This window comes from Carassius gibelio, chromosome A18 (genome assembly GCF_023724105.1).
Source record: "Carassius gibelio isolate Cgi1373 ecotype wild population from Czech Republic chromosome A18, carGib1.2-hapl.c, whole genome shotgun sequence".
NCBI classification, from domain to species: domain Eukaryota; kingdom Metazoa; phylum Chordata; class Actinopteri; order Cypriniformes; family Cyprinidae; genus Carassius; species Carassius gibelio.
Window position 1 is genome coordinate 15,810,315 of NC_068388.1, and position 144,179 is coordinate 15,954,493.

At 39.9% G+C, this 144,179-nt stretch overlaps 3 protein-coding genes across 3 annotated transcripts; all 3 read right to left on the reverse strand.

Moving 5' to 3' along the window:
* Positions 1–15,880: 15,880 nt before the first annotated feature.
* Positions 15,881–19,246, reverse strand: LOC127934663 (extracellular calcium-sensing receptor-like). Its single transcript, XM_052532187.1, has 6 exons — positions 19,026–19,246; positions 18,561–18,852; positions 17,598–18,416; positions 17,235–17,462; positions 16,953–17,076; positions 15,881–16,881 (listed from the first exon to the last, which is right to left on the reverse strand). The coding sequence occupies exons 1-6, from the start codon at positions 19,244–19,246 to the stop codon at positions 15,968–15,970; spliced, it is 2,598 nt and encodes an 865-aa protein (XP_052388147.1). The 3' UTR covers positions 15,881–15,967.
* Positions 19,247–24,074: 4,828 nt separating this feature from the next.
* Positions 24,075–82,325, reverse strand: LOC127934662 (extracellular calcium-sensing receptor-like). Its single transcript, XM_052532186.1, has 9 exons — positions 81,544–82,325; positions 81,130–81,351; positions 80,594–80,717; positions 27,094–27,259; positions 26,671–26,962; positions 25,704–26,522; positions 25,392–25,568; positions 25,060–25,183; positions 24,075–24,988 (listed from the first exon to the last, which is right to left on the reverse strand). Exons 1-9 carry the CDS (start codon positions 82,222–82,224, stop codon positions 24,075–24,077), a joined length of 3,519 nt encoding a protein of 1,172 aa, XP_052388146.1. The 5' UTR covers positions 82,225–82,325.
* Positions 82,326–126,321: 43,996 nt separating this feature from the next.
* On the reverse strand, positions 126,322–130,734 carry LOC127933923 (extracellular calcium-sensing receptor-like). The gene is made up of 6 exons (XM_052531059.1): positions 130,508–130,734; positions 130,037–130,331; positions 129,084–129,869; positions 128,693–128,914; positions 128,496–128,619; positions 126,322–127,235 (listed from the first exon to the last, which is right to left on the reverse strand). Exons 1-6 carry the CDS (start codon positions 130,732–130,734, stop codon positions 126,322–126,324), a joined length of 2,568 nt encoding a protein of 855 aa, XP_052387019.1.
* Between the last annotated feature and the right edge of the window lie 13,445 nt (positions 130,735–144,179).

Consider the following 144,179-nt stretch of genomic DNA (forward strand, 5'->3'; position numbering starts at 1 on the left):
GCGAAGTGACATTCCAACCATTTGCATATGACCGCCTCCAGCACAAGACAACTACGCTCATTTCGGATCGTTGTCGCGCCGCGCGCCTCACAAGTGTTCAGTCGATGGACAGCGAGTGGGTCTGTGTATAGGAAATTTACAATGCCACGCAGATGTGCTGTGGACAAACAACATCTTTGAATACGCTGCCGAAAGATCCTGACGTCACGGAAAAATGGATGCAGTTTATTTTTTGCGGACGTCCCAGTCACGGCAGTGCTAATTTAAGTGTTTGTTCTATACATTTTAACGATGACCCAAGTTTCGTAGCAAAGGTATTATTTATTTAATCCTAACCTGTGTCATCATAATTATATTTATAAGAAGCTTAAAAGCTTTATTGCCTAAAATGAAGTATTTATAGTCCATATTTTTATGATACTGCAATTACAGTTGATAGAATAAAACTTTATACATTGTATTTTCTAACGTTATAGAAACACAAACAGATCAGTTCTCACCTATTTATGTAGAATTGTCATTTAAGGGTATTTACAATATCACTTGTAATCATTGGCTAATATAAACACATTTGTATAAGAGAATCTTGAAAATATGTCGCCTTTCTAGTAGGCCTACATGTAATAGAAGATTAAAAATGTTGCCTTATCAATGCTGCATCTTCAAATATGGCCTGTGCATGCATTTTTGTCCGCGGTACACCCTATCATTTAATTGAAATTAGGTAAATTATGTTGAACTGTTAGCATATTAAGCTATAGAATAATTCTGCAACAATAATCTGTTTTCAAGTGTCTCGGGTTACAATTTTTTTATTAATTCAAAATAGTTTCACTTTCCATGTGGACACGGGCTGATCCAGTCTTCGTTGTTGTGGTGATGGTTCATTTTCCTCTGATTCCTCATCTAATTCCGGTTCAAACATAAGTTTTTATCATTGCAAGAGCCATCGCTTCGAATGCATCACTCGCTACTAAACAGTTCCCTTTCGTAGGTCACTTCGATGCTGCGGTGACGTCACCACGTATGGGAACACCTTCGGTGTGACGAATGTCTGAAGCCCTATACCATCCCGCCAATCCTATTGGCCAAATGGCGCATGGCACCACCCTACGCATGCGCACGCATGATATACCTGGGTGCCGCGCGCCATTTCGCTCAGATTTCATTCCTTCAGGAATAGTGAATCATCTGTGCCCTATCATCTCGCGTTCTCCAGCGATCTCTTCGAGCAGTGTTAACTCCTCTTCGCGGACGCGATGAGTTTTCGTAAATGCAAGGAGCCATGTACCAGGTACATCACGGCGGGTGACACTCATGACAGGTGCGTAGTGTGTCATGGTTTGCAGCACGCACAGGCGGCGCTTAGCGGCCTTTCTTCCTGTCCCCATTGTGAGGGCCTGCGGCTTAGAGTACTGCGCTCTAGGGTGGAAGTATTCTCCGATGTCGCCCTCGAGTCTAACCCCCGTCATGTCACATCTGCGACTGCCGAGGCACCGCACGAGGCGAGGGCCTGGGGTGACACGTGCGACATGGATTTCGTGGACAGCGCAGCGCTGGAATATTCTCCACATCGCTCGCTCTCCCCTACCCTGCTGCAGAATAAAGGTTATACTGAGCCTGTCGTCTTCTCTAATGAGGATTTACACCCCACACCGGAGGCATGCGCCGCCATCTCCTTCGGTTGTGGACGCTATGATGATGACGTTTTATCCACCGTGGCCTCGGGGTCTGAGGACTTCGCGACCGACACTAGCCCTCTCCCTCCTAGCGGACAGGAGAGGCGTGTTTCCCCCTCCTACAGTGAGCTGTTGGACGTGGTTTCTCGTGCGGTGGGTAAATTGGGGCTAGACTGGGAGGTTGACAAGGCCTAGGCCCAACCCTCTTCTAAGCTGGACGACCGTTTTTTAACTAGTCGGACACCTACACAGCCCCGGAGTCCTTTACGTTTTTTCCCGGACCTCCACCAGGAGGTTTCGAGGTCCTGGAAACAGCCGTTTTCAGCACGGATTACTAATGCTGCGGCCGCGGATTTCGCCACCGTTTCTGATATGGCGAACCATGGCTACACAATAATGCCCCCGGTGGAAGAGACTCTCGCCGAACACCTTGCGCCTAATTCGGCTGCGGCATGGAAGTCTCGCCCCCTTCTTCCTTATTTCCTGGTGGGTAAATCCTACATGGCTGCTGGTCAAGCGGCTGCTTCACTCCACTCTATGGCGGTCCTTCAGGCCTACCAAGCGGAGCTATTGAAGGAACTTGACGAAGGTGAGGGCATCACACCGGAGGCAGTAAAAGAACTGCGTAGAGCAACGGATTTGGCGCTACGTGCTACCAAACATACCACTCGTGCAGTGGGCCGTTCTATGGCCGGTTTGATTTCGGTTGAGCGCCACCTCTGGCTTAATCTCACCGATATCAAGGAAAAGGACAAATCTTTCCTCATGGATGCCCCTGTCTCCAGGGATGGTTTGTTCGGTGAGGCTGTCACGTCGGTAGTGGAAAAGTTCAGGGCAGCGAAACAGCAATCAGCCGCTTTCCGCCAGCTGATTCCCCGCAGACCCAGGGAGGTTGAACGCCGGCAAGTGCCCGCGCGTTCTCGCTCAACCTCCTCTCACCGCCAGCAACTCTGCGCAATCCTGCTTTCGGAATTCGAGGGGCGACTCAGGGATCCTACACAAACGGCCCGTTTATGACGGCTCGCGCAGCCACCGCTTTTTCGCTAACATCAGAGCCCGATGTTCAATCTGTTGGCCTAATTCCTGCCGTGGACACGTTTCAGGATTATACTCAACGGGACGCAACGACTCTTATGCATACGCTTCCCCTGTGCACGAACACCACAGGTTTTTCATGCCCGGACGTTTTAGTGCATATGACAGTGTTGCAGGAAGCGGAAGTTTTGAGACCGGTAGTATTGTTTCGGGCCGCGTGGGAACGCTTGCCCGACATTTCTCAATGGGTGTTACGCACAATTTGTCACGGATACACCATTCAGTTTCGAAAAGGCCCGCCTCCTTTCCGCGGAATTCTTTCCACGACGGTGAAGTCTACTGAAATGGCGGTGCTGCGACAGGAAATGTCAACTCTGCTGAGCAAAGGGGCTATAGAAGAAGTACACCCCTCTCAGATGGAGGCAGGTTTTTACAGCCGTTATTTTGTGGTACCGAAAAAAGACGGCGGATTACGGCCCATTCTGGATTTACGCCGTCTGAATCTTGCACTCAGGCCGAGCAAATTCAAGATGTTGACGGTAAAGTCTATTCTGTCTCAGATCCGACCAAACGATTGGTTTATTACGATCGATCTGAAGGATGCGTATTTCCATATTCAGATCGTCAAGAAACACAGGAAGTTCCTCAGATTCGCTTTAGAGGGCAAAGCGTATCAGTACCGCGTTCTTCCCTTTGGCTTGGCTTTAGCGCCCCGTACTTTCTCCAAATGCATGGACGCAGCTCTGGCCCCGTTGCGGCTCCAGGGTGTTCGTGTTTTGAATTATTTGGACGATTGGCTGGTGCTAGCGCAATCGCAGATTCAGGCACACTCTCACCGGGATCTTGTGCTGAATCATTTAAACAGCCTGGGCTTACGCACAAATTTCCAGAGAAGTGTTTTAATCCCCTCTCAACGGATAACCTTTCTGGGAATAGATTTGGATTCTCGCGCGATGACAGCGAAGCTTTCTCTCCCGTGCGCTCATTCGATTGCGTCATGCGTGCGGCACTTCAAAGCGGGTCGCACGGTGAAAGTGAGATTGTGCCTGCGGCTCTTAGGTCTAATGGCAGCAGCATCCCCCGTGATTCGTCTGGGATTGCTTCACATGCGCCCCTTTCAGTGGTGGACGAAAAGGCGGAATATTTCACCCCGTTGTCTTCCGCATCGTACGATTTCGGTGACACGGCGGTGTGTGATGTCGCTAAAACTATGGATGTCGACCGAATTTCTCCTGACAGGAGTTCGGCTGGGAATTTATGCTTTCTGAGAGACTGTCATGACGGACGCGTCTTTGACCGGTTGGGGAGCTGTTTGTCAAGGGCGCCCAGCCCACGGAGTGTGGACAGCGACTCAGCGCAGCTGGCACATAAACAGACTGGAATTACTGGCAGTTTTTCTGGCTCTCCAGTATTTCGCGGATCTGCTGATCGGCCGTCATGTGCTGCTCAGATCAGACAACACAGCGGTTGTGTCATACCTGAACCATCAAGGAGGATTACACTCTCGCCCCCTGTGCAGGCTGGCGAGGCATGTTCTTCTTTGGTCTCAGGACAAATTTCTGTCGATCCGGGCCGTTCATGTCCCCGGACGATTGAATTTCTGAGCGGACTTGCTATCCAGACAGGCTCTGGAACAGGGAGAATGGAGATTGCACCCCCAGACGGTGAATCTTTTATGGCGAATATTCGGCAAAGCGAAAGTGGATTTATTCACGTCGAACATGACTACGCATTGCCCGCTATGGTTCTCCCTATGCCCCCCATCGCCCCTGGGCGTGGATGCATTAGCTCACAGCTCACTAACCCCTTTCGCTTTCAGCAAGTGGTCCTGGAAGCTTTTTCCCCTGCTGAGGCTGGGTCAGGAGATCTAAGTCTTTGCCCTGTGAGAGCTTTAAAGACTTATGTGCATCGTACAGCCCCATGGCGTGAATCTGACCAGCTGTTTGTCTGTTTTGGACATAAAAGTAAGGGCCATGCGGTTACAAAACAGCGCATGTCCCATTGGCTGGTGGAGGCAATTTCTTTAGCCTATGAGGCGCGCGGACTCACTTCACCCTTAGGAGTTAAAGCTCATTCCACTCGAGCTGTGGCTTCTTCTCAAGCTTTTCTCAGTGGATCTTCTATGGATGATATCTGTGCTGCGGCAGGATGGTCCTCACCGAGCACTTTTATCAAGTCCTACAGTCTAGATGTGAGGATGGCTCCTGGCTCCCGGGTTCTCTCCGCTTGAGCAGATGCTTCCTCGGATCCCAGCTATCAGGTACGTCAGGCGTTTTGGTATAGCGTTCCCATACATGGGGACGTCACCGCAGCATCGAAGTGACCTATGAAAGGGAACATCTCGGTTACGTATGTAACCATGGTTCCCTGAATAGGGAACGAGATGCTGCGGTCCTGGCCGTGCCGTACCTTGATAGTGTTCTTCATCTTCAGTCATGAAATCTGAGCGAAATGGCACGCGGCACCCAGGTATATCATGCGTGCGCATGCGTAGGGTGGTGCCATGCGCCATTTGGCCAATAGGATTGGCGGGATGGTATAGGGCTTCAGACATTCGTCACACCGAAGGTGTTCCCATACGTGGTGACGTCACCGCAGCATCTCGTTCCCTATTCAGGGAACCATGGTTACATATGTAACCGATATGTTACGCTCATTCCGCAAATGTTCCGTCAAATGTCGTTAGCCAATCATAACAGTGGGCGTTAACACTGAACTCTTAAAGGGGAAACAACCCAAAACAGACTGTTTGAATCAAAGGATGAGAAACAGGGTGGGAAAATGTCATAATTCACTACATTTTAAAAGTTTTTTTTTTTTTTTTTTTAACTATAGTAATACTATAATTGCACCTAAGGGACCATAATAATAAAATAAAAAAAAACCCATGTCATGACCCCTTTAATATAATAGCATATTTGAAATGTTTGGTGAGATAAGATGTGCACGATAACATTATTAAGCAAAAATACATATTTTTTCCCCCTTTCTCCAGTACGGAAAGCAGAACCGATCTTTCATAATTTAGCCCCGGGGCCAGTTTAATACCGGGTTTCGGTACACATCCCTACTTATACCTGACTTATATTTTTTCCTCTCACAAACTCTGATTTATTTTTTAGCGTGTTTAAAAAGAAATAAAAAAAAAAAAAACATGCAGCAAACAGAGACTAGGTGATCCGTTAACTATAGATGACTTATATATTTTTTCCTCAGACAAACTTAAAGTGACGAAAGGGACATGAAATTCAGCCAAGTATGGTGACCCATACTCAGAACTTGTGCTCTGCATTTAACCCATCCGAAGTTCACACACACACAGAGCAGTGAACACACACACACACTGTGAGCACACACCCGGAGCAGTGGGCAGCCATTTATGCTGCGGCGCCCGGGGAGCAGTTTGGGGGTTCTAAGGCGTGGTATTGTAGGTGGAGAGAGAACTGTATATGTACTCCCCCCACCCACAATTCCTGCCGGCCCGGGACTCGAACTCACAACCTTTCGATTAGGAGACCGACTCTCTAACCATTAGGCCACGACTTCCATGTTTAAAACTTAAAAAAATAAAGAAGACATGCAGCAAATGAAAATAGGCGATTAATCCGTTAAAATTTTATACTTCAGAACAGAGCCTGGGCTATCCAGGTTTTTTTTTTTTTTTCATTGCATCTGAAAATAACTTGATCAGCCTCCCGCAATGCTCAGCTGTGGATTATTTAAAAATCTTTGATATAAAGGTTGCTGTCCCATTTTATACAGGAATTGTTCATTTAAAAAAATTTAATTATATTGTTAGTTCTAATTATATTATTAACACAAGTTCATGTAGACTATTTAACATGCCCTGTGACATTTTATCCTTTTTTACTTATCCTTGAGAATTTAAAGTTAGTTTAATAGTATTTAAATTAAAGTTTAAAAATAGGTTTTAACTGTTAAATACCAACAACCATACTCCATGTGAATAAATAAAATGCATACTTTTCAGAACATTTCATTATTCTCTCTCTATCTCTCTATTTAACAGCATTAGCTCAATGAAATACGTCTTCCATCAGGTAGAATAAATGTTTTCCTGCTTGCAAAATGTTGGTCTCATGATCAATAAGTTGTATTCACCTCAATCTGATTTAGTAAAGTCAAACTGCAGACAGTGAAGCTGCATCACTGAGCGTGAGTCCCACGTGCTGTGAGGCTGGAACAGAGGATTCCGCTTGGTCTTAAAGCCTTCCTAAACACAAATAACAATGATTTTCATAAAATAATTATTAATTATTAATTGATGATTTGTTATTATCATTATGGTCTTGTGAAAATATATATATACGGATAAACAGCTAAATGTTTTCATTTCGTTTTCATTTCGGTTCATTCTTTGGTTTAAAAAAAAATCTTCAGGTTCCATATGCTTGGCTTGGCCATGAGGTAAACTCAGTTTAACTGACTGAAAGTCTAAATTGCACATATAACATTAGTTTATACAGTAAAGCAGATGTCTTTTATGGCTATAAACATCGTTAAATACATATTAAATAACTTATGTTTGAGACAGACTTTCACTCGTTTTCATCTGAAGATTTCTGGCACTGGTGTCTTCCGGTTTTCAAGTTGACGTGTGTGCTCTCCTTCACGTCCACGTTCCCAGCCCAGCGCCGCTGGGTTATAACTCAAAACAATTTTCAACCCAAAATTGGGTTAAAACAACCCAAAGTCCTACGCAGCGGTCTCAACCCAGCATTTGGGTTGACAAAACAACCCAGCATTTTTAGCGTGCAGTTTTATTGAGAATTTGGCTGCATTAAAATGCAGTATGTGAGCACAGGGAGGCAATGCAACCCACAAATTACTTAATTTGTTAAAAATCAAAATTATGTCATTAATAACTCACCCTCATGTTGTTCCAAACCAGTGAGACCTCTGTTTATCTTCGGAGCAAAGTTTAAGATATTTTAGATTTAGTCCGAGAGCTCTTAGTCCCTCCATTGAAACTGTGTGTACGGTCTACTGTCCATGTCCAGAAAGGTAAGAAAAACATCATCAAAGTAGTCCATGTGATATCAGAGGGTCAATTAGAATTTTTTGAAGCATCGAAATAAATTTTGGTCCAAAAATAGCAAAAACTATGATTTTATTCATCATTGTCTTCTCTTCCGTGTCTGTTGTGAGAGAGTTCAAAACAAAGCAGCTTGTGATATCCGGTTCGCGAACGAATCATTCGATGTAACCGGATCTTTTTGAACCAGTTCACCAAATCGAACTGAATTGTTTTAAATGGTTTGCTCCTCCAATACGCATTAATCCACAAATGACTTAAGCTGATAACTTTTTTAATGTGACTTACACTCCCTCTGAGTTCAAACAAACGAATATCACAGAGTAATTCATTTACTCAAAGAGTACACTGACTGAACTGCTGTGAAAAGAGAACCTGCTGTGAAAAGAGAACTGAAGAGGAACACAAAGCCGAGCCAAATAATGAACAAAAGACTGACTTGTTCTCGAGTTTTTGGGTGAACTATCCTTTTAAAAGTACATGTGTGAATGGTTGTTAGCACTAACAGTTATTAAACTAGCAGCTAGGTGGAGCGCAGCTTACCTTTGTCCGGATTACTTTATCCCCACTGTTTGCCACCTTTATGATCTGCAGCTCCTGAACCCATCCATTTGTGAACTGCACATGAGACTCCAATGACTTGTAGCTTCGGAACTGTTCTGAAGTGTAGGCGCTCACAAAACAAACAAGGTAGCCGAAGATATCTGTAATGTAAAAGTGCGGCAGCAAGTCATCGTCGGTGCTCCACTCTTTGCTGGTAATTTCATATGGATTCAAACCGTTAATTGTGCCGATTTGTGCGTAATCTGCTTTTTCTCATTCGACTTGCTGTATGTTTACATTCGCGAGGCCATCAACATGACCGCCATGTCCCAGAATGCAACACAGCACCCAAGCCCTATAGTGATGTCATGCGCTGTCAAGTAGGACAGTAAGTGTAAGTGTTTGTGACATAAAATAATCACATAAAGTGATTATAAACACTGTTTGAGTGAACGTAAATGACAGCCGCTCATCAGCCTATTATGAAAACAGATGGCTGCGCGCATTTCATTCATAATTGACATTATTCTGCTTATTTGCCCCATAAACATTTGTTGGTGTACTTCTGTGACAAGTGGAGTGTCCTTGGCACGAAATAAGCACATCATGCAAATGCAGAACTGTTTGAGTGAACGTAAATGACATCCTCGCTGCCTATGATGAAAACAAAGACGGCTGCTTGCAATTCATTCATAAATTCAGTCCTCGAAGATCACCGGTGACTAGCCTTGTCTCTGGAAAGTCCATGGTACTTAGTTCACACTCTGGAAGGTCATCAGTGACTAGCCCTGACTTTGGAGGGTTCACGGGAACCTGACTCGACTCTGGAGAGTTCACGGGAACCTGACTCGTCTCTGGAGAGTTCACGGGAACTTGACTCGACTCTGGAGAGTTCACGGGAACCTGACTCGACTTTGGAGAGTTCACGGGAACCTGACTCGACCCTGGCTCGACTGCCTCGGTCACCGCATTGGGAATGGCCTGGTCACCACCTCGGCCTCTGGAACAGCAGCGGGGACCGCCTCGGCCTCCGGGTCAGCAGCGGGCACCGCCCTCGGCCTCCGGAACAGCAGCGGGCACCGCCTCGGCCTCCGGATCAGCAGCGGGCACCTCCTCGGGAACGGCCTCAGGCACCGCCTTGGCCTCCGGAACAGCATTGGGCACCGCCTCGGCCTGCGGAACAGCATCGAGCACCTCCTCGGGAACAGCCTCGGCCTCTGGAACAGCATCGAGCACCGCCTCGGCCTCCGGAACAGCATCGGGCACCGCCACAATCTCCGGAACAGCATCGGGCACCGCCTCGACCTCTGGAACAGCATCGGGCACCGCCTCGGTCTCCGGAACAGCATCGAGCACCACCTCGGCCTCCGGAACAGCATCGAGCACCACCTCGGCCTCGAGAACAGCATCGGGAACGGCCTCGGGCACCACCTCGGCCTCGGGAACGTCCTCCTGGACGGCAGCGGCCCGCTCCGGAATGTTCTCCGGTCCTTGAGGAACAGTAGACGCCTGTCTCTTCCTCCTCCGCCCTCTATGATGGAGAGTCGGTGGCACCTTGACTGGCGACTCAGGCGTTGAGTCGGCCATCTTGTGCTGTGGTGCTGGCTGGCGGCCATCTTGTGCTGTGGCTCTAAGCTGGCGACCATCTTGTGCTATGGCGCTAGGCTGGCGGCCATCTTGGGTTGTGGCGCTAGGCTGGCGGCCATCTTGTACTGTGGCGCTAGGCTGGTGGCCATTTTGGGCTGTGGCGCTAGGCTGGCGGCCATCATGTACTGTGGCGCTGGGTTAGCGGCCATCTTGTGCTGTGGCGTTGGGCTGGCGGCCATCTTGTGCTGTGGCGCTGAGCTGGCGGCCATCTTGTGCTGTGGCGCTGGGCTGGGGCCCATCTTGTGCTGTGGGGCTGGGCTGGCGGCCATGTTGTGCTGTGGTGCCGATCTCCTGGAGCCAACAATTGTCTATGGTGGAGTACGCCCACAATACCTTACCAGTACCAGCTACGGGCCTATCTCCCTCATTTTGAGTGTAGTGTAGGTTACTAGCCATCTATTTTTCCCAGTATGGAATCCAAAGTTGCGGTCCCCTCCGTTCACGCCTTCGTCCAGAGGTGTCACCGCACTTGGACCAGATCATTAGCCCGGTGACAGTCCGCATTAAACTCCCTCCTGCGTACAGGAGAATTCATCCCGCCTTTCACGTATCCAAAATAAAGCCCGTATTTCATTCTCCCATTAATCCGCCTACCCCGGTTCCTCCCCCGCAGCGACTCATAGATGGGGAGACCGCCTATTTGGTCAATCGCATTCTGGACTCTAGACGAAAGGGACGCGGTTTTCAGTACTTGGTGGACTGGGAGGGTTACGGTCCGGAGGAGAGAAGTTGGGTACCTGCTAGGGACATCCTGGATCACTCCCTTATCGATGATTACAATTGACAGGTAAGAGATGTTGATTGTTTCATGTGGGTGTTCAGCGGCAGGTGCTACTCATTCCAACTGCCTATTTAACGCCCTGTCTTTCGTCTTTTGTTTGTCAGATCGTTGTTTGAGGTCCTCCGTGTCTGATGTCTGATTTGTGTGTTCCTGCCTTGCTTTGTCTCCTGTTCGGTTTCCTTTGGATCATTACCTTTGCTCACAGATTATCGTCACCTCACTTTGATATACCACCGCTGTCATCTTTACCAGCGCACTCAATTCACCTACTCACCAGTCTGTGCTGCCATCACGGTTCCTGCGTCATTCTCCAACCTTCCATCATCAGATATATTACAATAATCTCTGTTAACTTGCTTTTGCCTCCTGTCCTCCATAATCCAGTGTCACAATCAGACACTAAAATCTCCAAAACCTTAGCTAAAACTGAGAGATTTGAGATAGGTCTATAATTATTTGCTTCACATGGATCCCCATATTTTAGTAATGGTGTGACGTAAGCCTGCTTCCATGAAATAGGCACTGTATCTGTACAAACTGACAGGTTAAGGTATAAGTGACTGATTTCACTATAATTTCTGCTGACTTTAAAAAAAATCAGGATCATGTCTATCTGTCCCAGCTGCCTTCTTGGAATCAATGCTCTGTAAAACATGTAAAATTGCCTCAGGTTACAAATGTAACCATAGTTCCCTGAGTAGGGAACGAGACACTGCATCCTCTAGGGGTCGCTTTGGGGAACACCTCGTTGTGACCCGTGTCTGAAGCATACATTGAAAAAAACACAAACTTGTTGGCCGGCGACAGCCTCTGATGTCACTACCGGCGCGACTATAAATAAAGCACCGGGAGAGCATGTCATACACTTCTTCGTCTGAAGCTTGCGTCCGAAGCATGGCAGGGAGCTAGAGGATGCAGTGTCTCGTTCCCTACTCAGGGAACAATGGTTACATTCGCAACCTGAGACAGTTCCCTTTTGAGGGAACTTCGAACTGCATCTGCAAGGGGTCACTTTGGGGAACAGTATACCCACGCCGCCATGCTGAGGGGAGTGCAGGCCAGAATCATGGCGAGCACTAAGTACCAACTCTACCATTTCCATGGGAGTTGCCCCTGGGACGTTTAGACGGCTGTCTGTGACAGTACCCCTTATGGCCAAAAGGCCTAAACTACATACCCAACTTAATTGTTAGGGCATCTGCCCAGGGTAGAGCTGAAGACTTGGGATCAGGAAAGATTCCTATAAAGGGATATGGCTAAGAACCTAGCATTTCCACCTAGTCTTGCCTGTCACACAGTGGCTACTGCTAGCATACACATAAGCTTGCGGAAAGAGCTGTCGGCAGTTCTCTAGTAGCAACACCCTGTTTAGATAGGTATCCGAAGATACATAGGTGAAGTGGTGCCCAAGATGAACGGGGCTTTTACCAACTCAAGAAAGGGCATGAAGCAACCGCACGAAGCCCTCACCATATAGGATTTTAGAAAGAACGCAGAATACTTGCGTGCGAACTTACAATAGCATTGGTTTTTCAAATACTGTTCTAAGGAGGGGCTCTAGTGGCACTCTGATAGAATAGCTCATAGATGGAATGTTCCATCTCAGAACAGTATGATTGAGAGTCACCAACTCGATCTATGGAAACAATACTGGAGCGCTCTGGGGAAAACACAGAGAACTCAGTCTCATATGAGAGGAGAACTCCGAGCTCAGACCTGGACCTTCGTGGAACGAAGGATCTGAAAGCAACAGAGTGCACCTTTATCTCCCTGAACTTCTCAAATCGCCATCTCAATGGAAATACTGAAAAGTTCAGAAGGCGAAACCTGAGCATCGAGAAGAAAGCCTTTTCTTTCTTCCCGATGTCTGCCAGGTTCATCCAAAGATGTCTCTCCACTGCCACCATGGCTGCCATAGTCCTGCCCATGGCGGAGGCAGCCTGCTTGGTAGCACAGAGAGAGATCCGTGGTGCGGCGCAGCTCGGCTACCTGATCAGAAAAAAGGTCCCTGCCGCTATCCAGGTCTCTTAGCAGATCAGTCTGATATGCTTGAAGCACCAGCATCATGTGTAATAAAGCCACAGCCTGACCTGCTACTGCGTATGCCTTGCCATTTAAGTGAGATGATTTTCTGAAGTGGCTTAGATTGCAAGGAGGGAGATTAAGAGAGGATGTTTCCCCTGCAGAAAGAAAAAATTTCCATAGATAAAAATTATTTATAAATTATTTATAAAAATGTTACCTCTTTCTACAGGGGGCATTCCCTCATAGCCGCTTTCATGCATCACCTCAATGTCGGCATATTACATTAACAGAAAGTGTTAAAGATATAAAATCATCCTCCCGAGGCTCTCTCTCGTCCGCCGCTTTTTTTTTTTATTACAAGCGCGAAAGGAAAAGTCTATTTTTAAACCATACAGACTGATCCACCTGTATTCTCACGAGGTCATTCTCTGTGCCTCAACACGGACAGGTCCTGAACCGCGAGAAGCAGATGGCTGCCTTATTTTCCCCGTTTTTCTTTCAGAAGAGAGACGAATGAGAGCAGAACTTTTTCCATTTAAAAAACGCTCACAATGCACACAGATTGCCTCCTTAAAGACATCACGTGCGTGCTCTTCACCCAAACAAATGACGCAAAGATTGTGTGTGTCATCGGGTGTCAAATAACGCCGACACGGATGCACACATTGTCTAAATGCTTGCTAGTTGTCGCCATGATAAACAGAGAAAGATCGCTCTTACCGGTTCTTACAGATGCACGCTTCAAACAAAACAGTCAGTGAAGACGAAGAAGATGAGTCACGTGCTCTCCCGGTGCTTTATTTATAGTCGCGCCGGTAGTGACGCCGGAGGCTGTCACCGGCCAACAAGTTGGTGTTTTTTCAACGTATGCTTCAGACACAGGTCACGACGAAGTGTTCCCCAAAGCGACCCCTAGAGGACGCAGTTCGAAGTCCCCTCAAAAGGGAACTTTTTATTCCAAGAATGGCACATTAATGTCACAGAAACACACAAATAAAAATAAATCATACAACACGTCAAAATTAAACCTAAAATTCATTATAGTAACATATTGACATTAAATGTCAATATGGGTGTCAAATGCTTTTTTTTCACTTTTATGCTGATGACACAGTTATCTATTGTTCGTCTCCTTCAATTGAACAAGCCTTTGATTTCTTACAGTCTGCGTTTGATGCTGTTCAGTCTCATCTAAATCAGCTGAGACTAGTGTTAAATGCGGACAAATCTAAAGCTATGGTTTTCTCAAACAGAAAACAGCTACCCTCTCAGCTTCCTAAAATAAAAACAGCTGATGGAAAAGAAATCCAAATGGTCTCTTCTTATAAGTATTTAGGCTTTGTTATTGATGAAAATTTGTCCTTTAAACAGCATATTGAGCATCTTGTACGTAAACTGAAGCTAAAGCTCAGTTTTCTTTTCAGAAATAAATCATGTTTCTCTGTTTATACAAGGAAACGTTTGATTTCTGCAACTTTTTTACCTTTATTGGATTACGGAGATCTCCTTTTTATGAATGCATCGGACCATCTTTTAAAAAAGCTGGATACTGTTTATCATTGTGCTTTACGTTTTATGACTGGCTGTGGAAATCGTGTTCACCATTGTACACTGTATGCTGCAGCTGAGTTTCCGTCCCTGTATGTTCGCAGGTGGTCTCATTTGTTGACTTTCTTTTATAAATGTATTCTTGGGCTCCTTCCATCTTACCTCTGCAAATACATGCGAAAAAACCAACAACAGTATGCTCTGCGTTCTCAGAGGAACATACTGATGGTGGTTCCCAGAGTGAGAACAGAGTTGGGTAAGGCAGCATTTCAGTACACTGCCCCCCGTGCATGGAATGAACTGCAAAAGGACCTAAATCTTTCTGAACTTGTGACATTGGGAGAATTTAAATCTATTCTAAAGAAGCGTGAACTCAATGAACTTGGAAAATGTAACTGTTTCTAAACTTGTACACATTGACTAAATATCATTTGTTTTTTTTTTTGATGTCATGTATGTTTTTAAATTGTATGTAAATGCTGTTGTCTTGGCCAGGTCACTCTTGAAAAAGAGATTTTTAATCTCAATGAGTTTTTTATCTGGTTAAATAAAGGTTAAATAAATAAATAAAAAAATGTTATATGGATTAAATGAGAAGAAAGACCATGTTCCCATCACTTATAGGGATACTACACCCCAAAATGAAAAGTTTGTCATTATTCACTTACCCCCATCCCGTTCCTAACCCATAAAAAAATGTGTTTGTCTTCGGAAAACAATTTAAGATATTTTAAGAAATTGTGACTGTCCCACTGACTGCCAAGTAAGTTACACTGTCAAGGTCCAGAATAGTATGAAAAGCATCGTCAGAATAGTCCATCTGCCATCAGTGTTTCAACTGTAATGCTACGAATCGACAAGAATACTTTTGTATGTGATCGACAAGAATACTTTTTGTATGTGAATAAAATGATTCTACATGTATTTATGCTTTGATTTGAAAGAAAACAGCTGATCCTTGTGGCACGGCTGACACAGAAGCATATAGGCAATTTGAGTAATGTCAAGAGACACAGAGGAGACTGTTGACAAAGGAATTGTTGAATAAAGTTTTTATTTTTGTTTTATGCATGTACAAAAAGTAATCTCGTCGCTCTGGGTTTTCTGTTTTAGAATGGGAGGTATGTCCAACCTGGTCAAAAGCAGATTTTCTTAGTTAAACCCATTACTGCTTTGCACTGCGATTACTGCTTTGCACACTCTTGTCATTCTCATGATGTGCTTCAAGAGGTAGTCATCTGAAATGGACTTCCAACAGTCTTGAAGGAGTTCACCGAGAGATGCTTAGCACTTGTTGGCTCTTTTGACTTCTGTCTTTGGTCCAGCTCACTCCTAAACCATCTCAATTGGGTTCAGGTCCGGTGATTGTGCAGGCCAGGTCATCTGGCGCAGCACCCCATCACTCTCCCTCTTGGTCAAATAGCCCTTGATGCCTTCAGTGTGACTCTACAATTTTCATAGTCATGAAAATAAAGAAAACTCTTTGAATGAGTAGGTGTATCCAAACTTTTGGTCTGTACTATATATATATATATATATATATATATATATATATATATATATATATATATATATATATATATATACAGAGTTGAAACCGAAAACAATAAAGCCAAATCAGACTTCACAATTTTACACCACAGTGATGTAAATCTATTTATTTAGTTTGTCTTTACCCATGATGGCTTTTTTAGTGTTTCTCTCTGGATGAACAAGGATAATATAGCACTTTGGGGCAAATATTGCCACCAGTAATCCAAAACTAGAAGCTAGAATGGCAAAAATCTCCACAGCCACTGCATATTTCCCTGGAGAGCTCACATATGCTGGAACAAATGCAATCCACACAGCACAGAAGATCAACATGCTAAATGTGATGAACTTTGCTTCATTAAAATTATCTGGAAGATTTCTCACTAGAAAGGCTAACAGGAAACTTACTGCTGCTAACAGACCAATGTATCCCAGCAGCACAGAAAAACCAGCCACTGAGCCAATAGTACATTCATATACTATTTTAGAGCGGATATACTGGTTGTTTTTATGTGGTGTTGGAGAGGCAGTTGATAACCAGACTGCACATATCACAACCTGAAGTGCTGTTAGGAGCAGAACTGTGCATCTTTGTTGAGCTGATCCAAACCTTTTCATTGCACTTTTGCCCTGTGGTGGAGATGACTTAAACACAGCTATTACCACCATAGTCTTGACCAGAATGCTGGAAATGCACAGGACAAAGCTTATGCCAAACACAGCATGTCTAAACTGACATGTCCACAGCTGTGGTTGGCCAATGAACAGTAGTACACACAGGAAACACATTTTGAGTGAAAACAGCAGCAGGAAACTGAGCTCTGAATTGTTTGCACGTACAATTGGAGTGTTATGGTGATGATAGAAGATGACCATCACAACAGCACAGAAGCAGGTGCCAAGCAGGGAAGCAGTGGTCAGAGAGATGCTCAGAGGATCCTCATAGGACAGAAACTCAACTACTTTAGGGACACACTGATCCTTTTCTGGATTGGACCAGAACTCATCTGGACACACTGTGCACTCAATAGCATCTGTGAGTAGGTGAGAATTTTATATTCATTATATTCTTAAATTCAAATTTCGCCAACAATGATCATCTTACCTGTTTTATTAGAAATATCTCCATCTCCACATGGCATGCAGTCAAAACAGCAGACAGGAAGGCCCTTCCTTGTGGCTTGTCTGGTTCCTGGGGGACAGCTCTCACTGCACACAGATGGTGGGGGCTGAAAGAGACCATCTGTTATTAATCATTTGTCTTGAATCTTTATATAATAACAAGTTTGGTATTTCCATTAATTTATTCTCATTTGTCCTCTCATAGCTTTGATTGAAATTAAGACTTTATATCTGCAAAAAGAATTCCATTAATATGCAATGTTACATTTTTTGGCTCAAAGTTCCAGTAAATTGCATCCTCATCCAGTGTCAACACCATCCCTTTTGTCGAATCTTCATTCACTACACCAACTGCTTGGACCCTTACTGATCCGTCATAACTAGGGTACCAACTCAACACATCATAGATCGCCAAAGCATCTCCATTTTTATCAAATGACACTTGATCCCCAAAGCTTGTGGTGAAGTTCACTTTCTTTAGGTAATGAACCAGCTGTATAGTTTGTAGATGGAACATGTATTACATATTTATCTGAAATTTTAATAATTATACAGCACGTATTTTGCTTTCCACATTAAGGTCTTCTGTATACCTGAAGAGAATCTGCACTATACCTGTGGGTCTTACCTGCCAGGGTTTCAGGTTGATTGCGTCGGCACAGCTATTTCTACTAAATGGTCCTTTCCCCTCTTCACACTGCATCAGGTCATGAAGTGCATGTGCCAGGGCATAAACTGCCTTATAGACATTATAAGCTGCTCTCAACCCAGAAACATCAGTGTATGGTGTGTGTGTTGTGCTCAAATCCTCCTGTCCTGTACAAACCTTTTTAATTTGTTGTTCGTGTATCTTAGTTTCAAAACTGCACACAAACATGTTCTCCCAGAAGATCCTCAACATATTGTTTTTTGGATCATTGTTGGGACGAAGATGTAACAGAAACTCATGAAGTCCCTGTATCTCTCCACGCCTAATGGCGATGCCTAGTGTGCCCCTCAGGAAGGGCAGGAAATGTGGAGTGTGAAATACAGGTGCAGTGGCCCAAGCTTCACTGGCAATCCACTGTATGCCTGTCAAGTTTTGCAGAACCACTGCATCCATTAAAGGCACCACACAGGATAAAGTAGAAAAAACAACCACCACCCTAGCAGTAGAGGTCTGAATAACTCCTAATATACGTTGAATATTTCTGGGGTTATTATCATTGGACAGGATTTCAGAAAAAGCAACACAACCTCCGAACAGCTGCATTTCCTGCTTGAAGGACAAGTAAGCATAGATTCCGTAGTCATCATCACTGTAGAGGAGACCAACCCAGGTCCATCCAAAATGCCTCAAGATCTGAACCATAGCCCGCACCTGGAAGGCATCACTGGGGATTGTTCTGAAGAAAGAGGGGTACTTTGTTTTGTCACTCAAACAGGAGCAGGTGGAGTAGTGACTTATCTAATTAGAAAAAAAGGAGAAGGCATGGAACAGAGTAATGAAGACATTCAGATGCAAAAGAAAGTGTTAGAAAAAATGACTGAAAAAGTGCACAAAAAAAAACCTGCTTATAGAGTATTTTTAATTTTTTTAATCCGGTCTTACTATAGGTACACGGAACAACCCCAGAACACTGGAAATTGCAATGGATGGAGTTGAACTTGGATCCCCCACAATCCCAATGACCGGAGGAGGGCCAGTGCAGTTGAGGTTGGAGAATGACTCCTCTGTCCCACTAGCAAGGGATATGGCAGCCCGGAATGCCATTCCTAGCATCAAACAGTTGTCATAAAGATGGTATCCAAGAGTAATATTAGGCAGCAGGTTTGGATTCTTATTGATCTCATCTATAGCAAAAACCATGGTCTGTGCATGCTGGAAGCTTTCCATATTAAATCTAAGAAAAACAAGATAAAGAGCAATAATAACTAAAAGACAGAAGGCATTATTACATCATGTGAACAAGTTAACAGATTTAAAAATGGCAAGAATCTTTATCATCAATTAAATAAAAAATCTGTCTCTCTATATGTTATTTTGTAGTTATGCTGTTATTCTGGACCCACTTACTTTTCACAGTATGGTGGATCTGGCTCTGTTCTAAAGCTGAGCTCTGGGAACACTGTGAATAAGTGAACGTCAAACAGGCCTCCAAGTATAACATCTCCATCCTGGTACACTCCGTTCAGCCTGAAGCGTCCCTGATGCTGACAAGTATGTGGTCTGAGGATTGAAGCTGCAGAGACATAGTTCAAGGACAGATACAGGCAGATGTTTAGAGCTATCCACATCTCTCTGTTTGTGACCCACTCACCCATTTGCGGACTATTATATGATAAAGGTTGTGGGGGTGTTGCTTTCAAAGAACAGATGGTGCCAAACGGGCAGAGGCGGAAAGTAACACATTACAATTACGTGTGTTACTGTAACTGAGTAGCTTTTTTGAGTACTTCTACTTTTTTTAAAATCTGTAATTTTACTTTTACTTAAGTATATTTTGTCTGAAGTTTTGCACTTTGCTACATTTTAAAACACATTCATTAATGAGTAAAAAACAACAGCAACAAACTGCTCCCTGGATACTACTGCAGTAATTAATTGGCAGGAGAACAAACTGGTGCTAAAATCACAAGAAAGATGCAGACGGACAAGACAGGAATTAGTGGTGCAGACGTAGAGGATTATAATGTAAAAGGAGCTCATTCAAATACTGAGGTGCTAAACCATTCAGGGCTTTATTGTATAATAAGCAATATTTTAAAATCTATACAATGTTTGATATATTTTTGAGATGAAAAAAATGCAGTTTTACAATTGCTAGAAATGTGGCTTTCTAAGGAAAGATTGCGATCAAATAGCACACCTAGGTTCCTAACTCATGACGAAGAATTGACAGAGCAGCCATCAAGTCTTAGACAGTGTTCTAGGTTATTACATGCAGAGTTTGTAGGTCCTATAATTAACCGTCTCTTTCATACTTGCGATAGCTCAGCATTCTCCACCACCATTCATTCCAGGCCATCAGATCGATTGTTAATTAGAATCGAGAGATCTTTGAGATGTGAAAGGATACTTGCTGCCTCAAGGCCCCCCTTTCTTCCTTTGTTTAATAACAGGAGAGTTACATGGCGTTTCGGGAGAGGAGGGATAACTACTTCAGGTGGCATATTATCTGTACAACCCATTTCTGAATCGAGGTAATCATGCAAATTGTCACTCAAAAGTTTGTTTGAAACTTGCTGTTTTGTCGAAGCAGCTTTAGCAGGATTAGCATTGGCTTGATACACGTTCTTCTTTTTCCTCTTTTTTAGATTTTCCCATTTTCAATCATTATAATCTTAATAAAAGCCTTTATGCATCAAAAGAAAGATAAAAAGTTTTTCTTACCCCACTACAATTCAAGTTATTAGTTTGAGCTCTTCAAACCGGGTATAGTCAAAGCGCCATCTTGGCCATCCCCCCTGGAGGAGCGTGTTAGGTTCATGCCTTTGGTCAGACTGACGACATCACAGAAGGACTATCGTTTTAGAGGGGAGGAGCAATCTCAGATTTGTATTAAAGATTATGAAGGCAAACTTTTTTTTTGTGTGGATTGACTTGGATTGACACGGATGAATAGCAAAACAGCAATGTGCGCTAACAAAATAAATAGTCAATTTTGATTTCATGTGTACTTTAATGGCGATGAAAATAACCTCTTTGCCATTAAAGTGAATTTACTGAACCTAATCATAGGAGCTTTATTAAATGCTCATAAAAATAAATAAAATACATGCAATCAGACATACTTATGCCACTTTTCCACCGGAATTACCCGGAACAATTGTACCATTTCCCCAGGAACTACTTTCCCCCCAGACCTGTTGCTTTCTTTGTTTCATCCGCAGTCTAAAGTACCGGGAAGATTAGGGAAATAGTCTGGTGACGTCGGTCTGCGCGCTAGTGATGGGAAGTTCGGATCATTTTACAGACTCTGACTTTTGAGTCTCGTTCAGCAAAATGAACAAATCTTTTTTCAAGTCATTTCGTTAATTTTAGCAAAATGTAATTAAAATATTACGTATTACTTCCCCACCACATCTAGTACTTATGCAAACGTTGATCACACTACAAACAATACAAAACTAAAATGCTATAAGATACAGAAAAGATTAAATCATTCTTTACCTGGGTCGTCTGTGATTAGCTCACCTCACCTCTTGTCTGACAAGTCTTCGGGTTTAAGTCATTCCTTAATCTCGTGACAGACCTATACACTAAACTGAGTGGCAACCTCCTGCGCTCTCGTGAAGCCCATATGGAAGTGACTAAAACTGCAATTCATCGACTGGCCGCTTGAGGCTGGCTGCCAAAGGGAGTCAATCCCATAAACTCCCTGCCCAACTTTACAGCAGAAAAAACATGTTTACAGCCTGGTGCAAAAAAAATATTTTTGTCTATATAGCTATATATGCCCTTCATGACAACTGTGAGAGGGGTGCATTTATTTATAACTCATCTGTTTAAATTACATTAAGCCTTAAAGTTCTGCAGAATTAAATGTGGGCATGGCTTCACCAACCAGCTCCCGCCTTTTTGCCTATTTTTGATTACCCCAGATTGACACGTGGTGACGCACTGCAAAGATGGCGATGGCCCGCTCCGCTCACTTTTGGTTTAAAAAAACTCTCTTCGGAAACCTATGGGTGACGTCACGGACACTACGCCCATGTTTTTTATACAGTCTATACACTAAACCAATGCAGTCTGAGCTGGAAAGAGAATTGATTAGTTCATCTTTCGGGTCTTCGGGTCAAGTTTGACTCATTCCTTAATCACGTGACAGACCCATACGCTATTTCTGACATTTCTGTCACTGTTTTTTTGTTACTGTTTTGTTACTGAGGATCTGTGGTGTGTTAATATTTTATGAATAAATAAAACCCTGTTATAAATAAATAAGTAAATAGTAATTTATAAGAAAATAAACACTAGGCTGAATAATAAAATAATAATCCAAGCTTACAATACAAAGTATTTATAGCCTAGTTCGTTCATCTTTACTCCAATTTTGAGTTTTCTGGTATAATAATTGCTTTTCCTAGGCAAACTTGACATATTGGTCTAATATATGTATAAGATGATTGCTCAAAAAGGACATAATGACATTAATTAAAAGCAAATAACATTTTGAATCCTAAACAAATAACACTACAGTTCTATAGTCTAATCTGAAGGGTGAATTCAAAAGACTAAAACAAACAAACAAATCAAAATGATTTCGCCATCATATGGACAAATTTTAAAGCTAAACCAAATTTGTATTACCACATTCAGTGTTATGGATAAGTACCATCATTAAAGAAATTAAAAGCAACAATTAGAAACCAGAAATGCATCAATAACTGTAAGAGTAAATAATAATTATAATAAAAATATAATAATAATTACTATGCACCCATTTGTAAGGAATGTTGTAAATTAACTAATTACTCTGGCCAATGATGTCACGTCATGGGACAAAAGAAAGAACAACCCGAAGACCCGAAAGATGAACTAATCAATTCTCTTTCCGGCTAAAGACTGCATTGAATGACACAGGTGAACTACTACTAGCAGAACAGAAACCATAGAATATTGCGCATGAACGACTGAACGAATCACCCCCCAAGACTACTCGTTCTTTCCAAGTCACATTAAAGATTCGTTCAAAATGAACTAATCATTCAAGAATGACAAATCTCTACTGCACGCGTTTCTAAATACAAAGTACGCTGATTTTAGACTTGCATCCTCGGTAGTTCAGACTTTGTGCATTCGACTCGGGAGTGTGATGTCCGTGATGACGCAAATCCAGTAATAAGTTCCTGGTTCCTGCGGAGGAAACACATCGAGTACCAGTCCAAAGTCCCTGGTTCCTGGGTAAAGTTCCAGAGGTGGAAATGCGGCTTTAGAAGTTTTTGCATCTTAAATCTGCACATGCATTTTAGCCAAGCGGCAACCTCCCGTTCTCTCTTGTGAAGCCAACAAGGAAGTGACTTAAACTGTAGTTCGTCAACTGGCCGCTAGAGGCTGGCTGCAAAAGGGAATCAGTCCCATAGACTCGCGAGTTAAAATGTGTTTTAAACTTTACAGCAGAAAATAATGTTTACAGCCTGGTGCAAAAAAATTATTTTGGTCTGTATAGCTAATTTTCCCCTTAATGATAACTGTGAGGGGGGTGCATTTTTTAATAACTCATCCGTTTAAATTATATTAAGCCTTAAAATTCTGCATAATATAATGCGTAGCCACTTGAGTGATGGGTGGATTGTCACTGCTGTCACTGCCGTCACGCTCGGTGGGCGAGGCAGCCCCTGCCTCTTTGCCCATTGTCGATTATCCGGGAGTGACGCGAGGTAACATGCTGCCAAGATGGCGACGGCCGGCTTCACCTACTTTTGGCTTCAAAAACGCTCTTGAGAAACATATGGGTGACATCACGGACAATGTTTTTATACAGTCTATGATTTTAGCGTATAACTGAACTGCAGTAATATTATATCTGTACTTCATACTGCAAATGGAGATGCACTTAATTGGACTGCAGTTATTCTGCTGTTGAACTTTAATGAACTGAAGTTATATACTTCATTATACTGCAAATCTACAGTTACTTTATTGTACTTAAGTTAAACTACTGCAGTTTTACTGCAATTGTACTTCAATGTACTGCAGTTATTTTTTGTAACTCTGGAAGCATTTAAAACTGTCCGAGAATGATGCAGAAATCATTACAAGTACCGACCGTGAAAGACCGTTTAGTACTGTATCGCATGTCTCCTTTGAGAAGAGGAAGGGGTAATTGGTTGTTGCTGGTTACTGAATGATGATTAAAATCTTGAGATGACAATCCGTCTTTGTCAGGTGATGTCGTACTTGCGAGAAACAAATTGCATTATGGGTATCGCTACCATTTGAAAGGTTTCAAAGCTGAGGCATTTTGTAGATGAAAAGTAATCATTTTCAACTGTTTAATTTCAGTGATATCTATTGGTTTGTTTCTGTTTCTTTAGTATGATGATTTAACTGGTATTAACTTATAGCAAAAACAATAGAGCCAAATCAGACTTCAACATTTTACACCACAGTGATGTAAATCTATTTATTTAGTGTTTCTCTACCCATGATGGCTTTTTTAGTGTTTCTCTCTGGATGAACAAGGATAATATAGCACTTTGGGGCAAATATTGCCACCAGTAATCCAAAACTAGAAGCTAGAATGGCAAAAATCTCCACAGCCACTGCATATTTCCCTGGAGAGCTCACATATGCTGGAACAAATGCAATCCACACAGCACAGAAGATCAACATGCTAAATGTGATGAACTTTGCTTCATTAAAATTATCTGGAAGATTTCTCACTAAAAAGGCTAAAAGGAAACTTACTGCTGCTAACAGGCCAATGTATCCCAGCAGCATAGAAAAACCAGCAACTGAGCCAATAGTACATTCATATACTATTTTAGAGCGGATATACTGGTTGTTTTTATGTGGTGTTGGAGAGGCAGTTGATAGCCAGACTGCACATATCACCACCTGAAGTGCTGTTAGGAGCAGAACTGTGCATCTTTGTTGAGCTGACCCAAACCATTTCATTGCACTTTTGCCCTCTGGTCGAGATGACTTGAACACAGCTATCACCACCATAGTCTTGACCAGAATGCTGGAAATGCACAGGACAAAGCTTATGCCAAACACAGCATGTCTAAACTGACATGTCCACAGCTGTGGTTGGCCAATGAACAGTAGTACACACAGGAAACACAGTTTGAGTGAAAACAGCAGCAGGAAACTGAGCTCTGAATTGTTTGCACGTACAATTGGAGTGTTATGGTGATGATAGAATATGACTATCACAACAGCACATAAACAGGTTCCAAGCAGGGAAGCAGTGGTCAGAGAGATGCTCAGAGGATCCTCATAGGACAGAAACTCAACTACTTTAGGGACACACTGATCCTTTTCTGGATTGGACCAGAACTCATCTGGACACATTGTGCACTCAATAGCATCTGTGAGTAGGTGAGAATTTTATATTCATTATATTCTTATATTCAAATTTTGCCAACAATAATCATCTCACCTGTTTTATTAGAAATATCTCCATCTCCACATGGCATGCAGTCAAAACAGCAGACAGGAAGGCCCTTCCTTGTGGCTTGTCTGGTTCCTGGGGGACAGCTCTCACTGCACACAGATCGTGGGGGCTGAAAGAGACACCATCTGTTAAGTCATTTGTCTTGAATCTTCATATAATAAAAAGCTTGGTATTTCCATTAATTTATCCTCATTTTTTTTCTCATAGCTTTGATTGAAATTTAGACTTTATATATGCAAAAGAATTCCATTAATATGCAATATTACATTTTTTGGCTCAAAGTTCCAGTAAATTGCATCCTCATCCAGTTTCAGCACCATCCCTTTTGTCGAATCTTCATTCACTACACCAACTGCTTGGACCCTTACTGATCCGTCATAGCAAGGGTGCCAATTCAACACATCATAGATCGCCAAAGCATCTCCATTTTTATCAAATGACACTTGATCCCCAAAGCCTGTGGTGAAGTTCACTTTCTTTAGGTAATGAACCAGCTGTATAGTTTGAAGATGGAACATCAATTACATGTTTATCAAAAATTTTAATTATTATACAGCATATATTTTGCTTTCCACATTCAGGTCTTCTGTATACCTGAAGAGAATCTGCACTATACCTATGGGTCTTACCTGCCAGGGTTTCAGGTTCATTGTGTTGGCACAACTGTTTCCACTAAATGGTCCTTTCCCCTCTTCACACTGCATCAGGTCATGAAGTGCATGTGCCAGGGCATAAACTGCCTTATAGACATTATAAGCTGCTCTCAACCCTGAAGCATCAGTGTATGGTGTGTATGTGGCATTCAAATCCTCCTGTCCTGTACACACATTTTTAATATGTTGTTCATGTATCTCAGTTTCAAAACTGCACACAAACATGTTCTCCCAGAAGATCCTCAACATATTGTTTTTTGGATCATTGCTGGGACGAAGATGTAAAAGAAACTCATGAAGTCCCTGTATCTCCCCACGCCTGATGGCGATGCCTAGTGTACCCCTCAGGAAGGGCAGGAAATGTGGAGTTTGAAATATGGGTGCAGTGGCCCAAGCTTCACTGGCAATCCACTGTCTGCCTGTCAAGTTTTGCAAAACCACTGCATCCATCAAAGGCAGCAGATAGGATAAAGTAGAAAAAACAACCACCACCCTAGCAGTAGAGGTCTGAATAACTCCTAATATACGCTGAATATTTCTGGGGTTGTTATCATTGGACAGGATTTCAGAAAAAGCAACACAACCTCCAAACAGCTGCATTTCCTGCTTGAAGGACAAATAAGCATAGATTCCGTAGTCATCATCACTATAGAGGAGACCAACCCAGGTCCATCCAAAATGCCTCAAGATCTGAACCATAGCCCGAACCTGGAAGGCATCACTGGGGATTGTTCTGAAGAAAGAGGGGTACTTTGTTTTGTCACTCAAACAGGAGCAGGTGGCGTAGTGACTTATCTAATTAGAAAAAAAAGGGAGAATGCATGGAACAGAATAATGGAGACATGCAGATGCAAAATAAATTGTTAGAAAAATACAGTGAAAAAAAAGAGCAAATAAAAAAACTGCATATAGAATATTTATTTATTTTTTCATCCACTCTTACTATAGGTACACGGAACAGCCCCAGAACACTGGAAATTGCAATGGATGGAGTTGAACCTGGATCCCCCACAATTCCAATGACTGGAGGAGGGCCAGTACAGTTGAGGTTGGAGAATGACTCTTCTGTTCCACTAGCAAGGGATATGGCAGCCCGGAATGCCATTCCTAGCATTACACAGTTGTCATAAAGATGATATCCAAGAGTAATATTAGGCAGCAGGTTTGGATTCTTATTGATCTCATCTATAGCAAAAGCCATGGTCTGTGCATGCTGGAAGCTTTCCATATTAAATCTAAGGAAAACAAGATAAAGAGCAATAATAACTAAAAGACAGAATGCATTATTACATAATTTGAACAAGTTAAAAGATCTAAAAATGGCAAGAATCAACATTCTGAAAAAAAAAAAAAAAGACCCACTTACTTTTCACAGTATGGTGGATCTGGCTCTGTTCTAAAGCTGAGCTCTGGGAACACTGTGAATAAGTGAACGTCAAACAGGCCTCCAAGTATAACATCTCCATCCTGGTACACTCCGTTCAGCCTGAAGCGTCCCTGAAGCTGACAAGTATGTGGTCTGAGGATTGAAGCTGCAGAGACATAGTTCAAGGACAGATACAGGCAGATGTTTAGAGCGATCCACATCTCTCTGTTTGTTACTCACCCATTTATGCACTATTTTATGATAAAGGTTGTGGGGGTGTTGCACTCAAAGAAAAGGTGGTGCCAAATGGGGAGAGGTAGAAGGTAACAAATTAAATTTACCTGCGTTACTGTAATTGAGTAGTTTTTTGTGTACTTCTACTTTTTTTTATCTGTAATTTACTCTTTAAGTATATTTTGTTTGAAGTTTAGCACTTTGCTACATTTTAAAACACATTCATTACTAAGTAAAAAAACAAACAACAAAAACAAAGTGTTTCCTCGAAACTACTGCAGTAAATAATGGGAAGGAGAACAAACTGGTGCTAAAATCACAAGAAAGATGCAGACGGACAAGACATTAGTGGTGCAGACCCAGCTGAAAACAAAACCCTGTTGTATTCTGCTGAAATTGAACATGAATGAAACAAAGTGAACCCCTGGCCATATTCATGCTATATTATGCAGTGCCCGCTGTCTAGGGAGACCAAACAACATAAACCCTTTGCAAGCATGTATAGGTAAGGTGTATACTTGCATTGGTGGTTAAAATGAAGCTTTGACAATTTTGCAAAGGTTTTGAGTGTTTTATTTTGTCTGCGATAATATCTGAATAGTTGATTTCAATGATGTATCAGTATACATATATAAAAAAGAGTGCCCTGGGGCCTGTACAATGAAGCAGACATGGGGACTTGTGACTTGGTGACTTGGACTCGAGTCGACTCGAGTCGCTATTTTTAGGACTTGAGACTTGACTCGGACTTGGAAGTTAAAGACTCGGGACTTGACTTGACTTGAGACACGATGACTTGAGTGTTAATCACATCATGTTTTCATTTTGAATATAAAATATATAAATTATTTTTTAAAATAAAGTTGATTACTCAGCTGGAGCGCAGGCTGAGAATAGCGTCGTGACTGGATCAGGACACTATCATCAGTCATGCCCTCTCTACCTTACACACCACGCCCACTTAAATCAGATATCACATCACATCAACATGTCAGCCTGAGACCCAGTGGGCACCTTGATGTCAATTTGACGTCAAATATTAGACAAGATTTGATCAAGATGCTGCAAAACATAATTTCAAAGTCAGATTATACATCAAGTCCTTCCAGTGGTTAATTGGTGAAAATATTAGGTTCATCCCATACTGAAATTGATTATGTAAGTATATGGGCCAACATGTTTGACATTGAGTTGACATCAAATCAACATCGTGTTATAGGCGTTCAGTTGATGTCATATTGACATCACATTGATATCAACCCAGCGGGCAATTGATATCAAATAGACATCAAATTGACATCAAACATAGTCATCAAATAATTTTTTTTTTTCTTCAAAATGCATCCATTCGGCATGTCATATGTTGTTTGATTTTTGCATGACTTGTAACTTCTGGGACTTCTGTGGTTAAAAACATATAAACAACAACAACAAAAAACTATTTATAAAATGTAGGCATAAATTACTGACAATGAAAGAGGTGAATATATTATATTTTACCAAAAATATACTGATTTGCTTAATTACAAATAAAAAAAATGATGCTGTAACCACACATTAAGTAAGTGTTGGTGCAGTGGATAAGACACATGCCTTTGGTGTGAGAGACCCGGGTTCGAATCCACTGTGATACACCAATGTGTCCCTGAACAAGACACTTAACCCCTAGATGCTCCAGAGGCGTGTGACCTCTGACATATATATAGCAATTGTAAGTTGCTTTGGATAAAAGTGTCAGCTAAATGAAATTGTAATACCAAGTGTATACGGTATTACAACTACATGTTCATTTAAGAAAAATTTACAAAATTCTGATATAAACCAGTGGATTTAATAAAACACGTCTTGCATTTAATACTGTTTTGTCATTATTCTTGTGGTCTAGAATAGGACATCAGTGTGTTAAAAATGTTTTTAAAAAATGCAAATCAAATGAATGTCAAAACTTGACGGCAATTTAATGTCAAGTTTTGACATCGATTTGATTTGCATTTTTGACCAGTTCTTTGATGACTATGTTTGACGTCAATTTGATGTCTATTTGACATCAATTGCCCACTGGGGAGGTACCGAGGGTCATCGCTTTTGTCTTCAATAGTTTGCGCCTAAAAACGCGTGGAAAACGCTATTCGCGCCGCTTTCTACTTCTTTCCAAAGCGCTCGGGCAGAAGTGCTCCTGGGGCGTCTGTCGTGGCTAAGCAACCATGACACGCTCTCTCTTTAGATTTGCAGCACTAAAAATCGCTCGCAGTAGCTCTGCTACTAAATTCATTTCAAAATGGCAATCCATATACAGCTATGAACAGCTGTTCCTTCATCTTAGCTGAGCTTTCAACGGTGATACGAGAAAGGATGAAGCTGATTGGTTAGTTATTGTCACATGACCTGCGGAGCGCTTGCGGCATTCTGAAAAGTTTAGATGTTGAGCGCGTTGCTTCCATTATGAGCGCGCATACCGCGCGCCTACATTGGAAATAACGAACTTGCGCGCACAAAAGACGTGATGTGAACGGCCCCCAATGATCCGTTAGCAGGCCGTCAAAAAAACGCATTCCAGGGGCGGCGCTAGGGTTGGGCTAAGGGGGCATAAGCCCCGAATATTTTGTTACCTTGTCTTTCTCGTAGAGCAAAACAGTTAATCAGAAAAACAAATGTAGCTGCCGCGATTACCCAATCATGACAAGTGCATATTATATATATATATATATATATATATATATATATATATATATATACATATATATATATATATATATATATATATATATATATATATATATATATATATATATATATACATACATATATATACATATATATATACATATACATATATATATACATACATATATATACATACATATATATATACATATACATATATATATATACATATATATACATATATATACATATATATACATATATATATATATATACATATATATACATATATATATATATATATATATATATATATATATATATATATATATATATACATACATATATATACATACATATATATATACATACATATATATACATACATATATATACACACATATATATACATATATATACACATATATATATATATATATATATATACAGTACAGAATATAAATATGACGTATTTTCAGTTGTTTCATACTTTTTTGTTATGTACAGTACAGACCAAAAGTTTGGACACACCTTCTCATTCAAAGAGTTTTCTTTATTTTCATGACTATTGACTATTGTAGAGTCACACTGAAGGCATCCACAGTCACCGGACCTGAACCCAATCAAGATGGTTTAGGGGTGAGCTGGACCGCAGACAGAAGGCAAAAAGGCCAACAAGTGCTACGCATCTCTCGGGGAACTCCTTCAAGACTGTTGAAGACCATTTCAGGTGACTACCTCTTGAAGCTCATCAAGAGAATGCCAAGAGTGTGCAAAGCAGTAATCAAAGCAAAAGGAGGCTACTTTGAAGAACCAAGAATATTACATATTTTCGGTTGTTTCACACTTTTTTGTTATGTATATAATTCCATATATAATTCCACATGTGTTAATTCATAGTTTTGATGCCTTCAGTGTGAATCTACAATTTTCATAGTCATGAAAATAAAGAAAACTCTTTGAATGAGAAGGTGTGTCCAAACTTTTGGTCTGTACTGTACATAACAAAAAAGTATGAAACAACTGAAAATACGTCATATTTATATTCTATACTCTGAGAGAGAGAGAGAGAGAGAGAGAGAGTGTGTGTGTGTGTGTGTGTGTGAGAGAGAGAGAGAGAGAGAGAGAGAGAGAAAGAGAGAGAGGAGAAATGTAACAAAGTTTAATGTTGTATGTAAACTGTGTTTGAGAGAGAGAGAGAGAGAGAGAGAGAGAGAGAGAGGTGTTCAGAGAGGCGTCTGTTGGATGTTTAGTTTTATGGACTCAATGTTGAAAATGTAAAACATTTCAAACACTGTTGGCAGAAGTGAAAAATAAATAATTTTAGGAAGTTACAATTTTGTTTGATTCCATGATGTATTTTACTGAACATGAGTATTTACAATGCAAATCCAAATTATTTTAATTTACTGACAGTTACTTATATCTTGTCTTTTAACTTTATTAAGATCAGATTCTGCAGGTAAAATAACAATATTAAGGTGACTTGACTTGGACTTGACTTGACATAGCTTGTGACTTGACTTGACTTGACTTGCCCAAGAAAAAAATACTTGGGACATACTTGAGACTTGAAGGTTAAGACTTGAGACTTACTTGAGACTTGCACATGTGTGACTTGGTCCCATCTCTGCAATGAAGCCACTTTACAGTAGCTGGCTAGCCAGGTACGTTTCAGTTTTGTTTTTAACCAATCCTGGGTTTTAGGTACCATGAAAGTTGTTTGGCTTTTAGCAGAATTCATTGCCTTAGTAATTTACGCTCCACAGCTAACCTGCTCTGGGGCAGGTTCTCTTTCTAATATTCGTTCGGTATCTCACTATGGGACCGCCTCAGGCGTGGCCGATCACGGAAGCACCAATATCACCATGTCTGCCAACCATGGCAGACCAATCACTGCAGCAATCAGGGAGTCCTGCTCCCTGTATATAAACCGCAGCTACCTGCCATTTCGTCATTCTCGCATATCTCTTCTCCCTGCAGAACAGGCAAGCAGGGCAAAGTTTGTGAGATACCTCACTTCATGTTATCAGAGAACCGGGGTTACTTTAGTGACCTAACGTTCTCTTTCTAACATTCGTTCGGTATCTCACTAGGGGATATAGACAACTCCCGTATTGCCGATATGCAGACCAATCGCTGCAGCGATCAGGGAGTCCTGCTCCCTGTATATAAACCGCAGCTACCTGCCATTTCGTCATTCTCGTTCTCTTCCCCGTGAAGATTTCGGAAGCTGTCCTCAGCAGACTTGGAGAATTAATGCTAAACAGTTTATGAAGGAGCCGCAAGGTAACATCCCAAACGCAATATATTCTTAACGTTTGTCGAGTGACCTAATACTTAGTGTAAGATAACTAACGCGTCAAGGCGAGTTTTCTACTTTAAGTTTCTCTACTTATTTTTTTCGAGTTTTGGGCGCGCTCACCAAGCACCAAAAAAGTAGGAAAAGATATCTCTGTCACAGCACAGCTCCGTACTAGCTCTCACGTTGTGGTGGGCTTACCGTACGAAGAGAGTGCAGGCTTCATGGCCACTGCAAAAGAGCTGGAGAGCCCCGGAGGACAGGGCCGTCCTCCTCATCTGTGTACGTGCGGAATGTTAATTTCTGCGAAAGATTCACACAGTCTCTGGATCTCCTGCTTGGGTGCTAAACATGCTCAGGCAGCGTTAACCGACCCCAAGGGCTGTCCCCACTGTGCAAAGTTCTCGGTCAAAACCCGAGAGCGAAGGCTTCGCGTTGCAGTAGCTGGGAAGTCGGACCCATGCCTCTCTGCTCAACCCAGAGAGGAACTGATGGATTGTCCACAGGCCTCCAGCTCCTGGGGTGAGATGATGGAGGTGTCACCCGTCCTTCCCCCGCTGTTTGGAGATCCGTTAGCGGGAGAGGAAGATGACGATGACAAAGTTTTGTCGACCATCCTCGAGGACGAGGATGACGATGATGAAGATGCTATTCTTCCCCCGATGCAGTTGTGTCCTCCGAGTGCACAGGATGAGATAAATTTATGATTAATTTAGTTTCTAAATTTAAAGCTTGTAGCTAAAGATCAGACATGTCAGTGACTCGTAATGTGAGCGGGGTGGAGGCCAAGGCAATCATGAATATATGGGTTTTTAATAATTGACTAATAATTAGGGCCGGGACTTTAACGCGTTAATTGAGATTAATTAATTACACAAAAAATAACGCGTTAACTAAGATTAATTAATTACAGAAAAAAATTCCCACATTTTTAATAACTTATTTTTGAACCGCGGAACGTTTCTCACTGGATGAGTTTCGGCGGACCGATTATACTGGAGCCCCAACTAGCGTTCGCATATCACCACAGCAAATCGAGCCTCAAAGTATCACCTCAACGCAAAACATATAGCAGCTAGCGTGGACTTTACACTTTATGTTGAACTATGTATTATTTTGTTGGTGCAACAGTTTATGTTGGAATCTTTATTGTTTTGGCCAAGGTTATTGAGAGTTGGTCTTAGTATGTTATGGCCTCTGAAGCAACAGAGAGATGTTTTCTAATAGTCAGTGTTTCCAATGTTCTGAATGTAATTGACAGTATTGTGTTTTACTTAAAAACATTTTACAGAAGGTTCCAGCACCTATAAGCTTCCTGAATTTCTGAAATGTACTATTTCTAAATTGTTTCTAAATATGCTATTGCTACACTTAATGGCAAAAAATTGCACTGGTCTGCTAGACTTGGTTGAACAAAAATAAACAATATTTTGTTGCTTAAGTTTATGTATTCAGTCATTATTCAATGGTATACTATAAATCCATGTGAAAAAAATTACTTCTCACTGTTCTCAGGTCAAATATTAATATGCGATTAAAATGCGTTTAATTTCGATTAATTAATTACAAAGCCTCTAATTAATTAGCCTAATTTTTTAATCGAGTCCTGGCCCTACTAATAATACATCAAGCTACAAATCACACAGAGTAAATATGCATACGACAATACAGACAGTAAACTTTGTACAAGACATAACGGAATCCAAATAAGGGCGAAAAAGAGAGAGAGAGAGAGAGAGAGAGAGAGAGAGAGAGAAAAAGAGAAAGAGAGAGAGATCACAGAATGAGCTCAGGTATGAAAATCACAGACAGTAAACCATAGCAGCCAACAATTCAGATCATAGACCAACTTTAAAGCAGCATTTAAATCTCCATAGAAAAATGATACTTGCAAAGTGTCCAGTGTGCTGCGGAATCGCGCGGTATTTGAAAGGTTCAACAAACAATGTTCCAGAATTCGTCTTCCTTGTGTTGAGAGGCGAATAGTTGAATAAACTTAGTAAAGGAAAGAAAACAAAACAACGAAAACGAACGCTTCCGGAGGAGCCATGAGACTGGCTCCTCTCAGTCCCTGTGCTGAGGGGGACGGCGATATGAGCGTTGGTCGCAGCCGGTTAGCAGCGTGTAGAAGAGAGAAGAAGAGAGAGGGCGGACCTTGTTCGGTCGGCTCTTATGGATTGGGATGTTTCACGCCTCTGTTCGTGTGAACAACCAATGGACGTCCGCGATCTGAAGCGTGGAAAAGTTCCTTTGTCTCTGTGGAAACACCCACCCTACTAACTTTGGGGCTTATCAGATTTCAGCAGTGATATTCTAGCAAGTTCGTAATTCAAGATTAATAGATTTTACACACATTTTACACAGGGGAATAGTTGGGTCACAACATGACAATTCCAAAAACACCAAACAGTACATATGTAACTGATGAAACACGAAGTTACATTCAAATGCAGAATTACACACATTTAACGTTTGATTAGCACACGATTAAAACTGCAGATTCTCCAATTTATATGGGGAATCTCTAATGCACCAAAAAGCAATACTTGACCACTCGACCAATACTCGACCACATTGAAAAAGTAATAGTTTAGGATAAATTGAGAAAAAAGATGCCAGTGACTGGGCTTCTTTCCTGTCCTGTTGCCCAGTGGGGTCATGAAGTTTTACGACCTGGTCAGGAGCGGGGTTACAGAAACATGAGAACCTTAAAATGAGGAGACACATTTTCCAATTTATAAGCTAGTAAAATTATAACCTTGCATAACAAGGATTAACCATTTTATGCAATACACAAACATTCAAAATGCATATTAATAACATGACGAAGATACAGAACCTTAAGAAAGGTTTGTTTATGTGCGTGTGCTTGGGTGTGGGTGTGTGTGTGTGTGTGGGGGGGGGTGTTCATGTCCCCTTTGAGGCTCGCCCACGTGACTGGAATTTCTTGTAGGTGTAATAACTGTCACTCTAGGCAGGATGTGTTAGAGTCAGGATTCATTAATATGGAACAGATGGCTGAAATACCATTAGCTCATTAGTGTTACATCTGTGCAGGGCAGCGCTCTCTTCAACCGGGGCTTCGTTGCCAGGGAAAACAGAGCGCTTCGCCGCCTTTGTTTTTCAAAATCCTCTGCACTGGCCGTACATGCTTTGAACACGACGTCCCTCCTTAGAGCCTATCAAGTGGAGCTATTAGAGGAGATGGGGCGTCAGCTGGACTCCGGTTCTCCCAACCCAACGCTCTGGGAGGAGATATGCATCATTGCAGATTTAAACCTGCGCACGTCCCGCAGAGCAGTTCAAAGTTGTGGTCGGAGTATGGGCTTAGCGGTTGTGGGAGAGAGATCGCTATGGCTGGGTTTTGTCAGGTCTCTCTGACAAATAAAAAGTGGAGTTTTTGGATGCCCCTATCAATCCGAAAGCCATGTTTGGCTCGACGGTAACAGCTATGCATCAGCAATGTGACCTGCGGAAAAAAGAGGGAGAAGCAATCGAGGTCTGTCTCCCTAGAAAGCCAGCAGCTCGTCCTTATCACCCAAGCCGTCTGAATTTCAGGCCTTCAGGTAGAGGAGGTCATTCAGATTATCAACCTTCCCGTCCTGCTCTGCCACAACAGCCGGGAAGCGTGGGCCATCAGTCAAAGACTGGTTCAAGTTCATCCCTGTGTTTTAACCACAATAGAAAGAGGATACAGACTTCAATTCACTGTAAATCCTCCTGTGTTCAATGGAGTGGTGATTTCACTGGCCCAAGGGGAAGCAGCTCAGGTTTTAGAGGAAGAAAAGGAGTGATAAGAATGATTCCAATGGAGGAAACCAGGTGGGCTTCTACTCCCTTTATTTTGTGATTCCCAAATGAGGGGGAGGTCTCCGTCCCATTTTAGGTTTACGGGTCCTCAACAAACACCTCAGAAAATACAAATTCAAAATGCTTTCGCTCAGAACTTTGTGTCAAATTATTAGTCAAGGGGATTGGTTCACCTCAGTGGACCTCCAGGATGCATATTATCACATAGATATTTTTCCTGCTCACAGGAAATATCTAAGGTTCGCTTATCAGGGAACAGCATACAAGTATTTGAGAATCCCCTTTGGCATGGCTTTAGCACCCAGGGTATTTACCAAATGTGTGGAAGAGACTCTGACACTGTTAAGGAACAGAGGAGTCTGAGTTTCATCATATATGGATGATCTGCTCATTTGCGCACCATCTCCGCATCAAGCAGAGAGTGATACACACACACTAGTGACGCATCTGGAGAGATTAGGTTCCAAGATAAACCAAACGGGAAGTTGTTTAATTCTTTCACAGGAAATAATCTACTTGTGTCTCAGGTTGAATTCAGTGAGGTTTCGAGCGTTCCTATCAGAAGAGCGCATCAAAACATTTCTCAACTGCCTCTCACTCTATCAACGAGAGAGTTTAGTCTCTTTCCGAATGTGTCTTCGACTACTGGGTCTAATGGCCTCAACAGTGTCAGTGGTTCCCCTGGGACTGCTGAGAATGAGGGATTTTCAGAACTGGACAGCGTCACAGGGCATTCGCCCCACAAGCCATCTCAGCCGCAGAGTGCGAGTCTCACCAGAATGCATGAGCGCTCTCTATCATTTGAGAGCCCCGTCTTTTCTCAGGACAGGACGTCCTCTGGGTCCTGTACTATTAAGGAAAGTGGTGACAACAGATGCATCTCTCACGGGCTGGGGGGCAGTGTTCAAGGGCAGAACAGTGAGGGGAGTTTGGTCTTTGGCATTGAAAGAGAATCACATACATTTTCTAGAACTACTTACAGTGTTACTAGCTCTGAGACATTTTGTGCTTTTTCTCAAGAATCATCACGTTGGTCAGGACAGACAATACAACGGTGATAGCCTACATAAACAGACAGGGAGGAGTGCATTCTCACAAGCTCCATTTGTTAGCGAATGACCTATGTGGAGCAGCAGGAACCTCCTGCCATTACGTGCGACGCATGTTCCAGGAATAATGAACAGGGAAGCAGACTTACTGTCCAGAGGGAATCCTCTGTACAGGGAGTGGAGACTCCACCCCCAAGTTATTATTCGGCCAGCCGCCGTAGATCTCTTCGCATGGCGCGAAGACGCACAATGTCCCGTTCTTCTCTCTGGTGGGCAACGATGCACCGTTGGGTGTGGACGCTCTGGCCCACGAGTGGCCAGACGTATTACTTTACACTTTCCCTCCATTGAGCCTGATCGAGCCAACACTACTAAGGGTTCAGGAACAAAAACATGTAATGATTCTGATCACGCCATACTGGCCGGGGAGACTTTGGGTGGCAGAGATTGCGCAACTGCTCTACGACTAGCCATGGCCGTTACCAGCGCACAGGGATCGTGAGAGGCTAAATCTGGATGCAGCTGGGATACCTCCAAAAGTGATTGAGACAATTCAGAATGCGAGGGCTGCCTCAACGTGCTCTTTATATTATCTCAAATGGAAAAAGTAACTTTTAGAACTAACCCTGTGTTTGTACCCAAAGTGTTTGAATCAGTGAACCTGCCAGCTCTTCATCCACCACCCTTTGCATCCCCAGAGGAGGAGACATTGCACACTTTATGTCCTGTTCATACTCTGCATATGTACGTTCAGAGAAAACATACACTTCGTAAGAGCAATCAGCTGTTTGTCTGTGGGCTGATTCTTACAGAGGAAGACCTATCTCCCGTCAACGCCTTTCCCATTGGGTGGTGGAGGCTATCGTATTATGTTACAATAATTCGAATTTGGAGCCCCCAATAGGACTACAAGCAAACTCTACTAGAGGTATGGCTTGTTCCTGGGCTCTGTTTAGAGGCATCTCTATTCAGGATATTTGCGTGGCAGCCAGCTGGTCTTCTCCGCACACATTTGCTCGTTTTTATAGAGTGGATGTGACAGAGCCCTCTCTGGCCAATTCAATTCTAGAAGTGAGTAGTCAGGTTGTAAAATGCAATTTTATTAAAGGGTGAATTCCTCATATTATTGTTTTTTCACCTCCGTCAGGAGCTATGATTCAGATAATTACTCAGCCTTTCTTAGTCTGCTTCGTCAGCATATCGGCAATACCGGAGTTGTCTATATCCCATAGTGAGATACCGAACGAATGTTAGAAAGAGAACGTTAGGTTACTAAAGTAACCCCGGTTCTCTGATAACATGAAGTAAGGTATCTCACAAACTTTGCCCTCCTTGCCTGTTTTGCATGGAGAAGAGATATGCGAGAATGACGAAATGGCAGGTAGCTGCGGTTTATATACAGGGAGCAGGACTCCCTGATCGCTGCAGCGATTGGTCTGCCATGGTTGGCAGACGTGGTGTTATTGGTGCTTCCGCGATTGGTCACGCCTGAGGTGGTCCCATAGTGAGATACCTCACTTCATGTTATCAGAGAACTGGGGTTACGTTAGTAACCTAACATTATGGTCTGGTTTAGATATCCAAAAACCAAAATTTTTAAATCAGCTTCAAGCAAAGTGAGATATTTCTGGCGCAATAAATCCACTCCACCTAATTGCTCATACTCCAAATTAAAGGATGTTTCATAGTAAAAAAAATTTAAAAATCAATTTTGTCTGATACAAATGCCCCAGAGCATGCTTTTAATGTGAAACTAGCCACAGCTAGACAGCATTTCTTATCAGACCTTAAATGGCAAAATTATAGAAAAGGTTATTTTTAGTCAGCTGAACAAATACTTAAACTCAAATGGATACCTGGACAATTTTCAATCTGGTTTCTGACCCCATCACAGCACAGAGACAGCACTCATTAAGATAATAAATGATATTCACTTAAATTCTGACTCTGGCAAAATATCAGTGCTGGTATTGCTAAATCTCATTGCTGCATTTGAAAATGCCGATCATAACATACTACTAGAGAGGCTGAAAAACTGGGTCTGGCTTTCTGGGATGGTACTCAAATGGTTCAGGTCATAGAAGGGAGAGTTAATAGTTAATTAATAGGATGTGCCAGAACTTTCTTCAGTTAAACAAGGAGAAGTTATTGCATTTGGAAACAAAGATAAAGTTTTCAAGGTGAATGCATACCTTGACTCTAGGGGTCACACAACTAAAAATCAAGTCAGGGATCTTGGTGTGATTCTGGAGACAGACCTCAGTTTCAGTAGTCATGTCAAAGCAGTAACTAAATCAGCATACTATAATCTAAAAAACATTTCAATAATTAGATGTTTTGTTTCCAGTCAAGACTTGGAGAAACTTGTTCATGCCTTTATCCCCAGCAGGGTGGACTATTGTGGGCTCCTCACCAGCCTTCCGAAAAAGACAATAAAACAGCTGCCGCTTATCCAGAACGCTGCTGCCAGGATTCTGACTAGAACCAGAAAATCTGAGCATATTACACCAGCCCTAAGGTCTTTACACTGGCTTCCAGTTACAATTAGGATTGATTTTAAAGTAATTTTACTAAATAAATCACTCAATGACGTAGGATCGAAATATATTGCAGACATGTTCACTGAATATAAACATAAAAAGGCACTAAGATCATTAGGATCGAGTCAGTTAGAAATACCAAGGGTTCACACAAAACAAGGGGAATCCGCCTTTAGTTGCTATGCCACCCGCAGCTGGAATCAGCTTCCAGAAGAGATCAGATGTGCTAAAACACTAGTTACATTTAAATCTAGACTCAAAACCCATCTGTTTAGCTTTGCATTTATTGAGCACTGTGGAATGTCCGAACCGATTGCACTGTATGTAAAATAGTGCTGTCAATCGATTTAAAAAAAATAACTAATTAATCGCACAATTTTTTAAAATTAATCGCGATTAATCGCAATTAAAAGACTGAAACTTTTTGGATATGTAAATGTAAAATGTAAATAATTAATGTAAACTCAAGACAAAGAAACCTATTTAAATTCAAAATATGATTGTTTATTGGAATTTTTGTTTAACTTGTAACACAGATTTTCTCATGTAAACAACATACCTGCAATAAACCATCAATATCCTCCAAATTAACTGTTGGCTTGAAAGCCATATTTATTACAGAAATAAAAACACAGGCATGTAAGTACCATTTGAATTTCAAAACAATCAATGCCAATAAAAAACAAAAATGATTTCCATGTTGAATTCTAAGTGGACTGCAAAAAAATTCCAAAGTATAGTCATTGCCAGTGCTTTAAGTGGGCCAGTACGCACCGGTACTCAGTACCGCCACTTCCAAATATAGCTCTTGAGCATACCGCCACCTCTCCGTGTGCCCAGAATGTGCTTGTAGCGTACCGGTACGCTCATTTGGACATCTGTTTTAATAGAGGTTTTAATCTTTTACCTGCACTGCCGATTTTCAGAGCGCCCTTCACAATGCAAGCTTCCTAATTCATCCCACCCAGAGCAGAAACTACATTACCCATTCACCCTTAAGTTACACAAGTGAATAGCGCATGTGTCGCTTTTCCCACTGTTAAGTGTCAACAACTCAACGTGGCCGGAGAAGGTGTGTGAAACTCGTTGTGAGTTATACTAAAGCAAAATCTTGAGTATTTATTGTCTGATAAACATTAAAAACTGTCTGCGGAGGTTGAGTCGTCCTGCAGCCCCCGCTGGCTGTTCATTGGCTGCAGCATCTTTTTTCTAAGTTCTAAAAAAATACCGTAGACGGCAAGGCACAAATTTAGATATTCATTTATCTAATTAATCTATAGCCTATGCACAAAGACAATATGATCTTTTTGTCCCCTTTTTGTTTCAAAGCTTGATGAAGAGAGAGAGGGCAAGTTGCTGCAGCTGCGAGGAGGACAGTGATGCACGCGTACAGGAGTGATTGACAGTTCGCGGCACTGTGTACAAAAAATACTCCGCTACACTATTATTTTGTTATTTTCGTTTAAGCTTATTAACGTTAGCGTTACAGAAAGGTCTGATTTACACACTGTTACAGTCATTGTTTTTTTTTATTTAAACAATGACGTTTGAGTTCATGATTTTAATGTTGCTGTTTCTTGTGGCAGACTAAATGAAGAGTAATGTTTCTTGTGGCAGACTGAAGTGTAAGTTTTATACTGAAACTTTCCTTCTAAAAGTCCTTCCTTGGTCTTATCCATATTTCTTTGCAAGTTGAACACACATAGGCCACAACTGGAAATAAAAAAAACTGCAACCGCGTTAATTGCGTTATTTTTTTTTAACGCGTTAAATATTTCAAATTAATCGAATGCGTTAACGCGCTAACTTTGACAGCACTAATGTAAAATCACTTTCTATTTTTAACTGTTTTAAATTCATTTTAAATAAGTCAATTTTTATACCCTTAATCCATCATACAAGCTAGTTTAATTTAAAAGTAAATATTAAGCTTTTATTTCAAGCTTATTAATATTTTACTCTTTCATACTCGTTTAATCTTGTAAATGTGTTTACATTCTTCATATTGTCCAATCTTTTGGTTAGGGTTATCATGAGAATAGAACCACAGTTGCAAGGCATGTGGCTGTTCATTACTGATGTCCCTCTTTTTAATGTGCATGTGCTCCATTAACTCAGGATCAAGCCTGAGTTGACAGAGAGAAAGTTTATGATCAGCTTCATGGTACCAACAAAGCTGGAGTGGACTGGTTTGGTTTTGTTAACTGAAAACTAATCCTATAACCCCGATTTTGTTCAGACACCATTATGATACAGGCTTCTGGGGTGTATACCAGAAAGCGGGTTTTGTTGGAAACAGAGTTTTTTAACCCCAGAAAAGGGAAACTCAGGTTTTTCAGTTCCAGTAAAAGACAAAACTAAACCTTTCTGTAACTTGACCTAGTAATTTACTGTGAACTTAATGTGGTTGGGGCCTGTACCATGATTGTGGATGAACTGAGTGTTACAGGATTAGTTTTTAGCTGACAAAACTAAACCTATGCAATCAGGCTTAATTGTAACTATGAAGTAGATCATCAACTTTCTCTGTCAACTAGGGCTTTGATCCATAAGCTATGATTACTCCATGGGCATGTGCACATAAAAGAGTGACGTCGACAACGAAAAACCAATTGCGTTCAATATGGAAAGAGTAAGAGCAGTATATTTTTTCACAGAGGAGCAAGAAATAATTATTCAAAAATACAGTATAATATAATATAAACATGTCTTTCAAGCACGCAGTAATACTGTCTCTGCTGCCAAAGCAAGAGATGACTGTTAGAAAAAAGATTGCTGATTGTGTTAATGCACAAGTTAAACAAATACTTTCAATAGGCTATTGATTAAAAATGTGTATGATGTATGCGTGTATGTGTCTCTATGATGGTTACCCTTTACAATAAGGTTGTATTTGTTTAGAGAACTTAATGAATTAACTAACATAAATTAACAATGAACAATAGTTCCTCTTCAGGAACTCGAGCTGCGTCGAATGCTTTGGGGAAATGCCTTTGGCAAGATCAACTCTGAATATTACATGCAATCTGTCCAATGTAAGGGCGTGACATCACGTGCGGGTTGACGTAGTGACCAGGAAGCTATAAAGGCACGTGCCACGCAGTTGACAGGTGTTTTCTCTGGGCCAAGGCTCATTTAAAATGGACTGTGGCAAAGTGAAAAACTGTTCTGTGGTCAGACGAATCAAAATTTGAAATTATTTTTGGAAAACTGGGACACCATGTCATCCGGACTAAAGAGGACAAGGACAACTCAAATTGTTATCAGTGCTCAGTTCAGAAGCCTGCATCTCTGATGGTATAGGGTTGCATGAGTGCATGTGGCATGAGCAGCTTATACATCTGGGAAGGCACCATCAAGGCTGAAAGGTATATCCAAGCTCTAGAACAACATATGCTCCCATCCAGATGTCGTCTCTTTCAGGGAAGAACTTGCATTTTCCAACATGACACTGCCAGAACACATACTGCATCAATAACATCATGGCTGTGTAGAAGTATCCAGGTACTGAAATGGCCAGTCTGCAGTCCAGATCTTTCACCCATAGAAAACATTTGGCACATCATAAAGAGGAAGATGCGACAAAGAAGACCTAAGACAGACTCTTGCCACATGTAGAGTTTATCTATCTCTGTCGCTGATGAGGGATTCACATGTGATAAATGCTAGAAATTAAAAAATAGATGCAATATGGATAAACAAATGATAAAGCTTGGCTTATTGAATTTCAGATCTCTTTCTTCGAAAACATTTTTTGTAAATAATATGATCACTGATCATAATCTAGATGTGTTCTGTTTGTCAGAAACCTGGCTAAAACCTGATGATTACATTAATTTAAATGAGTCCACCCCCCAAGATTACTGTTATAAACATGAGCTGCGTCTAAAAGGCAAAGGGGGAGGTGTTGCTTCAATTTATAACAACGCTTTCAGGATTTCTCAGAGGGCAGACTTCAAGTATAACTCGTTTGAAGTAATGGTGCTTCATATAACATTATCCAGAGAAACAAATGTTAATGATAAATCCCCTGTGATGTTTGTACTGGCTACTGTATACAGGCCACCAGGGCATCATACAGACTTTATTAAAGAGTTTGATGATTTTACATCCAAGTTAGTTCTTGTTGCAGATAAAGTTTTAATAGTTGGTGATTTTAATATCCATGTTGATAATGAAAAAGATGCACTGGGATCAGCATTTATAGACATTCTGCACTCTATTGGGGTTAGACAACACATTTCAGGACCTACTTATTGTTGAAATCATACTCTAGATTTAATACTTGCATATTAAATTGATGTTGATAGTGTTGAAATTATGCAGCCAAGTGATGATATCTCAGATCATTATTTAGTTTTGTGCAAACTTCATATAGCCAAAATTGAAAATTCTACTTCTTGTTACAAGTATGGTAGAACCATCACTTCTACCACAAAAGACTGCTTTGTAAGTTATCTTCCTGATGTATCCAAATTCCTTAGTATATCCAAAACCTCAGAACAACTTGATGTAACAGAAACTATGGACTCTCTCTTTTCTAGCATTTTAAATACAGTTACTCCATTCTGACACCATGGTACAATGAGCATACTCGCACCCTAAAGAGAGCAGCCTGAAAAATGGAGCGCAGCTGAAGGAAAACAAAACTAGAGGTATTTCGTATTGCTTGGTGGGAAAGTAACCTATCCTACAGAAAAGCATTAAAAACTTCTAGATCCGATTACTTCTCTTTTAGAAGAAAACAAACATAACCCCAGGTATTTATTCAATACAGTGGCTAAATTAATGAAAAATAAAGCCTCAACAAGTGTTGACTTTTTCCAACACCACAGCAGTAATGACTTTATGAACTACTTTACTTCTAAAATCAATACTATTAGAGATAAAATTGTAACCATTCAAAAAACCACAACTTGACCCCAAAGAACTAGTTAATTATAGATCTCGAATCTCCCTTTTCTGTCCAAGATACTAGAAAAGGTAGTATTCTAACAACTATATTCCTTCTTAGAAAAAAATGGTATCTGTGAGGATTTCCAGTCAGGATTTAGACCGTATCATAGTACTAAGACTGCTCTCCTTAGAGTTACAAATTACCTGCTCCTATCATCTGATCGTGGTTGTATCTCTCTATTATTATCAGGTGTTCCTGTAGCTCAACTGGTAGAGCGTTGCGTTAGCAAGCAAGCTAGCACAAGGTTGGGGGTTCGATTCCCAAGATACATACTTCCGGTGGCGCAGCTCTGCAGCGACTCGGGCTCATGCTACTGTTTGTTTTAACGTTTTTGTTTGTTTGTTTGTTTGCTTTTAGTATAAAGACTTTGATAAAAAAAGAATAGTATAAAGACTTTGAAGTTTGAGTCTGGACGGTAAAGTTATGGTTAAAGGGCTAAATACGATACAAGGTGTTTGCGACTCATACTAATACTAACGTCGGCTTCGTGACCTGAACAATGGCTTCATGTCTGCTCCTCCTGCTTCTGACTCTGATCATTGGGGAAATGTTTATTTCATGTTACGCATTGGACCCATGCCTACAGCGGCAACAAAATCAAAGACTGGTATATTCCAGGAGTGCATTGTTGTTTCTCAGGTATTATCACTATGCAGCACCAGATCATCTACCAGCAGCTATACGTGCACCAGATACCAGGACCCGGCTGCGGCGTAAGCGAGGGAGATGGGGGGGCGTTCGGGAGCATCTCCGCCGACGAGCCAGCAAACCGCTGCTGCCCTCAATGATCCTGAGCAACGTGAGGTCGTTGGCGCCAAAAAATGGACGAACTCCGTGCTATTACGAAGACCTGCTTTGAATATCGTGAGTCTAATCTTACGGTGTTTACAGAGAGCTGGCTTCATGAGGGAATTCCGGACTCTTTACTTGAACTTGATGGATACATGTTGGTGCACGCAGATCGCTCTATTGAGTCAGGTAAAAAGAGCGGAGGAGGAGTTTGTATGTATATATGTGACAGATGGTGTAAACAATACACAGTAAGAGACAAGGTATGCACCCCTGATATTGAACTGCTATGTGTGTCACTCAGACCTCACTATTTGCAGAGAGAGTTCGGTTGTGTTATCATATGTGCAGTGTACATTCCACCTAGCGGCAACGCAGGTAAAGCTGCCGCGTGCATCGCTGAATGTGCACATGAGCAGCTTCAGCGCTCACCTAGAGCCCCTATTTTCTTTCTGGGTGATTTTAATCATTGCAAGCCAGAAACTGTATTAGCGGGCTTTGAACAATATGTGCGCTGTGACACCAGGAAAACAAAAATCTTGGACAAATGTTATGGCAGTGTCAAAAATGCATATGTAGCCAAGTCAAAGCCCCCTCTATCCAATTCGGACCATAATGTTATACATCTGATTCCTTCTTATAAGTCAGTTTTTAAGACATATAAACCAGAGTATAATATGGTTAAAGGTGCTGTAGGGAACTTTTGTAAAAATATATTTTTTTTACATATTTCTTAAACCTGTCATTATGTCCTGACAGTAGAATATGAGACAGATAATCTGTGAAAAAAATCAAGCTCCTCTGGCTCCTCCCAGTGGTCCTATTGCCATTTGCAGAAAGTCAGCCGCTCCCGGTAAAAAACAACCAATCAGAGCTGCGGTCCGTAACTTTGTTTGTGTTCAAAATGTAGAAAAATGAACATAATAAGCGAGTACACCATGAATCCATTTTCCAAACCGTGTTTTTAGCCTGTCCTGAATCACTAGGGTGCACCTATAATAAGTGTTTATATTCGGACTATTTTAGATTGCTTCGGGGGTACCGCGGCGGAGTAACCCAGTACCTTTGTGATTCTTCATAGACATAAACAGAGAGAAGTAGTTCCGGCTACGATGTTCTTCCGCAAGACGCAAGCAGTTCTGTTTATTAACTGCTAGAGCGTCAAAAGTTCCCTACTGCAGCTTTAATATATGGACAGAAGATTCTCTGGAAACACTTAAGGACTGTTTTTTGTGTACAGATTGGTCCATATTTCATCAATTAGAGCTTGACGAGGCGACTGGCACAATACGTGATTATATTAACTTTTGTGTAGATAATGTTGTAGAAAAAAAGGATGTGGTTGTCTATCCTAACAACAAGCCATATATTACAAAGGACATCAAAAAGTGCATAAATAATAAAAAGCTGGCATTTAGAAACAGGGATAAGGTAGGACTTTTAGTGGCACAGAAAGAGTTAAAATATCATTTGAAAAAAAGCAAAGGAACAGCACACGCAAGACATGGAACACAGTTTTTATACTTCTAACACCAGGAAACTTTGGGATACAATGAAATTGGTTACTAACATGAACCCTGCTAAGAAACATATTACAACCTTAGACAACCTACAAAGAGCAAATGAGCTAAATGAGTTTTATTTGAGATTAGAGCAAATGACTTTGAGCAATGTCATAATATATTACAATCATTGCCTGATACCAAAAATACCCCCTGGGTAGAAGTAGATCCAGGTGATGTGCAGCATCTTTTCAGGTGCTTGCGCACCAACAAAGCTACTGGGTCAGATGGATTACCAGCTTTCTTGTTAAAAAAACTGTGCTGAAGAGCTTGCAATGGCATGGTTTCCCTTATTCCAGCGACCTCTTGATACCCCTACTGTGCCAGCTCTGTGGAAAAAGTAATATATAACACCAATTCCAAAAAAACCTGGTGCGTCGTCAAATAATGACCTTCGTCCAGTGGCTTTGACTTCTAATGTCGGGAAGTGTTTTGAGAAATTGGTAATCTCACTACTGGAAAAAGAAGTAGAGCCACTATTAGACACCTGTCAGTTTGCCTATAGGCAGAATAGAAGTACTGAGGATGCTGCTCTTAACATTGTTAATCTTGTCTCTAAGCATCTTGAGAACACTAAAGCCTATGCTCGTATTTTATTTGTGGATTTTAGTTCAGCATTTAATACAGTGCAGACACATCTGCTTTTAGAGAAGCTGTATGGCATGGGTGTCAGTACTTATTTAATTAAATGGTTTTATTCTTTTGTAAGTAACAGAACGTACTCGGTTACTAACGTAACCTCGGTTCCCTGAAATACGGGAACGAGTACTGCGTCGATATGGGAAAAACCCCTTTTTTCTCCTGAACTGAAGCCTTATTCAATCACGCAGTGAAACTGCACAGCCATTGGATCGTGCAGTGTTATTAAAACAAACCAATGGCTTGGCAGCGGTGCTGCACGAACCTATGGCAGCGAAGCCCGCCAAAGCCCGCCGAAATGGGCGGGGAATCTGGCTATATATTGGCCGCTTCGCCACAGGAATTCAGGTTACTTCGACTGAAGCGACGACTGAGTTGTGCAGCCTTTTTAGCATGGCAAGGAACGCAGTACTCGTTCCCATATTTCAGGGAACCGAGGTTACGTTAGTAACCGAGTACGTTCCCTTTCAATACTTCACTCGTACTGCGTCGAAGACGCATATGGGAACCCAGTTCAATCACGCCATGCTAAGAAGGGAGGACAACCAACGCAATCACACTTGATTTGTTAAACCAAGATATGACAATAGCAACTAGGGGCAGAATAAGCTCAATGAGGTTAGGTCTGGCCTAGCCTGATCATCCCGTGTTCGTATCGCTTCAGTACCCAAGGGACCGAGTGCATACGAGTAGAGTTTGAGCCTTGGGCAAGAATATCCAAGAGCATGCAAATGAGGAACAAGAAGGTGACCTTCACACAGAAAGTACCCTAGCATGAAGCGCCGGGACGTCTAGATTGTAAAATCTAGCAAATGTGGACGGCGAGCTCCAGCCAGCCGCCTCACAAATTTCTGCGATAGTCACACCACTAGACCATGCCCAAGACGAAGACACTGCTCTCTTCGAATGGGCTCTTACTCCAATTGGGCTTTGCAGGCCCAGAGAAGAGTAGGCTAGCTGGATTGCATCAACAATCCACCTTGAAAGTCTTTGCTTAGAGACCGGTAACCCTCTGGTGCCGTTTCCAAAGCATATGAAGAGCTGTTCTGATCGTCTTATTGGCGCAGAACGCTCTATATAGACTTTTAGAGCCCTCACTGGGCAAAGTAGATTCAGCCCTGGATCCTCCTCTGTGTTTTGTAACGCAGAGAGGGTGACCACTTGTGCTCTAAAAAAAAATGACAGTATCACTGATACGTCACAAGAGGTCGGGTTTTCACCATGGTCTGAGCACCATGTGGAGAACACAGACCATTTGGAGGCATAGAGGCGTCGTGTAGACGGAGCTCTAGCCTGTGAAATTGTTTCTAGCACAATTTCACCGTCGAGCGACCAAAGGTGCAGAGACCACTTCTCTGGGTGTGGATGCCAAATCGTCCCGTCCGCCTGAGAAAGGAGGTCCCGTCTCAGGGGAACGGGCCATGGGGCTGCAGTCAGCATCTGCGACAGGTCGGCTAACCAGTGCTGATTTTCCCAGAATGGAGCTACAAGCATCTCTGGTCCCTGACCCGCCTGATTACTTGGGGAATCAGAGGAACCGGAGGAAAAGCACAAAGAAGACGGTTGGGCCAGCCCTGGGACAACGCGTCCTCGATCTTGGAAAAATATATTGGGCAGTGAGAGTTGTCTTTTGAGTCAAAGAGGTCTATTTCCGCTCTGCCAAAGACCTCCCATATCTTCTGAACCATCTGCTGGTGGAGTCTTTTTGCTTTATATACAAATGACTGCAGGAGCACATATACTAATAATTATATAATGAAATATGCTGATGATACTGTCATTTTAAGTCTCTTACAAAAAGGCATGGACCTGTTAGCTTACCACAGTGAAATATATAATTTTACTCAGTGGTGTGACAAGAACTGTCTTGTGTTAAATGTAAATAAGACACAAGAAATGGTCCTTGACCCAAGAAGTGTATCTGAACATAAGCCTGTGATTATTAAAGACACAGATATACAACAAGTGACATCTTACAGATACCTGGGGTTTTATATGGACAATGTTCTTTGTTGGAAAACACACATTGACAGTCTGTGCACACAACTACAACAGAGGATTTATTTTTTAAGAAGGCTGAGACTGTATGGGGTGGGTAGCAATATCTTGCATATTTTTTACCAGGCCACGCTTGAAAGTCTTATTCGCTACGGAATTACAGTCTGGTTCGGAAACCTGTCTGTTCAACTGAAAAACAAATTGGCTCATATCCACAAAACAGCTATGAGAATTATAGGAATAAAACAATATGAGCCTATACAGACTCTATATAAACAAGCAACAATGAGAAGAGCAATAAGTGTCAGTACTGACGCCAAACATCCTCTTTTTAGCAAATACCAGGCACTGCCATCAGGAAAGAGACTAAGAATGCCAATGTGTAAAACTAAAAGACTGAAGCTTTCATTTGTTCCTGCCTCGATAAAAATGCTGAATTCCACCAAAAATAATGCTCATTTAACATATTAGAACCTTATACATTGTATTTTATTCTGTTTTTATTGTTTTTATTATTGTCTGTTCAGAGAACAACACTGTAGCACTTTGCCCAAGACAAATTTCCCTTCGGGGACAAATAAAGTTTATCCTTTATCCTTATCCTTATCCTTCCCCAGGAACACATGATAGGTAAAAATTGATAGCCTGAATGCACTGTAAGTCGCTTTGGATAAAAGCGTCTGCTAAATGCATAAATGTAATGTAAATGTATTCGTTCTATTGGATCTTAGTGATGGGTAAGACACAATTTACCACAACATTCTTTTGCATAGACTTGAACACTTTGTTGGCATTAATGGAATTGTATTAGAATGGTTAAAATCTTACTTATATGACCGCCATCAATTCATAGCAGTGAATGAAGAGGTATCATATCGATCACAGGTGCAGTATGGAGTACCTCAAGGCTCAGTACTAGGGCCACTACTCTTCACGCTTTACATGTTACCCTTGGGAGATATCATCAGGAAACATGGTGTTAGCTTTCATGCTAACTGTTATGCTGATGATACTCAGCTCTATATTTCTTTGCGGCCCGGCGAAATACACCAATAAAAAAAACTAATGGAATGCATAGTCGATATAAAAAACTGGATGACGAGTAATTTCTTACTGCTAAATTCTGAAAAAAAAACAGAGGTGTTAATTTTAGGTCCTAAAAACTCTGCATGTAATAACCAAGAGCACTGTCTAAGACTTGATGGCTGCTCTGTCAATTCTTCGTCATCAGTTAGGAACCTAAGTGTGCTATTTGATAGCAATCTTTCCTTAGAAAGTCACGTTTCTAGCATTTGTAAAACTGCATTTTTCCATCTCAAAAATATATATAAATTACAGCCTATGCTCTCAGTGTCAGATGCAGACATTTTAATCCATGCATTTATGACCTTAAGGTTAGATTTTTGTAATGCTTTATTGGGTGGTTATTCTGCATGCTTAGTAGACAAACTACAGTTAGTCCAAAATGCAGCAGCAAGAGTTCTTAATAGAACCAGGAAGCAGGGAGGTCGTTAGGCCTATTTTGGGGGTGGGGGCTGAAGCCACCCCAAAATGTTCCTAAGTCCCCTAAAGGATAATACAAACAACAGTCAATAATATTAGATTTATCAATAACCGTATACGAACAATAGGCAAAAAGTGGGAAGTTGGACAGTAGTACAAAGAGTAGTTGTGCTATCAAGATGATGTCTCGTTGTATTGGTTTGAACTGGCAGTTTTTTTTTTTTTTTTTTTTTTTTGGAGCGTTGCAGTCCGGAGCACTGCAAGTAACTGGAGGATTCATCTCGTCGTTACTCTAGTTTGGTCTGAACTCGCCATACACTAGTGGTGCGCGGGTCGTCTCATAACCCGCGGACTCTGGGTTGGGGCGGGGAGGGTAAAGAAATTGTCACTTTATTTGCGGGGTGGGTCATTTAAAAAAAAAAAAAATCCATATATGTTGTAGTGTTGGGCGATATTGTTTTGTGGATTTTTCAAATCAAATCAGATCGACGATACACAATATTATCATGGAGCAAGAGAGAGACTCTTTGTCCTTGTCATAGCATAACTATTTGGTGTTATGCTATGACAGGTTCCAGAGAGAGAACCTATGGAATCACCAATAAAAATACTTTCAAACATAATGATAAACTAACGTTAAATATAAACATACTGTATTTAAAACAGCTAGTTCATATATAGTCAGACGCACTGTCGTATCAGGTGTCCTGTGACATATTTGCCGCATCTGCGCACGGAAATTTTCAGTCTAAATGTCCTGAAAAATCAGTCAATGGTGAAAATCAATAGTAGATTTCATTTAAAGTCCAACAGTTTAACACTGATATTGGACATAAACACTTTCAATATAAAGTAGGCTATTCAAAACGGGTAAGTTCATATTTTTAGAGTAAAGTTGAATGGAACTGAGTCATCAGTCATACACCACCCCTGACCGTGCGCCTCATGACAAGACTGACGCACCGCCACAGAAACAAGAATGAGATGCATGCTAACATAACTGTGGCATTAAACTCAGTTGGCGAGGGCTTGTTTAAAATATTGCACATATATAGGCCGTTCAGATTACATGTTAAAGTGCAATGAAATACCTTATATCTGCAGACGATCGTACAATTGCAATCAAAATTACTCAACCCCTCAGAGACTTCAGTACTTTACAAATACAAGCTTTTCTGAAGATCCAGGAAAAAATAAAAATTGCATTTGCATTTTACATACCTTGTCTCAGAGGACCATCAGGACAAGACCACAGGAAACAGATGATTCTTCTGCACAAACTGACTTTGCTTCAGCCTGGAATTGAACTACTGGTTTCGTCTGGTCAGAGGCCCCCCAACTGAGCCTGGTTTCTCCCAAGGTTTCTTTCTCCATTCTGTCACCGATGGAGTTTCGGTTCCTTGCCGCTGTCGCCTCTGGCTTGCTTAGTTGTGGTCACTTCATCTACAGCGATATCATTGACTTGATTGCAAATAAATGAACATACACTATTTAAACTGAACAGAGATGACATAACTGAATTCAATGATGAACTGCCTTCAACTATCATTTTGCATTATTGAGACACTGTTTTCCAAATGAATGTTGTTCAGTGCTTTGACGCAATGTATTTTGTTTAAAGCCCTATATAAATAAAGGTGATTGATTGATTGATTGATTGATTGATATTAAAAGTGATATTGTCAATATATAATGCAATATTTTTGAGTTATAAGATTTTTTAATAATACTGCTATGTCATATTTATTCAACCCCTATTCAACATTGTTGTTTTTAAATCATTTATTTGCATGGTGGGGAATGAAACAGTCTCAAAACACAATTAAGCCTTTAGATACTCATAGTGTAATGTACAGCCAAAGACTTGCAAGATGACCCGATGAAAGGAGGGAAACCATTTCAATGCAGCGTGTAAGAAGATCTCTAGACAAGTATTGCCTTCATGTTGAGACATCTTGCAGAATACCACTCTTGATCAAGAAGAACAAAAGGCAGACTTGAACTTGATACAATTTATTTGTGTAGACCTGTGGCGCTCTGGAGGAATGTTTTATGGGGTGATGTGACCAAACTGCAACTTTTTGGACCCATGGATCAGCGGTATGTCTGCTGTAAAACAGGCAAAGCTCATAAGCAGAAAAACACCGTCTCCATCGTCAAACTTGGAGGTGGATCAGTCCTGTTATGGGGTTTCTTTACTGTAGCAGGAAGTGGAAATCACGACTGTATGAAGGAAATCATGGATTATTTGAAGTATCAGGCCATTTTGACAAGAATTGTGATGCCTTTGTTGCAAAGACTGAAGCTGATGATCAATGGACTTTCATCCCAAAGTACACATCCAAATCTACTACTGCTCAGGTTCAGGGATCAGTCATAGAATGTACTTGAGTGACCTTTTCAGTCTCCAGGCTTAATTCTCATTGCAAATATCTGGTTGAATTTAAAGAAAGCAGTGGCAATGTGAAAACCAAAGTTTATCAGTTATCTGGAATCTTTTTTCATGCGAGGAATGGGTCAAGACTGTAAAGATTCTGCACAAAGGGGGTTGAATAATTTTGAACATGAATGTTTAGAGCCAGTTTGAATTTAACACACACACACACACACACACACACACGATGGAGAAACTGGGGATCACTGAAGAGAGGTAAGCATGAGTAAGCATGCAGGTTAGACCTTGTTGCAAAGAGACTGAACGCTGACTGGGTGCGTGTGTGGTATTTATGTGAAGTGGTGATTGCAGGTGGATGAGGAGCAAGTGGGAGTGATTATTACTCAGGTGAGGGAGTGAGCTGTGATTGGTTGGTGATGGAACCTGGCGTGTATGTTACGCTAGGTCTATAAGGATTGTTTTGTTTTCTTCTAACAATAAGCATTTGTTGGCAGATCTAGGCACTATGCATAGCCAAAGCTAAATTATTTCATTATATTTATTATATGTGCTAGCTATATTCTAATTATGGCTGAGACAATTATAATCGTAATTAATTGCATCCAAAATAATAGTTTGTGTGTTATCTATGTGTGTAATTATATATATATATATATATTAGTGCTGTCAATCGATTAAAAAAAATTAACTAATTAATCACACAATTTTTTAAAATTAATCGCGATTAATCGCAATTAAAAGACTGAAACTTTTTGGATATGTAAATATAAAATGTAAATAATTAATGTAAACTCAAGACAAAGAAACTATTTAAATTCAAAATATGATTGTTTATTGGAATTTTTGTTTAACTTGTAACACAGATTTTCTCATGTAAACAACATACCTGCAATAAACCATCAATATCCTCCAAATTAACTGTTGGTTTGAAAGCCATATTTATTACAGAAATAAAAACACAGGCATGTAAGTACCATTTGAATTTCAAAACAATCAATGCCAATAAAAAACAAAAATGATTTCCATGTTGAATTCTAAGTGGACTGCAAAAAAATTCCAAAGTATAGTCATTGCCAGTGCTTTAAGTGGGCCGGTATGCACCAGTACTCAGTACTGCCACTTCCAAATATAGCTCTTGAGCGTACCGCCACCTCTCCGTGCGCCCAGAAAGTGCTTGTAGCGTACCGGTACGCTCAATTGGACATCTGTTTTAATAGAGGTTTTAATCTTTTACCTGCACTGCCGATTTTCAGAGCGCACTTCACAATGCAAGCTTCCTAATTCATCCCACCCAGAGCAGAAACTACATTACCCATTCACCCTTAAGTTATACAAGTGAATAGCGCATGTGTCGCTTTTCCCACTGTTATAAGTGTCAACAACTCAACGTGGCCGGAGAAGGTGTGTTAAACTCGTTGTGAGTTATACTAAAGCAAAATCTTGAGTATTTATTGTCTGATAAACATTAAAAAATGTCTGCGGAGGTTGAGTCGTCCTGCAGCCCCCGCTGGCTGTTCATTGGCTGCAGCATCTTTTTTCTAAGTTCTAAAAAAATACCGTAGACGGCAAGGCACAAATTTAGATATTCATTTATCTAATTAATCTATAGCCTATGCACAAAGACAATATGATCTTTTTGTCCCCTTTTTGTTTTAAAGCTTGATGAAGAGAGAGAGCGCAAGTTGCTGCAGCTGAGGAGGACAGTGATGTCACGGTTGGGTTAAGGGAAAAACACAAGGAAAGGGTAAGATCCAATAGCAGGTAAGGTTTATTGCACAAACAGGTTAAATACAAAATAAAACTGTCTTGAGAGACAAACCAAACAAAAAGGGAACCGGATGAAACGGGGAACTCGGAAGAACGAGAAGGTAGAGGAAGTCTGGGGAAACGAGAGCATGAGACACATAGGGTAAGGACTCCATGATGACAACAGAGAAAGACAGCTCTATATAGGGAAACTAATGACAGAGTATTGTCAACACCTGTGCGATTCTAATTGGAGTGCAATTACTGTGAAGACACAACCAGACTAGCGGAATTAAAGTGCCTATGGTGAAGTGCCTAAGGGGAAGTGAGCTCACTAGGGAACACCCAGGAAAACAAAGACTGGCAGCGTGACATTACCCCCTCCCCTACGGAGCAGCTACCAGATGCTCCACCTAAACCCAGGAAAACCCCAACAGAAAAAGAGGCAGGAGGGAGGTGGAACGGCGGCGGACCAGGGGGAGGGACGGAGGGACAGAAAACAGGGACAGGAGCAACCAGGAGAAATGGAAAGGTGCAACACAAAACAAGGAGTCCAGGAGGGAGGCGGACAGGTGGAGGCTCAGGGGGAGGGAAGGAGGGCCAGACTAAACTAAAAGGAACAGACAGAAACAGAACTCAAAAAACACAAAACATAAGTCCATGAAGGACATGTTGAGGCGTCCACCAGGACGGAGCAGATGACCACCACAGCCGTGTGGTCAAGGCCAGAGCCCTCCAGGGCGGAGCGGAAGACCACCACGGCCTTGTGGTCAAAGTCAAAGCCCTCCAGGGCGGAGCGGAAGACCACCACGTTTTTGTGGTCGAGGCCGGAGTCCACCAGGGCGGAGCAGACGACCACCACGTCCTCGTGGTCACAGCCAGAGTCCCCCAGGGCGGAGCGGACGACCACCACGTCCTCGTGGTCACCGCCCGAGTCCCCCAGGGTGGAGCGGACGACCACCATGTCCTCGTGGTCACCGCCAGAGTCCCCCAGGGCGAAGTGGTCTCGGGCACTGCATCGGGAACGGCCTCCGGCACCGCATCGGGAAAGGTTTCGGGCCCCGCCTCGGTCTCCGGAACCGCAACGGACACCGCCTCGGCTTCGGGCCCCGCCTCGGCCTCCGGAACAGCATCGGGCACCGCCTCGGGCACCGCCTCGGCATCGGCCTCTGGAACGGTCTCGGGCACCGCCTCGGCCTCGGGAACAGCATCGGCCTCGGGAACAGCATCGGGCTCCGCCTCGGCATCGGGCACCGCATCGGCCTCTGGAACAGCATCGGGCACCGCGTCGGCCTCTGGAACGGCATTGGGCACCGCCTCGGCCTTGGGCACCGCCTCGGCATCGGGCACCGCCTCGGCATCGGCCTCTGGAACAGCCTCGGGCACCGCCTCGGGAACAGCATCGGCCTCTGGAACAGCATCGGGCACCGCCTCGGCATCGGGCACCGCATCGGCCTCTGGAACAGCATCGGGCACCGCCTCGGCATCGGGCACCGCATCGGCCTCTGGAACAGCATCGGGCACCGCCTCGGCATCGGGCACCGCATCGGCCTCTGGAACAGCATCGGGCACCGCCTCAGCATCGGGCACCGCCTCGGGAACCGCATCCGCATCGGGAACAGCCTCGGGCACCGCCTCGGGAACTGCATCGGGAACAGCATCGGCATCGGGCACCGCATCAGCATCGGGCACCGCCTCGGCAACAGCATCGGCCTCGGGAACAGCATCGGCCTCGACCTCTGGAACAGCATCGGGCTCCGCCTCGGCATCGGGCACCGCATCGGCCTCTGGAACAGCATCGGGCACCGCCTCGGCATCGGGCACCGCATCGGCCTCTGGAACAGCATCGGGCACCGCCTCGGCATCGGGCACCGCATCGGGCACCGCCTCGGGAACTGCATCGGCATCGGGAACTGCCTCGGGCACCGCCTCGGGAACTGCATCGGGAACAGCATCGGCATCGGCCTCTGGAACAGCATCGGGCTCCGCCTCGGCATCGGGCACCGCATCGGCATCGGGCACCGCCTCGGCATCGGGCACCGCCTCGGGAACTGCATCGGCATCGGGAACAGCATCGGGCTCCGCCTCGGCATCGGGCACCGCCTCGGGAACTGCATCGGCATCGGGAACCGCCTCGGGCACCGCCTCGGGAACAGCATCGGCCTCGGGAACAGCATCGGCCTCGGCATCGGGCACCGCCTCGGCATCGGGAACTGCATCGGGAACAGCATCGGGCTCCGCCTCGGCATCGGGCACCGCCTCGGCATCGGGCACCGCCTCGGCATCGGGCACCGCCTCGGCATCGGCCTCTGGAACAGCCTCGGGCACCGCCTCGGGAACAGCATCGGCCTCGGGAACAGCATCGGCCTCGACCTCTGGAACAGCATCGGGCTCCGCCTCGGCATCGGGCACCGCATCGGCCTCTGGAACAGCATCGGGCACCGCATCGGCCTCTGGAACAGCATCGGGCACCGCCTCGGCCTCTGGAACCGCCTCGGCATCGGGCACCGCCTCGGGAACTGCATCGGCATCGGGAACTGCCTCGGGCACCGCCTCGGGAACTGCATCGGGAACAGCATCGGCATCGGCCTCTGGAACAGCATCGGGCTCCGCCTCGGCATCGGGCACCGCATCGGCATCGGGCACCGCCTCGGCATCGGGCACCGCCTCGGGAACTGCATCGGCATCGGGAACAGCATCGGGCTCCGCCTCGGCATCGGGCACCGCCTCGGGAACTGCATCGGCATCGGGAACCGCCTCGGGAACTGCATCGGGATCGGGAACAGCATCGGGCTCCGCCTCGGCATCAGGCACCGCCTCGGCCTCGGGCACCGCCTCGGCATCGGGCACCGCCTCGGGAACTGCATCGGCATCGGGAACAGCATCGGGCTCCGCCTCGGCATCGGGCACCGCCTCGGCATCGGGCACCGCCTCGGGAACTGCATCAGGAACAGCATCGGCCTCGGGAACAGCATCGGGCTCCGCCTCGGCATCGGGCACCGCATCGGCATCGGGCACCGCCTCGGCATCGGGCACCGCCTCGGGAACTGCATCGGGAACAGCATCGGGCTCCGCCTCGGCATCGGGCACCGCATCGGCCTCTGGAACAGCATCGGGCACCGCCTCGGCATTGGGCACCACCTCGGGCACCGCCTCGGGAACAGCATCGGTATCGGCCTCTGGAACAGCATCGGGCACCGCCTCGGCATTGGGCACCACCTCGGCATTGGGCACCGCCTCGGCATCGGGCTCCGCCTCGGGAACTGCATCGGGCTCCGCCTCGGGAACTGCATCGGGCTCCGCCTCGGGAACTGCATCGGGCTCCGCCTCGGGAACTGCATCGGGCTCCGCCTCGGGAACAGCCTCGGCCTCTGGGACTTTCTCCAGGCCTTGAGGGACGGTCGACGCCTGTCTCCTCCTCCTCCGTCCTCCACGATGGCGAGTCGGCGGCACCTTGTCTGGAGACGCAGGCGTTGAGTCGTCCATCTTAAGCTGTGGCTCTGGGCTGGCGACAATCCTGTGCTGTGGTGCTAGGCTGGCGGCCATCTTGTGCTGTGGCGCTGGGATGGCGGCCATCTTGTGCTGTGGCGCTGGGCTGGCGGCCATCTTGTGCTGTGGCGCTGGGCTGGCGGCCATCTTGTGCGGTGGCGCTGGGCAGGTGGCAGTCTTGTCTGGAACTTCTGGTGTGGTTGTTGCATCCCACTGAGCACGATGGTGCAGGTATTTGGTAAACCCCCAAAAGTCCAGGATCTCTAACCCCTTCATCTCCCATTGAGGTAAAGGATCATCCAGGCAATTATTAAACAAATCTTTAAGTGCTGCATCATTGTAACCTAACCCGACTGCCAAAGTCCAAAACAATTGCGCCAGGCCACCCACCTCGCTTCCCTTTTGATGAAGGGTGGTTAAGTTCCGGAATCTCCTCCTCCGTTCCTCCATGGTGGCTGGGGAACAGATTTGAAATCTCACACCGCTGGATCTAGGCATGATGGAGTCCTTCTGTCACGGTTGGGTTAAGGGAAAAACACAAGGAAAGGGTAAGATCCAATAGCAGGTAAGGTTTATTGCACAAACAGGTTAAATACAAAATAAAACTGTCTTGAGAGACAAACCAAACAAAAAGGGAACCGGATGAAACGGGGAACTCGGAAGAACGAGAAGGTAGAGGAAGTCTGGGGAAACGAGAGCATGAGACACATAGGGTAAGGACTCCATGATGACAACAGAGAAAGACAGCTCTATATAGGGAAACTAATGACAGAGTATTGTCAACACCTGTGCGATTCTAATTGGAGTGCAATTACTGTGAAGACACAACCAGACTAGCGGAATTAAAGTGCCTATGGTGAAGTGCCTAAGGGGAAGTGAGCTCACTAGGGAACACCCAGGAAAACAAAGACTGGCAGCGTGACAAGTGATGCACGCGTACAGGAGTGACTGACAGTTCGCGGCACTGTGTACACAAAATACTCCGCTACACAATTATTTAGTTATTTCCGTTTAAGCATTTGGCATAAGGTGTACATTTATTGCAAACAAAACAGTTACTGGGGAAAAGCAATTACTGGCAGATACAAATAAAAGCAAGTACAGAAACAATCACATCTTTGCTTTATGTAACAGGACTTTCCCAACAGGGATCAATAGCCTGATTCTGATTACCAGGCTATACAGTATGTGTAAGAAATATTTATATCTTTGCTTAATGTAAAACAAAAATAATTATTACTGTTACAAAAAGAACTTCCCAACAGGGATCAATAGTCTCTGATTCTGATTACCAGGCTTCAGAATAGCTTTATTCGCCTGTTGCTATGTTTTTTGGCAAACACATCCACAAAGCCATCAAGATTTATGGCCCTAGCCCTTCTTGATTCTACACTCAGCACACCCAAATTGCTTAAACGCTCATCAGTCATGGTACTTCTCAAGGCAGTTTTGATTAACTTTAGCTTAGAAAAACTGCGCTCACAGGATGCAGTGCTCACGGGTAGTGCAAGTGCAATTTTGCATAGTTTAAACATTTGGTGGAAGACCACCTTAAATGGCTCCAGAAAGACAGTGAGCTCTATTAATGTCTTTGGTGTTTCCTGACCACTACTTTGCTTCCTCTCAAGAATGCGCTTAAGCTGAGGGATCTCATATTGTAGATCCTCAGTACTGCAGTTGTATTGTGAGGTAAATGGAAACACTACATCTTTCTCACAAAATATGGCACTGCACGGATTCAAGGCCTGTATCCCTTTCATTATGACACAATTTTCTTTAGAAAATCTTCTCTTCACCTCAGAGAGAAGCAGATCAATAACTGGAATGAATGAACTTGTCCGAAAGGACTCTTTATCTGTTCTCTCATGTCTTTGAACTATTGGAGTGAACAAATAATGCTCTTCAAGCTAAGAGCTTGGTCTGACCTGACGACCTGAAGGTGTGGGACTGATGTTGCATTGCTCAGTAAGAGTTAAAGTATTGTCTCAGATGTCATTTAAGAGAGAGCCCTCTTGTTGAGAGTCAACAAGTGTGACAGCTGTGCCCAAATCAAGTTGTGGGGACTGTAAAATATCTGACAGATTTTTTATCTCACCAAGAACACTGGTGAATGTGACAAGGAGGCTAACAAACTTGAGATCGATTTGTGCTAATAAACCTCTTGCCTCTACAGCTCTGTCACCATTTTGCTCTTCTGATATTTCTTTTAGTAGACGAATGATGGCTGACAGTCTGTCTCTCACTGTCTTGCAAGCATTATACCTACATCCCCACCGTGTCTCTATCAGTCTTTGTAACTCTCTTGGGGCCCCCTGAAACATCTCCCTCTGTACCTCAAGCCATCTTTGGTGCACATATGACCCTGACAAAAAAACATAGTTTCTGCAAAAGAGAAAAGAAGCAATTTGCTTCAGGGATGCATTTCACACTGTCAAGTAATACTAAATTTAAACAATGTGCATTGCAGTGCACATAAAAAGCTAATGGGGCCTCTGATTTTATGCATGCTTGCACACCTGTGTGTTTTCTGCTCATGACTGAGGCTCCGTCATATGCTTGCCCTACAAGGTGGTTTTTATGTAGTGAAGACCATGCTTCTGCAAAATTTTAATTATTTTCTGTGAAAGTGCTGCAGCATCAAGGCGCTGTGCTGCCTCAAAGGCAAGGAAGCTCTCACATACTGACCCATTGTAATAGTATCTTATTACAAAGGACATCTGTTCTTTTTTGCTTAGGTCTTTAGTCTCATCAACCAAAATGCTGAAAGCCTAACTTTGGGAAACTTCACCAATTACTGTACTGAAGTGCGGACCATTTCAGCTAGACAATCAATTATTTCATTTTGTGTGTCATGCCCAAGATATGTTGCATTTCTTTGACTTGTCATTTTTCTTTTGACTGTGGGATTGTGTTTGGCTATAGCAGTTCCATAATAGCGAGAAGGTTTCCTTTATTCTCACCTTCTGATTCTTTATGTGCTCTCTGTGCTATGTTCTGTGTAGCTGTGAGAAGCAGGGTTTCTCCAACAACTTTAATGTACTCCCTATTTTCCTTCACTAATTTATTGTATTCCGCATTTAAGGAGGCTGAGAGAGAGGATGTGCTTGCCGTGGATTTTTCATACTCTGCCCATGCTAACATTGCATTAGTATGTGCTTCAGATTTGGCATGACCTAAAAGTCCCCCATCTTTGAAGGTTGCCTTTTTCCAATGTTTAAACCCCTCTTCAGATGTAAATACTGAATCACCTGAGGAGGGGAGACTGAAGTGCCGACAGGCATAACAGTAGGCAGAGTCTTTACTCTGAGAGTATTCCGGCCAATTATGTGTGTTGTACCAGTCTTTAGAGAAGCATCGTCTTCTGTCTCCTTGATAGGTACGAGGGAAGATTTTCAGATGTGGCTGCTTGGGCTGCTCTGCTCTTGACTGGGAGATATCTATAATGGAACGAGGCAAAATCAGTTATTCTGATATTAAAATAATAATGATAATAATTATAATAATAACAATAATAATATTAAGCCCCTCTCATAATTATCCATCATAGCTGTAATAATGACCTATAGGCATTTCTATCCAGACTAATAAAACTCAACTACTAATAAACATGAATCAAAACGCTTTAAGTGATTATGTCATGAGTTGTATTTTAATGGAAACACACTAAACAAAACATACATTTCTCCAGATGATGTTACTATCTAGGCTAGCCATCAATTTCATTATTAGGGCCACGTGATCGTTTCTTCACCTGTTGGTCCAGGAACACGTCTAACACCTGCTTTTGCCGTGTCCTGCCACGCTTCTGTGACCAATGGTGCAGACTGTCTCTGGGCTGCTGCTGTCTGTTTTTCCTCATCATTGTGTTCTGTCATTAATGCTGGCTGTGTATCCTTGTCATGCTGCTCTGTCTGTTCCTCTCCTCCATCCTCCTCCTCCTCCTCCTCCTCCTCACTATTACTAAGCCTCTCTTGCTCCCCTGCCATCTCTTTCACCCCTCCTTCTGTACTTTTCTTCTTAAAATAAGAAGAGATGTCTGTGGACTTTGTCTTCATTGTCTGAAAATTGAAATAACATGCACCAGCTAACGACGTTAGCTAGGTAACGTTAACTCTTGTCAAAACGTGTCAAAGACACATCAAAAAGCTGCTGTAACAGTATACTGTAACCATTTGGCACTTAAAAAGCATGCCACGACACATAATTCCCCTTAATTATTTTTTTTTTTACTTATTTACTTACCGTTAGTCTTCTTCGTCTTCTAACTTCTTAATTTGACCTGTTGCTGTCTGAGCGCGCAACAGCGGGCATTGGGGGAGGGGCGGGTTGCTGTGTGTGATTGAAGGTTTAGAGCGGCTTGCCTGCCTGGCTGTGCATTAGGGATGCTACTAAAATTTATACTGGCCAGTGGGGTGGCCAGGAGTCGGCCAGGGGTGGCCGTCCCCTGGTGGCGCCATAATAACAGATAATGTATTGACAGTATAAAGGTCGAGTCAGTTGAGGATCGTGCAGTCTGTCTGACTCGCGGAGAGATAAAAACTATAAGAACAGCACACACAAAGAAACAAACGTTGCGATACAAAAAATATAAATATTCTGAATAATATGTGCAACATCACACGACCAGGATTGATGTTTTTCCGACTTTCAGCTCGATTGGAAATGTGATATTGATTTTATACATCAGTTAAGGGAAGTTTCTCAAACAAATTTCGGGAGGAACATGCACGGATAATTAACACGGCCAGTTCATCATTAGCAATTACACAGTTTACCAATCAGCTCAAGAGGAAAACGCCTATAAATAATCAAGCAAGTCCTTCCTTCGCTATCTCTCGATTTCCAGAAACTACGCATCGAATCGCTGCAGCATGTCTGAGACCGAATCATCCTCTGATGAAGACGACACCTTTCACGACGCAGCTCCGCATGCGTCCACAGCCGAAGTTCGGGACACCAACGCCCCGCAAGACGCTCCTACCGAGCCAGCGGCTGCACCGCGGGGTCGCAGATCTTCCCGCAATACCACCGCTCAAACCTCCAGATGCAGGGATTCCACTTCACCTTCCAGGCGTCAGCCACCGTCACCAGCATCCTCTCATGCCTCAGCTCTCTCTTCCGCTCCAGCCACGGAGAAATGGACACTGACAAGTCTACGCCAGGCCCTCTCAAACGCTGGCATCACCGTTCCTCGCCGGCTAAACAAGGGGGAGTTACCAGCCCTCTACGTATCCCTCCAGGCAAGGGCGCCACCGCCAATAAACACTCCTCCATCTAAAACCAAAGATAAAACAAATCAGTGCCGCTATGCTCCTTATTCCCGGCCCGATCGAACGGCAACACCTTCAAGGACGGAGTCCCGTTCATCAGGCCGAAACAAAAAGCCCCTGGCAAGCCGGGGCCAAGCATCAGATGCAGCACAAAAAGGCCTTCGATCCTCCGAACGTCCGCCAGCAGATCCTCCAGACGACACACAGGCGCACGCCTGCACAAGCCGCCAAGATAGCGCGAGCACGCCTCCGCTATCAGCGCAGTCTTACTCCCAGTCCCAAAGTTTTCCCACCCTTAATCCTCTCCCCTACCCATGGCCCCCAGCCCCGCCATCCTGCTCTAGGGCGAGACCGCCTCAGCAAATGGCAAAAGCCCCAACATCCAGCATTCCCTCCCTTTTTGATAATATGTTCCTCGCCACCGGAGCTGACCACAGCATAAGTCCGCCTCCACTCATGGCACAGACTGCAGCACCCATTATTCCCCCTCTCTTTCCTGGGCTCTCTTCTCGTGCAGCTCCCGCAACCGTTCCAAGAGCGAGCCGGCTTCCGCAGGCGGTTCCGTCAGCTGTTACTCCTTCCTCCATCTCTCATGCCCGTTCATCCTTCTCCCTGTCCTCAGCTAAGCTCCTACCCATGCCACTAAACGCCCCAGCCTTGGATCCTACACCCGTCTCCAGTAACATTCTGAGCCAAATTCTCTCAGGTGCGGATATAGATCTTTTTTCCCTCCTGTCTCCTATTTCGCCCGCATCCTCCGACCGCCAAATTGACTGCGGCGAGTTCTCACTCACTCTAAAAAACACCGCTCACATTCAGTCCCGTATTCTATTTCCCAAATTCTCCATCGCCTTCAATCGCTACTCCGAAGTAATCTGTTCCTCTTTTCCACAACAGAGACGCGAGCTATCTCACAATAATCGCCGAGCTCGCGTTATCATACGGGGGTTCCCATTTCTACACCTACCATAAATTATTTTCGGCAAAATGTGCCATCCGAGTATCTCAGTGGAATCAGTGTCCTTATTTGGGAGCTTTGGACACTGAACTTCACAATCGGGTATTTTTAGGCTGCAATAATATCACATGCGCAGTATGCCGATCCATCGCACACTCCTCTACAACATGCCCTTTTGTCAACCCATCCATTCCTCCCTGTGCCGAACCATCCCAGCCCAAGTCCACCAGCTATGTATCAAATTTCCCAAACAATCGTTCCCTCCCCAATGCCTCTAATCGCCGCCCCCTTCTTTCTCTGATAGGCAACTCTGCATCAGCTTCAATGCCGGCAGGTGCTCAAGACAACGCTGCCGGTTCATGCATATTTGCGACTTTTGTGGCGGCGCTCACGCCCGCTTGATTTGTCCTGTACAAAAAAATGTCAATAAAAATGAAAAACAATACTTATCGACTCCAGTAAATATTTTTCGCCTATCTTCCGAATTGCTCCATCACCCCAACCCAGATTTTTCTAACTACCTACTGTCGGGCCTCTCACACGGTTTTCATCCTGGGGTCGAAAGTCTCCCCTCCCAAAGCCTCATATGCCCCAACCTTCAGTCCGCTCTCACGGAACCCGAAACAGTTGACCTGTTAATTGAGAAAGAAATAGACGCTGATTTCATGATCGGCCCTTTTTCCGTTCTTTCTTCGCCGCATAATTCCCCGCTCCCGAGCATTAATAGTCTCATTCCACTCGATGAATTTTCTCTTCACTACCACGACATCGACCAAGCCATCACTATGATCAAAGACGCAGGACGCGGTGCTTGGATGGCCAAAGTCGACATCACCTCTGCGTTTAAAGTGATGCCCATCCACCCAGATTTTTGGCACTTATTCGGCGTCTATTGGAGAAATAAATTGTACTTTTCCGTCCGCCTCACGATCGGCTGCAGAAGCAGCCCAAAGATTTTCGACATGTTGTCAGAAGCAATTTGCTGGATCCTTTCCAACAATTACGCTGTACCCTATTTAATTCACCTCTTAGACGATTTCTTAATCGTATCACCGCCTGACTCCATCCCAGCAGCAAACCTTATGACAACTCAAAAGGTTTTTGCAGAGCTCGGGATTCCCCTCGCACAGGAAAAAAAGTCAGGTCCAAGCACTTCCATCGAATTTTTGGGAATCAATCTAGATTCACAGAAATGTCAAGCTTCTCTACCCCAGGAAAAAATCGACAGGACCATTCTGGTGGCTTCCACTCTATTAGCAAATCCAAATTGCTCCAAACGTGAGCTGCTATCTGTTCTCGGTCATCTAAATTTCGCGATGCGCATAATCCCTCAAGGCCGCCCTTTCGTCTCTCACCTCCTCTCTCTCGCGTCCTCCGTTCACGAGCTAGAGGACCGATTATTCATAACCAATCCATGCCGCGACGAGCTCAGTCTGTGGATATCCTTCCTTAATCAATGGAACGGATTATCTTTCTTTTACAGTGATTTGGTTTCATCCCCAACCAACATCCAACTATTTACCGACGCCGCCCCTTCCATCGGTTTCGGAGGATTTTACCAAAACCGCTGGTTCGCTTCTACATGGCCCTCCCAGCTGTTAGATTTACCCCAGCCATTAATATCATCAGCCCTTTTCGAGCTATATCCTATCGTCATGGCAGCCTCTCTATGGGGAAAAGAGTGGTCCACCACCAGCATCGTAATTCACTGCGATAATGAGGCTACGTCCATTGCATTAATAACGGCCGTTCTCATTCCCCCACCTTAATGCCCTTACTAAAGCGGCTAATCTGGATCTCAGCTTGCGATCAGTTTATCATAACCGCAAAACACATTCCCGGGGTAAAGAACCAAATAGCTGACTCTCTTTCTCGTTTTGCCTTTCAGAAATTCAGGCTGTTGGCACCGCAGGCGGAACCATTCCCAACCCCAGTGCCTCCTTATTCAGAGCTAATATTCCTCTGAATCATCCTCTGAGACCCCTTCTTGAAACTTCAAGAAATTCTATTCTCCAAGCCATTTCCCCCAGCACCCTGCAGTCATACTTAACAGCATGGAAATGCTTTAAAGCATTCCACTCCGCCTATAATCTACTGTTCCCTGATTTCTCCCTACTTTCCATCACCTCATTTATATCACACCTCAACATTAACAAAACCCTCCAAGTCAGCTCCATCAAAAGCTATCTAAGTGGAATCCAATTTTTCCATAAACTCATATTTGGTTCACCCTCAGCCCAAATAGCCAATTCACAGACCTCCCTTCTCATCAAAGGCATTCAAAGAGCCCATCCCACGCGCCCAGACTCCAGGCAGCCCATAACCTTTGAAATCCTGACTAAATGCATTTCTACGCTTCGCAAAGGTTACCATTCCATCCACACTGCTCGAACGCTAGATGCCATGTTTATCCTAGCCTTCTTTGGCTTTCTCAGATGCTCAGAGCTCACTACCACTTCCAGCTTTAAACCAAATATCCAGCCCACCATTTCTGATCTAGCAGTTCTGGACAATGAAGCCATGTCATTTCATATAAAGCGAAGTAAAACAGTTCAGACCATGAAGGGCCACTTTATCTATATTTTTAACCTTCAATCACCTATTCTCCAATACCAAACACTCCTAGCCTTCCTCCAGCTCAGGAAAGCCCAAGCTAAATCCCTTTCCGACCCTCTTTTCACAGATGACTGTAGCCGCCCTGTCTCCCGTTTTTGGTTCCAAAAACACTTAAAATCTGTCTTACGTCTGTCCGGCATCTCATCTGACGATTTCTCCAGCCATTCCTTCAGAATTGGTGCAGCCACCACAGCGGCTCAAAATGGCCTTTCCCAACATCAGATCCAAACACTCGGTCGCTGGTCATCAGAAGCTTTTAAGAGCTACATCCGATCAGACCGCTTAAATCTCAAAAAAGCCCACCAAACCCTCATCAGCCACCCGTTTTTTCCCTAGCCATCTCCATTTCCCATTCCAACAGCACCCTGCTCCTTCAGGAGCCATTATATATCTCCCCCACTGCTACAGCAGTATCAGCTCCTGCAGGAGCCTTTTACGTATCTCCTCACTGCCGCAGCAGTATCAGCTCCCGCAGGAGCCTTCACGTATCTCCTCACTGCCGCAGCAGCATCAGCTCCCGCAGGAGCCTTTATGTATCTCCTCACTGCCGCAGCAGCATCAGCTCCCACAGGAGCCTTTACGTATCTCCTCACTGCCGCAGCAGCACAAGCTCCTGCAGGAGCCTTTACGTATCTCCTCACTGCCGCAGCAGTATCAGTTCCCGCAGGAGCCTTTACGTATCTCCTCACTGCCGCAGCAGCATCAGCTCCCGCAGGAGCCTTTACGTATCTCCTCACTGCTGCAGCAGTATCAAAAAAAAAAAAAAAAAAAAAAAAAAAAAAAATTACCATTAAGCTCAGCTTTTGGGGAGTCATAATGTGCGTATCTGGCTGCTGTCCTGTTCAAATTGCTCTTTGGGGAGCACTCTGGGCTGGGCCGGCCTCCGAGCTCAGACCCCTCTCCCCGGATGGGGGGGTTTCCCCGGGCTCGGGGGTCTTGCCGGGCTCGGAGCTCTCTCCCCGGACAGCACGCCAAATACGCTTAAACCTTTATTTAATTATGAGTAAATGTGAACTCGTGAAGGGAAGTTTCTCAAACAAATTTCGGGAGGAACATGCACGGATAATTAACATGGCCAGTTCATCATTAGCAATTACACAGTTTACCAATCAGCTCAAGAGGAAAACGCCTATAAATAATCAAGCAAGTCCTTCCTTCGCTATCTCTCGATTTCCAGAATCCCCCCGCCACCCCAATCCCGCACCCTCACCCAAGTTTCTACCCCAGCCAGGCAGAAGCACTCGGGGGAGCACTCTGGGCTGGGCCGGCCTCCGAGCTCAGACCCCTCTCCCCGGATGAGGGGGGGTTTCCCCGGGCTCAGGGGTCTTGCCGGGCTCGGAGCTCTCTCCCCGGACAGCACGCCAAATACGCTTAAACCTTTATTTAATTATGAGTAAATGTGAACTTGTGAAATAAACAAGTAATATTAAATGACTTACATTTAAGAAACATTGTAGATTTTTACTTCATTTCAAACAAAAATAATTCTAAGCAAAGCCAAAGCAGAACAGTTGTGCATCTCCAAGCGACAGTCTTACTAAATGATTAATTTTTAAATGAGTCAATGATTCAGTGAGCCGTTTATAAAACGGTTACCTCCTTCATTTTATTGAATGAATCAGCCGTTTGAATGAGTCGGTTGAATCAGTGATTCACTCATTAAGACAGTGACTTGTCGACACCTACTGGTGGTTTAATATCATATTTGCATTTTCAACATTTCATATTTTGTTTGTCAAAAAAGTAAAACATTAATCTAATAACATAATTTATTCATTTGGACGGATGGAGTTTGTTGATACTGATTTCATTTTAATAATAATAAAAACCTAAATGTCTTATTATTCTAACGTAATTTATTGATCACATGAGAATATGTAGACATCTACATTTAATCAGTTTAGGAAAATATTTTCCTTTATAAAGTTAAAGTGTAACAGCAATCAATTTAAGGCAAATATCAAAAAATATACTGATTAAAGTAATACCTGATAGAGCACTGATGAGACCGTTTCAGAATAAATTACATTTGTGCCAAAAACAATCAAAAATTTTTTTCCCCGGACAAGTATACTTTTTTACTCGGACAAGTGATTGATTGATTTACTTGTCCGAAGGACAAGCTCACTGTAAAAAATGATTGCGCCAATTAGTTATCATAACTTAACATTTCGAGTTAAGTTAACTTATTTGGATTGAACTTATTGAGATGACTCAAATATTTAAGTTTTTCTTGGCTTAACTTATCAGACTTAAAATAATGAGTCAACTGAACTTAGATATATCAGTTAACATAGCTGCTTCAAATATTTGAGCTTTAAATACAAATACGTGCAAATGGAAACTAATATTAACTAATATTTGATAATATCGATACATTTTAAAATTGTATTTGTCAACTTTTTATTTTATTTATTGTTATTATTTTTTATGCATTTACTTTATATATTTATATGCATGCCATTTATAATATAATGTCCATAAACCGCAAAATGTAAATATCAATGTAATCTTTAAGCTATTTTAAGATTAAAATGTATGACTTTCTATATATATAATTTTCGGATGACCTCAGAGGATGAAAGTCCTTCTGCAGCAACGCCATTTTCTCACTTTAACAATGCTTGTTCTAGTCTGCAGGATCTAAAACCTTCCTCTTTTAAAGTTAAAATCGGTTTTGCAAACAGGCAACCTGTTTATTTGGTTTTAATTGAACTACAGACCGTCATCTTGATTAATTTTAGGTAATTAATGCCAAATATCTGTGAATTTATGTAAAATGTTTAACATAATAGATTTGAATATTGATCGACATAAATATTCTGAACGTTTATGTACGCGCTTCTAATATATGATTTTAATAAATTTAAAGACAATAATCCAACAACAACCACCGCCTTATTTCAGTTTTGCATGAATTCATGTGACCATTATAAGACAAATAATGCAACTTTCATATTTAAAATGTAATAATGTATGTGGAAATTAGATCAAATTTATTGTATCATTGATTAGAAGAAAAAAAAAAGAATTTAAATTATTTTTCCTGAATGAGCCAGAAGAGTCTTTCTGCAGCACCGCCATTTTCTCATTTTATGTTGTGATGTTCTTGCTCGAGTTTCTCCTCAAACAACGTTAACGTTACCCGAGTCGTTTAACCGTCTAATTTGTTTTGGCAGACAGTACTACAAACCAGATTTTCATCGTGTTAACTGAGCCGTGGACCTTCATATTGGTCAGTGTAAGGTGAGTATGTTAAGTTACTCCAAAATCTGTTTAATATGTAACGTTATCATCTTTTACAATTGTGAATATCAGAACGGTACGTTTTATATTGGATTACGTTACATGAAATCGATTTATAATATTTTTAATTATTTTGAGTGCTTCTGTACTCACTTCTAAGATGTTGTTTTAATATATTAACTGTAATCAACTATCTGTAGTATAAACAACGCCTTAAACAGTTTCGCGCTCAAAAATTATTTGAACTTTGTAAGCCAGTCATGGGACGTTAACGCTTTTCATATTGAAAATGTAATACTCCGTGGCAAAATCTTCTTCTTCTTCTTTGTGCTTATTTGGCGGTTCGCATTCTTAAACAGTGGCAAAATAATTCCCTTTCAAACATTTCTTCCTGTCGTTAGAAATTTAATTAATTAATTAAAAAAAATATATATATGACGTCAGACGATGAACGTCTGTTTTCAGCCATCGCCATTTTCTCACGTTTACCCTTCCATGTGCTTGCTCCAGTCTTGAGTTTTTCCCTCGATTGTCAACGGCGTTTATCTGTTAAGTTAGTCTTTTAGAGTTAGCAGAAACCTACTTTTAAATGTATTAACTGAATCTTCGAGCTTCATCCTGACCAGTTTTGGGTGAGTAGGCCAACTAACGTAGTCCTAATGTTACACATTTTAATGAAAATTATCTGTAAGCCATTTAACGCCTTACATATACCAATCGGTAATTTGGGGGAAGATTTATTTTTTTTTTTCTTCGTTTAAATAAGTTAAATTCATTAGAGACAAATAATATGAACAATAATAAAAGATAGAATAGAAAAGATATATTTTTTTATTATTATTATTATTTTTATACAGACAATGAACTAAAAATGCACCTGCAACATCTGATATTTCCTCAATTTAACGCGGCAGCCTCACTATATGTTTTGGTAATTCGTGTGTGCTTGTCTTGGCTCTGGGGATTGTTTATCTGTTAAGTGCAGTTTAAGGTGAGTAATAAAATGTTAACGAAGGCCTAGGCGATAAACAGCATTTATATAAAAAGGCGATATGACTTCATCAATAACTGTGTTCACACCGCCACCGTCGAGAGCGTCAAAGTGGCCGGAAGTCATTCATTTTCAATGTGAGCCGGCGTCGGGCAGCGACGAGTAGCAACTTGGTAAATATAAATTTATGCACAATGCTTGAAGTGTTCCCTTAATGATTGGTCTTCAGGCGAGCACGTTAGAGAATCCCATGGGTGGGGCGAGGCGCAACGCTCAGGAACTGTTCAGAAAAGCACTAAGCATAGTGCAAAATACTATGGTTTCAAGACGTGCTTTTGGGACATGAGGGATTTACAGAAATTGTCATGCCAAATTGCTAGACTGTGCAAAAGATGTGAGACGCAAGTGTAACGGTTAAACACTTCAATCTAGTGCATGTTTGCCTAGAACTCTGCTACATTTCCACGTTTTTTCTTGTGAGCCATTACTTTAGAATCTTTGCTAAACAAACATACAGTCCTTTACTTAATGTCCATGTGAAAACACTAAATTTAAGTATGCTCTGCATGCAACACAAGCTTATTGCTAACTAATGTTTGCATTTGGCACACATGTACAATGAACTGTAAGGCCCATTCCGAAACAGTTCGAAATTAATGTGTACCTTTAGACCCCTATGTCTAAGTTCTTTAGTCACAATAGTCTTTCTGAAGCTAAAATATTTTAGAATTATTGTTTATACATTTGTCACATTTACAAATTGGTCACTGCCTCCACTTTAAGGGCATTATATTATTGTTAGTTATATAAATGCAGTTATTCAATGCCATTGCTATTAATTTATGTAGCACATACCTATTTTAATTTATGAAATCCAAAAAAAGTAAATGTCATGTCTTTTAACAGATTGAAGCAGAGTTCACTCGATTAACATCTAAGGACCTCATGAAGTCTTTTCTCTCAGGGTTGGATCAGTATGTACCCAGGTTCCTTCAGATGTTTAGAGCCAAGTTGAGCAGCATTTTCAGAACTGAAAAGTCTTCTATGCAAGATTGACCGTGATGTGAGTATTTTAGTTGTGTGCTTCAAATTAAAATGTGTTTGGGTTATTTAAGTTTGGATCTATAGAGTCACGCATCAACTAACATGTCATTTTCTGTCCACTGTTCCTTTCCCTTTTCTCTCCATCATCATAAGACCCAAAATGTGTCCAAATATCAGCTTTTAAGGCTGTGCACAGGCTCCTACTCTTCTTCTGCTTATGTATGTACAGTTTACTTAAAAGAACAGATTTTTAAAAATGTGATCTTTAGTGTTGTGCATTACTGCAATTTTTTTCACATCAGTGACGTGCTGCATGATGTAAACTTTGAGTTGAATCGAAGTTTACATATAACATGGGGGAAATAATTGAACATGTCAACTTTTTTTAATTTTATTTTTATTAAACCGTTAATTAATTCAACAGTTTAATTAAACAGCAATTGACATGCAATTGGTAACAACTGAAGAAATTTACACTTACAAAGAAATCATATTATAGTTCATAAAGTTATGTGTAATGAAATGACAAAAGAAAAAAACTATGTATTTAATCTGCATAGTGTGGGATTACAAATTTAGAAAATGTTAAATCTAGGTTCCAATCTAATAGTAGACTTTTTGGGGTAATAAAGTTGACATCCAAGAAGCTCAAATCAGGAAAATCAAGTGTCTGAGACATTAACCTTTTGTCTTTGTGCTCTTCCTTGCCATTTGTTTTTTTTTAAGCTCAAGACACAGCTGTGCCTTTTGTCTCTGATACTGTCAGCCACCTCTGTATTTAAATGACACTGTTATGCTGATAAGATCAAGGCTGGGAAGTTGCCAGTGTCTGGAATCTTCCTGATTGCATTTGCATGCTTTGTTAAAATGGTCTCCACCTCTACTGTATGGATCCCTCCCACTTGAATGTATAAAAACTACAATGTCTTAAGGACAAATTAGACTATTGATGACTACAGCGCCACGCAGAGCGTTCTCAATAAAGAATCCTGCTGAAGATTACCCAAGAGTCTCCTGGTCTTCGTTTCTGAGTTCCCAACAATAGTTATAGTGATAATAAATGTTTTTCTTAAATACACTTTGGCAACAATCAACAAGCACCCTTTTATTCAATAATTATTAATTTGTTACAAAATGTTTATTTAACATTGCACCACCAGCACCCCGCATTTTTTTTTCATGGGCTACATGCCAGCAGGTGCTGCAGCACCCCTGCTTTCCACTATAATGGTTATAAAGCAGTTACATTGTCAGCCTTGCCCTAAATCAATCTAATCATTTTTTTCTTTCATTTAAGAATTCCATGTCAATGAAAAGGGCCGTTGTTCTTCAAGGCCTTCCACATTACCTCGGCGAGGATCCATCAGATTTCTTCAAGTCAGCTGAGGTAGACTTGCATGTTAATATTATACCTTTGCTTAAAATAATGTTCTGTGTATGTTTAATCAGGACCCTGTCTATGAAATGTATTATAGTTTTGTAATGTAATTATGAGATAAATGCCAAAGTTGAATTTCAGCTATTAATTTCACTGTGATTTCAGGCCTTCGTCAGTATTAAAGATATCAGGGTTATATTTTCATAGAATCTTTGTACATTTATGTAGGATGATTTGATGTAGATAACGGTAAAATACAAACAAGACCGAGTCTCAGAATTAAGATATTTTCATTACATAAGTTTTGGCTAAAAATTGTGTTATATACTTTCAATAAAATAACTGACATTCTCAGTAAATGTTTTAATATACTTGCTGTAGGAAACTGACATTGAAGACGGTGTGATGGTGGGAATGGATGTGGGCATTCTCATAATGCCTGATGGAGAAGATGCCTTTGACTACTACGTGGTAGTGGAGGAACAAGTTGTCTTGAGTGATGCCAAAGACCTCCCTCATGCTGTGGCTCAACTAGTCGTACTGATTTTTGCGCTTAACATTGATTATCCCAAAAAACTACGCTACACATTTGAGGTAATTCCGAAGATTTTAATTGACCTTGGAGGTGATCACTGTTCCGTGACGGTGCATGGACTGAAAAATAGACTCTTTCGCAAAACTGTTTAGGATTTTAACTGAAAGGTATACGTTCTGTGCCTTTATGTTTTTGGTCATGATTTATTGGTGAATTTCTGGTTGTTTTAAAACAAAGAATGTTAAATGATTTTTTTTCTTAATGTGGTTCTTTATGCAGTGACAATTTATGTAACTTAAAGGGTTAGTTCACCCAAATAAAAAATTTATGTAATTAATAACTTACCCTCATGTCGTTCCAAACCCATGAGACCTCAGTTTATCTTCGGGACACAGTTTAAGATATTTTAGATTTAGTCCGAGAGCTCTCAGTTCCTCCATTGAAGCTGTGTGTACAGTCTACTGTCCATGTCCAGAAAGGTAAGAAAAACATCATCCGTTTCTGTTGTGAGAGAGTTCAAAACAAAGCAGTGTGGATATCCGGTTCGCGAACAAATCATTCGATGTAACCGGATCTTTTTGAACCAATTCACCATATCAAACCAAATCGTTTTAAACAGTTTGCGTCTCCTATACACATTAATCCACAAATGACTTAAGCTATCAACTTTTTTAACGTGTTTATTAATTTACTCAAACAGTACACTGACTGAACTGCTGTGAAGAGAGAACTGAAGATGAACACCGAGCCGAGCCAGATAACGAACAAAAGACTGACTCGTTCACGAGTGAAGAACCGGTTGCATCAGTTTTCGGAGCACCAGTAGTTCTTTCATACAGTTCAATTCAATAAACCGGTTGAAGAAAATTGTTCACCGGTTCTTTTGCACTCGACGTAATGCCGTCATTGGCGATGATTGCACTTGATTCAAGCCTTCGGTTTACCCGCGCTCATAAAATTAGCACAGAATCAGTTCAGAATCAATGAATTGGTTCAAAAAGATCCAGTTACATCGAATGATTCGTTCGCAAACCGGATATGACAAACTGCTTTGTTTTGAACTCTCTCTCTCACACAGACACGGAAGAGAAGACAATGCCGAATAAAGTCGTCGTTTTTGCTATGTTTGGACCAAAATTTATTTTCGATGCTAACTGACCCTCTGATGTCACATGGACTACTTTGATGATGTTTTTCTTACCTTTCTGGACATGGACAGTATACCGTACACACAGCTTCAATGGAGGGACTGAGAGCTCTCAGACTAAATATAAAATATCTTAAACCGTGTTACAAAGATAAACAGATGTCTTACTGGTTTGGAACAACATGAGGGTAAGTTATTAATTACATAAATTTGCTATTTGGGTGAACTAACCCTTTATTATAAAAATATCTTGTTTGAATTTAGACACTTGTTTTGTTTATACAGTATTGTTAATGTACATTACTGTATGTTTGTGCAGTACATCTGTTTTATGCAGTACATCACTATGCTTAATACTGTGTCATTCATGCAGAGCATTACGCTGTATTTTATGCTTTTTTTGTTTATGCAGTACATCACTGTATGTTTAAAGTAACAGTTTATAAACTGGTTTTAATTGAAAAATAAAATCCAAGTGATTTATCCTCCATTAAGACAACTTGTCATTTTAAATGTTAAGCACTTTAGTCTATTCAGCTTTTCATAGTTAAGACAACTTCACAATTCAAGTCCACTAAACTTATGTTCATTGCACTTGTATTATAAAGTCCTATCAGCTTTATTCTTAGTTAAGGCAACTTTACAATTTAAGTTCAGACAACTTAAATGATGTCTATTGCACTTGTTTTTTTAAGTCATGTCAACTTAATCGTAAGTAAAGACAACCTCACAATTTAAGTTCAGGCAACTTAAATTATGTTTATTGCACTTGTTTTTTTAAGTCATGTCAACTTAATCGTAAGTAAAGACAACTTCACAATTTAAGTTCAGGCAACTTAAATGATGTTTATTGCACTTGTTTTTTTAAGTCATGTCAACTTAATCGTAAGTAAAGACAACTTCACAATTTAAGTTCAGGCAACTTAAATTATGTCTATTGCACTTGTTTTTTTAAGTTCTGTCAACTTAATCGTAAGTAAAGACAACTTCACAATTTAAGTTCAGACAACTTAACATTTTAAGGCAGCACGAACACTTACTTTTTTAAGTTGAAACAACATTTTTTTTTTTTTACAGTGCTCATGTAAAAGCTTAATGTGGAGCCCTGTATTAGCAATGTTATTGCTGTGAGTATCATCCTCTTTAATATTAATTTTTGTAATGTTGTTATTATTTGTCTTTTCCTCATTGTTACTTTGCACTTAAAATGTTTTGAGATGGATAGAAATGTCATCACTGAGCGAGTCTTTTTTTTTACAATTCACGTTCGCAGTGTAGCTATATTTTTTGATGATTTTTCATTGATACAGTCTTATTCACTTTTAGTTTTTTTCTTTTTTTTTAGATGAAATATTTTACCTAGTAGTGATATTGCTGTGAATTTCATGTTTTTCAATATTGGTTTTCAAAATGTACTTAAATGTAATTATAAGTAAATATGCTTTAAAATCATAAGATTTTTTTTTTTTTTTTTTTCAGTGTTACTAGCAAACTCTAACAGCAAGGTAAATTAGTGTTAGTATTTTCTAAGTATTAACTGTCCATATATTGCACTTGACAAATAAGCTATTGTGGCTTTTTTTCCTGAATATTTTATATATTTATTTATTTTATTTTTTTTAAGTACAAGATTAGGGTAACTGAATATATGTGATATCAAATAAGGGTTAGCACAAATGTAATCTAAATGTAATCCAAAAGTAATCAGATTACGTTACCAAAAATGTGTAATCTAAGAGATTATGTTACTGATTACAATTTTTTTCATGTAATCTCCAATCAGTAACAGATTACAATTCATAAGTAATCTACCCAGCTCTGTGTGTGTGTGTGTGTGTGTGTGTGTGTATATATATATATATATATATATATATATATATATATATATATATATATATATATATATATATAATTTCATTACACCAAATAATGTTCTTTTTAGCATACTAAATATTCTATGTATATTCATAGTGCAAGTGATGTCACTAGTGGAAGCCCAAGTATCTGAGAGTGGAAGTCAGAGAAGTCTGAATGTGCAAGTGCATGCCAGACTCTTCTCAGAACACTGAGAGCACATCTATAAAGTTTTCACAATTCATTACTAGATTGCATGCTAGTGATTGAATAAACCCACAACTTTGTACATACATACACACATATATGTGTGTGTGTGTGTGTGTGTGTGTATTCCCCTTTCTTTGAGGTTTAATGTACTATAAGTTGAATTGAGATCCGGTAAGACCCTGTAAATATAAAAAGTTTGATCTTGGTTGAAGTGGTAAAATTTTCAATGACTGAGTTAGTTCTGGTGAGCAATCCCTGGAGAAATATTATTCGCCGATATTATGTGCCAATATTTCATTTATTAGTACGTTTTCTTTTCCTTTCTGTTTTCCCATTTCCTTCTGCACCTTCAGGATCAGTACATGAGGGTGGCAGTTAATAAAACTAAAATTCTAAAGACTCCTTATAGTGCTATTAGCAAGTAATTCACCATTTTTTTCCAACTTTCATGACCTTTTTTTTCTGTACTTTAATCTACATTTTTATATTATTATATATTATAACTGTCTCATGTGTGGATACAAAAAGTGTTACTCATTTATTTACATATTTATTGTTTATTTTATGTTAATTTAATACTTGTTGATGTTTTTGGTTACAATAAATTTATAACATATTTTTTAGAATATTTTAAAGCAATAATATAGATATGAATATACTGTATGAAGTACACAATTAGGCAAATATGTGTATTTATAAAAGTATATCATGCACACTTAAAACACAAAACATACCAAATTTATATTTAAGATTTTTTTTCCCCTGAAAAGTTGCACAATATACCATATTTGTTTATGCATATACCACAAACATTTGAAAACATTTATTTCAGTGGGGTGACAGTAAAATCTCAGATAGTGTGATATCTGATTATATATATATATGTGTGTGTGTGTGTGTGTGTGTGTGTGTGTGTGTGTGTGTGTGTACTTGTTTTTCTATTCTGGTGGGGACTTAAACCTGAATACACACAGACTCGTGGGGACCCGTGTCACGGTGGGGACCTAAATTGAGGTCCCCACGGGTAAACAAGCTGATAAATTACACAGAATGAAGTTTCTTGAAAATCTAAAAATGCAGAAAGTTTCCTGTGAGGGTTAGGTTTAGGGGTAGGGTTGGTGTAGGGCGATAGAAAATACGGTCTGTACAGTATAAAAACCATTACACCTATGGAGAGTCCCCACAAGGATAGCTGACCAGACAAGTGTGTGTGTGTGTGTGTGTGTGGGGGGGGGGGGGGGGGGGGGGGGGTTGGGTGTCTCAAAGGGCAGTTGTTGGTACTTTAGCCATTAAGTGTTTTTTGGTATTCTGCTCTGGTCTAAAGACAATAATAAAACACTTAGGAGCAAAAATACAGAGAATCAGACCAAAGCTTGAAGCTAAAATTGCAAATATCTCCACAGCTACAGTGAATTTCCCAGGAGAGCTGACATAAGCTGGAATAAATGTGATCCATACAGCACAGAATATGAGCATACTGAAAGTGATTAATTTAGCCTCATTGAAGTTATCAGGCAACTTTCGGGCTAGAAAAGCTAAAACAAAGCAAAGGAAAGCTAGCAGGCCAATATAACCTAGTACAGCCCAGAAACCTATAGCTGATCCTAAACTGCATTCTAGAATTATCTTTTCTTTGTAGTGTTGCATATTGTTATAAGGAAAAGGTGGGGATATTTTTAGCCAAAGTACACATATAAGGACCTGAACAAGAGTGAAACCGAAAACACTGAGTCTCTGTTGAGGAGGCCCAAACCATTTCATGACATTACTTCCTGGAAGTGTAGCTTTGAAGGCCATTAACACCACTATCGTTTTCCCAAGAACACAGGAAATACAAAGGACAAAAGTGATCCCAAATGCTGTGTGACGTAACATACAGGACCACTCAGTGGGACGACCAATGAAAGTAAGAGAACAGAGAAAACACAGAGTCAATGAGAAGAGCAACAAGAAGCTCAACTCTGAGTTGTTGGCTCTTACTATAGGAGAAGCCCTGTTTTTGTAGAATACTAAAGTTATGCTTAAAGCTGCCAAAGCACCAGCAATAGAGAAAGCAGCCAGTATAATCCCAAGGATCTCATCCCAGGAGAGAAACTCCACTGGTTTAGGAAGACACTTGTCATTCTCATTATTGGGCCAATACTCAGGAAGGCATTTGTGACAATCTAAAGAATCTTTAGAAGATGAAGAGATCAGTGTATAACAGCCATTGATGAACCATGGGAATAAAATGGAGATATACAGGTTATCAGACTATATTGTTTTAGAATGACCAAATCATAAAGAGTCAGTGACATGAGGTTAATTGTTTGTATTACATATAAATGTATTTTACATTAAAATGACTGACATTATTGTATTAATTTCAATGTAATCCATATTTTAACTTAACTCTCTCTCTCTCTCTCTCTCTCTCTCTCTCTCACACACACACACACACAAACACATAAACTCTATGCTATAAAATTACTTATAAGAAACTTGCATCTTTTTTTTCTTTATTTTACATTTCTTTTCTTTTTTTTGACCCAGAAACATTTACGATTTGTTAACAAGAATATCCAGACAAAGTACCTGTCACATTGCTGAACTCTCCATCTGCGCAGTTAATACAGTCATAACAGCAGATAGGTCTTCCTTTTCTCACAGCCTTCCTAGTACCTGGAGGACAGCTCTCACTGCATACAGACACAGGCACCTGCAGGTGACAGGTACACTCAGCAGACTAAGATATTAACCAAGGCTCTGGGCAAAAATGCTCTGAAAGTGACAAAATGGCCCAGGTGTTTGAAAATATAGGGTCAAAATGTGTCATGGTGAATACCCCTGCTTTCATTTCATTTTAGTATAGTTCATAATATGTATTATGAGATATTCTAGGTCATTTAAGAAAATTTAGTGACCAGTTGCCATACTGTAAATGTGCTTTTTAATGTTTATGAAACAAAGTGGTTTATTTTATTCAATTGATTTGATTGAAGTACATGACAAAAAATAACAGTATATGTGTGATTATATGGTTATAGGTATGCTCCCAAGATTACCCCCAAAATAAATTTCTGGAGTACATGATGAGATTTATAAATGGAGAAGAAAAACACATTTTATACCTCTTCACTGCCATCATACCAAATGATAGATTTGCTCAGACTGAATTCTTGGCCTTTGGGCTTGGATGCATCATATTGACCCACTGTCACAAAATCAACTGAACCGTCTCCCTGAAGCTGCCAATTCACAAGTTCATATGTGGCCACAGGGTCTCCATTGGTGTCAAATGAGACCGAATAATTATTTTTAGTGAAATTCACTCTTTTGAGCTGATCAAAAACCTGAAAAAAAAGAAAATAATAATAAATTTATATATATATATATATATATATATATATATATATATATATATATATATATATATATATATATATATATATATATATATATAGATGATTGAATACGTATTTCATATATTCTGAAATAAATAAACAACAACAACAACAACGCTAATACACAAAAACAAAACTTACCTGTCTGGGCTCAACTTTGATGTTTTTGTCGCACTGCTTTTTGTTACAGATAATGCCGTGGAGGGCATGAGCTATAGCATATGTGGCTTTGTACACCATGTTAGTGACGCGCAACTGGGAAGTGTCTGTGTACGGGTTCTGTAAAGCGCGCAGTTCCTCCGTGCCATCACAAGCTGGCATATCAGCAGAAGAACCTGTCTGTCGTTTTAGACTACAGCTGAATGAGCTTTCCCAGAATTCTGTCAGCAGGGGAAATTTTAGCGCTTGTTTTGGAGACAGGTCAAGTAGAAAATTACGAAAACCCGGGATAACAGACCTCGGTATTGCAAAACCCACAGCACCGATACACAAATTAAACCGCAGCATTTGTGGGTCTGTAACCCATGCCTCGCTCCCAATCCACTGTAACGGGGGAGGAGGCTGCTGGCTCAGTTCTTCTAAGATAAATCTCATATCACCTGCTGCCACGAAGGCAACTATAACACGAGCCGATGACTTGCGAATAACATCCGCCACTCTTTTCAGTTTGCTGCGTGGCTGAGTCCTGTAGTAGGCCTCGGAATATTCCACACAGATTCCCTCCTGCTCTGCAGCTTTCAGGAATGATGCCATGCCATTGTTCCCATAGTCTGAATCACTGCACACAGCACCGATCCACGTCCATCCGAAGTGCTTGACCATCCGTGCCAATGCTGCCGCTTGATGGTGATCGCTGGGGATGGTCCTGAAGAAAGTAGGATGCTGACGCTTGTCACTGAGACACGCGCATGTTGCGTAATGACTCACCTATGGTGAAGAAAATAAATATGTATAATCAAACACACACACATATACACACATATGTGTGTGTGTGTGTGTGTGTCAAACTTTGCATTTACTGATTTCATCTGTTGTATGTGACTCAAAAGTTCTCAATTTGTGTCACTGCCAATATTAGTCTACAATAATTATTTTATATTTACATTTTTTTTTTTCATTGTTGTTATTTTCTTCTAAGAAGATTACAAAATACTTGTTTTGCGCAAGCACCTGTGGAATTCCAAGAGGACCCAAAAGTCTTGAAATGGTAACAGCCGGAGTGGAAGCAGAATCTCCGACTAGTGCGTTTACTGCAGCAGATTTTGCGCAGGAATCAGTGTCGTTAAACACGAGATCTAGTCCGTTGGCAAGCTGCAAGGCAACTTTAATTGCCATTGGCACAGATGCACAAGAGTCATATATGTGGTAGCCTAATGTGATGCCCGGTAAGAGATCGGAGCTGTTGTTGATCTCATGGACAGTGAACTGCAAGGCACGAGCAAAGCGCAGCTCTCTGAAGTCCATGCTGTTAAAGTATACACACAATTAAAATTTTTCATGTTGGCTTCTAATGAACAATTTTTACTTAAACGAAACGAAAGTTGTGAAGACAATTTCAGCACAGCCTGTTTAACCCATTTTCCCTGCTCTGTTAAGCACATTTAAATTAGAATCAAACTCTGACCTTCCACTGCACTCTAGTGGTTGTGGTCGTCTAGTATAGGTGTGCTTCTCTGTCTTCACATAGTAATGAATGGTGAAAGCCCCTCCAATGATTAAGTCTCCATTCTCCAAGAGATCAGGGGGTTGAGGATCACCTTGGAGAATGCAGGTGCCTAAATTAACCCCACACACAGCAGGGCAAAGGCTGGTAATACACAGTGCCATTGTTAATAAAAGATGAGCATTCATTTATCCTGCTATGCAAGCAACCACTCAAAAATGTGAGCCTTACACTTTGTTGTATACATCCACCAACCACTACTGTTATATGTTCTAAGTCTTTACTGGAACATCTAAGAGGGTGTGGTTAATATTTCAAGTCAGTCAATGAGATGATGTGTCTCAAGTGTATCATACATTTTCAAAACAGCAAAATCATGACTTGCCTTCTTTTAGATAATCGGCCAACCCCAAGAGAAAGCAGTCAAAATGAAAGCATGTTTATTTCATACTTGCTTTCATTTGTACTTTCTTCTTTCTTTGCAAAAGATTTGTTATTTTCTCACTGTTTTAGTGGCACAAAAAATGAGATTGAAAAGCATTGTTTGTTCTATATAGAAATTCCTTTATTTTTCATTAATTAATTTTAATACATGAAAATGCAATTTAAAAAGTAAAACCTTAAGTAGATTATTCAAATATTGTTAATAAAACATTTTTATGTTTTAACAAATAATAATAATAATAATTAAAAAAAAATACTAACATGTAAAAAGCTTTAAAAAGTAAAGTATTAATGTATTGTTAGAGAAAGAAGCATTGCCATACATCTTAAAATCAACAATGTAGTTTGGACTTATAGGAATACATACCTTCCGGTCATTCCAGACCAAAAAACAAAAAACGTGTCATACAAAAATGCATTTAAAATATTTAAAATGCATTTTAAAAAGTAAAAAATAAAAATAAATAAATAAATCATTTACAAATAACAATTGTAGCTCTCGACATTTAGCCTACCCATGGCTATGACTTTATTTTAACTCTAATTTATTTTATAGTCTCAATCATTCAGAAATCATGCAAAAGAAAATTAATTAGCCTAGTTTTACTATGATAAAACCATGGTTTATTTTATAAGGGTTGTGAAGTCCACATGTTTTTTGTTGAAGAAATTTTAGGGGCTGTGTCATCCATAGAAAAAAGGTGGCCAAAAATGAAAAATTAAGTGAATATTTGAATTAAATGTTTGACCAGTAACTTTACATTACATTTATATTACATTTAATCATTTAGCAGACACTTTTATCCAAAGCGACTTACAAATGAGAACAATAGAAGCAGTCAGGTCAACAAGAGAACAACAACAGTATACAAGTGCCATGACAAGTCTCAGTTAGTCTAGTATAGAACGCATAGCCAGCTATTTATTTTATTTTTTTTTTATTAAATGAAAAAGACAAGAAAAGGAAAGTGCTGGTGTTAGTAGGTTAAGTGCAGGCGAAAAAGTAGCCAGTAGCCTAAACAAGGATTGCTCTGTAAGTGTAACAGCAGCAATTACACTTTGGCTCCCTTTGCAGCCATTTGTAATAACATGCTATTGTTTATTTTGTATTAGCCTATAATACATATTTTAACAGTGTTATTATGGTGATGAAATTATTTCCGACATTAAAAGTCATTATTAACTTCAAAAAAGTCATTATTAACTTTCACAGGAATTTACCTAAATACATATTATAAATATATAAGGTGTGCATTGTAGTTGACACCTAAATTAACACATTAAAGTTGCTTTTATGACTGTAGGTCTTTCTCAACAAAAGCCATTGAGCTTTAAATTTGCGTTAGTAGCAAAATTTACAAATGATTTACAAAAATATAAAAAAATGTACAAGGTGTGCATTATAGTTGACACCTAGATGAACAGTTTCAGATGTTTTATGACTGTAAGTCATTCTCCTCAAATGCTACTGATGTTAGAAAAGTGTATACCAATATCGCATATAAGATTTTATTTATTTTTTTATTTTTATTTTGAGCAGCTGGAACTGTGCCCTCGTGGGAGTTAGTGCTGGCACCTACGCATGATGCATACTTTGTGTATAGAGAGCAGCGGTACTGGGTGACGTAGGCAAAGTACAATGTTTTCTTTTTTGGCTTAATTTTCAGTCTTTTTTTTTTTTGTCATAAAGTTATTCCCAGTCATTCTTAATGAAGGAGACACTTTGAGTAAAGAGAGAGAGAGAGAGAGAGAGAATTAGATTTAAAAAAAAAAAAAAGCTCACAAATAACCCAAAATAGATCAAGTAACATTTACCCCAATCAAATATTACGTAAAAACACTCAAAAACAACAACATCAACAAAAAAACTAAATCATCTTCAGTTATTGTACATAACACATCATGACTGCACCATTTCAATTTAAATGTGGAAAGATCATTAATTCATTCATGGCAAAATTTCGCTTGCCCAAGAATATGATTCAGTAATGGAAACACAATAATTTTTTTTCTGTGCATACTTAAAAACAAAGATAAAAGTTTCAGGAAAGAAACACACATTTCTTGAACCATCACAAATAAAGGTTTAAGTCTAAAACAGTACATGAAAGCATGATTTCCTTTTGAAAAGAGAAAGGAGAACCAGGGTTGTTGAATCCAAAACAGAAATAAAAGAATTAACTGCAATGGCTCCATGGAAAATTTTCCATTGCAAATCTCCTGTTTTCTTTGATAATGGTGGCTTATATAACACTCTCCATTCAGGTATTACTTCATCACATAGTTAAAAAATTGAACACCATGGGGTATCAACTCTTTTTCAAGCATTTTCTTGTTACCGATAAGAACCTTGTAGAAAATCCTTCCTATACAAGAAAAGAAATCAACAGAAAAAGATTGTTCTTGTTTTTTAAAAAAAAATACCTGAACATTCTTCAAATAACAGTTGAATTGTCAAACAGGGAAAGGGTCCTATATATTATTATTTTACAGGGAATATTATTCCCTGAAAAAAGTCTTCCAGAATGAACTTCTCTTCTCTTTTAAATGCTTCTGTCAGTTTAGGTAGAAAACAAGTAATTGAGAAAATAGATCGGAAACCCGGTCCTTTTGCAACTGCCTCTAGAAATCTTTATATAAACGGTATCCGGAATGTTGCAATCCTGGGCCGGGTTTCCCGATAACGATGTATCTTAGCTCTTAAGAGCGTTTTCTACGTGCAAACTTACGAACGCTCGCAGCAATTCCACGAGCGTTTCCCAAAAATGCACTTAACATGAACGCGCGAGAACGCGCTCTACGTGCTACTTACGAGTCGCTGTCCATTCGCGAAGTGCTGAAATTTAACCTCATATGGAATCGTATTCTGAACGTTTAACCTAATAATTGTCATCTGTTTTGGATTACCAATCAAGACAATCAAGTTTATATAAAGCACCTACATACAGGCGGAGACACTGACAAAATGGCTGAAAAAAAAAAAAAAAAAAAAAAACACTAGAAAAGATACATTTCAAAAGGATGAAATTAATGTCCTCTTAGAGGAGATAGAGAAAAACAAAGATGTGATTTTTACCAGATTTAAAGGACCCCATACTAATAAAGAAAAACAAAACATCTGGGAGGACATTGCTACCAAACTAACTGCAACCAGGGGTGTTCAAAGGTCACGGAAGGAGGTCCGCAAGAAGTGGCAGGATTTTGCAAGCCTGGCAAAAAGGAAGAGGGCACTGCAGAGGACTGCAATTAAAAAAACAGGTGGTGGGACCAATGAGTCCCCCCTTCTTACAGCCGAGGAAGAAAAGGCATTGTCAATACTTGGCACAAGTGGTTCAGATGAAATTAGTGGTGGTATTGACATCCATGGCGGAGTAGGGATAACTCAACCTGAGCCTGAGCCTGAACCTGAGTCAGGTCCTTCATGCTCAGAGGAACCATCAGTTTCATCTGCCATCTCCGAGCACCTACCATCTCCTAGTCCTCCAAAAAACCCTCCCAGGCCACAGCCTCCATCTTCAGTGGTCCAGACTGCAGCCACAATAACTCAGCAGTTTGAGAATGTATGTAGCTGTAGTCAGGACCTAGTGCAGCTGGAGAGAGAGAAACTAGATGTCTTGAAAGACATTAGGCAATGCCTTCAAGAAGCCATTGAGAGAGACAACAACATCCAACAGCAGCTCATTGAGCTCAAGAAGGCCAAACTGGCCTTAGAAGAGAGGAGGCTTGCACTAGAGGAGATGAGTTTTGCAAGGCCCTCAATTTCTGTGCCAATTATCTTGCCAGAAGACACAGGTAATGTGATTTATTGTTTCAGTAATTTGTGCAATGTGAAATGTTTTCTATATGTAGTTATGACTCACACTGTACAATGTATTTTGCAGGTTGTGGGGAACTGAATAACCCAAATTAATAAAACTATACAATGTTTTTTATTAATAAAGCTATATGCAGTGTTTTTGATGTCCATGTGTTTGTTGAACCATGCACACGAGGCCTAAGACCATTTGAAATAATATAATAATTGTTATGAGTTCTTCCAAATGTTTCTGAAGTAAATGGCTAATGGTTGATGATTATTTTCAGACATAAGCATTTACGTTTCAATATTATTAATATAAAGTCTATATATTTGGCGTGACAGATAACACAAATATATATACAGTACTTCATCTAGCCAATACATTTCTACAGGTATAGACAAAAAAATCAACAATTTTTTTTACCAGTACTGTTCTATGTATACATTTTTATAATAAGCACAACTTTTCATCATTATGAACAGAGGATAGATTAAAGGAATATAATATGTAATCTATACAGTTTCTTAGGATGCCACACCTTCACTTTCTTCAAGGTAGGGCCTAATGTCATTACTTAAATTGATGATAGGCAGATATGTGAACATTATCACAGCCTGATAACCTTCACATGGTTTCTTCAATTAAGCTAGGATTAGTATAGAGTTTACACCTCACTAGACTTGCAGAGGAAATCATGGCTGCACTACAGCGTGTTCTTCAATTGAGGGTTAGAGAAAGACAAAGACAGAGACGACCATGAAGTAGACTGGTGACTTTAAATGCCTTCATCAGACAGCATCAAACCCCCTTGGATATCCTTGATGACATGGCTATAATAAGGCGATACCGTCTGCCAAGAGAACAAATAGCCCAATTGCTAAATAGCATTGGACCTCAGCTGATGCATGCCACCAGGAGAAATTTTGCCTTGTCCCCTGAAATCCAACTCCTATCAGCCTTGAGATTTTATGCAACAGGCAGTTTTCTCCAGGTACTTGGTGATGGGCTTGGACCAGGTAAGGCATCAGTTTCAAGAGCTGTTCAAGCGGTCACCAATGCATTACTTCCACTTGCTGTGGAACACATTCAATTTCCAGCATCAAGACAGGACATCACAGAAATACAACAGTATTTTTTAACACATCATCACATCCCACAGGTCATTGGAGTGATCGATGGTACCTTGATCCCTATCCTTACACCATCTGTGGATGGCCATGTATATATATGCCTCAAAGGCTATGCAGCTATCAACTGACAGGTGATCTGTGACCATAAGGGTTCGATTACAGACATTGTGGCAAGGTGGCCCGGAAGCACACACGACTCCTTCATGTTCACCAATTCATCTGTTGGTCAGGAGGCACAAAACTTACAGGGACAGTGGAGGCTGCTTGGGGACAGTGGTTACCCACTGAGGCCATATCTCTTCACGCCTGTGGCTAATCCTATGAATAACAGGGAGACAAATTTCAACGAGGCACACCGTGTTGCACGTAGTATTGTGAAACGCACAATAGGGAGGTGGAAGATGCGCTTTTGGGCAATTCACCAGTCCAGTGGTGGTCTTTTGTTTGCTCCACAAAAGTGCTGTGCAGTAATAATAGTAACAGCTATGCTGCACAACATTGCAGTGCAGATGAGAGTGCCCTTACTTAACAGGGAGGAAGATGAAGAGGTGGAGGAGGAGGAGGAGGAGGAGGAGGAGGATGTGGAGGACGAAGATGGCATGGGACCACATGGCCAACCAAGAAATGCCCAATACTTGGCTGGTTTTCGTGCACGTCAGCAAGTCATTGACAGATTTTTTTGAATTCATTCCTATTTTGCCCAGTCTTTGAAGCAAATTTCCCACATTACTTCTTTTATGATTTTTTTTGTTCATTCATTTTATTTTTAGATGTGTTTTTTATCTTGTTTTCCCCTTTTTATTTATTTCATTTATAAATTCATGTAAACAAAAAATGAGTACAATAAAATACAATCAAAATATTATTATATTACTCGCGTTGCAGTGTGTTAAATCTAGATAAAAGTGTAATCTGCCGGTTGTCCTGCAGGTGTCCTCATAAATCTGTCTTCTTACGATGCACTTGGGGATGTACGATTACACCAGAGCACTCGTAGATCTACGAAGATTTTCAAGTGCTACTTAAGCTACGATGCTTTTGGGAAACAGACCGTAATATTAAGATCAATCGTACGATCATTTTTACGATCAATTTAGGCTTACAATGCTTTTGGGAAATGCAGCCCTGTTCAGTAAATTAATTAAACCTTGACACCATCATCATTAGGTATCAAAATTTGTCACTGTTCTCCCACTGTATTAGATTGTTTTCCAGGTTTGAAACCTTGTAAATAGTGACCTAAAAAACTGGTGTGCGAATGTGTGAAAAAAAAGTTTTGAATCTCTGAATACAGAGTTTTTCAGGCTTGGAAAGTGGTAAAAAAAAATTAAATCTCTTCAAACATAATTTTGTTTTTGAGTTTTCCTTCTTCAGAAGTGCAACACTCTTTTTAATGGTGTGGTGTGATCATTTTTTCAGAGTTTTGAATTTGTCACTGTTCTCCCAGTGTATAGTTTGTTTTCAAGATTTGAAACCTTGTGATCTGAAAACTGGTGTGCCAATAGTTGAAAAAAAGTTTTGAAACTCTGAAAACTGAGGTTCGAAAGGGCAAAACTTAGTACATTACATTACATTTGCACTTCTATTGCAGACAATTTTTTAAGAGCTGAGTTTACAACACCCACTTTGCGGAGATACGCCAACACAGTTGCGAGCTTGTGACTCATGTGATTTGTGGCAGCGTTGTCACGCAGCTCTGCTCTGAAACTCTGAAACTAAGACTGAGCGAAAATTAAGCTTTGCAACCTCGCAACAAAAAAAAAAAAAGCCTGGAGTGAAGGCCTTCTGCTCTTGGCCAATGCTTTGCTGTCTGCTGACGTACAGTCACAAGTCGTATTTACTGGAAAGGTGGGATTGACCGACTGCTCCGCCAATGACAAAAGTGCACAGGATACGCAAACAGAGGATGCACAGATTTCTGGCCACAAGGCGGTCACGTCTAGGATGTTGTCCGGTCAGGTTCTAAAATAAGGTTACCGACTTGTTGCTGGAATTCACCATACAATTGCCAGTAGCCAATGAGTTTACCATTGATAGGCAGGCAGTGCATCAGTATACACACTCACCTCACTTTCCTCAGCTGGCGACTCACTTTCCTCAGCGAATGACTCACTTTCCTCAGCTGGCGACTCACTTTCTTCACACAGTGGACCACTGACTCTCTCTTCATGTATATACCGAATAGTACAATTAAAGTGACTTCTATAGTGCATCCAAAAGAATATTTAGATATTATATTTAAATATTCAGAAAGGTGTACAGTGTATTTTTTACTTTCACTAAAATATTTCATAAAATTATAAATAATTGCCTATTACAAATTAATGAATGCATGGTTAACTTTTTTTTCTGCAATCACTATAGGCTATATGTATTGAGACATTTTAAAATCTATATTTTGTAAAAATAATAAAAAATAAACCTGAATTATGATCTAAACATCTGTATTTTCATATATTATATAAGTATTATATATATAAAATATATATAAAATATAAGTATATATATAACATAAATAAGTAGGCTAATAAATATATAATGTTTAAAACATGATAAACTATTTGTTAGCCACCACATCATTAAAATTGATACTGTGTGTGTGTCTGTGTGTGTGTGTGTGAAAGAGAGTGCTTTCTGCATTGAGGATATTCTGTAGTCTCAGACCTTCGTTTGGGTAAATCTTTACTGGATTGTCTGTACTCAATCCTGAACCATCTTCAAGAATCATCTTAAAACACATATCTTCCAAATTTATTTGACCCTCTAACTTTAACACTCACTATTCTTAAAAAAAAAATAATATTAAGCTTTCTAATCTTTTGTATTCTATCGGTTTTCTTTTATTATACAATTAACAAAGGTAAAAAAAAGACCTCTAAAACTAGCTTGCTCTAATCTTTTTCTATTCTATCTGTTTTTTTTTTTTTTACTTTATTATATTATTTTAGAGGCTTTGTTACGTTTAAGCTGAGACTTGTTATAGCACTTGTATATCATTGCTCTTTTGTTGTTTTTATTGCTTCCATTGTCCTCATACGCTGTTTGTGACTGATTGAGAGAGCTGTCCTAAGAGTCCAAAACCATTCACTGCGCAATGAAGCCTGTTAGAATTAATAAATACAGTTAGAATGTCCTTATAATTTAAGCCATGAACATTTTTATAATGTTATATTCATTAAACATTAAGGAATTCTTGAGTATCAGCACATGTGCGGGAGCAGAAAAGTGCTATTAATTTGGTAGCTACAACAGTGCATAGTAAGGGGCCGTTCACATATTGCGTCTTTTGCGCGCTCAAGCTCGTTATTTTCAATGTTATTTTCAAAGGCGCGCTCATAATGGAAGCGACGCGTTTTTTCCAGGCACGTCCACACCACATCGAGTTAAAAACATCTCAACCACTGATCTATATATATAACTGGATCGCTCATCACGTTCTAAACTGCCAACAGGCAGTTAAGCCACCGGAAGTGTTCGATCCGCAATCTTACTAATCCCTACCAGCAGAGAGCACCATTGAGTTACATTCAAACCGCTGTCCTGAAATCATTCAATTTGAAGCTGATCAGTCAAACGGGACTCGTTTTTATGTTATGTGTAATAAAGTAATGTTTACTTCAGATGTTATCTGCAGTGTTTACGGTCTTCTCGGACAGGATAAGCGATATATTTAAATCGTGTAGGTGGGTGTGTCTGCTGCGCACTGACGACACAGGTAACTGATCAAACACAAAAATGGCTTATTTCTTTATGAACAAAATTATTCAGGAATTATTAAGCGAAACGTATTAGTATCAGAAATGGATTTTAATATATAACAATGAATAATACAATTATGTTGTTAATATTGCTCTATAATTAAATATTTTTTTTAAAGCTTTGTATTTATTTCTTAAATCTGTACTGTATATAGTCAATGTTTTCTCTGAATAAATTCAGATTTCAGAATGAACACTTTGTAGTTTGTTATATGTGTAGAGGTTGTGTCCGTCTGATGTTTATCATGTTCATGATGTTTACTACTGTAATGAACGTATCTTTTTAATAAGTAGGGGAAATTCCAGACAATTAAAAAATAACCGTTTACATGCCTAAGGTGTTCGCATTGTAATAATGTAGAGTGATACTTCATATTTATAAACACTGACTTGTTAGGTGATGTTTTCTCATTAAAATCATACAAATTCCTATTAATTCAATGGAATGTTTTCGCACACTAGGGAATTACCAATATGGCGGCGCGGCGGCTTCACTTTAATGACGTCATGAGCAATCCAGTTCTATATTATAGATAAGTGATCTCAACTTTTCAGGGAGCCGCAAGCGAACCGCAGGTCATGTGACAAGAACCAACCAATCAGCTTCATCCTTTTCCGTAACAACGTTGAAAGCTCAGGCAAGATGAAGGAATTTTGAAATAAATTTAGTAGCAGAGCTACTGCAAGCGATTTTTAGTGCTGCAATTCATTTATCCTTTGTTGAAATTTCCGCATCTTCATGGAGAGAGCAGGTAATGGTTGCTTAGAAACAGCAGACACCTTAGGAGCGCAACTGCCTGAGCACTTTGGAAAGAAGGAGACACGTTTTTAGGCGCGACATGTGAACGGCCCTTAAAGGGGTGGTCACACTAGCCTTTGAACGTGCAAAATTATTTTGGACGCCGCTGCGAATATGGGCGGGAGCAAGATATAACGGTTTCCCCTCAGTTATCACAACATGGGTTAATCTGTGCTTTTATTGTGTCTTTTGCGACAGCGTCGAAAGCGTCTTATTATATTGTACTCTGTCTCTCTCTCTATATAAATATATACACACTAAACAATAAAAAAATATAGAACGTGCCATCATTCAAATGTGCCATCTGTTCCTGTTTCCATTGACACTGCGAACCATGCAGCTTCTCTTTTTATTATCTTTTAAGTATGTACTATATCAAATAGGATGCTGCGATACGGCTAAAATTAGCACTTCATTTTTTTTATTTCTGTACAGAGAGGTCACGCAGTGACGTATCAATCATCTACTGGTCACACGACTTCACGTGATGCGAATTCGCAGGTCAGAGTTCACGAAACTTGAACTTTCGAACGCAGCGAAATGCTAAATTTTTCGCTTGAGCCTGCGTTTCCGGTCTGACGCATTCGCATGCGTTTGAATGGAAGTCAATGGAATGAAAAGTGCAGTGTGACCGCCCCTTAACACGGGCTGAGTCTGAAATCGCATACTGCGTACTGGGTACTACATTTGAATTTGAACGTACTACTCGACCATTAGAAAAGTGCGTTCTATATAGTATGACTGTGGGTAGTATGAATAGAATTCAGACGTACTACATCCGCCATGTTGACATTGTCACGTGATATATGTCGTCACAACAGTGCGTACATTTAAAGAGCCCAATCTACTGAGCGAACATCGGTGATGTTTTTTGTTATTCTTACTGCTTTCGTCTGCGTTTTTATTAAAGTCGTTTGAATTAACAATTCAAAGCAGGAGTCGGTCAGCTGCTTGCAGATCACGCCTTCATTGACAGCTGTAAATCCTTTACTAAATATAAATTTAGCTTTTCATTTTCTACCTCAGAATAACAGCAGCTACATCTGTGAACAGAATGACAGCCTGATTTTATGTAAGGATATCAAGTAATTTATTGTAATAAGTGAAAACAAATAAAATTACACAAAAGAAACAAAAGGAACATAAATTAATTAATAAACTTGAATGAATGCTTAGACAAATACACACACACATACAGTATTGTTCAAAATAATAGCAGTACAATGTGACTAACCAGAATAATCAAGGTTTTTCGTATATTTTTTTATTGCTACGTGGCAAACAAGTTACCAGTAGGTTCAGTAGATTCTCAGAAAACAAATGAGACCCAGCATTCATGATATGCACGCTCTTAAGGCTGTGCAATTGGGCAATTAGTTGAATTAGTTGAAAGGGATGTGTTCAAAAAAATAGCAGTGTGGCATTCAATCACTGAGGTCATCAATTTTGTGAAGAAACAGGTGTGAATCAGGTGGCCCCTATTTAAGGATGAAGCCAACACTTGTTGAACATGCATTTGAAAGCTGAGGAAAATGGGTCGTTCAAGACATTGTTCAGAAGAACAGCGTACTTTGATTAAAAAGTTGATTAGAGAGGGGAAAACCTATAAAGAGTTGCAAAAAATGATAGGCTGTTCAGCTAAAATGATCTCCAATGCCTTAAAATGGAGAGCAAAACCAGAGAGACGTGGAAGAAAACGGAAGACAACCATCAAAATGGATAGAAGAATAACCAGAATGGCAAAGGCTCAGCCAATGATCACCTCCAGGATGATCAAAGACAGTCTGGAGTTACCTGTAAGTACTGTGACAGTTAGAAGACGTCTGTGTGAAGCTAATCTATTTTCAAGAATCCCCCGCAAAGTCCCTCTGTTAAAAAAAAGGCATATGCAGAAGAGGTTACAATTTGCCAAAGAACACATCAACTGGCCTAAAGAGAAATGGAGGAACATTTTGTGGACTGATGAGAGTAAAATTGTTCTTTTTGGGTCCAAGGGCCACAGGCAGTTTGTGAGACGACCCCCAAACTCTGAATTCAAGCCACAGTACACAGTGAAGACAGTGAAGCATGGAGGTGCAAGCATCATGATATGGGCATGTTTCTCCTACTATGGTGTTGGGCCTATTAATCGCATACCAGGGATCATGGATCAGTTTGCATATGTTAAAATACTTGAAGAGGTCATGTTGCCCTATGCTGAAGAGGACATGCCCTTGAAATGGTTGTTTCAACAAGACAATGACCCAAAACACACTAGTAAACGGGCAAAGTCTTGGTTCCAAACCAACAAAATTAATGTTATGGAGTGGCCAGCCCAATCTCCAGACCTTAATCCAATTGAGAACTTGTGGGGTGATATCAAAAATGCTGTTTCTGAAGCAAAACCAAGAAATGTGAATGAATTGTGGAATGTTGTTAAAGAATCATGGAGTGGAATAACAGCTGAGAGGTGCCACAAGTTGGTTGACTCCATGCCACACAGATGTCAAGCAGTTTTAAAAAACTGTGGTCATACAACTAAATATTAGTTTAGTGATTCACAGGATTGCTAAATCCCAGAAAAAAAAATGTTTGTACAAAATAGTTTTGAGTTTGTACAGTCAAAGGTAGACACTGCTATTTTTTTGAACACACCCCTTTCAACTAATTGCCCAATTGCACAGCCTTAAGAGCGTGCATATCATGAATGCTGGGTCTTGTTTGTTTTCTGACAATCTACTGAACCTACTGGTAACTTGTTTGCCACGTAGCAATAAAAAATATACTAAAAACCTTGATTATTCTGGTTAGTCACATTGTACTGCTATTATTTTGAACAATACTGTATATACACATAAATACATTATAGAAATATACACAGAAACACACACACACACACACACACACACACACACACACACACACACCCACACATATACACACATCACAATATATACATAAATACATACATAATATATACATTATAAACAATATACACATATATATATATATATATATATATAAATATATAGATATAGATATATCAGCAAAAATGTGTAACCTGTTGAAATTTTATTCTAAAAAACAAAAACTACATATTTACAGACTGTGAACAGCATCATACAGGCTGCTGTCAATGGCCTTTGACATCCAAGAGCTGCATAACATTGTGCACAGAATGAGCAGGTCTTTCATGGGGATTTTGAGGATGCTGATTGCCTTCTCCCCCACAGATGACCTGGAGGCAGTGGAAGCAGCTTTTCTTCTGGTAACTGGAACAACAGATGGCTGTCACATACAAATTGAACCTCCAGCAAGTGAAGTCCAATGTTATTTCAACAGGAAGCGGTTTCATTTTGTTCAGCTGCAGGTCACCACCAGGGGAAGTACCTTGATATCTTTATTGAGTATCCCGGGTCTGTGTATGATGCCAGGGTGCTGAAGAACACTGGAGGCCTGTATCCACCTGCAGGAAAGCACATCCTGGGAGACGCTCTTTTGAAAATCTAGCAACATAGCACATAACATATCATACCAACATATTTACAACAAGTTTAATTTTACAATATGTATTACTTTATCCCTGGGGTAAATTTTAGATTTCCACTGTTTTTTCACTCATTTTTGTTACCCAAATTTAAAGTCCTCATCTTGTACACATACAGTTACTGAACTGAAGCTGCTGAAGTTTATTTTCCTGACATTATTATAGAAACGTCTTAAGAAATTCCCTTTTGCTGTTGTTTTAACCCTTTAACTGCCTGCTCAACCAAATGGTTGATTTGTCACTTTATGGTAAACGTAGAAAAGCTAAGCTAATGTTCTCAGATAATCCTTTCTGCTGTCATGGGTATTTCTCTAAAGTGTGGCACCCATTCTCAAGAAAACATTTTTCAGATGTTTTTTGCTTGTTTAAAAAACAACTGGAAACTGCTACAAAATCAGTGTGCACAAAAGTGCTTCAAAAGTTATTTGCTATTAAGCACTTTGCAACTGACAAAATAGCAACTGGAAATACCTGGAAATTAATATTATAATGAAAAAAAAAACAGCATAAATCAGTGATGATCTTAACATAAATACATGTGACGTGACATTCAGCCAAGTATGGTGACCCATACTCAGAATTCGTGCTCTGCACACTGTAAATAGTGTGTGTAGTTAAGATTAATTTTAATTTATATACTTACTGAATTATGCTTTCCAGTAAGTAGGGTTTTATCAGTGGATGAGAACAAGTGTGTGTTCATCAGTCTCTGTAACACCAGAACAGGATTTAAACATTACTGATGATTTATTATCAAACTGAGGCACCTATTAACAATAGTTTGCAATGTAAGTTATCCAACAAGTTTTTTTTTAATCAAAATATCCACACTAGTAAAATGTAAATTAAATTTAGTTACTTTATCTCATTAAATTACTTAACGAACTGTCTGTAGAGAGCAGCCTTAACAAGCTGAGGCACAGCCTCTGATAGATAATGATTATTTAACATATTTTTAAACTCAATTTACAAAATAGTCTCATCAGTTTACAATGTGTAAAACTTTAACAAGTCAGTCGCTTACTTGGATTATGTTAAACAAGTACACTTTAACCACAACGAACAGCGTTAATACATAAGGTACTTACACTTCCATAAGGTACTTACACATTATTTTCGAATATGAGTATGACGAGTCCTCTCCCGTGGCCTCATGGGATAGAGTAGTGTCCATCCTATGCATGCTACAGAATTCGTGTGGAAGTAGTAGGCCATCCGGGTACATTTCGCCTACTGTTTTTTGAATACTAAGAATTCTGACATACTACTTGCTTCGCATACTGTTTTTCGCCTACTATATAGTATGGAAGTATGCGATTTCAGACAAGGCCACGGTGTTTTGTTCCTTTAATTCATCAGATTTTCAATTAATCATGTGAGCCAGTGATTCAACAGTCCATTCAAATGGACTCTCTTGTTTCCTTTCTGATAGAATCAGCCATTTTGAATGAAAAGTTTGATTTGAATGATTCAATAAATTCTTAAACCATGGTTTTGCTGTCACCTACTGGCAGTTTTATTGTCATCATTATTTATCCATGACAGGCCTAAACCAGACAAGGTGCCAGCACATTTAGCTAAATATTTACCAAAATTAATAAATTTCAGGCCCCAGATGGAAAAAAAAGCTTATAAATAACAGTTCATTTAATAAGGCAATTTTTTTTATAAAACCTTTTTAAAAATTATGATTTTGTAACTTGGAATCATTATGTGAAATTAGCTACAGGACTAACCCCCCGCCCCCCGAAAAAGAAACTAAGTTGAGGAAAGTGAGTCGTTCGCTGAGGAAAGTGATTCATTTGCTGAGGAAAGTGAGTCGTTCGCTGAGGAAAGTGATTCGTTTGCTGAGGAAAGTGAGTCGTTCGCTGCGTGAGGTGAGTGTGTATACTGATGCACCGCCGGCCTATCAGTGGTAAACTCAGTGGCTACTGGCAATTGTATGGTGAATTCCAGCGACAAGTCAGTAACCTTTTTTAAATTTTAGGACCGTTTTATTTTGAGTATTCTGTGCGCTTTTGTCATTGGCGGAGCAGTCGGTCAATCCCACCTTTCCAGTAAATACGACTTGTGATTGGACTGTACGTCAGCAGACAGCAAAGCATTGGCCAAGAGCAGAAGGCCCTCCCTCAAGGGTTTTTTTTTAGTTGCGAGGTTGCGAAGCTTCATTTTCCCTCAGTCTGAGTTTCAGAGTTTCAGAGCAGAGCTACGTGACAACGCTGCCACAAATCACGTGAGTCGCAAGCTCGCAACTGTGTGGGCGTATTTCCACAAAGTGGGTGTTGTAAACTCATCTCTGAAAAAATTGTCTGCAATAGGAGTGCAAATGTAATGTAATGTAATAAGTTTCGCTCTTTCGAACCTCAGTTTTCAGTTTCAAAACTTTTTTTCACCTATTGGCAGACCAGTTTTCAGATCACTATTTACAAGGTTTCAAATCTTGAAAACAAACTACAAACTGGGAGAACAGTGACACATTTGAAACTCTGAAAAAATGATCACACAACACCAACTCAGAAAACTCAAAAACAAAATTATGTTTGAAGAGATTTGATTTTTTTTTTACCACTTTGCAAGCCTGCAAAACTCAAAAACAATGTTTGCAGATATATTTGTATTTTTTTTTTTACATTTTGCAAGCTTGCAAATCTTATTTTTCAATCTTGCAAAACTTTTTTTTTTTTTTTTTTTTAACGATTTTGAGTTTTCAAACACTTAGTTTCAACCTTTCAGAACTTTATTTTCAGTTTTAAATCATGGCAGGATTTAAATCCTGCAAGCCTTTAGGTTTTCCATTATTCCAATCTCCTCATAACAAAGCATCACTTTTCTTCCAATTAACCCTTGCTGAACATTTTCCAAATTCCTCTATTAATTTCTATAGGAAATGTATATCCTATTGTTTATTGATTATTGTTATAACATCATTAGTATAGGCTGATAAACAAAAATTTAAATCACACTGTAGTACTCTTAAACCTTCCAAACTGTAGTTCAATAGCAATAGAATATAACATACCTGATAATGAACATCCTTGGCTAATTCCCCTGTTAACCTTGAATGGAGCACATAAACCACCTTAATCTTAATCACACTCTATGGCAGCTCAATGGCAACCCACCCTTCAGTAAGCTATCATTGAACACCTCCAGCAGGTCAACTCCAATCTCAGACCAGAAGTTTTTAACATAATTTAGTTTTTGAGTTTTCCTTCTTCAGAAGTGCAGCACTCTTTTTAATGGTGTTGTGCGATCATTTTTTCGGAGTTTCAAATGTGTCACTGTTCTCCCAGTTTGTAGTTTGTTTTAAAGATTTGAAACCTTGTAAATAGTGATCTGAAAACTAGTCTGCCAATAGGTGAAAAAAAGTTTTTATTAAAAATTCTACCTGGACCAGTGCCCGCTGTGTTTTATGATCTAGTAGATCATAAAATATTCTATTATCAGGTATGTTATATAGAATATAACATACCTGATAATGAACCTCCTTCGCTAATTCCCCTGTTAACCTTGAATGGAGCACATAAACCACCTTAATCTTAATCACACTCTCCAATGTCACTATAAAGAATTTTTAGCATTCTTAAAAAAATCAAAACCAAAGGCTTCCAATGTATTCCATAAATAAGAATGTTCCAATCTGTTGAATGCTTTTTCTTGATCTAAGGACAACAGACCGCATTTGATATCAAGTAGTTTAGACACCTGTAAGTACCTAATAAAATAAATATTATCAAAAATGTACCTACTAGGTACACAGTAAGACTCATCCGGATGTATCACCTATCCCATTACCTTAGCCAACCTGATTGCCAATGTTTTTGAAAGTAATTTAAAATAACTGCATAAAAGTGAGAACGGCCTCCAATTTTTTTATCTCAGTGAGTTCTCTTTTTTTTGGGAGAAGAGTAACCACTGCTCTATGGCAGCTCAATGGCAACCCACCCTTCAGTAAGCTATCATTGAACACCTCCAGCAGGTCAACTCCAATCTCAGACCAGAAGTTTTTAACATAATTTAGTTTTTGAGTTTTCCTTCTTCAGAAGTGCAGCACTCTTTTTAATGGTGTTGTGCAATCATTTTTTCGGAGTTTCAAATTTGTCACTGTTCTCCCAGTTTATAGTTTGTTTTAAAGATTTGAAACCTTGTAAATAGTGATCTGAAAACTAGTCTGCCAATAGGTGAAAAAAAGTTTTTATTAAAAATTCTACCCGGACCAGTGCCCAATGTGTTTTATGATCTAGTAGGTTTTTTCCTTAAAAAGGTTTCCAAACAATTAATATCACTTGAGGTCTGACTTAGTTTAAGCAAATACATTATTTATTTTTCAAGCACTTCTAATGAACAAGTTAAATCTTTTGAGACATCTCGACCAAAATGGTTTTATTTGCACCTTACCATAATCTCACCATTGTTGTAAAGATTTCAAAGAAGACTTTGTCTTTTTGAAAATTATCCAAAAATCCTTAAATTCTTCAATTAAAAAATATAATTTAAAAGATTTGTTTCAACATGCTAATATGCACTTTTAGGTTATACTGAACTTAAAATAAATTTAACAACTTACCATGTTATGATCAGAAAATGGTAATGTTGTGATATAACTAGTGGTGTGCCGTTATCGGCTTTAATGTGAGACTCTTATCGGGCGATAAAAAAAATATCGCCGTTAATCTATTCTCAAAGTTGGGTTGGGAGATGGGTCAATACTAAGCAAGCTATGATGATTTCCACCTTGACATTTTATATAACCGACTGTCTGAGGCCAGCCTAAAAAGATGCTCAGGACAGTTGACGGACCACTGCTGCGCATCGTCACGAAATCTTTTTCACATGTTTTTAAGCCTTACCGCTTGTCGATTTAAACATTAAAGCATCCAAAAACAAGACGCGGAAAAGCTGAACAGAGTAGCCATTTTAATCTAGATTAATCTACATTAATTTCAAGATCACAGTGAGATTAATCTAGATTAAAAAAATAATCTATGCCCACCACTAGATATAACATTTGTTAAACATGTTCAAATGGTGCTTAAAAACATAAAACCTGTCTAATCTAGCTAAAGATAAACAATCATCACTTATGAGCCCATGTATATTGTCTTTCATTACCATTTATATCTCTCCAAACATCACATAGATCAACATTTTCAATGAAATGAATTAAATGTTTACGTGAATCCATGTGTGATTCAACATGATTTTTGTCCATGTCAAGCTAAATTAAAATCACTTCTGTTTATCTGTCAGAGGACCCAAACTCATTGAGTCAATAGAAACAATAGCTGAGGGTATATATATATATATATATATATATATATATATATATATATATATATATATATATATATATATATATATTATTATATTTTTTTTTTTTTTTTTTTTTACCTAACTGAGACTTGTTATAGCACTTATATATCATTGCTCTTTTTGTTGTTTTTGATTGCTTCCACTGTCTACATCCGTAAGTTGCTTTGGATAAAAGCGTCTGCTAAATTAATAAATGTACATTTAATGTAAATGTATATCTGAGGGTATATCATTAAGAATTTACTCAGTTTGCTCACTCTGAGATAAGGCCAACTATGGAAAAATCCCTGGAGTGCTCTCAATGGTTCTGTCACAGCCCGTCAATGCTATAGTGGCCTCCACTACACCGTAATCTTCGCTACCTTGTGCATTCTCATTCTCTTTTCCGCCATCAATATTCAAGATTCAAGATGATAGCATAAACAGGAAGTGAAACCAGGAGTGAGGAGAAGGAGGAGAGAGAGAGAGAGGGGGATAGAGAGAGAGGAGTGATTTGAAAGTTACACTTTACACACACATCTTTCTAAGTGTCAGTCAGATGCTGACAGCTAGCAGTTGAGGTAAAGTGCTTAGCTTTGCCTGTATGGCTGCTAAAAGAGTTACCTTCGGCTGCACACAGTTCTTTGTTTACACAAAGGGGATTTCTTTCCCCAAGATCAGACTGATTCATTCTTGTACCATTTATATGGGCTGCTAATCTGAGATTTCTTCATCAGAAAAGTTATACCATCTACTAACAACAGAAATTAGGGTTTATTAGCTAAAATCAGGTTAGTTTCTTATCATACAATTTAAACACATTATAGCACTGAAAACTTTCTACTGCTTGTAGGAAGGCACATTCAAGCTATAGTTTTATCTGATTTTGACCAGAAACTGGTGTGTGCATGTAAGAAGTTACTAAAACTTATGAGACAGATGCATAATATTGATTACGGTGTCTGCTTGCAAGCAATGTTTAAAATGATGCCACCATTCTAAATTACTGATAGTACTACATAAAGTAGGAAAACTATTATTTTCCTGGTTATGTGAATGCTGGGATGTTTCTGGTTAGCTTGTCAAGGTCTCTGCTTGAAAGGGACCCCCTCCTCTCTGTGGTTGCTGTAGGTGTTCTGGTTCTGTCTGCTGTGTTTGCACTGCTGAGCAAGGGTGTGTTAGTAAGGTATCTCTCCCACTGTGGTTCCTTTTGCAGCCTATAAGAGTACCTGAGTTCTCTCTGGAAATGTCAAGTTCGTCTTGAGTGTTGTCCAGCTGCTGGATCAGAGTATCAATTCTGGCATCTCTGTGTAGGAGCTCATAACTGCTGTATTTAACAGTAACTTTGCATGAAAAAGTGCCTTTTCCAGGTCCTTTCTGGCTGCCGTTTCCAGCTGCTCTTGTTGTTCAGCAGCTGTCAGAGTCTTTTGAAGTCTGGTGGTTTCCTCCTATAACTCCATTCTGCTGGGGTCCCTGTGGGATCTGTGAGATCCGTGATCTGTTGCTTGAGATCATTTACCTCCTGTTTCAAACCCACGAGGACGTTAGTCAGGAAGATGATGATCTTGGTGATCTCTTTGTAGTCATAACTCTGGCTAAAGGGTTCAAGCTTGATTGATAAAGAGAAGAGAAATAAAGACATGAAGCTATGGTCCAATTTGATATTCAGCAGATCTACATCCTGAAGGAATCATCAGTTTCTTAGTTCAAACACACCTTTGTAAAAGGTGCATATGATACTTAGTGCATCAATTAATAAGACTATTTGATACTTGCACATCTCACCTGTTAAAAAAAAAGAGTCCTGATGCACTTTGGGGCTCCAGTTGGTCTCTGCGGAAGTGAGTTGATGAGAAAGACCAGTTCAAATCAGAGTATCTTGATAAATGCAAAGTCAAGGCCAAAGGTCTGGTGCAAGCTTAGGGTGGGTTTTAAGGCTCTTAGCCCAGCATCTTCTCCTGGAATTCCTGAATCTAAAAGAACCATCCTGATCTGGTGATCAGTGATCTATATAGGTTGACAATGTCATACCCTCAGGATTTGAGTGAGCCAAAGAGGAATGGTACATATAGATGAGGTTATATTAACTAGTGATCCATCATAAGCATGATTAAAACATTTACAATACACAAAAGACAATATACAAGAACAGTAACAGCATACACAGTGTCCTAAAGTAAATGTGAATTCATTCAAAGGAAGGATTTTCAGTGAATTAATTAGAGAAGAGTCCCTTTTTATGTGCATTATGTGTCTGTTTTTAAGAGACTTGTTGCTTTGCACATCCTCGGGAGCCGTAAACCTAGTGTTATCAGATAGTGTGCCTTTGGTTGTTATGGAACTAGAGTCCTGGGCCCGTATTCATAAAGATTCTAAGAATCCTCTCAGAAAACTCTTAATTTAGCGTAAAAAAAACACAACTTGACCCCAAAGAACTATTTAATTATAGACCAATCTCGAATCTCCCTTTTCTGTCCAAGATACTAGAAAAGGTGGTATCCTCACATTTATATTCCTTCTTAGAGAAAAATGGTGAGAGTTCTTACTAGAACCAGGAAGTATGATCATATTATCCCGGTCCTGTCAACACTGCACTGGCTCCCTATCAAACATCATATAGATTTTAAAATATTGCTTATTACTTATAAAGCCCTGAATGGTTTAGCACCTCAGTATTTGAATGAGCTCCTTTTACATTATAATCCTCTACGTTCGCTACGTTCTCAAAACTCAGGCAATTTGATAATACCTAGAATATCAAAATCAACTGCGGGCAGCAGATCCTTTTCCTATTTGGCGCCTAAACTCTGGAATAACCTACCTAACATTGTTCGGGAGGCAGACACACTCTTGCAGTTTAAATCTAGATTAAAGACCGATCTCTTTAACCTGGCTTACACATAACATACTAATATGTTTTTAATATCCAAATCCATTAAAGGATTTTTAGGCTGCATTAATTAGGTAAACCGGAACCGGGAACACGTAACATAACACCCTATGTACTTGCTGCATCATTAGAAGAATGGCATCTACACTAATATTTGTCTGTTTCTCTATTATTCCGATGACACCGTAGTCACCAGATCCAGTCTGTATCCAGGTCAGAGGGTCACTGCAGTGACCCGGATCCAGAATGTATCCAGACCAAATGGTGGATCAGCACCTAGAAAGGACCCCTACTGCCCTGAAGACAGCAGAGACCAGGACAACTAGATGCAGATCCCCTGTAAAGACCTTGTCTCAGAGGACCACCAGGACAAGACCACAGGAAACAGATGATTCTTCTGCACAATCTGACTTTGCTGCAGCCTGGAATTGAACTACTGGTTTTTGTCTGGTCAGAGGAGAACTGGCCCCCCAACTGAGCCTGGTTTCTCCCAAGGTTTTTTTCTTCATTCTGTCACCGATGGAGTTTCGGATCCTTGCCGCTGTCGCCTCTGGCTTACTTAGTTGGGGTCAATTCATCTACAGCGATATCGTTGACTTGATTGCAAATAAATACACAGACACTATTTAACTGAACAGAGATGACATCCCTGAATTCAATGATGAACTGTCATTTTGCATTATTTACACACTGTTTTCCTAATGAATGTTGTTCAGTTGCTTTGACGCAATGCATTTTGTTTAAAGCGCTATAATTAAAGGTGACTTGAATTGACTTGACAATAAGATGTTCTGAAAGTGCTGTAATTGTTTGTGTGATCACTCTGCTTACAGAAGGTTGTGACAGACCCAAATCATCACTATTGAATTGTTGCATTTTCCCAGTTGCCAAATATTGTAATGTAATGATTAATTTCTGGCACTATGGCATTTCTGCGCTGTGTCTGAGATGTTAGCACGTCTCTAATAAGATCAGTCACAAACATGATCTCTGCACGATCTAATCTATAGCGTCTTATTAACTCACTGTCATCCATTGTCTGCAACACACTTCTTCTGCCTCTTCGTCTTTCGGCCATTTTCTCCTCTGCTAAAGAAACTCTTTAGCCTTTTAAAAGTCCTCATCTGTGCTCCTAACAAGTTTGACCTTAAGACCTCTTTTAAGGGTTAAGATGCTTTCTGAATAAATTTTTTCTTCACTAGGATTTTTTCTTTAATTTTAAGAGTAAACGCCCACATTTCTAAGAATTTTCTTAGAATTTTGTCACTAGGAGCTAATTTTTGCATTAAGATTCTTTGTGAATACGGGCCCTGTTCTGCCTTTTTTGAGGTGATAGTTGCATTTTGGGGGAAGGTTCAACAGACCCTTTGGTTAGATGTGGGGGCATTATATATTACTCATTAAATATAACAAATAGCTGTGTTTCTGATTGGTAGCAAATGCTACAACATATTTTGATTTCGTGGTGATATGAATTTCTTTGTAATTTGTGTCCTTGCTGCCTATCTTGACCAGGACTCCTTGATAGAAGAGGTATTGTATCTCTGCTGTTGTAGTCCATCAAGGTTGTGCATGTTGTGGCTTCACAAATGCTTTGCTGCATACCTCGGTTGTAACGAGTGGTTATTTCAGTCAAAGTTGCTCTTCTATCAGCTTGAATCTGTTGGCCTATTCTCCTCTGACCTCTAGCATCAACAAGGCATTTTCGCCCACAGGACTGCCGCATACTGGAAGTTTTTCCCTTTTCACATCATTCTTTGTAAACCCTAGAAATGGTTGTACGTGAAAATCCCAGTAACTGAGCAGATTGTTCAGGAGATTGTCCTTACCAGGACCAGACCCCTAAATGCATTGAAGCAACTGTCATGTGATTGGTTGATTAGATAATTGCATTAATGAGAAATTGAACAGGTGTTCCTAATAATCCTTTAGGTGAGTGTATATGTATATATATATATATATATATATATATATATATATATATATATATATATATATATATATATATATATTAGGGGTGTAACGGTTCACAAAATTCACGGTTCGGTTCGATACGATACACTGATGTCACGGTTCGGTTCGGTTCGATACGTTTTAGATACAGCAAAATGCAAAAACATCTCAACTTTTCAGAATGCCGCAAGCGCACCGCGGGTCATGTGACAAGAACCAACCAATCAGCTTCATCCTTTCCCATAACAACGTTGAAAACTCAGCCAAGATGAAGGAACAGCTGATCATAGTTGTATATGGATTGCAATTTTGAAATAAATTTAGCAGCAGAGCTACTGCAAGCGATTTTTAGAGCTGCAAATCCATTTATCCTTCGCTGAAATTTCCGCGTCTCATGGAGAGAGCACGTCATTGTTGCTTAGCAAAGACAGACGCCTCATGAGCGCTTCTGCCCTAGCGCTTTGGAAAGGAGGAGAAAGACGCGCTTAGCGTTTTCCACGCGTTTTTAGGAGCGATATGTGAACGGACCAAGGCGCTCGCTCACTCAGCACGCGCTGAAGGCTCATTGCAAAATGTCTAATGCATTTAACAGACCAGAAATATAAGATCCTAGAATAACCAACAGGTCTGGTGTTTGGGTGCACTTTGGATTCCCTGTAAGCTATAATACTGGTGTCTAAATGCTGCAGGCATAGTTTGTTGCGTGCATGTTTCTCCTTTTTTTCGTCTTTTCCCAGATACTGACACAATAAGGTGATGTCAGCGTAAATGAGTTGACATGTTTCAAGTATTCACGCTGGTGTTTTTTTTTTTTTAAAGCAATGAAGCAACCGCGCGAAGCCCTCACTATATAGGATTTTAGAAAGAATGCAGAGCACTAGTGTAGTGTGCAAACTTACCACAGTGTGGATTTCAGAAAGTGTGCAAAGACTTCACGTGCACACTTACCATAACATGGATTTACAAATAATGTTCTAAGGAGGGGCTCTCATGTCACTCTGATCGAGCAGCTCATAGATGGAATCATGCATCTCAAACAATATGTTTGAGAGTCATCTTCTTTTTCTAGTCTGTTAAACGCATTGGCCATTTTGCAACGAGCCTTCAGCGCGTACTGAGTGAGCGAGCGCCTGACTGAGTCATAACATAACATAAACATAAGTTGGTGTTTTTTTCTTCTTCGGGAGTGTCAGGGGCGTTGCCTGTTACGTCGTTTGGGTTATTGGGCTACCTTGTTGAACGCATATCATTATATTTCTCTTTTTTTTTCAAATATAATTAATTAGTCCAACGAACCGTTCGGTATGCATAATGCATACCGCGTACCGAACCGAAAGCGTCGTACCGAACGGTTCAATACGAATACGCGTATCGTTACACCCCTAATATATATATATATATTAGGGGTGTAACGATACGCGTATTCGTATTGAACCGTTCGGCAAGAGGCTTTCGGTTCGGTACGCGGTACGCATTATGTACCGAACGGTTCGTTGGACTAATTAATTATATTTGGAAAAAAAAAAATTGTGAAATATAATTATATGCGTTCAACAAGGTAGCCCCATAACCCAAACGACGTAACAGGCAACGCCCCTGACACCCCCGAAGAAGAAAAAAACACCAACTTATATGTTTATGTTAGGCTACTCAGTCAGGTGCTCGCTCACTCAGTACGCGCTGAAGGCTCGTTGCAAAATGGCCAATGTGTTTAACAGACCAGAAATAGAAGATCTTCCAATAACCAACAGGTCTGGTGTTTGGGTGCACTTTGGATTCCCTGTAAGCTATAATGTTGATGGCAAGAGAGTGGTGGATAAAAAAACAATGCTATCATGTATCTGCTACATGACAATAGGGTACACCAGCGGGAATAAAAAAAAAAAAAAAAAACACCAGCGTGAATACTTGAAAAATGTCAACTCATTTAGTAGTAGCCCTTTATTGTCACTAGTCACAAGTACCAGCGAAATTAGCCATCAACCTGTCCATACATACACAACATACATACAATGGGGTAGACCGAACAGGAAGACAGGGAATTGAGGAAGAAATACAGCATAACATTAGGAAAGTGAGGAGAAAAAAACCAACACCCACACTATGCTCCTTTTGGGAGTACAGTATGGGAATATGAAAAAAACAACTCAGCAACACAAGCACATACACCATAAACACATGACTTTGCAACTGGGGACGGAAATTGGGGGGGTCGAGGTAATCCAGTGCAGGCAGCAGCTGTCCTACCCTGCAGCTAAAAAGCGCTGGTCACGGACCTGCTTGACAGACTGGCGGTACAAAGCGGCGAAGACGAGGGATGGGGGTGGGGAGGTGAGTGCATATCTCTATATGTGTAAGAGGTCGTGTATTAGTAGGCCTGGAGAGTTGCGATTCTCTCTAGATGCCTCAGTCTGCAGATTATACAGTGTCACAGCAAGTTGCCATGGAGTCAGCCTTGGTCAGGTCCTAGACAGAGTCAACAACAATCCCGGTGTCTGTGGGAAACGTGTTGTGGGACGCAGAGCGTCTCGTTGCCATGCTTTCCAAGGGGAAAATTTGTTATCCAGCCATGGCCAAGCTGGGAGTGGAGCCGAAAGAAGATAAGATACCAGTTGTTTTGGTCTAGTAGCTGCATTCAAATTTAACGCTCACTATGATTGTCTTTTTTGGTCTCCAAATCCTCCAATTTCCTTTCCAAAGCCGTGAGCTTCACCGTGATGTTATCCATATTGTGGTTAATAGTCTCAGTCTCAATGCTGACCGCTCTGCCCACTGCTTCAATCATGACGGGCAGTCTTGTGAGGCTTTGGACAGCTGTTCCCGTCTTCTGAATTTTCCGATAACCCAGGGCAAAGCCTAATCCAATCAGCAGAAGACCTGTTATCATGGTTCCGAATAGGTAAATGTCTTCGATGTCCTCCACGGAAAGAGCCACCAAACACACAAACCGCCAATTCGCCCATGCGTCCATCGTGTAGCCAGCTGCAAACGTTCTGGCAGGGCAGTCAGGTTCCCCCGAACCCAAGCTCCTCGTTGAGAAGAAGGTGTCAATTGCGTTGAGAGACCAATTTATCAAATCCATGTTTTTAGTTTAGGAAAGCAGTGCAGAGAGAGTCTCTCAAAGTAGACAAGACAAGAGACAGGTGAAGCATTTACGCCGACATCACCTTAGTGTGTCAGTATCTGGGAAAAGACAAAAAAAAAGGAGAAACATACACACAACAAACTATCCCCGCAGCATTTAGACAGACATTTCCAATGGATTTAAACAGGGCAAAAGACATCACCGCGGCGATTGGTAGGCTACATTTACGTTAGATTTACATTATAGCCGCGTATATGAGACCTTACTATTTACCATTCATTCTATCATCACCATTATAGCTTACAGGGAATCCAAAGTGCACCCAAACAACAGACCTGATTGTTATTGGAGGATCTTCTATTTCTGGTCTGTTAAAAGCATTAGCCATTTTGCAACGAGCCTTCAGCGCATACTGAGTGATCGAGCGCCTCACTCTGTAGTGGAAAATGCAGGTTTTAAGAACATGCTTAATGTAATTGAGCCCCGTTACTATATTCGGTAACACTTTAAAATAATGGTCCGTTGTTAATAAGTAACTACGCAGGAAGTAATAGGTAGTACTACATTAACACTTAACTTAATACTATTAACTAATATAGAAGCAAGATTAACTAAGCAGTAAGTAATAGCTCATTTAGGACATAGGTAGTTCCCTATTAGGTATTTGATAATTACTAAAGAAAAATATCGTCATTGAGAACTACTTTGGAACTATGGCCAACTAATGAATACCAATTAATTACTAATCACAACAGCTACGTCTATAAAGTGAACAATTAGCTTCTTTATGGAAACGTGTATATATATATATATATATATATATATATATATATATATATATATATATATATATATATATATATATATATATATAGCCTATCCATATGATATATTTTATGAGCTCCATTAAGTTCAATGTCTCCAACTCTAATAACTTTAACGTTAGTGATATTATGCTGGGGAGGGCTTCTCTTTAGGAAGTGACAATAAATAATGATGTTCTCTTGTCAAAACATATTTGCATCCTTCATGAAAACATTGACTGCATTTATAGTGTTAAGCACAAAACAACATCTTCAGATTACAATGTCTGGTAGAATATCACTAGTTCCTCACAGAAATATATGGCTGTACAGTATGTGTCAGATAATTTTATTGTAAATTACTTTATATATATATTATATATATATATATATATATATATATATATATATATATATATATATATATATATATATATATATATTTATTATATATATATATATAATGCTCCCTGGGTGCCGCAGCATAATGGCATAAAAGGATGGGTATACAGCATAAAATTATGGGTTAAATGCAGAGCATGAATTCCAAGTATTGGTCAACATACCTGGCTGTATGTCACGTCACTTTCATATTGTTAGAATTGTTTTATTTAATTTAACACTAGAAATCTCCATTCTATCTACAGTGGAGTTGTTTAATCAGATCTTGAGAGCTTTAAAGTATTTTTTCTTCAGTTCATCTGAAGCTGTGGCTGAAAAAAGTTGTAGTTTGTGTTCTTATTTCTCTTTCTTTCAGCGCTTGTTCACAACAAGTGTTTGAATAATTGAAAGAATGTTTCAGGAACATCATACTAACCTTTATATAACATTCTACTAACATTAAGGAAACTGGATATTTTTATATTATTGAAATGTTACAAATCAATGTTCCTAGAATGTTGAATTTCAAATCAAGATTAAGTTGAAAGAACGTTTGAGGAACATCATAACTTTTAAAAATGTTCCTCTAACTTCAAGAAAACAACAATGTTCTTATAACAAAATTCAGTTAGCTGGGATCCCACTACATTGAATTTCTGTCTCTGTGAGAGCGGGGGAGATCCTATGGTCAAGGTTTCTGGATGCTGACAATTTTAAAACAACATCAGCTCATTTTGTGCATCATACTTCATTTCTGTTTCATTACACTTGCATGCAACTTGTACAGTACAATACTGCACTGTACAGCAAAATGTACAGTAGTTCAAATTTCAATTTATGAGTTTACATGTTCTATTCAATGGATTAGAAAAGATTTATTGCACCTTTATAAAGCAATTAACATTTGGAATCAGTTTGAGCATTTTTATTTTATTCAAATTATCACATAGATAATGGGATAAAAGTTTTGTTTGGATAAAAAACTGATCTCTTTAGTAGCAATCAGAATAGAGCAAATAATTAGAAACAAAGTTGACACTTCAGATAAAGATTATATCAGTGATGTTACACCAGTAGTTGCCGACAAGTGAGTGTTAAACAAATGTATTTGATATTGAATCATTCATTTAAGAGTTTCATTAAAAACCCAGATTCATCCAGTAAAGTTAAGCATTTGAGTCATTTAACCATTCATTCAGACCATTTTTTTTTTTAAGATTCTTATTTTAAGATTCTTATTTTTTGAGAACTTCTAGTAAATTACATTTCATTTTTAGTTTTCTGTTCAGAATCATGATGTCTGTTTAAATCAAACAAAAACTTTATTATTATACTTTCTTTTAGTTGATCTAGTCCATATATGTCAGGGAGTCTGAATGTGAGAAACTACCTAGCAGAAAAATATCTATAAAATTAATATTCATACTGCCCTTCCAGTGATATTCCAATACATTGACCATTCCAATTGAAGTTGTTTTTTTCTTATCCTTAGTATAAGTTATTTCATATGGTATTTTTATTTTTACAAGTAACATAATATTTCACTTTTACTGAACACATCATAGAAAAGTTGTCTATCAGAATGGCATGTAAACACTTTGGTTTTTACTTTGTTGTTTTCCTTACTGGAGGGAATGGCAGCATCCTCATACAGTACATCATCCTCCTGACAAATTTTAAAATGTCCTATAAAAAAATAAAAACATTAAAAAAAATAATTATCACCATGACTCAGCTAAGCACAAAAGTGCTATTTGAATGTTATCTTGATAGCTGTATATATATATATATATATATATATATATATATATATATATATATATATATATATATATATATATATATACAGTCTTGTTCAAAATAATAGCAGTACAATGTGACTAACCAGAATAATCAAGGTTTTTCGTATATTTTTTTATTGCTACGTGGCAAACAAGTTACCAGTAGGTTCAGTGGATTCTCAGAAAACAAATGAGACCCAGCATTCATGATATGCACGCTCTTAAGGCTGTGCAATTGGGCAATTAGTTGAATTAGTTGAAAGGGGTGTGTTCAAAAAAATAGCAGTGTGGCATTCAATCACTGAGGTCATCAATTTTGTGAAGAAACAGGTGTGAATCAGGTGGCCCCTATTTAAGGATGAAGCCAACACTTGTTGAACATGCATTTGAAAGCTGAGGAAAATGGGTCGTTCAAGACATTGTTCAGAAGAACAGCGTACTTTGATTAAAAAGTTGATTAGAGAGGGGAAAACCTATAAAGAGGTGCAAAAAATGATAAGCTGTTCAGCTAAAATGATCTCCAATGCCTTAAAATGGAGAGCAAAACCAGAGAGACGTGGAAGAAAACGGAAGACAACCATCAAAATGGATAGAAGAATAACCAGAATGGCAAAGGCTCAGCCAATGATCACCTCCAGGATGATCAAAGACAGTCTGGAGTTACCTGTAAGTACTGTGACAGTTAGAAGACGTCTGTGTGAAGCTAATCTATTTTCAAGAATCCCCCGCAAAGTCCCTCTGTTAAAAAAAAGGCATGTGCAGAAGAGGTTACAATTTGCCAAAGAACACATCAACTGGCCTAAAGAGAAATGGAGGAACATTTTGTGGACTGATGAGAGTAAAATTGTTCTTTTTGGGTCCAAGGGCCACAGGCAGTTTGTGAGACGACCCCCAAACTCTGAATTCAAGCCACAGTACACAGTGAAGACAGTGAAGCATGGAGGTGCAAGCATCATGATATGGGCATGTTTCTCCTACTATGGTGTTGGGCCTATTTATCGCATACCAGGGATCATGGATCAGTTTGCATATGTTAAAATACTTGAAGAGGTCATGTTGCCCTATGCTGAAGAGGACATGCCCTTGAAATGGTTGTTTCAACAAGACAATGACCCAAAACACACTAGTAAACGGGCAAAGTCTTGGTTCCAAACCAACAAAATTAATGTTATGGAGTGGCCAGCCCAATCTCCAGACCTTAATCCAATTGAGAACTTGTGGGGTGATATCAAAAATGCTGTTTCTGAAGCAAAACCAAGAAATGTGAATGAATTGTGGAATGTTGTTAAAGAATCATGGAGTGGAATAACAGCTGAGAGGTGCCACAAGTTGGTTGACTCCATGCCACACAGATGTCAAGCAGTTTTAAAAAACTGTGGTCATACAACTAAATATTAGTTTAGTGATTCACAGGATTGCTAAATCCCAGAAAAAAAAAAAATGTTTGTACAAAATAGTTTTGAGTTTGTACAGTCAAAGGTAGACACTGCTATTTTTTTGAACACACCCCTTTCAACTAATTGCTCAATTGCACAGCCTTAAGAGCGTGCATATCATGAATGCTGGGTCTTGTTTGTTTTCTGACAATCTACTGAACCTACTGGTAACTTGTTTGCCACGTAGCAATAAAAAATATACTAAAAACCTTGATTATTCTGGTTAGTCACATTGTACTGCTATTATTTTGAACAAGACTGTATATATATATATATATATATATATATATATATATATATATATATATATATATATATATACGACGGTGATAAACAGTAAAGTGTGTTCAAGCACCAGCCAAGAGAGTGTAAAGAAATACCCTTTGTGAGAAGCAGTTAAATCAGCGGGAGTTAAAAGTAGATCGTAAATGTATTTATTTATTGTCTCATTAGTGTTTAGCGCAGTTGTCGTTGCTAGGAAACACTTGTTTGTTTACTGTGTTGAGACGTGCTGCGTTTGGTCTCGTACTCTATCGCATACGTTGTCAGTGTTGTGTGCTTGCTTAGACCCAGGGCCGTTTGAAGGAATTTGGGGGCCCCAAGCAAAATGGACATAGAGGCCCCCCGACCCCTGCACGCACACACAGTCTACAGGAACCACAGCATAGCCATACAGTTTAAGTTCACCCGCACTTTATATGAATAAAAAAAGGTTTACAGTGCAAATACTGCTTGAAAAAATAGTTTGGTGGGAATTCAATAGTGATTTGCAATATTATGACAGCACACACTTATCAATTTAAACTCTGGGCTGTGCAGGATATCAGCTATAATTATATATTGTACTGTGAACAATGACAACAAAGTTGACAGATGAATTAAGTGCATTTAAGTGCCATTCAGTTGGGGTTTTAAATAAAGCATTTTCTGAGATGCACATTGAACATTAAACACAAAACATTAATTTAATTTATATTTAAATTATTGAAAATTAAGCAAACTTAACTTTTTGGTAAACAAAGGGGATTTACTATTAAAAATAAAACATGGAAGAAATTTTGTGTGATTAAACCTTAAAAAAAAAAAAGTTAGATTTTTTTTTAGCAGTAGGCTATGTTCTGCTGAACAATAGTAATACATCTCTGGCAAATACTTGTCTAAAACAGGACTTTTATTTTGACGGGTTGACGTACCATTTATTCAAATCAAACGGTCAAATGCACATGAAGTGACTGTCAGAGCAGTTCTGGAGATGTTGTTCATGTGTTCACGTCTTTAGTGAGACGTCTTTGAGCAGATGCTGAAATTACCGCGAGCGTCACGTGCGCTTCAGTGTAAAGGAAGTCGCGATTCTGCTCCATTCATTAACAGAGACGAGCAGAACATGCAGGATTCATATTTAAATAGACTGTTCCAGCTTAATATTTACAGATATTAGTACATATCGTGATTTGATGTAAGTGCAATGACCTATTTTTAATTAATTCATTCAAAATCGACACACGCCACGACGTTCTCTTTACATTTGCCCTCGCCCTCAAATCAAAACACTGCTGACTCCTTGCAGTACGCGATTTCTGTTCTGCGTCTTCCTTATCCCGTTAAAAAAACATGTTACCGTAACCATATTCCTTCCTTTCGGAAAAAAAAAATTGCACTAACTGTTCGTTACAAGCAGCATTTGTAGTCAGGCAGGTAGCTAACATAAACATATTTTTGCTAGCCTACCTGCTGCAAAATTACACCATTTGTAGAATACTGACAAGGTAGAGCTATTATATCCAGTGTAATTTATCACTTACCACTATCTTGTTTTTGTTTGTTTTTTTTTCTTATCCTCCTCTTCCTTTCTCTTCTGGCTTCCTGAAGCATAATTCCGCTTCATGACTGCCGAGGAGGTTTTGTATTTTGCCGGTAGCAGAGATCACGTGTTGGCTGGTTGCTGTCCGCGACTACTGAGAGTTACTGCATTGACAATCAAAGAGGCGCTCAAACAGTGTCGTTGCATTTTATTCTTAACCAGTCGTTGTCTTGGGGCCCCAGGCCAGCTCGGGGCCCCAAGCAATTGCTTGGTTTGCCTGCCTTGTCGCAACGAGCCTGCTTAGACCTTTGTTGTGATAAACAGTAAAGTGTGTTCAGCTTAATTCAATTTCCGTTTTGTCGGGTTTAAAAAAGATTAGTATACCGCGGCAGTGGTCGCGGCAGCCCTCCAGTTAAGCCCTCCTCGTGTGAAGACCGAAGAGTGTAAAGACCATCGACTCTACCGTGCGACTCCACCGGGCAGGGACACCGGCAGGGGATATAAGTATTTTTTTGATTACTCTTTTTCCTTTTCCTTGTTTCATTTTTGTTTCAGTTGTTTTTTTTTTTGTTTATAACCAAATCTTACTATGTGTTTCCAGATCCCTACTATCATTACCACTCGTAAACCATGCAACACACAATGTAGACAGCGCAATCTTAACAACCTGCATACTTTGCCTATGTCTGCTAATACACTACTTTCTTTTCCTATTGGTCTCTGGAATTGCCAGTCTGCTGTAAACAAAACCGATTTCATTATTTCTATTATTAGTCATTCAAAGCTTAATCGCATGGCCCTAACAGAGACCTGGATCAAACCAGAGGAAACTGCTACACTTGCAGCACTCTCCAATAATTTCTCATTTTCCCACTCTCCCCGTTTGATTGGAAGAGGTGGAGGTACTGGTCTGCTCATCTCTAATGATTGGAAATTTAATCCTTTAGCATCTTTGGGTATCAACAGCTCCTTTGAATCTCATTCAGTTACTGTTACCTACCCTTTTAAAATAGATTTTTTAGTTGTCTATCAACCCCCAGGACCACTGGGTAACTTTTTGGATGAATTAGATGTGTTGCTCTCAACCTTTTCTGAGGATGGTACTCCCCTAGTTATGCTTGGATATTTCAACATTCATCTAGATAAACCTCTGTTTGACGATTTCCACACTCTGCTTGCCTCTTTTGATCTCAACCGAGTGTCAACTACTGCTACTCACAAATCAGGCAACCAACTGGACCTTATTTATACACGAAACTGCTCTACTGATCATGTTCTGGTTACTCCACTGCACACGTCGGATCACTTCCTCCTCACTCTTAACCTCAACATGATCCCTGACACATCACTTACCCCTCCACATGTCATCTTTCGACGTAACCTATGCACACTTCCACCCTCCCGGCTATCTGCAATGGTTTCATCTTCACTTCCTTCCCCTAAACTGTTTGCATCTTTGGATGCTAACAGTGCTACTGATACTTTCTGCTCCACTCTTACATCTTTTTTAGACACTGTTTGCCCCTTATCTTCCAGGCCAGCCCGTAACACCCCTTCTGCCCCTTGGTCATCTGATGTTCTACGTGAACACCGTTCTAAGCTTAGAGCTTCTGAAAGGGTGTGGCGCAAGTCCAAAAATACTACTGATCTTATTGTGTATCAGTCACTCATATCTTCTTTCTCTGCTAATGTCTCCTCTGCTAAAAGGACATACTACCATAACAAAATTAACAATTCATCTAACTCTCGCATGCTTTTAAAACATTTTCCTCACTTCTTTGTCCTCCTCCTCCTCCTCCTCCTGCTTCATCTCTAATAGCTGACGACTTTGCAACGTTTTTCATTAATAAAATTAAACACATTAGTGCACAATTTTCCACACCACAATCAGTCAAGCTCATATCACCAGCAAACTTACACTCATTTACATCCTTCTCTTCACTCTCTGAGGCAGAAGTGTCAAAACTCATCCTTTCTAATCACCCTACAACTTGCCCGCTTGATCCAATTCCATCTCATCTCTTTCAAGCCATTTCACCTGAAGTTGTACCTGCACTCACTCACATCATCAACACTTCCCTCCACACTGGTGTTTTTCCCTCATCATTTAGACAGACACGTATAACTCCACTACTTAAGAAACCCAACCTCAACCCATCTCTTTTAGAGAACTACAGACCAGTTTCCCTTCTTCCTTTTATTGCAAAAACACTTGAACGAGCTGTGTTCAGACAAGTCTCTACATTTCTCACACACAACAATCTCCTTGACAGCAACCAATCTTGCTTCAGAAGTGGACATTCAACTGAGACGGCCTTGCTCTCAGTTGTTGAAGCTCTAAGACTGGCAAGAGCAGAATCCAAATCTTCAGTACTTATCCTGCTTGATCTGTCCGCTGCTTTTGACACGGTTAAGATCCTCCTATCAACGCTACTGACGAAAGGCATCTCAGGAACAACACTTCAATGGTTTGAGTCTTACCTATCAGATAGGTCCTTCAAAGTATCTTGGAGAGGTGAGGTGTCCAAGTCTCAACATCTAACTACTGGGGTGCCTCAGGGCTCAGTTCTTGGACCACTTCTCTTCTCTGTCTACATGGCATCATTAGGTTCTGTCATTCAGAAACATGGCTTTTCATACCACTGCTATGCTGATGACACTCAACTCTGCCTCTCATTCCATCCTGATGATCCGACGGTAGCTATTCGCATCTCAGCTTGTCTAACTGACATATCTTCCTGGATGATGGACCATCACCTTCAACTCAACCTTGCCAAGACAGAGCTGCTTGTGATTCCAGCAAACCCATCGTTCCATCACAATTTTACCATCAAGTTAGGCACATCAACCATAACTCCTTCAAAAACAGCTAGAAGCCTTGGAGTTATGATTAATGATCAGCTGACTTTCTCAGACCACATTGCTAAAACTGTCCGATCCTGCAGATTTGCTTTATTCAACATCAAGAAGATCAAGCCCTTTCTTTCGGAACATGCTGCACAACTCCTTGTTCAAGTTCTTGTTCTGTCCAGGCTGGACTATTGCAATGGCCTCTTGGCAGGTCTTCCAGCCAATTCTATCAAACCTTTACAATTAATTCAGAACGTGGCAGCAAGATTAATTTTTAATGAGCCAAAAAGAATACACGTCACACCTCTGTTTATCAATTTGCACTGGCTTCCAATAGCTGCTCGCATAAAATTCAAGGCATTGATGTTTGCCTACAAAACTACCACTGGCTCTGCACCCATTTACCTAAATTCGTTACTTCAGACTTATGTGCCCTCTAGAAGCTTGCGTTCTGCAAGTGAACATCGCTTGATTGTGCCATTCCAAAGAAGCACAAAGTCACTTTTACGGACTTTTAAATTAAATGTTCCCTTCTGGTGGAATGAACTCCCCAACTCAATCCGAGCAGCCGAGTCCTTAGCCATCTTCAAGAATCGGCTTAAAACACGTCTCTTCCGTCTTTATTTGACCCTCTAACTTTAACACTCACTATTCTAATTCTATTCTTTAAAAAATCTAACTACCTTTCTAATCTTTTTGTATTCTATTTTGTTTTCATTTATTATGCAATTGTATATGTACGTGTGTGTGTATCTGTAAAGACCTCTAACTAGCTTGCTCTATTCTTTCATTGTTTTATTCTATCTGTTTTCTTTTTATTTATTATATTAGTTAAAATCCCATGCTACGTGTACTGTGTTAACCTAACTGAGACTTGTTATAGCACTTATATATCATTGCTCTTTTTGTTGTTTTTGATTGCTTCCACTGTCTTCATCTGTAAGTCGCTTTGGATAAAAGCGTCTGCTAAATGAATAAATGTAAAATGTAAATGTAAATGTAAATATATATATATATATATATATATATATATATATATATATATATATATATATATATATATATATATATATATATATATATATATATATTAGATTAATCTAGATTAAAATGGCTCATTTGAATTCTGCCGAAGGCATTCAGAATATGTGTGTTACCCAAATAAAATTGACAAACAGTAAGTCTTTGAGAATGGGGTTTATCAAGCTAGGTGGTGCATTAGACCAGGGGCTCATCTCCTGTTTCCAAAATGCATCACAAAGTGCTTGAAAAAGCTGTAAACTAATTCCACATTGCACGAGGTGCAAACAACCTACTCCCTCTGCATTGCATATGTGTTGCATATTTTTTTACGCACCCATGTTAACGGATTCCATTTGCATTCCAGGAGCATAAAAAAAATATATATTTTTATTTATTTGTGCTATTTACACAATGTTTATGTTTTTTTTTTTTCAAGTTTGTAGGTGCCAAGGTACAAAATCCAAATAATTAAATGAAAAAAAGCACTGGATAGTCTTCAATGTAAAAATGAAATATAGCTACAATCAAACCTACATTTATACCTTCAACATTCCTCACGTTATTACAGTTTTCCTATATATATATATATATCAAAAATTATATCTGGTGTCTGAATAATTTTTGGTTTGACTGTTAAAACTACAAAGTAATTCAGTCAAGAGCAGTGAGTGATTTTCTTTTCTTTTCTTCGATTAACATTACAGCAGCCAGTCGCTAAATTAGGGGCGGTCACTTTAAGAGATGATGAACACATCATATATATTACACATCCCATTTTTTTTCCTCAACTGTTTACTTTCAATTAAGAAATAACTGACCGTTTTTTCGAGCATAATTTCCAAGGTGGATATTTTGACATATTCTGTATGTATTTGTCGGCACAAGAGAAAAAAAAGCAAATTCGATGTCAAGTGTTTTGAGACGCCTTTCTCTGCGTTGCCCTGAACACCAGAACACCGCGAGTAATGAATTGGGCTCCTTCAAATCTTTTTGTTTGTTCAAATTGCGATTTGTATTTGTTCGTTCAGGTGCAGGTGGGACTTCGAGGAGAACTTCGCAGAAGAGAGCTCGGTTCAGTGTCGCTGTCCGTGATACGCGGTGAACACAGCACACGAGTAACCAGCTACTCTGTACAGCTTTTTTTGTATTATTATTCTTTTTTTGCAGAGGCTCTTAAGAATACTGCACTGATGTCAAATAACAACCAGCAAGAAGCTGAGAGGGACTCTCAAAATTGGTAAAAGGGATAGGGGAGGACTGAGGGTGTACTGAATGCACAGATGTCTGTCTGCAGTGTAAGCAGTATTGAAAAATGTATAGTTGCTACTGCTTCTCTCTGTACCCATTTTTTTTTTTTTTTTTTTTTTTTTTTTACTGTGCAAATGTTCAAGGCTTTCAGTGTTTGAAATACTGGTTCAAAAACAGGTTCAAAATATGTTACATTATTGACAGTTACATTCATTTTAACAATTAGGTATCAGAATATAGCATAATATGATGGGTAGTTTTAATAAAATTGAAATTTGAAGAGATTTGAATATAACTGTGTGATCTAATCCTTTAAAAATGTTTCAAACTTTTTAAGCAGATTGTCTTGTTGGGTCCACCCTGTCACCCAGATAGATCCCTAGTAGGGCACCACATAAAACCCAAATGGGTAAGTTGCATTTACCCACATGGGTAAGTTGCACTTAGAACCCATACTAAGATGTATCCCAGATGGGTTTTGCATGTGATCTCTAGTTGGGCCCAACTGAACACAAGATCAGATGACGTGCGGAGGCTTTGTGAGACTCAGCCTTACTAGATTTTGGAAAATAGTGTTAATTTACCTGGTTATTTCTTTCATGTTCACTCGATTCAGTTATGTGAACTACAGCTACAGTAAACAGTCACTTTTGGACATCAACAAGTGGTGTTCCAATATAGCTGGAACATCATCCTTTCAATTTCAGTAAACTCCCAACAGAGCTACAGAGATCACCACAGACAAGCGGATCACTTGCACCAACCGGAAGAGTTTGGCATCGACGTCGGCGTAAACAATGATGTGGAAAGCATGGAGGGCTATGTGCGAAGCTAAAGCTAAACCCACACGGGTCATCTCTGTCCAGCATCTTCCTGGCCAATGTATGGTCTCTAATGAACAAGCTGGACGAACTACAGGTCTGGACCCCACTCAGAAATGGCTTATGGATTGCAATGTTATGTTTTTCCCTGAAACATGGATCTGTAACGATGTCCCAAACAGCATGGTGCATATGGATGGATGCTCTTTCTTCAGGGCCGACAGAGTAGCAGCAACCTTTGGTAAATAAAATGGTGGTGGAGTATGCTTTTATGTAAATAAATCATGGTGTACAGCACTCCACTACCTAAAACCCACTACATGAAAACCCACATGAGTATGTTGCATGGTGCCAACATGGAACCTCTGGACAAACCCACTTATAACCCATATTTGAGCCCATGTAGTAACCTTGTAGTACCCACATAAAAATAAATCTGGGGCCAAGATGGGTCTTACACATGTTTCCCAGTTTGGGCCCAACTGTTGGCAAGGGCAATCCCACATGAAGTCCATGTGGGCAACTGGCATTGGACCATTATAGAACCCACGAACAATCCCATATTCGGCCCACTTTTTCAGACCATGTCAAACCCACATGGACCCCACACACAAATGTAGGTTGGGTAATATCGATTTGAATGTAAATTATAATTTTAATTCTAATTATTAAATGGATGTCACCTTATTGGAACAATGAAGCCCTATCTGGACTTACCCTAACCCCACCCGATACTTTTTTTAAAAACTTTTTGATTATTTCCTTAATTTTCATTGAAAATAAATGCTTTTCTGATGTGAAAAAATTCCCAAAAATTTTAGTCCAGGCATTTTACTTTCTGCACCAGAAAAGCTGACAAATATTGGCTGACTTCTGTAGTGTTTGCATGCGATTATTTGCACAGCCCTAGTGTAAATAGATACTCTGAAAAAAAATCACGCTATTTAATGTACTCTAGGGGTCCCCCTGGTGGCTTATGCCAGGGCTATTCAATACGCACAACCGGCGCAGCGTCATAGAATGTCTATGAACAGGTCCACGCCCGCTTTTAGGGGAAAACAATCCGCCATACAGTACTGGATAGAGGAAGTGGGCTAACCTTACAACATGCCAAAGGGTTGTTGTGTGGTTGGGTGCACCATTAATGTTTGTAAAACCCCAAATTTGAAATTCAGGGCTACCTGCCATCATCATCAATATCTCGCTGTTATGGAAATATCATGAATTACGTATGATGCTAATCGAAAGATAAGCCAGGCTAGTTGTATGGCTGGACAGGAAAGTGCACTAAGTACTCTATAAAGACATAATATATACTTTTAAAGATGTTTACTTTCAAATACGAAGCAAAATCATTCACTACATGGCTCACCTGGTGACTCAATGAGGTAATATTATGAGTAAATGTCCGGTAAGACTCTTGGCAATGGGTGGGGTTGTTACACCAATTTGACACTGGGAGAATGAAGGCACAGGTTTTTAAATTGACCAAATCAAGTTTGTGGATGTATCTTTCATGCTCTGTGGCCGGCAGGATGGACATATTATTACTTGAATTGTTTTGTCTTAGGGATTTCTTAAGTTATTCACACCTGCCGGCTGTGTAGAGACGTTCCTTTTTGCTGCTAATTTGTATGGAAGTCTAGTCTATGGGAAATCTAGTTTATTTTCCCCTAAAATGGGGCTGTGACTAAATTGACAGTTACGTTCCCGGATTTGCAGGTTGCACATATTGGTGCTAGAGCTGTAATCGGGCCTTAAAAGTTAGGCCCGACAGGACCCGAGCCCTACAGGTTTCAGCCGAGCCCGACAAGTACATTTTGACTGACAGTTTTTTTAAAGCCCGAACCCGTTTACAGACCGACATTATTCAAATAGAGCTCTTTTGCCTTTTGTCAACAATGAGTCATTTATTCATGTTATAACATAATTTACTCATAACTAACGTAGACCAGACCACTTGGAAGTTGGAATAAAGAAATAAAATAAGTCCTCTGTGACATTGTAACATCTCAGCAATCTAGACATAGGCTCATTTAACCTATAAATAGACCAACGCACCAATAAAAACGAGTCATTAAAAAAAATTAAATTAAGATAAATTTTTAATTAAGATGGGTATTTGGCAATAACAAAATTAAGATAAAGGCTCCGCCGGATTTGCTTCGCATTAGCAGATGATATTTAATAAAAGAATAATGCCAACATTAGCGTAAATACTCTGTCAACATTATGCATTTAAGACTCAATGAATATTTAGTTATCATTTGAAAAACCTTTACTCACAGAGATTAGGCTAGGTCTACATGTTTTTGTGGAGGAAAATGATTGAATCCACTGTAGATGTCTTCAGCGCGCTCCTGCGCTTACTGATGGTGCGTCATTATTCACTCATTATTCTCATTATAAACATGATCAAAACTTTTCCACACCTCAGAGTTTGCTTTAGTTGCTGGTGCAACCAAAACGTAATCACCAGAGGCAAGCTTCCATTACACCTGCTCAGCATTCATTTTCACATCTTTCTCGCGCTAATCGAAACACATCACATGACCGCTCGTTTACCTCGTAAACTGGAGAGCAAGCCCAAGCCAGGTCCAAGCCGAAAACAGCTTAGAGCACGCGGCCCTCCTGTAAACGCGATTGGGCTAGAACGCACGTGCTGGAGATGTACTTATAATCACAGGAGCATTTTTACTGACGAGATGCACATGAAAATCGCATTCAATTTTTTTGCACAGCACTACCATCTAGTTAACAAAGCTAAACAGCGTTGCCCTTTGTTTAATAAGTTACAGAAACTGTTAAACGCACCAACTTAAATAATACAATACACTTACTTGTTGTGCTCCATAAACAACGCCTTCTCCAGACAAAGAGAGAACTGCTCCATCTTTCAAGAACAATCTTTGTGCGAATCCAGCATTAAACTGATTGAGATTGAGGAAGCTGTCCTCAGCAAAATGTGCTGCACGTAGTTTTACATGTGGATTATAATTTTCGGGAACCGAGTTAAACATAAATTCGACCATTAATCTTCAAGTACAGCATCCCTGGGAAGCCCTAACAAAGGCAATCGGACTCCGAGATGAAAATAACAGTGTTTCGACTACATGGTGACAAACACAAACGCAGCTCTTCCTCTTCTCCGTCGGAGCGCAACAAGACCACAACCCCCTGTTTGTGTATTCCTGTGGAAGGTGGTTAGTTAATAGTCAAAAAACTGTTTTAGTGACGTCATTACTGCAGGAACTAGAGGGATGTAGTCCAAACTGGTCATTTTTTGTAGGCAAATTCTGTTAAATAAAATATCTGGCTTGGCATTGAACTTTGAGCTTTAGAATTTTACAGATATTATTTATACTCTAACAACAACATTACACACTAACTAAAGTTTAAAACATGGGATCACGAAGAACGGGACCTTTAAGCAGGGGAACCCCACCAAAAATTTTGATTTTTAACTGGGGTCCCCCTCGAAATGCAATTGAGCCAGTTTGTGCTTGTTTTGAGTAGTGATTGGGCAGGTTTTCTTTTGAAAACCTGGCAACCCTGATAGAGACGCAACAAGAACAATCTACCAGACCGCAACATCAATAGACGGCAGTGACGTTGACAATCGGTTTTGTTTACTTTAAACTAATATAAAGAGAGTGCTATTGGTAAAAATGTCTTTCGAGAAATAACGCAGACTGGATGAAGGTGATTAAATGCAATATGTCGGTAGTTTGAATGTCTGCGCATTCGGCTGAATGCATGCTGGCTAGCTGCTTAGGACAAATGCGGCAGTAGTACTTCAAACGACAAAACCACAAGCAATCATGTCAAAATGCACCCATGGCCCCCTTCAAATTTCAATTCTATAATCCGGCCCTCAAATGAAATTAATTGAATAGCCCTGGCTTATGCCTTTGGCCGGCTTTACAAGTAAAATATGTATGCCATATGTGTATCACTAACAGATATGTGAGTGATTATTTTCTGGATGAATTTATTATCTTACATTCCATGTTCATTTAGTACAATAAAAAAAAAAAAAAAAAAAATTCTTAAAGATTGCATTAATATATATATATATATATATATATATATATATATATATATATATATATAAATATATATATATATATATATATATATATATATATATATATATATATATATATATATATATGGAATATTTAATAAAATACTTCTATATATGCTGAATGAGCACTTTATTATACTTCTACTACTGGGCAGTAGTATAATTATGTGTAGTCATGGAAGTATATTAACGCATACATGTTTTTTTAAACAGTAAATATTATAAAAATTAGCACAATATTGGTAATAATTTGTATAAAATATAGCAGTATTTTATATTAGTATTATAGTATTTCAGTGGTGTGAGACCTGACAAAGTAAAATCATTTGATATCTAATTTTGTGTGTTTTAGAGGGCTTTTGTTGGTATTTTACCCATTAAGTGTTTTTTGGTATTCTGCTCTGGTCTAAAGACAATAATAAAACACTTAGGGGCAAAAATACAGAGAATCAGACCAAAGCTTGAAGCTAAAATAGCAAATATCTCCACGGCCACCGTGAATTTCCCTGGAGAGCTGACATAAGCTGGAACAAAAGTGATCCATACAGCACAGAATATGAGCATGCTGAATGTGATGAATTTAGCCTCATTGAAATTATCAGGTAGCTTTCGTGCTAGAAAAGCTAAAACAAAGCAAAGGAAAGCTAGCAGGCCAATATAACCTAGTACAGCCCAGAAACCTATAGCTGATCCTAAACTGCATTCTAGAATTATTTTTTCTTTGTAATGTTGCATATTATTGTAAGGAACTGGTGGGGATATTGTTAACCAAAGCACACATATAAGTATCTGTATTAGAGTGAAACCAAAAACACTGAATCTCTGTTGAAGAGGCCCAAAACATTTCATGACATTACTTCCTGGAATTGTAGCTTTGAAGGCCATTAACACTACTATTGTTTTCCCCAGAACACAAGAGATACAGAGGACAAAAGTGATGCCAAATGCTGTGTGACGTAACATACAGGACCACTCAGTTGGACGACCAATGAAAGTAAGTGAACAGAGGAAACACAGAGTCAATGAGAAGAGCAACATGAAGCTTAGCTCTGAGTTGTTGGCTCTTACTATCGGAGAAGCCCTGTTTTTGTAGAATACTAAAGTTATGCTAAAAGCTGCTAAAGAGCCAGCAATAGAGAAAGCAGCCAGCATAGTCCCAAGGATCTCATCCCAGGAGAGAAACTCCACTGGTTTAGGAAAACACTTGTCCTTCTCATTATTGGGCCAATACTGAGGCAGGCATCTGAGACAATCTAAAGAATCTGTAAAGTGAAGAAAACAGTATTCAGCAGTCATTCAAGAACATCAAGAATAAAACAGAGACTTACATGTTATGAGCAGACTAATTTCTTTTAAAATGACTAACCCAGAAGTAGGGTCAATTACATGATGCTAATTTTTATCCTATATTAAAATAAATAAATAAAACATACCTGTATATAAAATGCAATTCATAAAGTACATACAATGGCTTGATTTAACCACTTTAGTTTTTTATGGTTATTAAAGTAAACAAAAATAATACAATTAAAAGTTATTAAAAGATTAATGAATTGAGTAATCTATTTTAAGAGCTCATCATACCATAACATCATACTGTAAGTTTCAGAATTCAAAATTGCAAAAAACTGCTTTTATTAAGACCAAGCTGGCAAAATAACATGTATTCTATATCTGGGTTTTTATTACATAATAGAGAGCACAAGACTGCCTGCATAGACATAAATCAATGCCTATGTCTTAATTATTGTAACTTTAGCCTGCCTAGTAAAGCATAATAGGAACAGACAAAATGACTTCTACAGCAGGATTATTGGACTAAAAATATGTTAGCCAATCATAACGTGGCTGTTTTGAAGTCTTAACAGGGACCCGTCCATTTAAACAGACAACTAATTCTGAGGGCTTGAATCAGAGTACAAAATAGTCATTTATTTCTACACTATGAACCTTTTTTATAATGTAAAATCACTGTGAAGTATTGTAAGTCCAGAATACGTTACAAAATAAATAAAAATGCAGTTCATGGCCCTTCTAAATTATAATGTCATATTAAAATTCATTTTATATAAGGGCGTACAAAAAAAAAAAAAAAAAAAATCAATCAACCGGGGTGAGAATTTTCCTGATATCACAATAAAAAAAAAAAAAAAAAAAAAAAAAAAAAAAAAAAAAGCTTAATGAAGTGAAAACATACCTTAAAAAAAGTAGTTCATTGAAATATTATTATTAAAATATTTTAACAAACTGCTTCACATATCACTAGTATAAGTATATTGTGTACACCAACTCAAAGTCATTTGGTCCAATGAACCAGTATTAATCAGTATTAAATTGCATAAAGAAACTGTAACAGAGAGACATTAATAAATAAGTGTGACCAAATATTTCTAAGAACTTTTTCTAAGAACTTTTCAAGCTAGATTGTTAAAACATTTTTAAAAGATCCTTTTCTTTATCCTAGTCAAAAATCATTGACCAACAAGCATATGATTTATTTACAAGAATGATCAGACATGTACCTGTCTCATTGCTGATCTCACCATCTGCGCAGTTAATACAGTCATAACAGCAGATAGGTCTTCCTTTTCTCACAGCCTTCCTTGTACCTGGAGGACAGCTCTCACTGCATACAGACACAGGCACCTGCAAAAAGGATAATTCATTATAGAACAACACCCAGAACAACTACACAGAATAGAACAAAAACCTTTTATACCTTTTCACTGCCATCATACCAAATGATAGATTTGCTCAGACTGAATTCTTGGCCTTTAGGCTTGGATGCATCATATTGACCCACTGTCACAAAATCAACTGAACCGTCTCCCTGAAGCTGCCAATTCACAAGTTCATATGTGGCCACAGGGTCTCCATTGGTATCAAATGAGACCGAATAATTATTTTTGATAAAGTTTACTTGCTTCAGCTGATAAAAAACCTGCATAATAGGCATGAAAAATACAGACTGGTGTAACTTATTGAATAATCAATATATGTTATAGTAGGCCTATACAAAAAGGAAATATTGCACCATATTTAGAATTTTCTAATCTCTTTGTAAATGTATTGGGGAAAATATTAATAAAATAATGTTTTTTTGATTTTACCTGCCAGGGTTCAACTTTGATGTTTTTGTCACACTGCTTTTTGTTACAGATAATGCCGTGGAGGGCATGAGCTATAGCATATGTGGCTTTGTACACCATGTTAGTGATCCGTAACTGGGACGTGTCTGTGTAGGGGTTCTGTAAAGCACGCAGGTTCTCCCTGCCATCACAAGCTGGCATATCAGCAGAAGAACCTGTCTGTCGTTTTAGACTACAGCTGAATGAGCTTTCCCAGAATTCTGTCAGCAGGGAAAAATTCAGCGCTTGTTCTGGAGACATGTCAAGTAGAAAATTACGAAAACCTGGGATAACAGACCGGGGAATTGCAAAACCCACAGCACCGATACACAAATTAAACCGCAGCATTTGTGGGTCTGTAACCCATGCCTCGCTCCCAATCCACTGTAACGGGGGAGGAGGCTGCTGGCTCAGCTCTTCTAGCAGAAATCTCATATCACCTGCTGCCATGAAGGCAACTATTACATGAACTGTTGACCTACGAATGACATCCGCGACCCTTTTCAGTTTGCTGCGTGGCTGAGTCCTGTAGTAGGCCTCGGAATATTCCACACAGATTCCCTCCTGCTCTGCAGCTTTCAGGAATGATGCCATGCCATTGTTCCCATAGTCTGAGTCACTGCGCACAGCCCCGATCCACGTCCATCCGAAGCGCTTAACCATCTGTGCCAATGCTGCCGCTTGATGGTGATCGCTGGGGATGGTCCTGAAGAAAGTAGGATGCTGACGCTTGTCACTGAGACATGCGCATGTTGCGTAATGACTCACCTATAGAGCACAGTAAACAAATAAATAAGTATATTTTAAATTTACATGCATGATATCTGATGACACAAATGTCAAAAAAATATTTTTGCATTTTCATTGTGATACAGCACCAAACTTTTGTCTACATGTTCTAAAGAAGACTAGGAAAAAGTCAAGAGATCAATCACCTGTGGAATTCCAAAACGACCGAAAAGTCTTGAAGTGCTTATAGCCGCAGTGGAACCAGATTCTCCAACTAATGCGATAACTGCAGCAGATTTTACACAGGATCCAGTGTCGTTGAATAAGAGATCTAATCCATTGGTAAGTTGAACAGCTACTTTCATTACCATTGGCACAGATGCACAAGAGTCATATATGTGGTACCCTAAAGTGATGCCTGGTAAGAGATCAGAGCTGTTGTTGATCTCTTGGATGGCATACTGTAAGGCACGAGCAAAGCGTAGCTCTCTAAAGTCCATGCTGTTTAGGAAAAAAAACTTTATTACAACATTTTAGAAATTAAATATAAAAATCTATAAGTTTTGTTTGTCTGATTCTCATTAGCTAATTTTACATTGGTTTATTTACGAACAATCAATTTAACATATTCAATCCTTTGTTAAGGATTGTATTCTTGTATTTTTAAATACTCTAACCTGCCACTGCACACTAGTGGTTGTGGCCGTCTAGTGTAGGTGTGCTTCTCTGTCCTCAGATAATAATGAATGGTAAAAGCCCCTCCAACAACAAAGTCTCCATCCTTGAAGAGAGCAGGGAGCTGTGGGTCACCTTGGAGGATACAGGTGCCTAAATTATCCCCAAACTCAGGGGAAACCCTTGTAATAAACATTAATGTCACTGTCAATAAAAGACTAACATGCATGTCTCCTGATATCAACCCCTCCAAATGTTAGCTGAGAATTGTGCCTTGTTTTATATACCCACCAGCCAATGCTGTTGTATGTTTCAATTTGGCACTGGAAAATCTAAGAGGGTGTGGTTAATTGGTTAATATTTTACATCATATTTTCATAGAATGAGAATTTATCTCATAAGTTGCAATACACCATAAACGGGACTTGTTACAAAAGCATGTTTGTTTAAAATTTCAGATTTTGCATTAATATCCTCTAGTTCTTTTTAAAGATGTGTATTTTCCATCCTATACTTTATCAGACACATACATATATATATATATATATATATATATATATATATATATATATATATATATATATATAATTAATATTATTATTATTATTATTTAAAAAGAGTGTCTGTACTGTTTTTTATATTTCAGGCATTTTTTTACTTTTACTCCACTACATTTCTTAATTAAAATGTATAACATATTTTCCGCACTATAAGGCGTACTTAAAAGACTTTAATTTTCTCGAAAAATGTTGACATTCCCTTTAGCATAGCTCCATGTAGTGGATGCATAACGCAAACCCAGTCAAACGTTTGACTGCAGTATCTTCTATTCTATGCATTTTATAATCCGGTGCGCCCTATATATGAAAACAGTTCTAAAATAGGCCATTCATTGAATGTGCGCATTATAATCCTGTGCGCCTTATAATGTGGAAAATACGGTACTTTTACTTTGGTACAGTTCCCCTAAGTATATACGTTACTTACTAAAAAATAGTCAGAACACAGTCTAGAGGAAAGCAGTTTTGACGAATCAGTGGTCTGGCGTTTGCAAGTTAGACTCATAAAACACCCTTGCTCATGTGCAAACAAGTGCACACTGCACACAAACCACAGAGGATCATTCCACTCAAGTCGAGAAATGGATGTGCAATAAAGCAATGTCTGCGATAATATGGTAAGTGCTGTTGTAATGATGTGCAATCTGACGTTATCAAATAGCCTATATCACCAAATCTTTCAGGTATATAAAATGGAAAAAATTGTTGAAACTGAATATATATATATATATATATATATATATATATATATATAGTTATGCTTGGAGATTTTAACATCCACCTAGATAAACCTCTGTATGCTGATTTCCAGTGGTGGACGAAGTACACAAATCAAGTACTTGAGTAAAAGTACAGATACGTATAGTAAAATATTTCTCCAGTAAAAGTACTCCTTTTTCAATTTTACTCAAGTGAAAGGAAAAAGTACTAAATTTTTTACGTACTTAAGTAAAAAAGTACTGAAAGATAAATGTTTGAAATTTTATATAGGATACTTAATTTAATTTTATATTAGCAAACTTTTTTTATAATCCTACTGCTCAAAATACCTGGGATTTTTTCCAAAATAACCACTATATGGAGTCAAGATATATTTTTGTTGTTGATATGGACTACGTTGACGAGAGTAATGTTCACTGTGAAGCTTACACTGTGATGTACCTGAGAGAAAACAGAGGTGACCATCTGATCTTCACCAGTAAGAACAAAGTATTTTAAAGTTTGTTGTTTTACAGAACATCACAACTATATATGATAATAAGGCCTGAAGTTAGGAAAGACATTTTAGGAATTTGAACATGCACGAGTTATTTTATATAATCTGTGTTAGGTTAAAGGCTTTTTTTATTTTTTTTTTACCTAAAACACAGAGAAGCTGATTGATGTGTGTGCATCGTCTGCCCTCGAGCATTTCAGTGGGCTTAAATAGATCACCCTTTAACAGCGGAGTTAGTTCCCAAATGACTGAAAATTTTGACCTAAATATGATTTTCAGTTACAATAATTAATCCTAAATTTCGACATTAATAACTTACTTTTAGTAACATCAGACCCACGCGCGCTCACAAGATCTCCCGGTTCTTACTTCTGGTGACTCGCACTAAACGGTTCATTTGAATCAGTGAGTGGTCGACTCCAGAACAGCTGCAATCGGATCATTCTAATTCGTAAACGAATCGTTTGGTGCGATTCGCGGTCCGATTTAAAAGTTTATTTTGAAAAGACTCAGTTCGTTCATGATGAATCAGACACCGCTTCTGCGTGTCGGAGCACGTGATATATTATAGGGAGTAACGATATGTTCTATGAAATGTAGAGAAGTAAAAAGTACGATTTTATGCTTTGGAATGTAGTGAAGTAAAAGTAAAAGTTACTCGAAATAAAACTACTCCAGTAAAGTACAGAGACTTGAAAAATGTACTTAAGTACAATAACGAAGTAAAGCTACTCCGTTACTGTCCACCACTGCTGATTTCCACACTCTGCTTGCCTCTTTTGATCTCAACCGAGTGTCAACTACTGCTACTCACAAATTAGGCAACCAACTGGACCTTATTTACACACGACAATGCTCTACTGATCATGTTCTGGTTACTCCACTGCACACGTCGGATCACTTCCTCCTCACTCTTAACCTCATCTTCACTTTCTTCCCCTAAACTATTTGCATCTTTGGATGCTCTCTTACATCTTGTTTAGACACTGTTTGCCCCTTATCTTCCAGGCCAGCCTGTAACACCCCTTCTGCCCCTTGGTTATCTGATGTTCTACGCAAACACTGCTCTAAGCTTAGAGCTGCTGAAAGGGTTTGGCGCAAATCCAAAAACATTACTGACCTTAATGTCTATCAGTTGCTCTTATCTTCCTTCCGCTAATGTCTCCATTGCTAAAATTATATACTACCATAACAAAATTAACAATTCGTCTAACGCTCGCATGCTTTTTAAAACATTTTCCTCACTTCTTTGTCCTCCCCCTCCTGCTTCATCTCTAATAGCTGACGACTTTGCAACGTTTTTCATTAATAAAATTAAACACATTAGTCCATAGTTTTCCACACCACAATCAGTCAAGCTCATATCACCAGCAACCTTAAACTCATTTACATCCTTCTCTTCGCTTTCTGAGGCAGAAGTCTCAAAACTCATCCTTTCTCATCATCCTACTACTTTCCCGCTTGATCCTATTCCATCTCATCTCCTTCAAGCCATTTCTCCTGCAGTTGTATCTGCACTCACTCACATCACCAACACATCCCTCCACACTGGTGTTTTTCCCTCATTTAGACAGGCTCGTATAACTCCACTACTTAAGAAACCCACCCCCAACCCATCTCTTTTAGGGAACTACAGACCAGTTTCCCATCTTCCTTTCACACAACAACCTCCTTGACAGCAACCAATCTGGCTTCAGAAGTGGACATTCAACTGAGACTGCCTTGCTCTCAGTTGTTGAAGCTCTAAGACTGGCAAGAGCAGAATCCAAATCTTCAGTACTTATCTTGCTTGATCTGTCCGCCTAACCACCAGATCCTCCTATCAACCCTACTGGCAAAAGGCATCTCAGGAACCAAACTTCAATGGTTTGAGTCTTACCTATCAGATAGGTCCTTCAAAGTATCTTGGAGAGGTGAGGTGTCCAAGTCACAATATCTAACTACTGGGGTCCCTCAGGGCTCAGTTCTTGGACCACTTCTCTTCTCTGTCTACATGGCATCAATATGTTCTGTCATTCAGAAACATGGCTTTTCATACCACTGATGTGCTGATGACAATCAACTCTACCTCTCATTCCATCCTGATGATCCGACGGTAGCTACTCGCACCTCAGCTTTTTTAACAGACATTTCTTCCTGGATGATGGATCATCACCTTCAACTCAACCTTGCCAAGACAGAACTGCTTGTGATTCCAGCAAACCCAACGTTTCATCACAATTTCACCAAGTTAGCTCATCAACAATAACACTTTTCAAAACAGCTAGAAGCCTTGGAGTTATGATTGATGATCAACTGACCTTTTCAGACCACATTGCTAAAACTGTCCGATCCTGCAGATTTGCTTTATTCAACATCAAGAAGATCAAACCCTTTCTTTCGGAACATGCTGCACAACTCCTTGTTCAAGCTCAAGCATACGCTCACCTTAAAGAGAGCAGCCTGAAAAATTGAGCGCAGCTGGAGGAAAACAAAACTGGAGGTATTTCATATTGCTTGGCGGGAAAGTAACCTATCCTACAGAAAAGCATTAAAAACTGCTAGATCCAATTACTTTTCTTCTCTTTTATGAGAAAACAAACATAACCCCAGGTATTTATTCAATACAGTGTCTAAATTAACAAAAAAATAAAGCCTCAACAAGTGTTGACATTTCCCAACACCACAGCAGTGATGACTTCATGAACTACTTTACTTCTAAAATCGATACTATTAGAGATAAAATTGCAACCATTCAGCCGTCAGCTACAGTATCGCATCAGACAGTGCACTATAGACCCCCTGAGGAACAGTTCCACTCATTCTCTACTATAGGAGAGGAATAATTGTATAAACTTGTTAAATCATCTAAACCAACAACATGTATGTTAGACCCTATACCATCTAAGCTCCTAAAAGAGGTGTTTCCAGAAGTCATAGATCCTCTTCTGACTATTATTAACCCTTGTGCATTGTTCAAATTCACTACCCTTTCGAGTTGTTCGTGGATGAAAACATCCACTCAATTAAACTGCTGTAAAAATTTATCAGATTCATATTTTTTTTCAATTTGTTTTGCATAAATCTGTTAATCAACTTCAGTCCCGATCAAAACTACCAAATGTTTAAAAAAATCCAAGAATTTAACTCTTTAATTGCCTAGTTCATAAATGATGTCACTGATTTGGGGGAAAAGACACACAAAATTACATATTTTCAATATAAAAGTAATTGTGGCTGGATTTTTTTTTTTTTTTTTACTTTTTATAACAGTCTTGGGAATATCAAAGATTAGTAGCAACATTGGCTTTGATGCATTTTTAGTTTTTGTGCAGCATTAGATTTAATTTTTTTCTCCCTAATTAGTTGTTGGTGGCTGTTTTTGCCCCATTGACTTCCATTATAACGACATTTTTTGATTGCAAAGCCATGACACCATATAATCATGCATTCTTGATTGTTTATGGTTTTCCCTTTTGGGAAGAGGTAAAATTTGTTGTTTTTACAGTTGATCACTAGGTGGGACCATTAACCCTTTAGATAGGCCTGTGCAAAAAAAGGCTTAGTTTCTGGCTTGTATATGGAGTTATATGGAGTATAACAGCAAATTATAGTGTTTGTGTGTGTGAGAGATTCTTGATTGTTGGTGGTTTTCCCTGTTTGGAAGAGGTAACATTTGTTATTTTTACAGTTGATCACTAGGTGGGACCATTAACCCTTTGGATAGGCCTGTGCAAAAAAAGCTTAGTTTCTGACTTGTATATGAAGCTATATGGAGTATAACAGCATATTATATTGTCTGTGTATGTGTGTGTGTTTGAGAAAGAGAGAGACAGAGTGTGTGAGAGAGACCTTTGAAAATCAAAATGTACACCTGAGCTCTCAGAACTACATGGAGTAAACAAAAGTGTATTTATTCACCTGCTGCCTTTTAATGGTTGTGGAAGTATTCGGTTGTTAAGTGATGACGTAAGAAGCACTGTTTCCAGGTCTAGGCCTCAACTCGCTTCACTTGAGAATATGACCTCAGCAGCCGTTTATGAGCATTGTTTATTCATATTGATAATTTAAGCTAAACGCTTTCAAACTTATGATATACACTACAGTCTCCGTGCTCACAGTGTCCCAAACACAAATAATTTATATAAATATTTTTTATATTTATATTTTCATTGTCTGGCTATCTGGTACTTTGGTATGGAGTTAAAGGTTAAGATTCTAACTTTTTTGCTAGTATTCTTTAACATTGTGAGTTTATATTAACACCTTTTGTTGTTTTCTCGTCGTAACTGATTTGCGTCTGATTGAAGCGTTTGGACACGGAAGCGCTGCTACGTGGCGTCAGACTTAACAAGGGAATAGACTAAACAAAAGCAAAGTACGTGGATTTAAACACTTGCATGGCATCGTGGTGGTCATTTAATGGTGAGAAGAGCAGCAAGCAACTTGTACCAAAGTTTTAGAAGTGATTATGTAGCGTGACCCCTCCAGCGAGCTGCAGCTTATTTGAAGTTGGTATTGCATTTTGGTCCATAATACATTATGTTCATAAATTTAATGCAAAGTAGATTTTTTTTTTACAGGATTTTAAGGTTTTAAACTGGCTTTACCATCAAGAAAAGACGAGCATTTCACATATAGGCCATCTGTACTTTTCACCATCAAAAAGCAGCATGTGCATAAACAAACTTCTTTTTTTATTGTTTATTCCATGTAGTTCTGAGAGCATGAGGTGCATATTTGGATTTTTTCCAATACTGTACATCAAGGTAAGTGCACAAAGGTCTCTCTCACAGCCTCTATTTCTTTCTCTCTCTCTCACACACACACACGTCACACACACACACACTATAATTTGCAATTATACTCCATATAACTCCATATACAAGCCAGAAACTAAGCCTTTTTTTACACAGGCCTATTTAAAGGGTAAATGGTCCCACCTAGTGATCAACTGTAAAAAATAACAAATGTTACCTCTTCCAAACAGGGAAAACCACCAACAATCAAGAATCTCTCACACACACAAACACTATAATTTGCTGTTATACTCCATATAACTCCATATACAAGACAGAAACTAAGCCTTTTTTTGCACAGGCCTATCTAAAGGGTTAATGGTCCCACCTAGTGATCAACTGTAAAATTAACAAGTTTTACCTCTTCCCAAAAGGGAAAACCACAAACAATCAAGAATGCATGATTATATGGTGTCATGGCTTTGCAATCAAAAATGTAGTTATAATGGAAGTCAATGGGGCAAAAACAGCCACCAACAACTAATTAGGGAGAAAAAATTTAAATCTAATGCTGCACAAAAACTAAAAATGCATCAAAGCCAATGTTGCTACTAATCTTTGACATTCCCAAGACTGTTATAAAAAAGTAAAAAAAAAAAATCCAGCCACAATTACTTTTATATTGAAAATATGTAATTTTGTTTGTTTGTTTTTCCCATATCAGTGACATCATTTATGAACTTGGTAATTAAAAAAATTAAAATCTTGGAATTTTTTAAAACATTTGGTAGCTTTGATCAGGAATGAGGTTGATTAATAGAGTTATGCAAAAAAAAAAATGAAAAAAATATTTATCTGGTACATTTTTACAGCAGTTTAATTTACTGGATGTTTTCATCCACGAACATTAACGAGAGGGTAGTGAATTTGCCCACAGTGTACCATTGAGTTTTTGAAAAAATTCAAAGCATTTTCCCAAAATATGGGTCAAAATAAGATTTGTCACCAAAAATCATTCCATTAGCTCAAACACAGAGAAAGTTGTGGCCAAAATAAGACTCAACTTTACCCCCTTGTGGACGAAAACGTCCCCAACAACCCACAAGGGTTAATTCCTCATTGTCATTAGGATATGTCCCCAACACCTTGAAACTGGCTGTTATTAAGCCTCTCATTAAAAAAAAAAAAAAACAACTTGACCCCAATGAACTAGTTAATTATAGACCAATCTTGAATCTCCCTTTTCTGTCCAAGATACTAGAAAAGGTGGCATCCTTACAATTATATTCCTTCTTAGAGAAAAATGGTATATGTGAGGATTTCCAGTCAGGATTTAGACCATATCATACTACTGATACTGATCTCCTTAGAGTCACAAATGACCTGCTCTTATCATCTGATCTTGGGTGTATCTCTCTATTACAGTGGTTCCCAACCTTTTTCAGCTCGCAGCCCACACAATCACACACATATGTTTGCGTGGCCCACTTCAAAAAAAAAAACTGACCCCGCTATTGTTGGGTTAATAACTTAGTACTCAGAAGCTAGATTGTTAACTGTACTTATTGAATGAACTATGGCTGTGCGATATGGAAAAAAATTAATAAAATAAAACCTATCACGATTTCTTTGATCAATTTTGCGATTGTAACACACCAATATGCTTTTACAGTCATAAATGCATTCAGGATTAATTTGAACCATATTTCCAAAAGAAAACCAATTAAAGCTTTATCAAAAAGTTGTAACGTCTCTAGAACAGACACAAATCAAAATTATCACTATAGTAAAGATGTAACAAAATGTATAGACTTATGGCAAAAAAAAAAAAAATATCGTGTCCAGGGACTTTTTTTTTCTTTTTTGCCATGCATTGTTCATAGAGCTCATTAATTGTAGCGGTGCTTCAGGTGTTTGCAGTGTGTATACAGTATGTGTATGCGGTCAGCAGCAAGAGCGCATAGATATAACGCAAAAGCACATTAAAATAATGCACGAGTGTGAATCTCTCTGTTCGCACGCAGGTTTCCTTTGCTCTGTCACAAAACCAGACGTGCTTGCTCAGATACTAAACTGCATCCTGTGCGCTCACAACTCTCTCTCTGCCAATGTGTTAGATATTAATTATTTTCGCACGTTTTTATTTCTAGCCTTTTACCGCGTGCAAGTGTGAACGCTCTGATCCGTTAACATGGGCTCAAAAAAAAGCCGCATCACAGACAGTGTGTAAACCTGGAGATAGGCATATGCACAGTCTGTTCTGTTCTCGCACTAGGCACTGCATTCTGATTGGATCAGATAGCATACTGCGTGAGGTCAGGGCCACGGAAAATCGTGCTATAAAGCGATTTAGAAACGCGCACTCGGGCTGGCACCGCTCAGCAAAACGGGAAAACCAGATCCTGGCAGAGCTCAGCAGCGGACAGTCCCCGGAGCAAAAAGTCAGGAGGAAACACAACAGCCATTTATGCATGTTTGAATTTGTTGTTCTGTAGCATATGCAGCACAAATATCTAAGATAAATTAGTGGTTTATTCTTAAACCAATCAATGAGCTCGAATAGTGGAAGCATAGTAACAGTTTAATATTTATTTTTGGTTATTTAATTATATATATGAAATTATGTTATGTTATGACTTAGACATTTTTAAATATATTAAAAATATTATTAAAATATTATTACCCACTAGGGGGCCGCGGACCACAGGTTGAAAACCACTGGTCTAATTAATTTCAATGATCTATGCTAAGCTAAGCTAAAAGTGCTACCGTCAGACCCAGAGATTGGGTAAATGGATTTGAAAATGGTAAAACTCAACTGTTTAACTCAAGAGGAGTTAAAATGTGGGTCTTGTTACATGTTCAGAGAACAACGTTTACATTATATGTAAATCAGGATGCACACTGCATTTAATAGGAAAACAGTGTCAAAAGGCAATGCAAAAAGGCAGTTCATCATTGAATTCAGTAATGTCATTTTTCAGCTCAGTTCAGTTTAAATAGTATCTATGCAAATAAAGTCAACAATATCATAGGAAATAAAGTATCCCCAACTAAGCAAGCCAGAGGTGACAGCAACAAAAAACCAAACCTCCATCGGTGACAGAATGGAGAAAAATCCTTGGGAGAAACCAGGCTCAGTCGGGGGGAAAGGTCTTGACTGTGGATCTGTCTCTTGGTCTCATCTAGTTGTCCTGGTCTCTGTCCTGGTTTACCTAATTTTAATCACTGCAAATTAAAAACAGTACTCCCCAAATTTCACCAGCATGTTTCCTGCCACACCAGAGGAGACAAAACTTTGGATCATGTTTATACAAACATTAATGGAGCTTACATCACGAGCCCCCTCCCCCACCCCGGACAGTCTGATCACCTTTCTTTGTTTCTCACCCCTAAGTATTCACCCCTCATCAACCGTGTGAAGCCATCAGTGAGGACCATCAAAGTGTGGCCAACTGGAGCAGACTCTTTACTTCAAGACAGGTTTCAACACACTGACTGGAGTATGTTTGCTTCACAGGCTGCCTGTGGCTCTCACACAGACATTGATATCTACACCTCCTCTGTACTGGATCACATCAACTCCACCATTGACAGTGTAACAACAGAAAAACAGATAACAACATACCCTAATAAGAAGCCATGGATGAACAAGGAGGTGCGACTTCTGCTGAAAGCCCTGTTTATTTTTATTAAAAAGACTGTTTATTTTGTATTTTACCCTTCTGTTAATAAAACCCATACTTGCAATTGGATCCTACCCTCTCCTTGTGTTTTTCCCAAAACCCACCGTCACACCTAATTAATGCAGACTAAAAATATTTTAATGCATTTGGATATTAGAATCATATTGGTGTATTATGTGTAAGCCAAGTTAAACTGACAGACCATGTCTGCCTCCCAAACAATGTTAGGTAGGTTGTTACTGGGTTTGAGCACTAAATAGGGAAAGGATCTGCCGCCGCAGTTAATATTGATATTCTAGGTATTATAATATTGCCAAAGTTTTGAGAACACAGCAGACATTTATAAGTACCAAGCAACATGTAAAAGTGTATACAATGATTAATAGGAAGCCAGCAAAGTATTGACAGAACGGGACTAATATGGTCATACTTCCTGGTTCTAGTAAGAACTTTAGCTGCTGCATTTTGGACTAGCTGGAGTTTGTTTATTAAGCCTGCAGAAAAACCGCCTAATAAAGGATTACAATAATCTAACCTTGAGGTCATGAGTGCATTAATTAATGTTTCTGCATTTGACATTGAGAGCATATGTCAGTATTTACATATTTTTGAGATGGAAAAATGCAGTTTTACAAATGCTAGAAATGTGGCTTTCAATGGACAGATTACAAGTAGCACACCTGCAGTAGGTTCCTAACTCATGACGAAGAACTGACAGTGCAGCCATCAAGTCTTTCAAGTTTTCTAGGTTATTACAGTTTTATTACTAGGTTATTTCAGTTTTTAGATCCTATAATTATATTATTATTATTATTATTATTATTATTATTATTATTATTATTATTAATAATTTATTTATTTTAGCAGTAAGAAATTCAGTCCAGTCAAATCCCTACCTTTTGACCTTTTTTAACCTTTTGAGTGGTACGGTCCACATAAGGGATTCTAATTTCCGTGCCATACTGGGAGTATGGTCCCACATATGGGATTTAGAACGTTCGGTGACATCACATAACTGCCAAATTCAAAATTTTGTTTTCGCGCGTTGGCTGGCGCTGAGCCATAGACGTGCACTGCTCTTGTCATTTTATCACCACTGTGCAATGTTATTAACCACATAATGATTATTTTAGGTTTCAGACATTTAAATAACACATGAATACTAGTAAAATAATACATTTAGAATTTGAAAAATACACTTATATGTCTATGGAAGCAACGATAACAATCCATTCAAATTTAATTTGCAGATGTTTTTTTTTTTTCATTTATATCAGATACACATAGTCTAAGTAACTATAAGGTTCACTCTATTCATCACCCAGTTCACCCGCCACTTATTACTTGTATTTTAGGAAAGATTGATGAATTCACATGCTGAAAATCCGACTGACAGGACTCAGCAAACATGGCGGCGTCCATCTCACATTACAGATCACGATCAACATCATTTAGAAAAGTTTTTAAATGACAAAACACACTCATTTACACATTTTTTATGAATCAGAATATCCGATTGGTCAATGTCATGGTAAGCAAGTTTGTGAATATATATAAAAAAAGGAAAAATTAAATGAAAGCGCTCAATCTGTCATACTGTTATTTTAGATGCAGTGTGTCACTTGACAAGCCTGACACGTCGCCATGGAAACAGTAAGGGGAACGCTCTAAGATAACAGTCATCTTAAAAAACTCACTAAGGGGGGACAGCTAGAATGTTTTCAACTCACCACTGAAAAGGTTAATATATGGACAGAAGATTTGAAGCACAAAATTACTTAGTATATGTCATAGCATATTACTGCCATTGCCTGATACCAAAGATACCCCCTGGGTAGACGTAGACCCATGTGATGTGCAGCACCTTTTCAGGTGCTTGCACAACAACAAGGCTATTGGGCCAGATGGGTTACAAACTTTCATGTTAAAAAACTGCGCTGAAGAGCTTGCAATGGCATGATGTTCCTTATTTCAAGGATCTCTTGATACCCACACTGTGCCAGCTCTGTGGAAAAAGTAATACATAATACAGATTCCTAAAAAACATGGTGTATTGTCAAATAATGACCTTCATCCTGTGGTTTTGATTTCAAATGTCGGGAACTCTGTTCCAGGATTAGCTTGGGGGAACTCTGATCACTGTTTGGTTCATCTTATACCAACCTACAGGCAGAAACTAAAATCAGCTAAATATGTATTAAGAACTGTAAAAAGATGGACTTACGAAGTGGAGCAGGATTTACAGACTGTTTTGACCTCATTGACTGGAGTGTTTTTGATGCTGCTTTCACTGATCTGAATGAGCTCACAGAGACTGTAACATCATATATCAGTTTCTGTGAAGATATGTGCATTCCTACCAAGACTCATTTAACTTACAACAACGACAAACCATGGTTCACTGCAAAACTCAAACAGATCCGTCAGGCCAAAGAATATGCTTACAGGAAGGGAGACAATGTCTTGTATAAACAAGACAAATACACACTGGAAAAGGAAATCAGGGTTGCAAAGAAGAATTATTCTGAAAAACTAAGGACTGAGTTCAGTTCCAGCGACTCAGCATCAGTGTGGAAAGGCCTGAAAGAAATGACCAACTACAAGACACCATCCGCCAGCACTGTGGTGAATCAACAACTGGCAGATGATCTGAATGAGTTTCTGCAAGTTTGAAAAAACAAGCCTGTCTGAATTCATGTGCTGACCAACTGGCCCTCCATCTTCACACAGATCCACAACAGATAACTGGAACTGTGAGAAGTCCCTTCATGCTTCAAACATTCCACCATCGTCCCCATCCCAAAGAAATCCAAAATAACAGAACTAAATGACTACAAGCCTGTGGTTCTAACATCTGTGGTCATGAAGTCATTTGAAAAACTGGTGCTGACCCACCTGAAGGACATTACTGGACACTTGCTGGATCCTCTTCACTTTCAATACAGAGAAAACAGGTCTGTGGACGATGCAGTAAACACGTTGTTGCATTATGTTCTGCAACATCTAGACAGACCAGGACTTCAGCTCTGCCTTTAACACAATCATTCCAAACATCCTTCTGCCCAAACCCACTCAGCTCTCCATGCCCACCTCTGACTGTCAGTGGATCAACAGCTTCCTGACAGACAGGCAGCAGTTAGTGAGGCTGGAAAAACTCACATCCACCACTCGTACGATCAGCACTGGAGCTCCTCGAGGTTGTGTTCTCTCCCCACTGCTCTTCTCGTTCTACACCAGGGGTCGGCAACCTTTTCAACATGGCTTGCCATTTTTTATTTTTCTGGTTAACCACTGTGCCAACACCCCCCCTCCCCCTCCCTCAGTTTTAATGTATTCTGTATTTAAATGGTACATACACATTTTTAAATAATACGATAAAAAAAAAATGAGGCAAATAGTTTCTGGATATGATTTAATAGTTTTTTTAAACTTTTCAAAAAAATATGATAAACGTGTGTGTTTGTGACAAGGCCAATGCATTAAACAGTTCAGTT

Excerpts from the sequence above, each read along its gene's own strand:
- LOC127934663 (XM_052532187.1), bottom strand. The coding sequence starts at position 19,246 with ATGTGGATAGCTCTAAACATCTGCCTGTATCTGTCCTTGAACTATGTC. Across the intron at positions 18,853-19,025 it reads GATCCACCATACTGTGAAAA|ATTTAATATGGAAAGCTTCC; the intron begins GTAAGTGGGTCC and ends TGTTTTTCTTAG. Across the intron at positions 18,417-18,560 it reads GGTTGTTCCGTGTACCTATA|ATAAGTCACTACTCCACCTG; the intron begins GTAAGACCGGAT and ends TTTTCTAATTAG.
- LOC127934662 (XM_052532186.1), bottom strand. The coding sequence starts at position 82,224 with ATGGTCAAGCACTTCGGATGGACGTGGATCGGTGCTGTGTGCAGTGAT. Across the intron at positions 27,260-80,593 it reads AGAGTTCAGCAATGTGACAG|CTTCAATCCTCAGACCACAT; the intron begins GTACTTTGTCTG and ends ATGTCTCTGCAG. Across the intron at positions 24,989-25,059 it reads AGATATTTCTAATAAAACAG|ATGCTATTGAGTGCACAATG; the intron begins GTGAGATGATTA and ends ACCTACTCACAG.
- LOC127933923 (XM_052531059.1), bottom strand. The coding sequence starts at position 130,734 with ATGCATGTTAGTCTTTTATTGACAGTGACATTAATGTTTATTACAAGG. Across the intron at positions 128,620-128,692 it reads GGTATGATGGCAGTGAAAAG|GTGCCTGTGTCTGTATGCAG; the intron begins GTATAAAAGGTT and ends TCCTTTTTGCAG. Across the intron at positions 127,236-128,495 it reads TGAGATCAGCAATGAGACAG|ATTCTTTAGATTGTCTCAGA; the intron begins GTACATGTCTGA and ends TTCACTTTACAG.